Raw genomic sequence first — 144,179 nt, forward strand, 5'->3', positions numbered from 1 at the left:
TCCATGACCATCCTTGGACTGTGTAAAATGGTCCACATGATTCTATATCCTTGAAATTATGCTCCCAATGGGGCTTCACCTCTAACATACACCACTTTTTTTTAACTTTTGCTGGTATTTTTTGGTTAAAAAGGTAACAATTCTAGTGGAAGTCGTCAGTGGTTGTTACCTGACCCATCGGAGTAGGAGGAGTGGTTACAGACCCACTCAGAAGTTGTGCCCACTGAGCTGAAACCCTTAGCTACGTCGCTGATAAAAGTAGGTTCACATGACCATTTCAGAGTGCAGCCACATTCTCTTGGTTATATTGAATAGTTGTAAAAGCTTGTACCTGTTCACACTTGTTTTATTTTTTTTTGTTTGGAGGAGTTACTCACTTTTTTTATAGCATGCGGATGAAACTTCGCCCATCGCTATGTCCAATTGGTACATGATAGTTTTTCACAATTGTGCAGCCATTGGTCGGCAGCGATTTGGCAGTGCTTTGTCCAGTCTGGCACTGACTAAATACAGCCAGCACCCACCATGTATGATGCAGGCTCAGCTATTAAGGTGTAATACGAAGCAGACAGAAGACCAACAACAAGACACTGGACTCCCAATGCCCCTTAGAAGTATTTAAGCACAACATTGCATGTAAAGTTTGTTTGTTTTTTTCTTTTATGAGTCTCAAAATCATACATACATTAGCATATAAAAAAAAATTAGGACTGGTCGATTTTACGTTTCTTCTTCTTCTTGCGATTTTTCTTTGTGCAGCTCGCTGAATCCTGACTGATGCATTCAGATTTCCTTTTGGACTGGACCAACTCATTATTCTCATGCTCTCCATCGGAGGCATTTACCCGTACACCCGCTGGCTTCAGCTCTTTAGAGGTGCAGGAAATTCTGCATATATAAAAAAGATACTAAAAGGGTTATTCCTACAATTGCATTGCTTTCACAAAGTGCAATAAAATGAATACTTATTGTTCATATACACGCCAACAGAAAAACAAATAATCTTAACTACCAGCCCATCTGTGCATCCAACTTCACATAGCCGAAGGAGCATTTCTCTTCTTACACTAATAAAACTACATTTCCCAGCAGCATTTGCTTTTCCTCAGTGCTACAGGGTCCATCCTCCCTCTCCTATGTGCTATGAGAAGTTGGCTGACTGTGTACCACAGCCCTGCGCGCGGCCCCACTCCACAGCCCCGCGCGCGGCCCCACTCCACAGCCCCGCGCGCGCCCCCACTCCACAGCCCTGCTGCGACATCATGACACTAATCTGTTTAGAATACACTGAAGGTTACTATGCAATCACTTTGTAGCACCACAACGCTTGCACTGATCCACGGCTACAAATAGAATATCACTATTAAAAGAGATAAACAGTTATAGAAAATGGCACAACACATTATTTTCTTCTACCTTTTTTCTTCAGGGCTCCTGCGCTGAAATAGCGCCACAAAAAAGCCATTTGTCAGTGTATCTGACAAAGAGGCGCGCAGACAGCACTCTGATCCTGGGAATGTATTCAGTCCACGCATTGGCCATGAGGGGAGAACATTAACCAACCTGTAAGAGACAAGGATGTGATACTGTAAGATTCCAGCAGATTGGGAATATCAGCAGTGGAGCCCATACACACACACAAGGTACCTGAAGTCAGGGTGCTGCTCTAGAACATCCTTTACCACATCCTCGTTTTCCTGCTGGTGCACGGAGCAGGTAGAGTAGACGACGTGCTGCGCAGATGGGAACTGCAGAGCATGGGACAGCGCTCGTCTCTGGAAGGCGGACAGGGCCTGCAGCCTCGCTTCCTTTTCAGACCCTGCCTCATCTGTGAGGACTCTCATCTGATCTGGTATGCCTGAGAAATGTAAAATTGCCTGTTAAGATAAGCACACAGTATTTCTTGGGAGTTTTTGAAGCAGAAACTCGCAAAATCCTCCTCCAAATCTCTAAATTCCCAAAAACTGAGTTTTCATTCAGTTTCAGCTCTGAAAATTCAGCAAACACACCAAGCGTCCGATTCAGTAAAGCTATTAAATCAGCATAAAAACCTTTGAAAAGTCACAGAATTTTGGTGTAACTTGAGGCAGTGCTAAAAATGTTACGACTTCTAGTGTTCTCATGCCATTTTCACCCAGTTCTGTCAAATTGGGCAGAGACGGGATGGAAGCATGGCGATCGCGGCTTGTCAAATCCATGGCGACCTACAGTGTTGGCTACACTGCAATTCTTACTCCAGCAAGGACTGGATGAGGAATTGTGGTGCTGTGCACACAGAGGCGCGTGTCTCTCTTCAGACCAAGCTGGATTCTTTAAAAAGTGTGCAACTCTTAATGAATCAGGAGCGTCTGAGTCCAGAAAATCTTCCCATCTGGACGGGCGTGAACAATGCCCACCCTGATTGATTGGGCCCTCCGTGTGTACATAGCCTTAACAATGTTTCCCATGAAAAAAAAACTGTCCAAGAAAGAGACATGTAAGGCTGTGTGCACATGGAGTATTGTGGAGTGGATTCTTCCCAAAATCTTGTTCAAAAACCTTTGGAAAACTCTTTCACTTACCTATATATAAAAAAAAAATATGAGCAGCTTTTTATTTTTCTGAAGAGGTTTTGAAAAGCACCTGGTGGAAAAACAAGAGTGCATGTCTTTGATCCTGTTAAGAAACCTCTCCCATCTAGATTCGCATTGTCCAAGACTGCGAAAAACACTTCAGGAGATTTTTTTTTTCTTTCCAAAACCGCTTCAGAAAACTTTTCAGGAAAAGAAAAACTCCTAAATAAATAATAAAAAAAAAAGTTTCCTGAAGGGATTTTTTGCTTGAAAAAAAAAAAAAAATCTTAATTTTAAAAACTTCTACATCCTAATTAAAATGCAGCCATAAGTCTTCAAAGCAGGATTCATGTGATATTTAAAGGGATTATAAAGGACCATTTTATTTACTTACTATGGGCCTAACGGTATTTTCACACTGCGCTTTTCTGCACGTTCAGAAAACGGGGCATGTATCCGAAACCCCAACAAAATTGGATATGGATTTATGCGCCGACGGGGCCATAGACTATAATGTGAGCACAGAGGTTCTGCCGTCAGGCCTGCTTAAGGAGAACACTCAGACGTAGTACCAGACTGACCGCGGGAGGTCGGATGTCAATCAGAATGGAAAAGGAAGAGCTGCTCTGTTGACGTGAAGCAGTGGAAACGTCAGCAGGACAGGACAGTGACCGGTCTGAGCAAGCGCTGGGTAAAGCAGGCAGGGAGTTGCCTTTGTTAGCAACTACCTATCTTTTAGTTTTTAGGGTCACAGTAAAGAAAATAAAATAGTCCTGGACAATCCCTTTAAAAGAATGTTAATAATCAATTGGGAGAAGACTATATAGGACGGTATAATTGTTTTTGAGAAAAATATCGGCCACTTTAGGTCCTAAAATGAAAAAAAACATTTTCTGAGCATCTTAAAAAAATAAATAAAAATTAAAGAGGTTGTCTGACCTTGAAATACAATTTTTAAGCTGATCTGTGCTGTATTTTGATATATAACATCCCTATATATTTTTTTGTTTTGTTTCTGCCTTTCGCTCCTCTTGAATTTCACTTCATTCCCTGCACACACTTTGTTTTACATGCGACTCTACCAAACTCCTGTGCTGTATTATCTAACCTTACGGCTAGAGCTGGCACCGCCCAACCTGTGTCAAGCCCCGCCCTCTGCACACTCATTGGCTGTCAGTAATCTGCCAAGCGCCAACCTCAGTCATCACTCCAGTATTGGAAGCAGTGTCCTCATCTGTGGAAAGCAGCAGTCACTGCACTCCACATCCACAGTAATGACAGAGCGCGTCACATGTCCCCACATCACATCCACAGTGGTGATAGAGCGTCACATATCCCCACATCACATCCACAGTGGTGACAGACCTTCACATGTCCCCACATCACATCCACAGTGGTGACAGAGCTTCACATGTCTCCACATCACATCCACAGTGGTGATAGAGCGTCACATATCCCCACATCACATCCACAGTGGTGACAGACCTTCACATGTCTCCACATCACATCCACAGTGGTGACAGACCTTCACATGTCTCCACATCACATCCACAGTGGTGACAGAGCTTCACATGTCCCCACATCACCTCCACAGTGGTGACAGAGCTTCACATGTCCCCACATCACATCCACAGTGGTGACAGAGCTTCACGTGTCCCCACATCACATCCACAGTGGTGATAGAGCTTCACATGTCTCCACATCACATCCACAGTGGTGACAGAGCTTCACATGTCCCCACATCACATCCACAGTGGTGATAGAGCGTCACATATCCCCACATCACATCCACAGTGGTGACAGACCTTCACATGTCTCCACATCACATCCACAGTGGTGACAGACCTTCACATGTCTCCACATCACATCCACAGTGGTGATAGACCTTCACATGTCTCCACATCACATCCACAGTGGTGACAGACCTTCACATGTCTCCACATCACATCCACAGTGGTGACAGAGCTTCACATGTCTCCACATCACATCCACAGTGGTGATAGACCTTCACATGTCTCCACATCACATCCACAGTGGTGACAGAGCTTCACATGTCCCCACATCACATCCACAGTGGTGACAGACCTTCATATGTCCCCACATCACATCCACAGTGGTGATAGACCTTCACATGTCCCCACATCACATCCACAGTGGTGACAGAGCTTCACATGTCCCCACATCACATCCACAGTGGTGATAGAGCGTCACATGTCTCCACATCACATCCACAGTGGTGACAGAGCTTCACATGTCCCCACATCACATCCACAGTGGTGATAGAGCTTCACATGTCTCCACATCACATCCACAGTGGTGACAGAGCTTCACATGTCCCCACATCACATCCACAGTGGTGACAGACCTTCACATGTCCCCACATCACATCCACAGTGGTGACAGAGCTTCACATGTCTCCACATCACATCCACAGTGGTGACAGAGCGTCACATGTCTCCACATCACATCCACAGTGGTGATAGAGCTTCACATGTCCCATCATCACATCCACAGTGGTGATAGAGCTTCACATGTCTCCACATCCACAGTGATGATAGAGCTTCACATGTCCCCACATCACATCCACAGTGGTGATAGACCTTCACATGTCCCCACATCACATCCACAGTGATGATAGAGCTTCACATGTCCCCACATCACATCCACAGTGGTGATAGAGCTTCACATGTCTCCACATCACATCCACAGTGGTGATAGAGCTTCACATGTCTCCACATCACATCCACAGTGGTGATAGAGCGTCACATGTCCCCACATCACATCCACAGTGGTGACAGAGCTTCACATGTCCCCACATCACATCCACAGTGGTGACAGACCTTCACATGTCTCCACATCACATCCACAGTGGTGACAGACCTTCACATGTCTCCACATCGACAGTGGTGACAGACCTTCACATGTCCCCACATCACATCCACAGTGGTGACAGAGCTTCACGTGTCCCCACATCCACAGTGGTGACAGACCTTCACATGTCTCCACATCACATCCACAGTGGTGACAGAGCTTCACATGTCTCCACATCACATCCACAGTGATGATAGAGCTTCACATGTCCCCACATCACATCCACAATGGTGACAGAGCTTCACATGTCCCCACATCACATCCACAGTGGTGACAGACCTTCACATGTCTCCACATCACATCCACAGTGGTGACAGACCTTCACATGTCTCCACATCACATCCACAGTGGTGACAGAGCTTCACATGTCTCCACATCACATCCACAATGGTGGCAGACCTTCACATGTCTCCATATCGGGGTATCAGCGTACTCAGGAAAAATTGCACAACAAATTTTGTGGTCCATTTTCTCCTGATACCCGTGTGAAAATGTAAAAGTTTGGTTCCAAAGTAAAATTTTTTGTGAAAAAAGTAAAATGTTCATTTTTTCCTTCCACGTTGCTTTAGCTCTCGTGAAGCACCTGAAGGGTTAATAACCTTCTGGAATATGATTTTGTGTCATTTGGGGTATTTTCTGTTATATTGACCCCCAAACTCACTTCAAATGTGAGGTGGTCCCTAAAAAATAAATAAAGAAAAAAGAAAGAAAAAGGTTTTGTAAATTTCGTTGGAAAAATTAGAAATCGCTGGTCAACTATTAACCCTTATAACTTCCTAACAACAAAAAAAAAATATGTTTCCAAAATTGTGCTGATGTAAAGTTGACATGTGGGAAATGTTATTAATTTACTATTAACTATTTTGCACCAAAATTAAGTTTGAAAATTGCAAAATTTTTACCAAATTTCCATTTTTTTCATAAATAAACGCAAGTTATATCGAAGAAATGTTACCACTAATATGAAGTACAATATGTCACGAAAAAACAGTGTCAGAATCAGTGAGATCTGTTGAAGCGTTCCAGAGTTAGAACCTCAAAGTCACAGTGGTCAGAATTGTAAAAATTGGCCCGGTCATTAAGGTCAAAATTAGCTTTGTGACTAAGTGGTTAAATAATACTCATCATTACAAATGGACTCTGATGCCTCATATGTGTAGAAAAGTCACGAATTACCTGATCCGCTACACGATGGATCCACCAAGAGGTGACTGACTTTGTGATATTTTGGTTCGCTCGGATCGACTGTCAGGAAGTCCACATTGGCCAGTTCTTGACAGGTGACTCCAGCACGCAGCAGCAGCGTACTCATAGTTGCCAAACGCTTTGTGTCCAGGTCAAAGGCAAAAACTTTTCTGGAATAAATAAATGGTTTTAAAGCGCACCAATGGCAGCGAAACCATGCATTAGTCTACTCCCCAATGGTCTGCTGCACCAGACTGTAGGGGTCCATCCACACATCACTCACAGGATTCGCTTACCCCTTGTTCTGTACTATGGCCGCCAGCTGGCTAGTTTTATTCCCAGGGGCAGCACAAGCATCAATGACACAGGCCCCCACAGGAGGATCCAGAAGCAACGCTGGGAGACAACTGGCCTGGAGAAGCAGAGTTTTGTTAGTAACGTGCCTGGAGTGGACGACAAGTTCTCCTTATGGATGTAGCAGGGGTATGCTCACCTTATCCTGCAATATAAGATGGCCAGCTGTGTATAAGGAGTCCTTGTGAAAGTCTGTACTGGGTGGAAAAACTAGCAGGTTTGGGATGTGGAGATCCTGGAGGAACAACTTCCCAGATTTCTGTCCAAAATCTATCAGTTCCTGGATACTACAGAGGAAAATATCAATCTATAATCATATCCTCATAAAGGTCACTAGCTGTGGTCTAGCCGAGGACAGAATAGCTCCGTATCAGCGCAAGTGGTGGATGAAATGTTAGGGAGAAGCCCTGGCACAGACCCCAGAATGTACCACTGACGATTCACGGTTATTATTAATATACCATGTTGGCTGCTTACCTGCGAGCTTTGCCAAGGTAGGTATAACCTTGACGCTTGAAGTAAGTTATGACATCATCCATGGAGGTCTTCAGTGTGTTCACACGTACATATCGTGGCAAAACAGGACCTAAGAGAGAAACCATTAAATAGCACATCATAGACATTAAAGGGGTCGTCTGGCGTTTTGATAAAAGTCTTCAGTCACTTTACGCGACTGCAGACTTCTGAATCCTTATAGCGGACATCCCAGCTGTCCGGATCCTCCAGTGTTGCCATCAAGAACGGACGGGAACGTGACCGCAAGTATGTGATTTGCATTCCTGAAGTGAAGTGCCGAATAGACGTGCTCGGCCTCGCTCAATACGAGGGAACTGAACAAAGCCGTGCTCGGCCTCGCTCAATACGAGGGAACTGAACAAAGCCAAGCACGTCTAGTTGGAATGTGACTGGAAGAATGCAAATACTTGTAGTCACATGACCACCCGCTCTGACCTGGAGAATCCTGACCGCGTGCGTTTTGCAGTGTGTAAGGAATCACAAGCCGGCAGTCATTCCTTTATCAAAAGCCCAGACAACCTCTTTAATGGCTCCTGCAGGTGGAAGGTTTCTCTACGTACCGTCAGATGAGCCACCCATTGATGTCACCAAGTCCTGGTTGCTGCTGACCTTTTTCTTGACTTTTAGTTTTGCAAGCTCGGCATGTAGTCTTGCTCGTTGTGCTAGGATTGTTGATTTCCATCGGCCTCCGCACTGAAGTCCTTTCCCAAAAAGCAAATCATAAACCAGCACCTGAGATGGAAAGACAAAAGCCATTGACCACACATGATTCCATAGACATCAACTGTGACCCCCGGTCTTTGCTCTTCTAGCACATGTATTCATCACACAGCAGGGGCCCCCAACAGTCCTAGCAGACAGGGTGTATGAAGACCAGCTCCCACTACAGAACACTCAGCATGGTTCACGGTTGGCTTGGCTGGCCATTTATTTAAATGGCCGATAAATAAAATCCCATTTATGCTGCGGCTGCTTGGTGAAAACAGCAGTTAGTGGCTTCGGTGTACCGAGCCCATAGGAAATAGGGTTCAGGTGACACCATGCTGAAAGGCGAGAAGATACAAATTAGATATTTGAAAAAACTTTTTGACAGTGAGGATGATCAATGAGTGGAACAGGCTGCCACAAGAGGTGGCGAGTTCTCCTTCAATGGAAGCCTTCAAACAGAGGCTGGGCAGACATCTGTCTGAGATGGTTTAGTGAATTCTGCATTGAGCAGGGGATTGGGCACGATGACCTTGGAGGTCCCTTACAACTCTAACATTCTAGGATTCTAAGTTGTAGTTCAGCTTCCGTAGCCCAAGACTGAAGTTTTATTTACTTACTGTAGCCAAGTTCATCGGCAATTTCTTTGATCCACGAAGCAGCTCTGAACTTCTGATGATCTCTTCAATCACGGAGGTGTAGCGCAGCGTCTGACAGAGCAGGGCGTACAACTGCCGCACATTCTAGGGGGAATGAGGAAGCATTATTGCCGAGCAGACGAGAACACAAGATGACTGACGGTTGGACTGTACATACAGCTCTGGCAAAAATTAAGAGACCACCACATCAAAACCCTGTCATTGGCAGCCCAATCTCCAGACCTGAACCCCATTGAAAACCTCTGGAATGTAATCAAGAGGATGATGGATAGTCACAAGGCATCAAACAAAGAAGAACTGCTTACATTTTTGTGCCAGAAGCAGTGTGAAAGACTGGTGAAAGCATGCCAAGACGCATTAAAGCTGTGATTAAAAATCATGGTTATTCCACAAAATATTGATTTCTGAACTCTTCCTGAGTGAAAACATTAGTATTGTTGTTTCTAAATGATTATCAACTTGTTTTCTTTGCATTATTTGAGGTCTGAAAGCACTGTTGTTGTTTTTTTTTGCAATTTTGACCATTTCTCCTTTTCAGAAAAAAAAAATACAAAATTATTGCTTGGAAATTCGGAGACATGTCAGAAGTTTATAGAATAAAAGAACAATTTACATTTTACTTAAAAATATACGTATAAAGAGAAAAATCAGACAAACTGAACATTTTGCAGTGGTCTCTTAATTTTTGCAAGAGCTGTACTTCACATGGAGCAATAGATCACAGAATCACTTGAGTCTTTTGGAAGAATTAAAGAGTACCATTTATTTTTGCTAACCTTTTCATGACTGCCAAAACGCATTAAAATGGCGGTCGTTAAGGGGCCTTATTCCCTCATAAGTAAATAGCGCCCCCAGCAGGCAAAATTCCCTTGGGTGAGAGCTGTACATGACAGGTGACACCCTGCGACATTGACCCCGGACGGTTTTGGACCTTATTTGGGTTGATTGCCCCCTTAAATATCACTGTCAATAATGACAGCCATATCCAAGTGGTTAAAAGATCTCCTTTGACAGGATTGCCCACCTGCAATCGTAGGTGCCGATCGGTGCCATGGTCAAGGCCATTGGATGACCCCAGAATATGGTGGCCTCCTAGATCCTGCTATAAGCTGGGTCTAAGGGTATGTTCCTACGGTCAGGAACCGGCAACACTTTGGACTCAGCACATGTCCGCTCCGTCCAAAGCGTTGTTTATACCAAGGAAGGTGACGGGCACAAGGGGGCATTCTTTGCGTCTGGAGGAGAGAAGGTTTTTCCACCAACATAGAAGAGGATTCTTTACTGTTAGGGCAGTGAGAATCTGGAATTGCTTGCCTGAGGAGGTGGTGATGGCGAACTCAGTCGAGGGGTTCAAGAGAGGCCTGGATGTCTTCCTGGAGCAGAACAATATTGTATCATACAATTATTAGGTTCTGTAGAAGGACGTAGATCTGGGGATTTATTATGATGGAATATAGGCTGAACTGGATGGACAAATGTCTTTTTTCGGCCTTACTAACTATGTTACTATGTTACCGGCTTTTGAACGCAGGTGATTCCGCATGTGCTCATTGAACCGTGCGGAATCACTGCGTCCTATACATTGGACGGGAAATTTATCTTACGGAGACTGAGCGTCTCCGCAAGATAAATTGACATGCTGCGGTCTAGAAAGACACGCCGCATGTCCGTCTCCGCAGGGAAGCTGAAGGCATCGGTGCACGCATAATGGACATGATATTTCTTCAAATCCCATCCACTGTGCTGTGACATCTGGCCGCTGCGGGTTGGACGCTACAGATGTACGCAGCGTCCAATCCGCATCGTTTCTGTGGAAACATACCCTTACAGGCAGAGTCAGTGACTCACTGGCAGGTTTCAGGCACTGCGATGTATCAGTTCAGCAATCAAAGTAAAAATATTCATGTCCCACAGTGGGACTAATAACTAAAGCCTTAGCTTTAGCCTTAAGTGAAAAAGTAAACAGAAAAAAAAATAAATACATAAAATAAGTAAAAAAGTACGGTAAATAAATCATGAAAAGCAGATTTGCAACTAAAAACGCATCCTTTTGTGGTAAAACAAAGATAAACAAAAAAATACACATAACTGGTATAGTCGTATCCGCAACAACCCAAGCTATAAAAAGGTCATGCTATTTATACTGTATGGTCAAAACTGTAAAAAAAAAAAAAAAAACACATGCCAAAAATGTCACTTTTTCATTATACTGACAAAAAAAAATCATATGAATGCAATGGAATCAATGAAAATGCCAAACTGTCCTGCAAAAAACAAGTGCAAATATGGCTCTTCGACAAAAATTTTTTAAAAAGTTCCAGCTCTTAGAATATTGCGATGAAATAACAAATATTGTTTTTAGTCTGTAAAAGTAGCAAAGCATAAAAAAAAACTATATAAATCCGGAATTGCTGTAATTGTACTGACCCGGTCTTATCACTTTAACTGCATGGTGAACTGCGCAAAAGAAAATATAGAAAAACAATCAAAATTGCTGGTTTTTGTTCATTCTGTGTATGGAAAATCTGAATAAAAAGCGATAAAAAAAATGTTAAATAGATTTCCAGCTCGTTGCGCAAGAAAATAAGCCCTCATACAGCTCTGGCAAAAAATAAAAAAGTTGCAGCTCTCAGAATATCAGAAATGATCATTTTTCATAAAAAAAAAAAACAAAAAAAACATTTTTACGGTGTGATAGCAGCAAACCATTAAATAAATATAAATTTTGGTATTCCTGGAATCACATCGACCAGAAGAATAAAGTCATCATCACTTATACCGCACAGTGAACCGCGGAAAAATAAGAACTATTCTTGTACTGCTGTCTATCTGTGATGTCTCGGGGAATCGAGGAGTCCGGACGTTGACGTGATATCAGCGGACGTCACTGGCGGCTGCAGCCGGGGTCACATGATGCAGACCGAGCGAGCAGCGATAGCGCCACTCGCAAAAATACTTAAAAGGTGTCAATAGATGGCGCATAATACAGTGTAGTGGGCCCCCTCTGAGTATTTGAGGGGTGCAGTGGTTAAGGTTGTTTCACTTCCAATATATAGGCCTCTCAAAGGCCATTTAAATCTGAATAGGTCCCTAAAGAAACAGGTTTTGTAAAGGTCTTGAAAAGCTTGAAACCCTTCTAACATAATAAAATGATGCAGATGTGAAGAGGACATGCGGGAAATGTTGCTAGTTATTTTGTACAGCATGACTAACTGTTTAAGGATATCAAAATTGAAAGTTTGAAAATTGCTAATTTTTCACCAAAATAAACGCAAAACTTACGGACCTAAATGTATCACTAACAAAGTACAATGTGTCACAAAAAAAAAAAAATCTCAATCACTGGGATCCTTTGAAGTGTTCCAGAATTATTATTACCACGTGAAGCGAGACTGGTCAGGAAGGTAAAAATTTGGCCTGGTCAGGAAGGTGAAAACAGGCTTGGTCACTAAAGGGTTAAATAATAGATAGTACCAAATGTGTGGAAGGTGAGTGGGGGTCTAGGTCTCCACCCGAATGCTGAAAAGCTCCATCTACCCACAACAGGCCATAGCTGGACAATTGTGAAGCATCACTTTGCACCACAGCGGTCGGAGTTTCGGCCACATGTGGCCCCGTCCTAAAGAAACTAATAATAAGGATGAACACAACTAAATAACCATTGGGTGTTATACATGTACTGCATGCGGTAACACCGGCACAGAGCCAGGCAATACACATATGGACTGTGTCTACACCAAGTGAGAAAGCATCAAAGTAACACAAAAAACAAACAAAACCAGCAACAAAATTACCCGACCAGTCCCATACAGTGTGAACAGGACACAAACCCTAAACATGGGGACCCTGTAATATATTCCAGGAACCACAGCCATAATGAAATGTACCCAAGAGGAAAATAGAAAAGGGTTAAATTAGAGAAGGAGCAACATACAGTACAAGCTACTGACGGGATAAGAGCAATAGTGGTGCAGTAACAAAGGGCAAGACAAATACTGAGTCTTGCAATGGAAAGGAGTCAGACATGGAGGTAACCCGCATGTGCCGCAGATATCCAGGTCACCTTACTTATGTGGGACCCGGTTGGGGAATTTCTTGTTGGTTTTAAAGGGGTTGTCCGACCTTAGGCTACAAGTCTGCAGTCACTTTATGTGACTGCAGACTTGTGAATCCTCACATCTCGGGCTCTGCATGCTGTGAGGATTCCCTGGTGCAGGCGGTTATGATTGGCCACATACAGACTTGACGTGTCCGGCCTCGCACAGTGCACTTACATTGATCGAGTGCGATGTGAGGATTCACAAGTCTGCAGTCACACAGTGTGACTGCAGACTTGTACCATATGGCTGGACAACTTCTTTAATAGTTTTTAAATGTATGTAGCAAGGATGGCCATATTACTGGTGCATTCTGGAAGTCACACAGGGGCCCGAGAGGGACACTTCTACCTCCAAAGAAGGTGGGATTGTGCATTATGAGCTATTGGGTCTCAAGGGCCCATGTACTGTGCTTGCACGGGGGCCCACTCTTGACTGTGTCCAGCAGTGACATATGGTGTATTTTGGAGGGCACACAAGAGTTGCTTTTCTTTGTTTAGCTAGATGGGGTCATAAAAATAAAGATTATTATTCGCGAACAGGTGGGCACAATGAGCCGGACCCTATATGTGAAGGATGAGAGCCACTTGCACTTTATGAATGGACCGAAGGCTGGGTTCACATTGCATTGGTGCAGTCCGTTCAACGCATGCACTAAACGGACTGCACCAACGCTACTGCCTTTTAAAGATCGCGTAATGCGATCGTGCAGATGCTCCACCTATGCTATCGGTGACGGACCCCTAAACGCTGCAGACCGTGTCCGAGGGTCCATCACAGAATGACGGCACATCATTCCGATTATGACATGCGTTAGCGATGCGCTACATAATGGCAGTCAATGGGTGCGCTAACGCATCTGTTACATAGCGTTAGTGACACTGTGTCGGATCCCGTCAGTGCATTGCCATTGATGCAATGTGAACCCTGCTTTACTGAGCACAGCCTGGATGGCTTCCTATGTGGTGCCAGCAGTGCACTCTGAAGTGAGGGTCCGTTTAGGATCTAGAGGAGCGGACCTGCCCATCACTAGCTTGTGTCTCGCTGGCCTTGGCAGTCATGTGCTGCACATTCCTACGGAGGCCAAGGATTGGCTGCAGCGGTCACATGGTACACCATCACTTCCTGGAGCAGCGGTGACCACCACAGTGATGGTGCAGTCAGCGGTATTTCTCCATCTTCTGATACCCCAGGGCCAATTTTGTATGATCCTGGAAAACCCCTTTAAGAAGTTAAAGCTCGTCCAGCACTGCATTATTACCAACCAGGGTGGCCCTTTGTGAAAACCGTATCACCGCCCTCTCCATGCCCCCTATGTACCTCCCCCATTAGAAGAGCCCATGGGGGTCTCAGACCCCCATGATCATGCGGTTATTACCTATACCTTGTTATAAATGGAATACCCCTTTAAGCACACGGGCCTGCTGATGTCCCCCCACTGGCAGCAGTCGTACCACCACGTGTAGACCCCCCAATACATGGCCACATATCACACTCCCGCCTGTACCTTGTAGCCACTGTCATACACGAGGGTCTTCACAGCGCCCTCCTTCCGCTGCAGCTTCTCCAGGATCCCGGCCGCAGTTTGGTACAGAGCCATGACTGCTCCGGTCACCGCCGGCACAACACACACGTGTCTCCTCTTCCTGCTGCCGTACAGTGTGCACGCTTTACGACTCCAGCAGACTCGCCCTCGCTTTACGGCTCCAGCTGTGCAGAGAACTGCTAGTGTCACGTCCATGGACACAGTATCTGAGCAGTAGATAATGTGACGTACTGCAGTGCCCACCACAACTCACACATATGCCCCCAATGTGCCAGTCTGTGCCCATAGGTGTCTGCTAATAAGTGGTCTCCACAATGCCCTTCACACCCCAGTGCAGGCCAGTTACACTGGGAAGGTTGCCATAGCAGTATTAGCTTTGGTTCTGTGACTGGATGTGCACAAAACTCTACATAACAGTTCAGTGCAGGTTTCAGAGCTGCAGAGAGGGAAACTGAGAGACCAGGGCCTGTTATTAGCTCCAGGGAGACCTATGGGGGTCCTTGTCTCCAGGCTACATGGTGGGGTTTAGTGTTAGGTGTAATGATCGCCATATAGTAAGGGGATGAGATGGCGCTGTGCAGTGTTGGGTGCATGGGGGTCTAGCTGGGTGGGCACGTAGCCTTTTGTCCACCTGCCTCATGTATAAAAGGGGAGGACTGGTGGAAAAACAAGGTTCAGATTTGGAGCAGTGGTAGGTGCTTATAGGTGGGGTTCACACAGCACTCGCCATCCCAGAAGGCAAGGACCCACCCAAGCCTGTTACTTGTGAGACCGGATTGGGACATTGCAGTCCTGGTAAGGGCGGTTTTCAATGGTGGATCATGGTGAGACCCCCACAGCTTATGGCAGGGATGGACTAGCACCTGGAGGGATGGGAGCTTATGGTAGTCAAGAAGGTCGGATGAAGATTCAGCGGCCAAATGTGGGGCATGGAAGGCAGCATGGCTGGCCTAGGACAATTCGGGGGAGCAGGCGAGCCCTCAAGGTCGTGTCACGTCATGGTTGGGTCATGCTACCCTCTTTGCTATAGCGATAATACTGGTGTTTAATGGGGGCATAAACTTTATTCCTTTGCCATAAATACATGTTGGTTTAATTGTTCAGAGAGCGGTTTGAGGAAACAGTGACGGGGGTTATAGCACGTGAACGCCTTATAAGTGGCCTGTGAGATATATGGGTTGGTAACACTGAAGACCTCCATGCAAAGACATTGGATCTTCATCTGATGTGTGAACATGCCCTTCTAGCATTAGTATCCCCTTAATGGTGCACACATCTTTTAGGTTTTTCCAGGGAATACAAATAAATATATGTTGTAAAGGGCTGTGTCAAGACAACTCTACAAAGTAGACAGCCACCCGTGACCAGTAAGCGTTGGAAAGGGAAGGTTTTGAAATGTTAAGGTTGAAAGAACACAAGTCTATCGAGTTCAACCTATCACTCCTCAACACTGAAATTGTTACACCAAAGTGGTGAAATTCTGGAAATGTTAATATTACCCAAATGTGAGTAAAATGAAACAATTTCAAAACATCTCAGTTTATTGAGTATCAAAAATGAACGCCACATGCAGAAATCTCAACAGTAAATGCACTCACCGACTGCAATTCAAGGTGTTTATTCAGACATAAAGCAAGGCATCTTCACGGCACAGGGGAGAGGGAAGTAGCCAGGGAGAGTGCGGCAGACGAGACGACGGCCGTTTCGCGCTACACAAGAGCGCTTCTACGGGTCCAACACCGTTCAAACGCTCGTAGAAACGCTCTTGTGTAGCGCGAAACGGCCGTCGTCTCGTCTGCCGCACTCTCCCTGGCTACTTCCCTCTCCCCTGTGCCGTGAAGATGCCTTGCTTTGTGTCTGAATAAACACCTTGAACTGCAGTCGGTGAGTGCATTTGCAATTCTTTCTTGTTACGCTGGATTTACATAGACTTTTTTCATGCAAATAGCACCTCCCTCTCCTTCTCGGACTGCTATATTGGAACAAATGTGCTAATTGGGACTTTCTCTGTGTGTGGGGGGTTGTGCTGCTCCTTTTCCTCTTTTGTTTTTAGAAATCTCAACAGTACTCGCCTTGGCAGCTATCGATGAGGTTTTTTAATGGCATGAATGTTGTACCTTGCTGAATACAATTTTGTACACAAATCATCAAGATCCGCTGCTGGCAGCTCCTTTTGCTATGGCCGACCAATTAATTTTCAGATGTGTTTGTTGGGAGACAATGTTGGAGACGCAGCAGTAAGCACGTTAGACCACTGAGACTGGTCGCAGTAGAACGAGCAACTTGCGGCCTGGGGTTGAAATGTTGAAAAATGTCTCCTCGGACACTTTGGATGATACATGCTCTGCAATCTCTGATTGTCGTTAGCAACTATAATTTAGTGAGTAAACCAGCGCCGGCTTTATTAATGAATATACGGTAGTTAATTTCAAATATGGGTTGAATGTATCATGACATGATCAGAAAATTATAATACATTGTTTTTTTTTCTTGCTCTCTCTCTGTGCTGTAGCTTTAATACTGTAGAATAAGAAAATCATCAGATATTTCATTATCTAACGATACATATTCACTTCCCTTTTTATGAGGGTAATGCAGTAGTAGTAATTGCTTTCACATTAGTGTCTCTTGAGTCTTCTCATATGTTTGCACTTTGCAGATATATATTATTTGTCGGAGATATTGTTCTGGCCTATCAGTTACAGCAGTGCCCGGTTATTAAAGGAAATGTCCATCTGGAAAAATACTGTGTTAGTTAATAATTGTAAAAACCTGAAGTTATTGATTGCTAATAGACTGATGGTCGGCCCTCTTCACCACATCAGCAACACTGCTTGTGCCTGATGAAACGCAATCTGAGCAGATTTAATCAATAACATTAATTGGTACGTTTTATTTTTTAACAATAAATATTAAACATTGTTATGGATGCTGGGCAAACTTTTTAAAAGCATTGATCGCATATATTGAAGCACATTTACGTTCTTGATCACATGACTTTTGATATCCATAGGACATCAGTTTTTATACATCAATAATTAAAAAAATGATACAAGGCCAAATACAGTTTCCTATGTTAATAATTTCAATGGATCTGTCAAAAACGTATGCCATACGGATGGTGTCGGTGTGACATCTGTGGGGTTATTTTTTTGCCTTTGTTTGATCCAAGTAGTACAGGATACAATTTTATTTTTATTTTTTTACACATGGACTATTGGTCCTGCCATAAAAATATCCAGCAGGACTACCACATTCACTTGCATTGGTCCGTGTGCTGCCACACACAGATAACATATGGACCAGAAATACACTCTTCTATGTGAACTTAACCACTAACTTGTACCTAAATTGTCCACAACTGTTACCTTCACACATAACGATATCGTTGCTTTTTGTGAAGTAGCAACGATATCGTTAAGGAAATCGTTATGTGTGACAGCGACCAACGATCAGGCCCCTGCTGGGAGATCGTTGGTCGCTGAACAAAGTCCAGCACTTTATTTCGTCGCTGGATCTCCCGTGGACATCGCTGGATCGGCGTGTGTGACACCGATCCAGCGATGTCTTCACTGGTAACCAGGGTAAACATCGGGTAACTAAGCGCAGGGCCGCGCTTAGTATCCCGATGTTTACCCTGGTTACCAGCGTAAAAGTAAAAAAAAAAAACACTACATACTTACCTACCGCTGTCTGTCCCCGGCGCTGTGCTTCTCTGCACTCCTCCTGTACTTTTAGGCAGCGCACATCATCAGACACGTGATACCCTACTTCTTTCATTCTCTTCGCTTCTAATGCAAAGTGCTGAACCTCTGTATTCCTTGTCTCGATTTAGTCTTTGAACCAAGATCTTGGGGACCACACTATATAAATGTGTGTTATTAATAACATAAAAGTACTCCTAATGCCCACCTACATATGTTTGATTGTAAACCCCTTCGACAAGATCCAGTTCCGCACAGGTATTGATGATTTTATATTACCAAAGAGTAGGCCTAGACCTAGCTGTGATACCCCTAAGACAACAGCTCTTCTGGTATTCTAGTGATCTATTAAACCTATTTAGACACATTTGCGTAAAGCAAGTTCACACAAGTCTCCTATATTACCATATCGGAGTCTGGGTATGATGGTGGGAGACATGCTGAGCTCTGGAATATGTTGTTATCTATGGAGTTGGGTCAACATTCGCTCCCACCTGCCCACGTTTTTGTGATTGACAGCTCTCAATTAGCTTAGGGAACTAATCGAGCGTCTTTGGGTGCTCGAAAAATATGTTCAAGTTCCCGTGCCAGCATGTCTCACGGCTCTTCGGCAACCGCAACACATGCAGGGATTGCCTAACAAACTGGTAATCCCTCCCTGTGTTGCGGCTGTCAAACAGAAATGAGACATGCAGCCGGGGGGACTCGAACATATTTTTCGGGCACGGTGACGACCCTCAGTTAGCACCTGAGCATACTTGGATAAAACATTATCCCAGCACTTTCCATCACTACTCTCAATGTCTGTGTGGTCGGGGAGAACCTGGACTCACGGCCTTTTTCCTTCGAGTCCTCGCAGCATTTAAACAGCTTTTTTGACATTAAAATACTGACTCTCTATACCCAAGTTCAGGGTCTCTGCTCTATCCTATGCACTTATGGATCCATTTGAACTATTCAATTTATGTTGTCAAAAGTATTAAATCAAGTCCCACAATGATTTTTCAAAGCTTCCCTCAAGCTGCATCACACAATGTGCTTATCTATATAGTGGAAGTTTTCATCTGACCTTATAAGCTCTAATATTACTTAAAGTGATTTCTGATCTGAAAATTAGTGCAATTTAGAAGGTGATTTTTTTTTTTAAAGCTTTTTTTTCTTTTAAACAATCACGGATCTTTGATGGCCACTGACGTTGGCAGTATGAGAGGTTGGGGGTTGGTTCCCCGCTCTTGCCAGCACACATCCAGAACTGGGTAGAGCTTTCCTTGGAACTCTGCATGAAATGTATAGAGAGGTATCAGTTCGTCAGGGTTGTCGGCGTTATAAAACATAAGCTCCCCTTTCTCATAATTTAGGAAGACCCCAATGCGCTGTGGGCGGGTTTGGATGGGCAGACAGACGCTGGGAGATGTGAAGGCTTCATAGTAGCGTCCTTCTTTAAGGCCTATGAGCCATGCTCCTGCCTCTGGTGTACGAATCATCTTGCCTTTTCGGCTCACTGTGCCCTTCACCACGCCGATTCTCCACTTCTGTTTGGTACCAACGATAACTTCCCAGTAATGTTTTCCGGTAGAGAAGCCCCGTGTTGCCAGCACGCAGCTGCTGTTTTCAAAACCTTCGGGGTTGCTGCCACGACGGCCGGCTGGTGACTTGCACTGTACAACGGTATCTCCCCTGGACAACTGTAAAAGCGGATGGGCCGTGAGAGGGTCCAGTTTCAGAACCTCAGGAGCTAAAGAAATTACAGAAGATGACATTGTAAAATAGAGGGCACAATAATGAAATAACAACATTTTCCCAAATCTAAAATCTATCTAATCTTTAGAGCACATACACTGGAGATTTCCGATCTGGACTTTGCAGGCGGATAATATGCAGCGTGTTACAGTAGCAGCATTCTCAGTTTCTGCTTTAGGATTTTCACTGTGGTTTTACTCCTTAGCAATGCATAGGTTGAAATCTGCTGCAAATCTGCATATAAACAGGCCCAGTTCTCCCAGTTGTCAATTTATTCATGAATATTCAAGACCAATAACTGAAGAACTGGCACGGTAATAAGAAAAAATGCCCCAGAATTATTTACCAGGTTTGACAATAAAAAGCACCCCAGGATTAGACAAGAGAAAGTTGTAAAACATATGCCCCACTAATTAATACTTTCCCTAATGTAAGAAAGTGGGAACGATTTTTGTGCTCGCTGTCTACATAGTTAAAGGGAATTTCCCCCTATTATGTAAAAGGACCACTTTATCAGAATACTAACCACACGTTCAATCATGTCTCTTTGTCACGTGTTACTGCAGTGTGTGTAAGAACAATGTGTATTATTGGCACTTGTGTACCCGGACTAGTCCCGTAGTGGCATGATTGACAAAAGGCATGAGCAGAGAGGAGAAGAGGGACGTCTCCTCCTCCTTGCTTTCCCTGCACACGCTGGTTTGTTAATGACAAGTGATGAGCAAGCGTGTTTGGATAACATGTTATCTGAGTATTTTGGGTGTGCTCAAATAATATGTTCGAGTCCATGTGGCTGCATGCCGGGATTGTCTGTTTGTTAGGTAATCCCCACGTGTTGCGATTACGTGTTGCGGCTGTCGAACAACCAAAACATGCAGCCATCGGGACTCGAATATATTATCCGAGCATGCCCCAAAATACTTAGATAACAGCCAAGCGCCATGCAGCTGCAGGGACTGGAACATATTATCCGAGCATGCCCCAAAATACTCAGATAACAGTGGAGCACCATGCAGCTGCAGGGACCGAACATATTATCCGAACATGCCCCAAAATACTCAGATAACAGCGGAGCACCATGCAGCTGCAGGGACCGAACATATTATCCGAGCATGCCCCAAAATACTCAGATAACAGCGGAGCACCATGCAGCTGCAGGGACCGAACATATTATCCGAACATGCCCCAAAATACTCAGATAACAGCGGAGCACCATGCAGCTGCAGGGACCGAACATATTATCCGAACATGCCCCAAAATACTCAGATAACAGCGGAGCACCATGCAGCTGCAGGGACCGAACATATTATCCGAACATGCCCCAAAATACTCAGATAACAGCGGAGCACCATGCAGCTGCAGGGACCGAACATATTATCCGAACATGCCCCAAAATACTCAGATAACGGCGGAGCACCATGCAGCTGCGGGGACTGGAACATATCATCCGAGCATGCCCCAAAATACTCAGATAACACCCGAGCACCATGCAGCTGCAGGGACCGAACATATTATCCGAACATGCCCCAAAATACTCAGATAACGGCGGAGCACCATGCAGCTGCGGGGACTGGAACATATCATCCGAGCATGCCCCAAAATACTCAGATAACACCCGAGCACCATGCAGCTGCAGGGACCGAACATATTATCCGAACATGCCCCAAAATACTCAGATAACGGCGGAGCACCATGCAGCTGCGGGGACTGGAACATATCATCCGAGCATGCCCCAAAATACTCAGATAACACCCGAGCACCATGCAGCTGCAGGGACCGAACATATTATCCGAACATGCCCCAAAATACTCAGATAACAGCGGAGCACCATGCAGCTGCAGGGACCGAACATATTATCCGAACATGCCCCAAAATACTCAGATAACGGCGGAGCACCATGCAGCTGCGGGGACTGGAACATATTATCCGAGCATGCCCCAAAATACTCAGATAACAGCGGAGCACCATGCAGCTGCGGGGACTGGAACATATTATCCGAGCATGCCCCAAAATACTCAGATAACAGCGGAGCACCATGCAGCTGCAGGGACCGAACATATTATCCGAACATGCCCCAAAATACTCAGATAACGGCGGAGCACCATGCAGCTGCGGGGACTGGAACATATTATCCGAACATGCCCCAAAATACTCAGATAACAGCCGAGCACCATGCAGCTGCGGGGACCTGAACATATCATCCGAGCATGCCCCAAAATACTCAGATAACAGCGGAGCACCATGCAGCTGCAGGGACTCGAACAAAACCCAAGCAACGAGTACACTCACTCATCACTATTCAGTGGGGGAGAGACCAGGGATGGGTGACGACGATCCTGGACTAGTTCAGATACACAAGTGGGGGATTAGACACTGTTTTCTTACACACTGCACTAACATGTAGGTGAAATAAAGGCATGATTGCAAATGTTATTAGGAGCCTGATAAAGTGCTCCTACGACATTATAAGGGTAAATCCCCCTGATAGGTTCCCTTTAAAGGGGTTGTCCACTACTTTTATATTATACTATCCTTAGGATAGGTCCTCTATATCAGAACGGTGGGAGTGCAATATTTGGCACCCGCACTGATTAGCTATTTCTGTTGCAGGTGGCAGCCAGACATGATCAGTTGCCGAGGAACAGCACAGCATTGCCAGCTGTATCATGGCCGTGGGTCAGTACTGTACTGACTCCTCTACTTGAATGAATAGGGGTGGATCTGCAGTGCCCCCCTGTGGCCACTAAGCAGATGACAGAGCTGTGCAGTCTGGTGATTGATCACGTCCTGCTGCAACTTGCACCAGGAACAGCTGATCGGCGGATGTCGCAGCCTCATTAGTCTGATATTGAAGATCTATTCTAAGGATAGACCATCAATATATAAGTACTAGACAACCGCTTTAATAGTTAATAGTCAGCTTCTCTTAGAGTTGCTCTGCAGCATGTACATTCATATACACAACTAAAATAAAAAGGAAGCTTTGGAAATATTACTCAATAAAATATTCTAGGATTCTGTGCACACAGCCCCTATGATGACCATAGTTGTGGACTATTATTTATGATATACGGTATATTATTTAAGTTGCTGCAAAATTTCTGATACCCTTAAAGTCGTTTTCCCATAAAAGACTTACAAAATACAACCATTGATTCTAATGCAATGTGGCGACACATGCGCCAAGAACGATCTACATATCCACTCCTGACATAAGCGTGGTCAGATCCCCAGCGATCTGGTGCGGTTTTTATAGTAATACAATAAGTGATCTAGCATTCATTTCTTGTATATTATTGAATGCACTTGAAGATCCTCACAGGGCAGAACTCGGCGGTGCAGACGCTTCCAGACGGTTAGTTTTATGTCATCTTGTCGAAATCCAGGCTTAAAGAAGATAGCGCTGTAAGAGGAGTCGCCACAGCGAGGGAGCGGAGGCTGACAGCTGCGAGGAAGAAATGGAACTTTACTTGAAATATTAACCTGGATCATGTGATAATGATAGAAATGTGCATATCGCTCACCTGGAGCTCACGGCAGCATAGTTCTGTCAACAGGAACAAAACGGAAAAATGGTTAGGGGCGGCTTAACACAGCGGTCTTCTGGCATTAATTAATGCTTTTTTTTTGGGGGGGGGGGGGGAGGGAGGATGTTCTGCAACCAGGTCGCGAATTAATAAGAGGATATTAAAATCATTACAACCAGTGCAAATATGGCGACTTTTCTCAGAATTATGACTGTAAACAAGATAAAGATCAGAGGTTGGTCTCGCTATGGTCTCTTCCATATGATAGTAGCGGCACGCTTTGTTTTTGTTTTTTAAGATAAAGCTGTAGTTTTGGTCACAAAATGTGTAATATGTCTAGTAATACATTTATAGTAGAGTATTAAGCATCTATTTTATTTATAAAATCAACATCATCAATAGGCAAAGTTTTGAGGCATTTCTCCAGATGGTATTATTATAAGTGGCCACTAGGCGGTAGTGGAGAGCAGTGTGAATGCTGGTGAATGATATTACTGCACATTAAAGCACAGTACAGCCATGATTATACTCACATGCAACAAAAGGAAGCCTGAAAACTCTGGCAAAGATGCAATGCTAGTACATTTGGTGATGCTGTGAGTGCAGTGGTAATTTTTGCTAAAGCGGATCTGTCATATTGACAATTCAGCCTAATCTGCAAGCATCAGGTTATAGAGCCATAGGAGCAGTGCAGACTTATATATACAGTATCAGCGACTGAGTTATCCTTACGCAGTGTTAGACTGACACCAGAGGATCCTCCGGTAGGCCCAGGCGCCAGCAGGCACAACAATACTGCTATATCTCCCAAATTGACTTTCCGGCCTCGCTAAATACACTTGCATTGAGGCTGGGCCTATCTAGCCACAATGTGGTCGGGAGTATGAATATCACATACTTGCGGTCACGCACCCGCTCACGGCACTGTAGAATCCTCACAGCCTGCAGAGCGCGAGATGTGAGGATTCACAAGTCTGCAGCCACATAGAGTCATGAAGTGATTGCGGACTTGTAGCTGAAGGGTATGTGCCCACGCTGCGGATTTTTCCGCAGCGAATTTGGAAAATCCGCAGTGCAAAACCACTGCGGTTTTCACTGCGGATTTTATTGCGGTTTCTACTGCGGATTTTCAACTGCAGTTTCCTATTGGTGCAGTTGTAAAACCGCTGCGGAATCCCCACAAAGAATGGACATGCTGCGGAAAATAACCCGCAGCGTTTTCCGTGCGGATTTTTCCGCAGCATGTGCACAGCGTTTTTTTTTCCCCATAGGTTTACATGGTACTGTAAACTTAGGGAAAACTGCTGCAGATCCACAGCGTCAAATCCGCTGCGGATCCGCAGCAAAATCCGCAGCGTGTGCACAAGCCCTAAGACCGGACAACCCATTTAAACATTTGCTTCCAGGACTGCTTCTATAGGAAACCTGGCGATGCCCCATCTTTCTGTCTTGTATGATTACACCCTTATATTGAACATGGACATGAAGAGAAATGTCTCACCTGGATAAAGTGCAGGTGGCTGTCGTTTCCCAGGTTCTCCAGTTGCCGCTCTTTGTCTCGCACAATGCGCAGAATCTCATTTCTCTGCTGTAACTGAGTCTCGATGGAGTTGATGCGTTCTGTAGCTTTTGTGGCTACCAGCTTCAGGAAATGAGACTCTTCTTCGGCAATGTATCGCTGGAGATCACGGAATTCCTTGCAGATTAAACGCTGAAACACATCGGATTCATTCTGGAAAGCAAGACAGAGAGCTCATTACTATGGAGGTTCTTGTCTAGGAGCTATCGCCACATATGCTATATCCCGCCTAAGAGGCCCAGAGCTTCTATCTGTAGAATGGGAAGGAGATTTTGGAAAATCTCATTGAGAACGCTGGCACTGTAACCTGGATGTTTTGCCTTTTAATTAAGATAGCAATGCATGACATCCATCCATTAAAAGGGATGTCAAGGATATAAAAAACTATCCTTATAGTAGACAATGTATTAAAGTAAAAAAAAAAAAAAACACATTCAGACATCTGTTTTGCAGGCGAACAAACTGCCTTATGTTAGAACCAAACATTTCATATTCTGACTCCTATGTCCACAGCACCTGTTGCCATTTTCTACACCACAGTTTCTATGTTTTTGTGCACAATTCAGGCACTTGGCCTAGTTTCCATATGGAAGGTATTGTAGCATTTCACCCACTACGTGTCTTGGGGGACACTCGCTTGGCACAGCATTATCGCACTCAGGCACGGATTTCTTATAAAACACAGTCTCTTAGGTTTATTTCACACGACATGAAGCACATCATCAGGAACTTGGCAACAGCTTGAACATCATCTGGACATATTCAACTTCACCACAGTTCGTCTCTGACCCCGGTCAGCATAAGACACGGACCTCGTCCGTTACCTGATGGCAAACTTCACAGGTCCCTGGACACCTCTTGGTCTCAGAGGTGCCCCATACACAATGTCTCTCTCTTCTAACCCCGGTTAGCATAACACGGATCCCTTTCCGTTACCTGTTGGTGCTGCACAGGTTTCTCAGATACCTCTCCTCCACAGAGGTATCCTTCAGACGTTTCTCACTCTGACCCCGGTCGGTACAACACGGATCTCCATCCGTTCCACACACTGGCATGTGCTAGGTCCAGAGCCCTGCCATGTGCTCTTCAGGAATCCTATTCTCCAGGACTTCCAACACAGGCTTCCAGGACCTTCCGGCATAGACCATTCGGGTCCACACTCCAAGACCATGTGACCAGACCTCAGTCACATTATATAGTACTAACCACTCCCACAGGTGGGAGTGTGGATGTAGTAAGTCTCCCTTACAACTACACCATACATATACACACTCTTGAGGGACTACAGGTCCCAGAACAACAATATTGCATCAGACTTACCACGCAGACTCCCTCTGTGACACATATTGGCCATTCACAACACTGCCGGACTTTGTCTCATCAGAATTATGCCTCCAAGTGCATCTTGCAGCGCACACACAGCACCCCCTGGCTGTACCATTGGATTTTGGCCAAAGTTCATCCATTAAGTCCACTTCTAGCCAGACTTCTTCATATAGCTGTGTTTCTCTGCTTGCTGCCAGTTTTGAGCTGATGGCACTGCTGGACATCTTCCAACTTCTAAGGGTATATGCTCACGATAAGGAGTTGCTGCAGGTTTGACACTGTATATTTATACAGCATCAAGCCCGTAGTGGCCAGCAGTGACAGCATAGTGGATGGGAGTTCTAGAAATCCCATGTCCACTATGCGTGTATGTACACCTGTGGATCACCTGCGGAGATGGACACGCGTCGCGTCTTTCCAGACCGCAGCATGTCCATTTCACCCATAGAATGTATTGAACGCGGTGAATCCGCGCGGTTCAGTGAAGACATGCGGATTTACCTGCGTTCAATAGACGGCAGCACTTTGCACGCAGCGTATATGCACTGCATCCAAAGTGCTGCTAGTTCTGGATCATGGGCACCCAGCCTAACAGAAGTAAGCATGATGTATCCTTTATCTGCTGCACCAAGTTTCCTTGGCCAACCACTGCGTCTATGGTTCGAAATGTTGCAGATTTCTATGTGTCCTCAATGCTTTACCATCAGGGATGCATCTGAATGACTCCAACTTTATTCTGCAGCAGGACAATGACCCCAAACACACAGCTAGTGTCATTAAGAGCTATGTCCAGTGTAAAGACGAACAAGGAGTCCTGGAAGTGATGCTATTGCCCCCAAAGATCCCTGATCTCATTATCATTGAGTCTGTCTGGTATAATAAAGAGACTGAAGGATTTGAGCAAGTCTACATCCACAGATTTGTGGTTGGTTCACCAAGATGTTTGGGAAAACCTCCCTGCCAAGTTACTTACTTACTGCTGTGTGAAAGTATCTAGAATTGATGCTGTTTGGAAGGCAAAGGGCAGTCACACCAAATATTGATTTGATTTAAATTTGTCTTACGTTAATTCATTTTGCATTTTAATAATTGATAGGAATAAACTAATACTTGTATTTTTTTAAAGCAATCCTATTTTACAACATTTTTTCCACACCTGCCTAAAACTTTTGCGCAGTACTTTATGTGCATATGAGGCTGTCAATTTCCAATCAGTGGCTTGTCTGTGCATTGCGTTGTATACTCAGACCGCGATACAAGGAAGTCGACCATTTTTGCCTACATTTCTTGTGCTGCTGTTTCGGTAGTTCCTTCCTTGTCTCCGATTACTTCTCTGCACTGACGACATGCCGTACAGTCACATGGGGCATGCACATTTATAATAATACATTAATATACAGGTGCACAAATATGCTGTGGTCAGTATACAAACATATACGTACATTGTGCCTCAGCACAATGGGATTAATCAGTACATGAATTCCACTATTGCTTTACACGTAAAAACGTGGGCTACTTAAATAACGTTTTTTAATCAAAGGAACAGGGGGAGCAGTGCCAGATCCCTTCAAAATGACCACCAGAGGCCACTAACATCCATGTGTCTACTCAAACTGTCAGAAACAGACTCCATGAGCGGGGTATGAGAGCCCGATGTCCACCAGTGGCTGTTGTGCTTACAGCCCAACATCATGCAGGGCGACTGGCATTTGCCAGAGATTGCCAAGATTGGCAGATTTGATATTGGCGTCCTGCGATCTTCATGGATGAGAGCACATGTTAACACATGTGACAGAGTCTGGAGACACCATGGAGAACGTTCTGCTGCCTGCAACATCCTCCAGCATGACCAGTTTGGCAGTGGGTCAATAATGGTGTGGGAAGTCATTTGTTTGGACTACCATTAGGTACCGGGATGTGATCCTCAGACCCATTGTGAGACCATATGCTGGTGCGGTTGGCCCTGGGTTCCTTCTGATGCATGACAATGCCAGACCTCATGTGGCTGAAGTGTGCCAGCAGTTCCTGCATGATGAAGGCACTGATGCTATGGACTGGCCCGCCTGTTCCTGAGACCTGAATCCAATCCAGCACATCTGGGACATCATGTCTCATTCCATCCTCCAACGTCACGTTACACCACAGACTGTCCAGGAGTTGACTGATGCTTTAATTCAGGTCTGGGAGGAGATCCCACAGGAGACCACTCGCCAACTCATCTGGAGTATGTCGTGGTATTGTAAGGAGATCTTGCAGGCATGTGGAGGTCACATACATTACTGAGAATAATTTCCTTCTCTTGAGGCATTTACACTGAAGTTGGATCAGCCTGTAATTTGATTGTTCTCGATGCATTCCACTATGTAAAGAATAAAGATTTGCAACTGGAATATTTCATTCAGTGATATCTAGAATGTGGTATTTTAGTGTCATCTTTATTTTTGAGCAGTGTATATAAAGAAAACAATAAGCATTGAATTTACATTTTAGGAGCCTATTTGCACAGATTGTATGTCACCAAGTAGATGTCTAGTTTTAGGTTACTAAAGCTTAGTTGTTTTATAAATGAAGCTATCCAATAATTTTGTGATATACTTTGCATATTTCATATTTTTATTGCAGTCAGTGAATAAGAACACCTAGAGATCAAAACTTAATCCTGCTTTCAGCTGAGAAGCACCATTGTATTTAGTATAGGCAATTAATTCTCTCTGCAAAAAACTGATAATTTGCTGCACTACCAATGTTATGCAAGGTGTTTCTTAAAAATGATTAACGTTATCATCTAACTGTGGGATAGGGGATAGCTTGCTGATAGCTGGAGACCAGTCATGAATGGATTGGAGGTGCGCATACTTGGTTTTTAGAATCATAGAATGTTAGAGTTGGAACGAACCTCCAGGGTCATTGTGTTCATCCCCCTGCTGAATGCAGGATTCAGTAAACCATCTCAGACAGATGTCTTTCCAGCATCTGTTTGAAGACTTCCATTGAAGTGGAACTCACCAACTCTCGTGGCAGCTTGTTCCACTCATTGATCATCCTGTCAATTTTTTTCCAATATCTAATCTGAACCCTCTACCTTTGTTTCGTTCCATTGCTTCTCGTGCTTCGATGTACAAATGAGAATAAGGATGATCCCTCTACACTGTGACATCCCTTCAATATTCATAGACAGCTATTAAGTCTCCTCTTACACTTTTATTTTTTGCAAGCTAAACATTCCCAGATCCTTCAACGTTCCATGTAGGACTTAGTTTGCATTCCGCTCACCATCCTGGTCACTCTTCTCTGAACTTGCTCCAATTATTTGATCTCTTTTTTTAAAATGTGTTGCCCAGAACTGGACACAGTATTCCAGATGAAGTCTGACTAACGAGGAGTAAAGGGGGATAATGAGTTCACATGATCTAGACTCTATGCTTCTCTTAATACATCATAGAACTGTTTGACTTTTTTGCTGCTGCATCACACTGTTGACTCATGTGCAGTCTGTGATCTATTAGTAAACTCAATTCTTTTTCACATGTGATGTTGCTTAGTTTTATTCCACCCATTCTATAGATGTAATTTTCATTTTTATTGGTCAGATGTAGAATCTTGCATTTCTCCCTGTTACATACCATTTTATTAGTCGCTGCCCATTGTTCAAGCTTATCTAGATCATTCTGAATCCTTTCTCTGTCTTCTCTAGTGTTAGCTATCCCTCCTAGTTTTGAATCATCTGCAAATTTGATTAGTTTACCTTCAGTTCCCTTATCTAGATCGTTTATAAAATGTTATTTATTAGTCTAAATTAGATTAGTTTTTCATGACTTGTTTCCTACAAACCCATGCTGGCTCTGGTAAATTACTGTATTCTTATCCAAGTACTTATCATACATATGTCCCTTTTAATAATATGTTAAAAGACCTGTCCTGGTATAGAAGTAAGGCTCACTGGCCTGTAATTTCCTGGCTCCATCTTCTTTCCTGTTTGAAGATAGGGACAATATTTGCCCTTCTCCAATTTTCTGGAACTTTTGCTTTCATTCATAGTCATTGGGACTGTCAGAAATAGCCAAGCGCTGTATTCGGCTTTCTCTGGCAGTCCCATAGACAATGAATGGAGCTGAGCATGCACACCTCCATTCCGTTAAAGACAGAGATTTGCAGAGTCTCAGTGTGGGGATCGTTGGGGATACCTAGAGGTTGGATACTAGCAATGAAGGTCCACCTTTAAGAGAGCAGAAGTGTGCATGCTCGATCTCAGCTCCATTCATTGTCTATGAGACTGTTGGAAGAAACAGAGTACATAGCTCAGCTATTTCTGTCAGTCCCATAGACATTGAGTGGAGCAGAGGTTCGGCTTCCACACCTCTACTTCATTCAAGATGGGGCTCTATAGAGTCTCATTCTTGGGACTGTTAGGGGTTCCAGTGGTTGAACTCAAGAGCAACAATCGAGTTATCCCCTAGCCTTTGGAGTTTTGTCAAATCTCTTTCAATAGCATTACAGGCTGTGAAGGACTCCTCCATAAATGTAACTGCACAAGAGTTTGCCTTTATGGGGTAGTTCGGTCTTCTGACTAAAGTCTGTTGTCACTCTATGTAACTGTAAACTTCTGAATTCACTGGTACTGCCATTATGCCATTTGCATACTTCTGGCCACAAACCAACTATACGTGCTCGGCCTAGCTCACTTCACCCATACTGACAGAAGCCAGACACGTCTAGTCATAAAGTGGCTGATAGTATGCAAATCGCATGCTTGCAATCATGTGGCTAGACGCTCTCAACGGCAAATACTGGTGAATCCTGACAGCGTGTGCCCTGCATGCTGTCAGTATTCAGAGGTCTGAATTCACATAGTGACTGCAGACTTGTACAGAAGACTAGACAACCCTTTTAATGACTGATTAGCCTTTACTAATATAATGTTGCATTACATGTCAGCCAGATGATGTTACTATGTCATATTTTATAGACATTTTACGTTACAGATGTGTATAATACAATCACAGGCCATTATATTAATTATAGAAGTGGTGTTAAACTTGAAAATACATAGATCTTTCCTATATATTAATATACAGGATGAGAGAGTGTGTCAGAACTATTTAGTTCATAACACGGAAAGCAATTTCATGAAAAATAAGTCGTTGCAACCTTGAAATGTCAATGGAAATTAAGGAGAGTTGCCAGCCGTGTAAAATGTGAAAGTCATCTGGCCTAGATTATTCTAAGTGAGTTATTATTACAAATAAGTTTCTATGTAAATAATCAGCGTAATTTGCAGGTGCGTTACCTCACCCCTAGAATTTTACCAATGTCCTATCTCTGGCTGGAGACTTATGGTACTTTTTCTTGTTAGCTAGGAAAGGAAACTGTGGGGGAAAGGATGAATGCAGCTCTTGTCACACAGCCTCGGCCAACATTGTGGGAGAATGACAAAGGTATTTGTTTGGGATTTCAAAAAAAATCATCAATAATTCCAGTGCTCAGAATAAATGAGTTCCCCCCCCCTTTTGAACAGTAGGATTTTAAATCACTCACTGAACATAAGAATAATTTCCAAAAGTTTGACAAGACTAAGTGTCACGATTCACACCGTGACCGTCACCCCTACGTCACGGATCGGGGTGACTTTAGGCCAACAGACAGCGATCACATGTGCAGGGGGGCTTAAAAGTGTGCTACTAAACGCCGTCAGTTGCAAGGTCCACCTGACCACCGATGCGTGGACCAGTAACCATGGACAGGGACGATACCTTTCTCTCACTGCCCATTGGGTAAATGTTGAGATCTTGAGAGTGGCGCTGTACGTGTTCTGCCAACTCCAGGAATTGCAGGAATCCAGTCTATACACATTGACTCCTCCTCATACTCCAGTTCCTCTGAATCAGCTCTGCAGCAGCCGTCACAGTCCACCTCCACATGGACTCATGAATGCTTACCTGTTACGACCGATTTGAGCACAGCCGTGGCCAAACGTCAACAGGCCGTATTGAAATTAATTTCTTTGGGGAATCGAAGCCACACAGCGCAGGAGCTCTGGAATGCCATCAAGCAGGAGAGGACGTGTGGTTTGTGCCAGCGAATCTCCAGCCAGGCATGGTAGTGTGTGACAATGGCCGAAATCTGGTGGCAGCTCTGGGCCTAGGCAACCTCACTCACATCCCATGTCTGGCACATGTGCTCAACTTGGTCGTGCAGAGTTATTTGAGGGACTATCCGGATTTTGATGCACTGCTGCACAAGATTCGCCTAGAGTGCGCTCACTTGCGGCGTTCCAGCATGGCAAGATCGCGCATTGCAGCTCTGCAGCGCCGATTCCGCCTTCCGGAACATTGCATCATATGTGACCTACCCACCAGGGGGAATTTAACGTTACATATGTTGGAGCGGTTGTGTGAGCAGCAGGCAGCAGTAATAGAGTACCAGCTGCATTAGGCGCAAACAAGTCGCACTGCACGCCGTTCACACTTCACCACTACTGAGTGGGCCTCTATGAAGCATATCTGCCACGTTTTGCGTTCCTTCGGTGATTCCACGCGGATGGCGAGTGCAGATGATGCACTAGATGATGCTTGACTGTCCCCCTTATCTGCCTGCTTGAAAAAAACACTGCAAGCACTAAGGGAGGAGGTTGTGGAAGAGGTGGAGGATGAGGAGTCACAAATGCCATCTGCTTCTGGACAGTCTACGCAACGTGGTTCCTCACAAAGACCTAGGCAGGGGACACTTTGTGAGGAGAAGTCAATGGAGGAGGAAGACATCTGTCCAGAGGAGGGAGTTACACAATGCTCTAGTAGTCAGTATGTAGAGCGAGGGTGGGCTGATGCAGAGCAGGCAGAGATGACGCCTCAAGCAGGGGACAGTGTTTCTTGGCCAGTTGGCAGTCTGCAGCACATGGTTGATTTCATGCTGCAGTGCCTGAGAAACAACCGCCGCATCGCCCACATTCTCAACACGGCTGATTACTGGGTGTACACCCTCCTAGATCCTCTCTACTGGGACAACTTACAAAGCCTCATAACATCGTTGAACCGGGAGCGTAAAATGAGGGAGTACCAAGACACACTGGTGCATTCCATCATGTTCTCCATTCCAACCGAGAGCAGTGCTGCTAGTGCTTTACAAAGCAGCTCAGTGCGTCGAGGCAGTGGAGGAAGCTCTGCACAAAGAGGAAGCAGAAGCAGCGCCTCAGCACAAGGCAAGACCAGTATGGCCCAAATGTGGCAAAGTTTTGTGTCCCCGCCACAAATGTCTACACCATCACAGACGGCTCCAGTCAGCAGGAAGCAACGTTTCCGTCAGATGATGACAGACTACATGTCTTGCCCTCTCAGTTTTCTCCCACACGGCTCTTCCCCCTTCAAGTTTTGGGTCTCTAAGCTGGATACATGGCCAGAGCATAGCCAGTATGCATTGGAGGTGCTGGCTTGCCCTGCTGCTAGTGTATTATCGGAATGCATCTTTAGTGCCGCAGGTGGTGTGCTAACAGACCGTCGCATGCGACTATCCTCCGATAATGTTGACCGGCCTACTTTTCTGAAAATGAACAAGGCCTGGATCTCGCGGGAATTTGGCACTCCTCTTCCAGATTAAATAATTGGTTGGCAACAGTATCCAGGTCTCCTGTTGTGTTCATGTTTCTACCACCTGAACTGTAATCCCTGGGCTCCAACACTGCCAGTTGCTGCTCAGAAGTGCCGTCTGCACAGTCAACACTTGCTGCCGTGCTATTGGGGTTCAGTAACGTCAGCTGATCCCCTGCTGTGTATCCAGGAATTTCTCCTGCTCCGTCCACACTCACACTACAACATATATTAAACTTGCTCCAATTAGGCCTCTGGCTACACTCTGTTTCTAGCATTGACCCTGGGCTCCAACACTGTCAGTTGCTGCTCAGAAGTGCCATCTGCACAGTCAACACTTGCTGTCGTGTTATTGGGGTTCAGTAACGTCTGCTGATCCCCTGCTGTGTGGGAGTCAATTTCACCTGCTCCCTCCACATTCACACTACTACAGATATTAAACTGGCTCCAATTAGGCCTCAGCCTACACTCTGTTTCTCCTGTAATCCCTGGGCTCCAGCACCGCCAGTTGCTGCTCAGAAGTGCCGTCTGCACAGTCAACACATGCTCCAGTGTTATTGGGGTTCAGTAACGTCAGCTGATCCCCTGCTGTGTGTGCATCAATTTCTTCTGCTCCCTCCACATTCACACTACAGATATTAAACTGGCTCCAATTAGGCCTCAGCCTATAATCTGTTTCTCCTGAAATCCCTGGGCTCCAACACCACCAGTTGTTGCTCAGAAGTGTCTTTGGCACGGGTACTCCCTCCTTCCCAGCCTGGTTCCAGCACGCCAGCTGTTTCCGGGTAGTGTCAAGGTCACTTTGCCTCCAATACGTTGTCCTGTCGGGTTGCGGTCGGGATAGCCGACTCTATGGTGCCTGCAGTTTAGGTGCTTCCTATGTGGGCTGCGGGATCTGGCAATGAAGGCTGGTTCCGTACTGCCAATAGGACAAGCTCCCCTGTAGGACTGTGGGTTTTCGGTAACTCTGGCCGGCTCGCGGCCTTGCAATTTCTTTTTCATGTGGACCTTCTGCTGCCTATCTGAGTTCCAGCACCATTAGCTGGTTCTTTGGAAGTCAATCTTGAATAGGTCCCCCTAGGTTCCAGTACTGTCAGCTGGTTCCAGGCAGAGCCTTTGGCTTAGGTGCCTCCTTCTTGGTATCCGAGTTCCACCAATGTCTGGTGGTCCTTGGTAGTGCTTTCTGGCATGGGTACCTCCTGCTTAGTAACTGGGTCCAGTACCGTCAGCTGGTCCTCAGTAGTTCCATTGGCTCTTGTACCTTCTGCTACCCATCAGAGTTCCAGTACCGTCAGCTGGTTCTCAGCAGTGTTTTTGGCACGGGTACTCCCTCCTGCTCAGCCTGGTTCCAGCACGCCAGCTGTTTCCGGGTAGTGTCAAGGCCACTTTGCCTCCAATACGTTGTCCTGTCGGGTTGCGGTCGGGTTAGCCGACTCTATGGTGCCTGCAGTTTAGGTGCTTCCTATGTGGGCTGCGGGAACTGGCAATCAAGGCTGGTTCCGTAGTGCCAATAGGACAAGCTCCCCCTGTAAGACTGTGGGTTTTCAGTAACTCCGGCCGGCTCGCGGCCTTGCAATTTTTTTTTTCATGTGGACCTTCTGCTGCCTATCTGAGTTCCAGCACCATTAGCTGGTTCTTTGGAAGTCAATCTTGAATAGGTCCCCCTGGGTTCCAGTACCGTCAGCTGCTTCCAGGCAGAGCCTTTGGTTTAGATGCCTCCTTCTCGGTATGCGAGTTTAACCAACGTCTGGTGGTCCTTGGTAGTGCTTTCTGGCACGGGTACCTCCTGCTTAGTAGCCGGGGTCCAGTACCGTCAGCTGGTCCTCGGTAGTTCCATTGGCTCTTGTACCTTCTGCTACCCATCCGGGTTCCAGTACTGTCTGCTGGTTCTTGGCAGTGTCTTTGGCTCTTGTACCTTTTGCTCCCCATCCTCGTTCCAGTACCGTCAGCTGGTTCCAGGCAGAGCCTTTGGTTTAGGTGCCTCCTTCTCGGTATCCGATTTCCCCAACGTCTGGTGGTCCTTGGTAGTGCTTTCTGGCACGAGTACCTCCTGCTTAGTAACCGGGTTCCAGTACCATCAGCTGGTCCTCGGTAGTTCCATTGGCTCTTGTACCTTCTGCTACCCATCCGGGTTCCAGTGCCGTCAGCTGGTTCTTGGCAGTGTCTTTGGCACGAGTACTCCCTCCTGCCCAGCCTGGTTCCAGCACGCCAGCTGTTTCCGGGTAATGATTTTCTCTGGTGGGCCCAAGGTGCTCCAGTCCGACGCTGTATTGAAATGATAGCTGAGCGGTAGCCGTGGGTGAGTGTCATGTGTTCGACACCTCAGTATGTTCTAACAGAAAAGATGAGAGTACTGTGTGTGTGTGTGTGTGTGTGTGTGTGTATGCTGGCAGTATTGCTATTAGTTATCATACTGGGAACAGGGAAAGGGATTAGTGGTGCCTCACCAGAATCCAGATGAACACAGGTGCCAGGAACAAGTGGCTGGATACCACTCATTAGCAATAGCAAAAACAGGAGAAAAAAGTTCCAGCACCAGGCGTCTCTTCATAAAAATCTTCAATACTTTATTTTCATGTTAAAAAGGCCTGAAATGAGTTTAGGGGCTGCGTCACCGCATGATGTTTTTTTTTCTTGACAAGAAAATAAAATATTGAAGATTTTTATGAAGACACGCCTGGTGCTGGAACTTTTTTCTCCTCATTTTGGTATTGCTATTGGTGCCTTCACCTTCAGGCCAGTCCCATTCTACTCCTCACCAGGTCTATTAGACTTCAAGACAAAGCGACCAGGCATGTTCTTAAAAAAAGGCACGCTTTACTTGGCAACAAGCTCACAGGGCAAAAGGCAGTACACTTTACAACTTCCCCTGTCTCACACAGAGGTATGTTCTTATCGGTTTCAGGTAACGGAACTTTACATGTGGATGATAATCAAGCAGCGCAAATGAGGTAAAACTCCATATTCTCAGTGCAGGGTCACATGGGTCAAGATGTTATGTTGTGAACCCTGCACCCAAACAACAGTCTGTGATCCCTTACTTACAAGCGCTGCTCCTAGAGCCGCTTCCCGCTTCTGTGTCCTCAGTTGGGCAGCACCGTTCCTTCACAAAGCCCCCCACTTCTGGCCAACACTGGACTCATTTCTTCCTTTATTTTACTCCCACTAATGGGTTTCACCCACTTGCCTGCTGCACTGGATCTCCGTTGTCTCTAAAGTTCCTTCACGATTCCTGCTGTCTTGAGCCTCTCCTCTCCACACTAGTTCTGCTCTTCTCCATAACTCTGCACGCTCACTGGTCTTATCCACTTAGGCTATGTGCCCACCATACAGAATGAGAAGCGTATTTTCGCAGTGTTCTATTGAAAGCAGCTAAATCTACATGTGTTCACTTAACCATGCGGATTTACTGCGTTCAATACATTTTATTGATGTAATTTCTTTTGCGGAGACTAGCTGTCCTCCAAGAAGAGCTGCATGGCAGTTTCCACGGGTGATCCGCAGGTGCACAGTTGCATATTGAACATGTGATTTCTAGAAATCCCATCCACTATGCTGCCACAGCTGGCAGCTGCAGTTTTTGATGCTGCATAAATACGCAGCGTCAAAACTGCAGCAATTCCTGAACGTAGGAATGTACCCTGGACTTCCGCTTCCTGTCACTAACCCACAGTCCCCGGTATCGGCTGGCTTTAAAGTTAACCCTGACATAACTGTCTCTGTTTCACTGTTGCTGGACCTATCACTTCCACACATATTAAGGTATATTACAGTAAGGAGACTGTAGATATAAATAAATGTGAAATTACCTTTGGAAGAATTACTAGAATTAATTGAATTATTAAATAAGAGAATTGCAGCTTATGGGAGCTGCCATCTTGGATTGGCAGCTCAGCGTGCTGTGTACTGAGACATGTCCCCAGAGGCTGTTTGCTAGGCAGTGCCTCTGGTCAGCAGCAGTGTAGTAACCCTAAGAGCTCATTTATGAAAGGTACTGTTATAGAAAGACGAAGTGTATAGTGAGAAGCATGGTAGGGGAAACAGAATACTTTGGGGGTATGTTTCTGGAAATGGGACATGATGACTGCACCGTATTGAAGGGAGGATGGATGGGGTCATGTATCGCAAGATTTTCGCCAACAACTTCCTTCCTTCTGTAAGAGCATTGAAGATGGGTCGTGGATGGGTCTTCCACCATGACAATGACCAGAAAAACACAGCCAAGGCAACTAATGAGTGGCTCTGTAAGAAGCATTTCAAGGTCCTGGAGATGCCTAGTCAACCTCCAGACCTGAACCCAACAGAAAATCTTTCGAGGGAGCTGAGCTGAAACTCAATGTTGCCCAGCGACAGTCCCAAAACCTAAATGGAAGAGTGGGCCAAAATCCCTGCGCAGTGTGTACAAACTTGGTCAAGAACTACAAGAAACGTCTGACCTCTGTAATTGCAAACAAAGGTTTCTGTCTCAAATATTATGCCTGTTTTTCTATGGTATCAAAAACTTATTTTATGCAATAAAATGCAAATTAATTATGTCAAAATCATACAATGTGATTTTCTGGATTTTTTTTAAAGATTCTTTTGCTTACAGTTGAAGTGTACCTACGATAAAAATTACAGATCTCTCCATTCATTATAGGTTGGAAAACTTGCAAAATCGGCAGTGTGTCAATACTTATTTTCCTCAGTGTGTGTGGTAGTGGCTGAGGGGACATACTTGGGGCTTTCTGTGGGGACATACTTGGGGTTGGCTGTGGGAATGTATGAGGGGTTGGCTGTGGGAATGTAACGAGGGGTTGAGGGTGACATATTATATAGAATACTGTGGGGAACATTATACTGAGAGATGTAGGGGACATCATACTATATATGTGGGGGCATCATAATGTACAGGGGATTGTGGGGGACTTTATACTGGAGTCTGTGGAGACATACTGTAAAGGGGGCTATGGTGAACATCATACTGTATAGAGGGACTGTGGTGTCCATATTGTATAGGTGGGCTGTAGTGGACATCATACTTTATATTGGGGGCTGTAGTGGACATTAAACTGTATGGTGGGTTGTGATGTACATCATAGTGTATAATGGGGGCTGTTGTATATATCATTGGGCTGCTGTGGTGACTATCGGCTCATCGTGTAAGGGCGCAGTGTAAGGAGGACGTAGTTTGGGGAGGACAACGTGGTGGGCAGTATGAGAACATGGCGTGAAGAGGGGTTACAGAATGATATGGAAAAGGGGCAGCATGAAATGGAGACACAGTGTGAAGAGAGGTTAGCCTGGTGGGAAACAGTGCGGGAGATCTTAAGAGTTTAAAGGGAACCTGTCAGAAGGATTGAGCACAGTAAAATACAGTGTCAGTTCGGCGCCGTCATACTGATTAAAATGGTACCTTGGTTGATGAAATCTGTCTTGAGATTGTTTTTTATCTTTACTTTTGAGTTTTTAGTTAATGATATGCCCGTGCTGTGGGGCGGCCTGTGTGGTGGGGGTCTGCATGTGCTGCCCTGATTAGATATTCATAATGCAGCCTGCTGACAGGTCACTGATCCCTCAGCGACCTGCCCCCTAGTTTGCATAATGAATACCTGTACATACTGAAGAAAAAAAAAATGTTCCACAGGCAGGTGCCAAGAGCTGCTACTGCACAGGCATGGGTGGCTCCATCTTGGAGGAGGACATTTTTTTCTTCTCAACCAAGATGGCGCCGCCAGCGTCTGCACAATAGCAGCTATCGGATCACAGCTATGTACACAGATAGCTGCTACTGAGCAGACATTTTAAAATAGTTTTTAATTTCTTTATACACCTCAGGAAAAGCTCAACCACATGTAGTATCTACACATTAAAGGGAACCTGTCACCCCAAAAATCGATGAGCTGCGGCCACCGGCATCAGGGGCTTATCTACAGCATTCTGTAATTATGTAGATAAGCCCCCGATGTATCCTGAAAGATGAGAAAAGGAGGTAATATTATATTCACCCAGGGGCGGTCCCGCTGCGGTCCGGGTCCGATGGACGTCGCGGTCCGGGGCCTCCCATCTTCTTACGATGACGTCATCTTCTTGTCTTCACGCCGCAGCTCCGGCCCAGGCGTACTTTGTCTGCCCTGCATTACAGAATGCTGTAGATAAGCCCCTGATGCCGGTGGCCGCAGCTCATCTTCAATTTTTGGGGTGACAGGTTCCCTTTAAACATGAGATTATGCTGCAGCGCAGGACTGGCACCTGCCTGCAGAAGTTTTTTTTTTTTTTTCTTTCTTCAGTATGTACAGGTATTCATTGTGCAAACTAGGGGGCAGGTCGCTGAGGGATCAGTAACCTATCAGCAGTCTGCATTATGAATATCTAAGCAGAACACCACATAAAAAACTCCCCTCCAGGCTACCCCGGAGCACGAGCATATCATTAACTAAAAACAGAAAAAGATTAAAAAAAACAACCAAAAGACGGATTTCATCAATCAAGGTATAATTTTAATCAGTATAATGGCGCCGGCCTGACAGTGCCTGTAGGTTACTGTGCACAATCCTGCTGACAGGTTCCCTTTAAGGGAAAAGGGTGGATAGGGGTCGGCCATGGTATTGACTATGGTTCATAAGGGAGGACAGTGTGGCGGTTATATCTAATTATGGTAGAGATCGGGGTGGTCATAGCTGATAATGGCAGACTGTGGTGGTTATTGATTATTAATCGTGTACACTGTGGAAGCCATATATCTTAGGAGGTTTATTTAGGGCATAGCATGTACAGAATTTTTTTAAGCAGAGGGCATTATAGTGACATTCTTATTTTTAAGAGCACTATGTCAGGAAGTGCTGAAGAAGACTGGGAAGAGGGAATCTGGAGAGAAGAGCTGTGGATGTGAAAAGTCATCATGGCGTCAGGACAAGATGGAGACGACATGAAATAAATGACTCAATCCGAGAAGATGTCACCTATAAAGTACCTGGATGTAAATGGTAACTTTTTGATACGGACTACGTTTCTTCAGTGCTGTAGTTCCTATATGGTCCATAGTATGATAACAACAACTCCCATCATCTCCTTACCATTGTTAAGGACATATTAGGAGTTGTAGGTTCTTCAGCTTCAAATGTATATGGGCTTGACTTCATATTACAATTGATTGTACTAAGCTTGGTTATGTATTCATGTAGTGATGGTGGTTCTGGTGATGTATACATGTACTGATGACGGTACTGGTGTTGTATTTGTTTACCGACGGTGTTTCTTGTTATGTATCCATGAACTGATTGAGGTTTTGGTAACTCACTTATGTACTGATGGTGGTTCTGGTGATGCTTTCATATACTGATGGTGGTTCTACTGACCTATTTATTTACTTTTTATAGTTCTTGTGCTGTATTTATGTACTAGTGATGGCTCTGGTATTCTATTTATGTACTGATCATGATTTCCGCTTCATATTCATGTACTTATGATTGTTCTAGTGATGAATACAGCACCAGAACCATCACCACTAAATGAAAACATCACCAGAACAACCATCAGAACAGGAGTAAAAAGAATCACCTTCAGTACATGAACATGGCCCCAAAAACCTCCATCAGCACAGGAATAGGGCACCAGAACCACCATCAGCTTTGTCGAGTCCTGTATTTGTCGTATCTGTCATATAAAATATAGGATGAAAATCACTATTTGTCCCTGGTATTGAGTAAATGATTCCCAAACATTGACTGATTATATATATATAACTTTGAAAAACACATTCCCTGTTGAGCCTCACCCCTAAAGTAAATCACATTTTTTTTTTACTTTTGATTATATAAATCTGGTGAAAGACGTAACAATTCTAGTGGAAGAGTTCGTTACCTGACACATCGGAGGGGGAGGGGTGTGTGTTAGGGCTCCTTTTTACTTTAGTCTCTGACCCACTCTTTTACTTGGGTGTTGAGGGTTCATCGGGGAAGGGGTGGAGGCGCCATCGGATTCATCTTCCTAAGGCTAGGTTCCCATTGCGTTAATGAGACCGCGCTAACAGACAGCGTTGCACGGCGAAATTAACGCCGTGCAACGCGTCCGTTAGCGCGCCCATTAACAGCAATGGGGACGCGCATCACTAGAACGTGCCATTTTCGGCACGCGCTAGCGATGTGCCGGTGTTTTGAGGCGCGCCCGCGGTCCGTTCCCCGCTCTCGCAGATCAGAGATCTGCGAGAGCGGGGACGTTTAACGCGACCCCTTTAAAACACATTGCGTTAGCGCAATCCGCTAGCGCTAGGCGCTAAACGGATTGCACTAACACAATCTGAACCTAGCCTGAGGCACTATAATTATCTTGTCCTGGCCTTGGTGTGCATACACATGTAATAGCTCTTAGCACTGACCTCTGTTTTGTTTTTACCACTCACTATTAACATGCAGGCTCAGCTGAGCCTGCATGTTTATCTCGTTATCGAGTATGGAGTAGGCCATTACGAACACATCTATGAAAACAAAAAAATTATGTTAACTACATCCACAAATATAATAATTAAATCAGCTCAGGTTGTGGAGGGCATAAGGGATGGATTTGCTGGTTACCCTATAGTCTTGGACCTACAAAGGGGAGGGTCACTCTTGGGTAGGACCACTGCCAATGTATCACTGGCAGACATGGATAAAAGAGGGTCCCTTAAGAACAACATATGGGCCATTTGCAGTTCAATAGTTGATCATAAGGAACAATTCCACCTGCTTTGCAAGTAAAAATGGTCTCCATTGCGTCTAGGGCCCCTTTGTGGATGCCCAGGTTGCATCAATGGTATGTCCGTCTCTGTAACGTACCAAAACAGTCTTATCTAAAAAAACTATGAAGGACAAGCCACAAGGGCACGAATCACAGTGACTGAAACCTAATCACCATGTGGGAGTGTGATTATGTACATTTTATAAAGCACACAATGAGCTCATGTTGTACTAGTACAAACATCAAATTGTGGTAAACAAAAAGAAATTGGGAAATGGAAAATTTCAATATCAATAAAAAAAAATCTATAAACTTATCAGTCATTCAGGTGTCATGTCTTATGAGGACAAAGTATTAACAGTATATGCAGTACAATACAATAATTCACATCATGCAAAGCCAAAGAAAGGTGCCATGTAGGTGTCAATCGCTTGTAGCATCTTTTAAGGTGCCCATACACATTAAATAAATGTCTGCCTGACGAATCTGACAACTCTGACCCGGCTCTACCCCAATGCTAGGTGTTGGGAATAAACATTCAGGGAAGTTGGATTTCAACAGCAGCAACTTTCACCATTTTCCCCCTTTGGGAAATCATGAAAAGTGTTAACAGGTTTAAGGGGTTGGAAGGAATAGCTCTTTGTCTAGTTAGTATTCAGCCGCATGCAGTGTAGGGTATATAGCCACACACAGGTTATTCTTATCTCAATAATGGTACACAGCTAAGATTTGCATTCACTTACCGTATTTTTTCGGTTTATAAAATGCACTTTTTTGCTAAAAGTTTTTTGGGGAAAACAGTTGGGGAAATTTGGGGTGAAAACAGTCTTATAGTCGGAATATACTTACAGTTAGCGTGGTGGCAGCAGGAGTCGGACAATTCTTCTGGTGGTCCGACGCTGCAAGGCGATGATCTTGCCCCCATCCCAGCCTGGTGCGGCAGGTTTGGTGGTGCGGGGGTGCCCTGGCGACATTTTATGAAAGCCTGGAGCCCCCGCACTTCTATTGCCTCAATGCTGTGGCCTCCGGGAAAATGGTCGCCGGAGGCGACGCATGGGCAGACTGAGATCTCAGCTCCGAGATCTTGTCTCCCAAGATCTCGGGACGAGATCTCGCTGCCGAGATCTCAATCTGCACCTAGGGAATCAATCTGGCCTCCGGTCAAATGGCCGCCAGAGGCGGCACATGCGCAGACTGAGATCTCAATCTGTGCATGCGCCGCCTCCGGTGGCCATTTTCCCAGAGGCCACAGCATTGAGGCAACAGAAGTGCGGGGCCTCCGGTCTTTCGCAAAATGTCGCCATAGCCCTGCACCACCATGCACCGCCGAACCTGCAGCACCAGACTGGGATCCAGGTAGCACCACCACTGAGCACCGAGAACCTGAGCACCAGTCTGGGTCATATCATCGCCGGACCACCAAACACCCCCTGTGACTCCGCTCCACCAGCACTGCCGATCTCCCCCCCCCCCCCGGGTAAGCTGAATTCAGGACTGTAAGACGGACCCCCATTTGATGCATTCATTTTTTTTCTCCATTTTCCAACTGAAAATTTGGGGTGCGTCTTATGGCCCGGTGCATCTTATAGTCTGAAAAATACGGTAATATTCCTTGTGGGTCTGCCTCCTGCATCCCCTTCACTGAGGTGTACCGGCCACCCAGCTGTGCTGGGAACTGCAGCTGGTCCCATTCACCTGAACAGATCTGCACTGGTTGTAGTAAGTACTAAGTCCTGTGTACATAAAAAACTGAGAAGGATGGGATGCTAAGCAGCCCAGCAGCTCATTCATTCTCAGTACCAGCAAGGGTCCCAGAGGTCAGATGACAAGCAATCGTTTACTTGTTTCAGTTGGGTTTTTTGTTCATGTTCCTCATTTCTGCCACAGTGGAGAGCAGTGACCAAGAGTGTGTTTTGTTCTAAAGGACCTGTCTTGTACTACATGGACAGCCAATGGACTTATGGTAAATGTGTAATACCTAACTACTCTTTGGTGATACTGCAGAGAAATGGAACACTTACACTTTCCCAAACTGGCGTCCACTTTGTGTTCTGCACATAGTCAGCAGACTATTTGAACAAGAGGGGGCTGTCCAAACCAGACAATTCACTCTTTTATTAGGATGACTTAACTTCTACTAGGTCAAACCAAGTCATCGCACTCACTAAAATTCGGGTCTTGTTGTTGGTAAGTTTGCTTATATGTTCCTCCAGACCTTGTCTCTCTTTCTGTAGTTCAGTCATCAGTGCAGACACTTCTTCCTGTAAAGTATCACAACAGAATAATGTATAATGTATAGTAATAAATGTAATGGAACTGGAAAAAAATAAAATACCGTCATAGCAATGTGAGGAGAGAGTGATTTTCTGGGCAGATGTCATGATGTCCAAAGTAACAAATGCTAATGAACTGTTGTGGTATCCAAAAAGGTCAGTGATTTAAATGTTTAACCCCTTTACCCCCAAGGGTGGTTTGCACGTTATGGACCGGGCCAATTTTTACAATTCTGACCACTGTCCCTTTATGAGGTTATAACTCTGGAACGCTTCAACGGATCCCAGTGATTCTGACAATGTTTTCTTGTGACATACTGTACTTCATGATTGTGGTAAAAATTCTTTGATAGTACCTGCGTTTATTTGTGAAAAAAACAGAAATTTGGCGAAAATTATGAAAATTTCGCAATTTTCCAACTTTGAATTTTTATGCAATTAAATCACAGAGATATGTCACACAAAATACTTAATAAGTAACATTTCCCACATGTCTACTTTACATCAGCACAATTTTGGAAAAATTTTTTTTTGTTAGGGAGTTATAAGGGTTAAAAGTTGACCAGCAATTTCTCGTTTTTACAACACCATTTTTTTTTTTAGGGACCACATCTCATTTGAAGTCATTTTGAGGGGTCTATATGTTAGAAAATACCCAAGTGTGACACCATTCTAAAAACTGCACCCCTCAAGGTGCTCAAAACCATATTCAAGAAGTTTATTAACCCTTCTGGTGCTTCACAGGAATTTTTGGAATGTTTAAATAAAAATGAACATTTAACTTTTTTTCACAAAAAAATTACTTCAGCTCCAATTTGTTTTATTTTAACAAGGGTAAAAGGAGAAAATGGACCCGTCAAGTTGTTGTACAATTTGTCCTGAGTACACCGATACCCCATATGTGGGGGTAAACCACTGTTTGGGCACATGACAGAGCTCGGAAGCGAAGGAGCGGTATTTGACTTTTCAATGCAAAATTGACTGGAATCGAGATGGGACACCATGTTCCGTTTGGAGAGACCCTGTTGTGCCTAAACATTGAAACCCCCCACAAATGACACCATTTTGGAAAGTAGACCCCCTAAGAAACTTATCTAGAGGTGTGGTGAGCACTTTGACCCACCAAGTGCTTCACAGAAGTTTATAATGCAGAACCGTAAAAATAAAAAATCATATTTTTTCACAAAAATTATCTTTTCGCCCCCAATTTTTTATTTTCTCAAGGGTAAGAGAAGAAATTGGACCCCAAAAGTTGTTGTACAATTTGTCCTGAGTACGCTGATACCCCATATGTGGGGGTAAACCACTGTTTGGGCGCATGGGAGAGCTCGGAAGGGAAGGAGCGCCGTTTGACTTTTCAATGCAAAATTGACAGGAATTGAGATGGGACGCCATGTTGCGTTTGGAGAGCCCCTGATGTGCCTAAACATTGAAACCCCCCACAAGTGACACCATTTTGGAAAGTAGACCCCCTAAGGAACTTATCTAGATGTGTTTTGAGCGATTTGACCCACCAAGGGCTTCACAGAAGTTTATAATGCAGAGCCGTAAAAATAAAACAAAAATTTTTTCCCACAAAAATTATTTTTTAGCCCCCAGTTTTGTATTTTCCCGAGGGTAACAGGAGAAATTGGACCCCAAAATTTGTTGTTCAATTTGTCCTGAGTGCGCTGATGTGGGGGGGGGGACCACCGTTTGGGCACACGGGAGGGCTCGGAAGGGAAGGAGCTCCATTTGGAATGCAGACTTAGGGTACCGTCACACTATACGATTTACCAACGATCACGACCAGCGATACGACCTGGCCGTGATCGTTGGTAAGTCGTAGTGTGGCCGCTGGAGAGCTGTCACACAGACAGCTCTCCAGCGACCAACGATGCCGAGGTCCCCGGGTAACCAGGGTAAACATCGGGTTACTAAGCGCAGGACCGCGCTTAGTAACCCGATGTTTACCCTGGTTACCAGCGTAAAAAAAAACAAACACTACATACTTACATTCCGGTGTCTGTCCCTTGCCGTCTGCTTCCCGCACTCACTGACTGCCGGCCGTAAAGTGAAAGCACAGCACAGCAGTGACGTCACCGCTGTGCTGTGCTTTCACTTTACGGCCGGCAGTCAGTGAGTGCGGGAAGCAGACGGCAAGGGACCTGACGGACACCGGAATGTAAGTATGTACTGTTTGTTTTTTTTTACATTTACGCTGGTAACCAGGGTAAACATCGGGTTACTAAGCGCGGTCCTGCGCTTAGTAACCCGATGTTTACCCTGGTTACAAGCGAACGCATCGCTAGATCAGTGTCACACACACCGATCTAGCGATGACAGCGGGAGATCCAGCGACGAAAGAATGTTCCAAACGATCTGCTACGACGTACGATTCTCAGCAGGATCCCTGATCGCTGCTGCGTGTCAGACACAGCGATATCGTAATGATATCGCTGGAACGTCACGAATCGTACCGTCGTAGCGATCAAAATGGCACTGTGTGACGGTACCCTTAGATGGAATGGTCTGCAGGTGTCACATTGCGTTTGCAGAGCCCCTAATGTACCTAAACAGTAGAAACCCCCCACAAGTGACACCATTTTGGAAAGTAGACCCCCTAAGGAACTTATCTAGATGTGTGGTGGGCCCACCAAGGGCTTCACAGAAGTTTATAATGCAGAGCCGTAAAAATAAAACAAAAATTTTTTCCCACAAAAATTATTTTTTAGCCCCCAGTTTTCTATTTTCCCGAGGGTAACAGGAGAAATTGGACCCCAAAATTTGTTGTCCAATTTGTCCTGAGTGCGCTGATACCCCATATGTGGGGGGGAACCACCGTTTGGGCGCACGGGAGGGCTCAGAAGGGAAGGAGCTCCATTTGGAATGCAGACTTAGATGGAATGGTCTGCAGGTGTCACATTGCGTTTGCAGAGCCCCTAATGTACCTAAACAGTAGAAACCCCCACAAGTGACACCATTTTGGAAACTAGACCCCCTAAGGAACTTATCTAGATGTGTTATGAGAACTTTGAACCCTCAAGTGTTTCACTACAGTTTGTAACGCAGAGCCGTGGAAAAAAAAAAAAAAAACTTTCCCCCCAAAATTATTTTTTAGCCCCCAGTTTTGTATTTTCCCGGGGGTAAGAGGAGAAATTCGACCCCAAAAGTTCTTGTCCTATTTGTCCTGAGTACGCTGATACTGCATATGTTTGGGCGCACGGGAGAGCTCGGAAGGGAAGAAGCACTGTTTTACTTTGTCAACGCAGAATTGGCTGGAATTGAGATCGGACGCCATGTCGCATTTGGAGAGCCCCTGATGTGTCTAAACAGTGGAAACCCCCCAATTATAACTGAAACCCTAATCCAAACACACCCCTAACCCTAATCCCAACAGTAACCCTAACCACACCCCTAACCTTAATTCCAACCCTATTCCCAACTGTAAATGTAATCTAAACCCTAACCGTAACTTTAGCCCCAACCCTAACCCTAACTTTAGCTCCAACCCTAAATGTAGCCCTAACCCTAGCCCTAACCCTAGCCCTAACCCTAACCCTAGTCCTAACCCTAGCCCTAACCCTAGCCCTAACGGGAGAATGGAAATAAATACATTTTTTAAATTTTTTTATTTTTCCCTAACTAAGGGGGTGATGAAGGGGGGTTTGATTTACTTTTATAGTGGGTTTTTTAGCGGAATTTTATGATTGGCAGCCATCACACACTGAAAGACGCGTTTTATTGCAAAAAATATTTTTTGCGCTACCAGATTTTGAGAGCTATAATTTTTCCACATTTTGGTCCACAGAGTCATGTGAGGTCTTGTTTTTTGCGGGACGAGTTGATGTTTTTATTGGTAACATTTTTGGGCACGTGACATTTTTTGATCGTTTTTTATTCCGATTTTTGTGAGGCAGAATGACCAAAAACCAGCTATTCATGAATTTCTTTTGGGGGAGGCGTTTATACCGTTCCGCGTTTGGTAAAATTGATAAAGCATTTTTATTCTTCAGCGATACCTCATTTATATCATTTTTTTTATGTTTTGGCGCTTTTATACGATAAAAACTATTTTATAGAAAAAATAATTATTTTTGCATCGCTTTATTCTCCGGACTATAACTTTTTATTTTTTTGCTGATGATGTTGTATGGCGGCTCGTTTTTTGCGGGACAAGATGGCGTTTTCAGCGGTACCATGGTTATTTATATCTGTCTTTTTGATCGCGTGTTATTCCACTTTTTGTTCGGCGGTATGATAATAAAGCATTTTTTGCCTCATTTTTTTTTTCCTTTTTCTTACGGTGTTTACTGAAGGGGTTAACTAGTGGGCCAGTTTTATAGGTCGGGTCGTTACGGATGCAGCGATACTAAATATGTTTACTTTTATTGTTTTGTTTTTATTTAGATAAAGAAATGGGAATAATATATTTTTTTTTTTCATTATTTAGGATTTTTTTTTTTTTTTTTTTTTACACATTTGGAAAAAATTTTTTTTTACTTTTTTACTTTGTCCCAGGTGGAGACATCACAGATCGGTGATCTGACAGTTTGCACAGCACTCTGTCAGATCACCGATCTGACTTACAGCACTGCAGGCTTCACAGTGCCTGCTCTGAGCAGGCTCTGTGAAGCCACCTCCCTCCCTGCAGGACCCGGATGCCGCGGCCATCTTGGATCCGGGCCTGGAGCAGGGAGGGAGGTACGGAGACCCTCGCAGCAACGCGATCACATCGCGTTGCTGCGGGGGCCTCAGGGAAGCCCGCAGGGAGCCCCCTCCCTGCGCGATGCTTCCCTGTACCGCCGGCACACCGCGATCATGTTTGATCGCGGTGTGCCGGGGGTTAATGTGCCGGGAGCGGTCCGTGACCGCTCCTGGCACATAGTGCCGGATGTCAGCTGCGATAGGCAGCTGACACCCGGCCGCGCTCACGGGGGGATCGCGTATGACGTACTATCCCGTCGGTGGTCATAGGGGCCCACCCCACCTCGACGGGATAGTACGTCTGATGTCAGAAAGGGGTTAAAATATAGATTCCTGCTTATTAATCAACTCATATAGCTATTAATGGCAGCAACACCATCTCAATAAAGTAGGGACAGGGCCATTTCTACCATTGTGAAAAAATGGAGCATGTATACGCCAATGACGTGAAAAAAATGGCAATGAAACCTAAATCATAAAATATTTGTATTTTATAAGAATTATTAAAAATTAGGCAGAGGTCTTAAGCTAGGTTCCCATTGCGTTAATGGGAACCCGCTAACGGACAGCGTTGCATGGCGAAATTAACGCCGTGCAACTCGTCCGTTAGCGCGCCCATTCACGGCAATGGGAACGCGCAGCACTAGCGCGTGTCATGTTCGGCACGCGCTAGCGACGCGCCGGTGTTTTGTGGCGCGCCGCGGACGCTGCTTGAGCGGGGACGTTACCGCGACCCCGGAACGCGGCCCCGGTAAAAACATTGCGTTAGCGCAATCTGCTAGCGCTAAACGGATTGCACTAACGCAATGTGACCCTAGCCTAAGGGGTAAGGTTTTTCCTTGTGGAGAGTAACATACCAGCTCTGACTTGTCAAGATAAGGAGGCTTATTCGCTGTGCAATGCTCCTCTGGGAAATTTTATATCCAAATTGCCTCTTCAGAGAGAAAGAGGACTTGAACTCTATAGCGCCACCTGTTGGTAGTAGCACTACTACCATCAGGTTGCGCTATAGAGTTCAAGTCCCCTTTCTCTCTGAAGAGGCAATTTGCATATAAAAATTTAGGTTTAAATTGTACACAAATTGTAATATTATTAGGCAGACAGACAGGTGAAGACACATTGATTGAGACAATCCCTTGAACGCACATTCCCACATAATGAAAATTCAGTAGATTTACTTCGGCATATTGACTTGCAGAATATCTCCTGCATTTTACAGTGCCAGCCATTGGGCATAAGATATGAAGAAATTTCAAGCACATGCAGAATAAAAAAAATTCTGTAGCATAAATTGACAATAGTGGAAAGTTTTAGATCTGCAGCATGTCAATATTTAGGTGGGATGTCAGTGCGAATTTTAAAATATGGTGTTTCACTGTACCTTCCTCACAATGATATCAATAATGATATCACTGCAGGACTGTCTCTGTGAGATCTGCAGCAAGTATGCTCTGTGCGTACGCATCCCTAAAAGATACATTTCAAACATTCCAGACTTAGGCTTCTTTCACACTTCCGTCGGTACGGGGCCGTCACAAAGCATCGGCGCGACGTACCAACGGACGTTGTGAAAATTCGGCACAACGTGGGCAGCGGATGCAGTTTTTCAACGCATCCGCTACCCATTCTAAAGTCCCGGGGGGGGGAGGGGGCGGAGTTCCGGCCGCGCATGCGCATTAGGAATTGCAGGACCCGACGTACGAAAAAACGTTTCCTTGAATGTTTTTTTTCGCTACGACGGTCCACCAAATACCGACGCATCCAGTGCACTCATCCAACAAAAAAACAGCACTGTTGGCCATGCACATTGGATGACTGAAAAACCATCTAATATACAGTAGATGTGGGTGTCCGATTCTCCTGAAACAAAAGAATGATCAGGTATGCTGGACTTCATTGTTGCTCTGAGTAGTCAGCCGTTAGCTATCTTTGGGGTGCATTTACACTGCACGATTTTCGGGAGCATGCATTTCCCCAAAACTGTTGTTTATCAGGTGAAGTGATCTTTTAGATTGTGTAAACAGGATATGTGCTACTGAGAACAATGACAGTCTATGTGCACAGAACAATCTATTACCAATCACTCTGTGCATGATGGAAGCACAGGCGGTCTGTTTAGACAGGCTACTAAATAATTGCCGATAGGCAAACATGTAGCCAATCGGTGGTTGCTGTCGTTAGCTCATCATGTAATGTAAATCTAGCTTGAGGGTATGACCAGAAAATGACAGGGCCTTCAGAGAGAAGAGAAATAATAATGGATCACCTTCATTCATCCTTATTCCTATTTTACCACAGGAGGCTGGAGATTCCTTCCACCTCTTTTCTTCTATTGAAGTGTAGATTGATGTGATCTTTTTGCTGGTTCTTGCATGTATATGTCACAAGTTATGACAGGCCAACCCCTTTAAATAGATATTACTACATGTAAGAAGTCATAAAATGTCACATTTACCTTCATTCTGCTATACACACTGGTAAGTGGTTTGATTGGGTGTTGACGGTGGTCTCCAATAGTTCCACAAAGGCCACAGATGACTTCTTGGTCTTGTTCACAGTATAAGCACAGAGGGTTATTATGATGGGGACATGTCTCTGTTACTGCTTGGTCTTCACTCAGTATTTTCAAGGTCTCAATAAGATGCTTCAGTGTAACATTAGGGGGAGAGGAGCTGTAATCCACTTCTTGCCGACACACAGGACACAAGAGTTGGGTGTGCGGGTCCTTCATCAGTCCCCATAGGCAGTCTTTGCAGTAGGAGTGACCACACTGCAACATGACAGGATCCTTAAATATCTCCAGGCAGATTGGACATGTCAACTGATTTTCCAGTACCGGGAGCCTTATATTACAAGCCATTCTTCTTACTAAAGACCTGTTGGAGATCATCACAATCACAATTTTACTTTCCAAAAGTAATTATGAAATGGTACAATTAAAAATGTAGAGCTAGGTGCAAAATCCCTTGACTAATTCTCGGTTTATATCAGCCTTGAAGGCTCAGTTTGGGGCCACCATGCAAAATTCCATCAGATTCGATGCTAGTCACCAACCTGCGCATCCAGGCGGATGTCTTCAGGAAGGCGACTTCTGTAAACTCTTTATTGCATGCCTCATCAGCCCACGATCCGTCCACCATTAGGGCTGTTCCGGTCGGACAGTTCCTCAGGATGAGACTAATCTGTTCCTCCGATACAAAATTTGAATTACAAGCCTCGGATTTGAAAAAACGCTTCCTGGCTCGGTGTTACAGTCAGAGGTCTTTCAAGTTTGGGTACGATCAAGCTAGAAAGACCCCACGTGACAGCCTCCTACACCCTTCCAGGGGATGGAAAAATGCAGGTGGCGACAGACCCATTCGGTTAATTTCCACCTACAATCACGAGTGGGATAACATGCGCTTCATCTTAAGAAAACATTGGTCCTTTCTTGGTGCGGATCCCTCCCTGACGGCCACTCTGGGCCCCTTTCCACAAATGACCTCTAGATGTAAAACCTCAACGATTTATTGGTTCGGAGCCATTACATCCCAACTCCTGAGTTATCCATTTGGTACTAATGGCCCCCATTCGTGCTCGGCTTGACGCTTGTGTCCGCAGCTAGGACCTGGCGGCTGCAATGCTCACGCACCGAAAGCGCCGCCGTGATTAGCTACAAGTTACCATATGATCGGGGTCATTGGGCTATTTGAAGGTCCTATTTGGCACCAAATGTTATCCCCTTGAGAAAGCCGCACGGTGCTGCCGCGAAATGCGCTTCGGGGTCTATTCTCTGGCTGTCCCCCCACCTTGTTCCTCCTTTTACTTGTTATAGGATTGAGTAATAGTCAAGATACATTTTCGGGATGATGGTGGTCATGACTATATCTTGTGCAGCTGGCTTACTATTTGTTATTTGTCACTAATTTATATTATTAAATTATGGGGTGTTTCTTCTTTTGGGGCGTTGTGGGTGGCTTTCAGCATTGGACTGGCATCATCTTGTGAGTGAGTTACTCTGATACAAACAAATTTAAGTTAAGTGCACTTTTTTCATTGCGTTTTTATTGTGTTTTTCATGCTGTGTTTTTTGTCCCATTTTAGTATGTCATGTTTTTCATAAAGCTGCTTTATTTTTTATATTTCCTGCTATGTGGCTTTGACAAACCTTTATTGATACAGTCATATGTCGTTTATATGCGTTTTTACTTTGCATCTAATTAAATTCTAAGGGAAAAATTTGCACATACATATCCGCAAGAGAAATTGACGTGTTGCAAACTTCAGACAAGCACCGCAGGTGGGCATGAGATCTCTATAAATCCCATCCACTTTGTTGATACTGTAACATACAGCAATTTTTGGCTCTACAAAAACATGCAGTGTCAAAACTCATTGTGGGAATGCAATCTTAATCTGCGATTAATTAGCAATGAATCCTGTTATTTAAAGGGAACCTGTCAACAGGATTGTGCACAGTAACCTACACACAGTTTCAGGTTGGCGCTGTTATACTGAGTACAATGATACCTTGGTTGATGAAATCCGTCTTGTGGTTGTTGTTTAAAGGGACTCTGTCATGGTGCAGCGCAGGCACCTGCTGCAGAAGGGGATTTTTTTTCTAAATATTCAAGAGCTTCTCACTAAATTAGAATATCAAAAAGTTAATTTATTTCAGATCTTCAATATAAAAAGTGAAACTCATATATTATATAGTCATTACAAACAGAGTGATTTATTTCAAGTGTTGTCTTTCTGTTAATGTTGATGATTATGGCTTACAGCCAATGAATACCCAAACGTCATTATCTCAGTAAATTAGAATAATTAATAAAGAACACCTGCGAAGGCTTCCTATGTGTTTAAAAAGGTCCATTACTGTTTCAGTAGGCTCCACAATTATGGGAAAGACTGCTGACCTGACAGATGTCCAGAAGGCAGTCATTGACACACTCCACAAGGAGGGTAAGCCACAAACGGTCATTGCTAAAGAAGCTGGCTGTTCAGAGTGCTGTATCTAGGCATATTAATGGAAAGCTGAGTGGAAGGAAAAAGTGTGGCAGAAAAAGGAGAACAAGCAACCGGGATAACCACAGCCTTGAAAAGATTGTTAAGAAAAGGCCATTCAAAAATTAATGGGAGATTCAGGGTATGTGCACACGTAGATTGAACCTCTGCGGATTTTTCCGCACCAGTTTTGATAAATCCGCAGGTAAAAAGCACTGTGTTTTACCTGCGGATTTACCGCGGATTATATGCGGTTTTTGTGCGGATTCCACCTGCGGTTTTACACCTGTAGATTCCTATAATGGAGCAGGTGTAAACCGCTGCGGAATCCGCACAAAGAATTGACATGCTGTGGAATAAACAACGCTACGTTTCCGCGCGTTTTTTTTTACGCAGCATGTGCACTGCGGATTTTGTTTTCCATAGGTTTGCATGGTACTGTAAACTCATGGAAAACTGCTGCAAATCCGCAGCGTCAAAACCGCTACGGATCCACAGCAAAATCAGCAATGTGTGCACATAGCCTCACAAGGAGTGGACTGCTGCTGGGGTCATTGCTTCAAGAGCCATCACACACAGACGTATCCAGGACATGGGCTACAAGTGTTGCATTCCTTGTGTCAAGCCACTCATGACCAATAGACAATGCCAGAAGCGTCTTACCTGGGCCAAGGAGAAAAAGAACTGGACTGTTGCTTAGTGGTCCAAGGTGTTGTTTTCAGGGGAAAGTAAATTTTGCATTGTATTTGGAAATCAAGGTCCCAGATCCTGGAGGAAGAGTGGAGAGGCCACAATCCAAGCTGCTTGAGGTCTATTGTGAAGTTTCCACAGTCAGTGATGGTTTTGGGGAGCCATGTCATCTTGTGGTGTAGGTCCACTGTGTTTTATCAAGGCCAAAGTCAGCACAGCTGGCTACCAGGAAATTTTAGAGCACTTCATGCTTCCCTCTGCCGACAAGCTTTTTGGAGATGGAAATTTAATTCTCCAGCAGGACTTGGCACCTATCCACACTGACAAAAGTACCAATACCTGGTTTCAAAACAACAGTATCACTGTGCTTGATTGACAGCAAACTCATCTGACCTTAACCCCATAGACAATACAGTCATGGCCAAAAGTATTGACACCCCTGCAATTCTGTCAGATAATTGTTCTAAAGCCAAATTGCATATAATCCCACACCAAACATAAAAAGGGGGTGGACAAAAGTATTGGCACTGTTCGAAAAATCATGTGATGCTTCTCTAATTTGTGTAATTAACAGCACCTGTAACTTACCTGTGGCACCTAACAGGTGTTGGCAATAACTAAATCACACTTGCAGCCAGTTGACATGGATTAAAGCTGACTCAACCGCTGTCCTGTGTCCTTGTGTGTACCCCATTGAGCATGGAGAAAAGAAAGAAGACCAAAGAACTGTCTGAGCAATCTCAAGGCTACAAGTCCATCTCCAAAGACCTGAATGTTCCTGTGTCTACCGTGCGCAGTGCCATCAAGAAGTTTAAAGCCCATGGCACTGTGGCTAACCTCCCTAGATGTGGACGGAAAAGAAAAATTGACAAGAGATTTCAACGCAAGATTGTGCGGATGTTGGATAAAGAACCTCGACTAACATCCAAACAAGTTCAAGCTGCCCTGCAGTCCGAGGGTACAACAGTGTCAACCCGTACTATCTGAATGAAAAGGGACTGTATGGTAGGAGACCCAGGAAGACCCCACTTCTTACCCCGAGACATAAAAAAGCCAGGATGGAGTTTGCCAAAACTTACCTGAAAAAGCCTAAAACATTTTGGAAGAATGTCCTCTGGTCAGATGAGACAAAAGTAGAGCTTTTTGGGCAAAGGCATCAACATAGAGTTTACAGGAGAAAAAAAAGGCATTCAAAGAAAAGAACACGGTCCCTACAGTCAAACATGGCGGAGGTTCCCTGATGTTTTGGGGTTGCTTTGCTGCCTCTGGCATTGGACTGCTTGGCCGTGTGCATGGCTTTATGAAGTCTGAAGACTACCAACAAATTTTGCAGCATAATGTAGGGCCCAGTGTGAGAAAGCTGGGTCTCCCTCAGAGGTCATGAGTCTTCCAGCAGGACAATGACCCAAAACACACTTCAAAAAGCACTAGAAAATGGTTTGAGAGAAAGCACTGGAGACTTCTAAGGTGGCCAGCAATGAGTCCAGACCTGAATCCCATAGATCACCTGTGGAGACATCTAAAACTGGCAGTTTGGAGAAGGCACACTTCAAATATCAGGGACCTGGAGCAGTTTGCCAAAGAAGAATGGTCTAAAATTCCAGCAGAGCATTGTAAGAAACTCATTGATGGTTTCCGGAAGCGGTTGGTCGCAATTATTTTGGCTAAAGGTTGTGCAACCAAGTATTAGGCTGAGGGTGCCAATACTTTTGTCTGGCCCATTTTTGGAGTTTTGTGTGAAATGATCAATGTTTTGCTTTTTACTTCATTCTCTTTTGTGTTTTTTTCATTTAAGACAAATTAAATGAAGATAATAATACCAAATAATTTGTGTTTGCAATCATTTTCAGGAAGAAAATGAGTATTATCTGACAGAATTGCAGGGGTGTCAATACTTTTGGCCATGACTGTATGTAGGGTATTGTCAAGAGGAAGATGAGAGACACCAGACCCAACAATGCAGACAAGCTGAAGGCTGCTATTAAAGAAACCTGGGCTTCCATAACACCTCAGCAGTGCCACAGGCTGATTGCCTCCATGCCAAGCCGCATTGATGCAAAAGGAGCCCCAACCAAGTATTGAGTGCATTTACTGAAAATGCATGTTAGGTGTCGAGTTCCCGCCTCTGCACAGGGGGAATCTCGAACCATCTCTGCTACGGTCTCCCATTCTTCTCCAGCCGCAGTGGAGTCTGCTCAGCGGAGACGTTGGGCCCAGCGTCTTGCTCAGTCTCACTCTGTGCATAGGGTTACTGCTGCTTTTCCTGCTTCTGCCATTGAAGCCAGTGCTGGGCAGCAGCGAGCAGACGCTTTTGGGACTAAGTCCTGCTTTTCCCCTTCTGAGCATGCCCAGGGTGAGATCTCCCGTTGGAGATCGAGGGTCACATGCTCAGATGCTGCAGCGGTTCCCATCAGTCCTCCAGGAAGGTCCTGAAGGTGCTAAACTTCTGTGGCAGCTTCCTATTGGTCCTTTATTGGAAGGTTCTATACATGCTGCAGTTATATAAGCTTCGCATGACCGCACGGCCATGCGCTAGTGTACAATTGTAATCGTGTGTGTGTTGATGAGTGCAAGTCGTTCCTTAAAAAAACCATCCCTTGTGTATGACTGTTCGCGTAAGGTGTATGGCTGCAATCTAGTGCCCGGCTGAACTCACAGTGTTAACACACGAAACAGTGCCTACTGCTGTGACCGCCAGTACGGTGCCACGCACCATTAGAGCGCTTCTTTAACCCAAGTCAGGGTGGTTAGTGGCGTCCGCCAGTATGGCACAGTTCGCACTCTTGTGCTATTTTTTAGTTTTGTTACGTGCGGTACTGCGGCACTGTGACGCAACAGGGTTCGCTTCCTTCACACTGGGTGAAGTTAACCAGTGTGTGTATTCACATTGTACCGCCATATAGTCCGTCATTACTTGGCAGCAGGTTCTATCTCTGCACAGTGGACCCCGGGCTGCAAACGCACCTTATTCCATCTTATTATTTCGTACGTTCCGCTAGCCCTAACAATACATTTCAGTAGGCCAACATTTCGGATTTTAAAATAATTTTTCAAGCTGGTGTTATAAAGTATTCTAATTTACTGAGATAATGACTTTTGGGTTTTCATTGGCTGTAAGCCATAATCATCAACATTAACAGAAATAAATACTTGAAATAGATCACTCTGTTTGTAATAACCCTATATAATATAGGAGTTTCACTTTTTGTATTGAAGAACTGAAATAAATTAACTTTTTGATGATATTCTAGTTTAGTGAGAAGCACTTGTATATAATTTTCATTATGTTAACTAGGGGGCAGGTCATTGATCCCTCAGTGACCTGCCCCCTACTTAACATAATGAATATTATGTGACCTGTCAGAAGCCATACATATGAATATGTAAGCAGAGCACCACATGAAGACCCCCCCCCCACAGACCGCCCCGCGGCACGGGAATCTCATGAACTCAAAATTGAAAATAGAGTAAACAACAACCACAAGATGGATTTCATCAACCAAGGTATCATTTTAATCAGTACAACGGTGTCGGCCTGACACTGTCTATAGGTTACTCAGCATAATCCTGTTGACAGCTACCTTTCATAGGAAACTAGTCACGTTAAAAAATGCTACAGATATGGTGTTGATCTGCAGGTTAATAGGTTGACCAGCACCCGCACTTAGAGCCTTGTTGCCAGGAGGAAATGTACTTTATTCCTCCTGGCAGGACATAGGGGTGGCGCCAGCGCAGGTTTCCTCACCTCTCTGCATATAGAGAACCGCACCTGTAACCATACAAATTGAGTTTTTTGGCACTAAAAGTCGCTCAAATTGCGCCAATAGTTTGGTGCACTTAAAAATATACCGGGGAGGACTGGAGTGACGTTGTGACAGATTTTGCAACTTTTTAAAAAGTCACAATTGATGACTCAGGTGACAACATCTGGAATAGCTAAACTACCAGAAAGCAGAGAAAAAAAACAAAAAACAGGCGAACACATTTAAAATAGATTTCTAAAAGGTGCAAATAGAATAATGAATTGGAGTAAAACAAAAAACAAAAAAAGGTGCAAAATATACAAAACTAGACAAAAAACATGTGCAAAAACAATGATGAATTCAGGCCATAGGCTTTATCTAATGGACTGAAACACGTTATCTTACTTTCAAAAAATGTTTGAATGTTCCTAAAAAGGAACCTGTCACGTTGAAAATGCAATCTTATCTGCAGGTAGCATGTTACAGAGCAGGGGGAGCTGATTGTCATATAATTTGATGAGAAAAAAGTTCCGTAAACCATGAGTTTTAATCAATAAAACCCTTGCTTGTTCTGGGATTTTTTTGTCCTATCGGCGACTAACAGTTTTATTTGTATACATGTGCATACAGATAAAGCGGTCAGTCACAGACAGGACCATCCACTGGACCAAAAACTCCAGAACCAGAGTTTAAATGATAAAAACACGAGATACAGTTATATGAAAAAGTTTGGGCACCCCTATTAATCTTAATGTTTTATAAAAATTGTTTTTTTGCAACAGCTATTTCAGTTTCATATATCTAATAACTGTTGGACACAGTAATGCTTCTGCCTTGAAATGAGGTTTATTGTACTAACAGAAAATGTGCAATCTGCATTCAAACAAAATTTGACAGGTGCATAAGTATGGGCACCCCACCAGAAAAGTGACATTAATATTTAGTAGATCCTCCTTTTGCAAAAATAACAGCCTCTAGTCGTTTCCTGTAGCTTTTAATGAGTTCCTGGATCCTGGATGAAGGTATTTTTGACCATTCTTCTTTACAAGACAATTCCAGTTCAGTTAAGTTTGATGGTCGCCGAGCATGGACAGCCCTCTTTAAATGATCCCACAGATGTTCAATAATATTCAGGTCTGGGGACTGGGATGGCCATTCCAGAATAGTGTAATTGTTCCTCTGCATGAATGCCTGAGTAGATTTGGAGCGGTGTTTTGGATCATTGTCTTGCTGAAAGATCCATCCCCTGCGTAACTTCAACTTTGTCACGGATTCATGAACATTATTGTCAAGAATCTGCTGATACTGAGAGGAATCCATGCGTCCCTCAACTTTAAAGGGAACCTGTCACCCCGTTTTTTCAGTACGAGATAAAAATACTGTTAAATAGGGCCTGAGCTGTGCGTTACTATAGTGTATTTTGAGTACCCTGATTCCCCACCTATACTGCCGAAATACCTTACCAAAGTCGCCGTTTTCGCCTGTCAATCAGGCTGGTCAGGTCATATGGGCGTGGCGACATCGCTGTTTCTTCCCCCAGATCTTGCATATATTTCCGTTGGTGGCGTAGTGGTTTGCGCATGCCCATCTTCTGAATCCACTGGGCAGGAGAAGAAAAAACGCGCGATCGGCGCTATTTCCCTGGTGATCTGTGGGGGCGGCCATCTTCCTGAGGCCGCGCGTGCACATATGGAGTCCTCTGCTGCCCGGGGCTTCAGGAAAATGGCCGCGGGATGCCGCACGTGCGCAGATGGAGATCGCGGCGGCCATTTTCCTGAAGCCGAGATGCGATGTCGCCACGTCCCCAGACCTGAATATTATTGAACATCTGTGGGATCATTTGAAGAGGGCTGTCCATGCTCGGCGACCATCAAACTTAACTGAACTGGAATTGTCTTGTAAAGAAGAATGGTCAAAAATACCTTCATCCAGGATCCAGGAACTCATTAAAAGCTACAGGAAACGACTAGAGGCTGTTATTTTTGCAAAAGGAGGATCTACTAAATATTAATGTCACTTTTCTGGTGGGGTGCCCATACTTATGCACCTGTCAAATTTTGTTTGAATGCAGATTGCACATTTTCTGTTAGTACAATAAACCTCATTTCAAGGCAGAAGCATTACTGTGTCCAACAGTTATTAGATATATGAAACTGAAATAGCTGTTGCAAAAAAACAATTTTTATAAAACATTGAGATTAATAGGGGTGCTCAAACTTTTTCATATAACTGTATACTGAATCTTTTCTCACCAAACTATATAGCAATCAGCTCAGCCCCCCCTGCTCTATGACATGGTGCCTACAGATTGGACAGCTCACCGTGACAGGTTCACTTTACAGGGGTTGTCCACTTCTAGGACAAACCCTTCTTGATCTGTTTGGCCCTGATAAAATAAAAATCTTATACTCACCTCCCGTGGAGGCGCTGTTTCAGTGGTGTCAGCACCCGTGGTCCTGGGGCTCTTGTGCGGTTGTTGTGACATGTGACCCTGGCGGCCAACCACCACTGGCGTCACTGTCCCCATCTTTTGTCGAATTTCACATGAAGAGGAAGTCCGGGCTACAGCTGATCTCACTTCCTCTTCATGGTCAATTCGACAGGAGGCGGAGACAGTGACTTTTGAGCTGATTGGGCGCTAGGCTCATGTGACACAAGAACCGCACTAGTCGCGGAGAGAGTGCTGACAAGAGGTGAGTATAAGCTTTTTTTTATCGGAGCCAAGCGTGGAGTACGAGAAGGGGTTGTCCAAGTAGTGGACAACTTGTTTAATGCACCAGCAAACTGGAAGGCACTAGTGATAGACTGAACTGAGACTAACGCACAAGATATCCCCATTGAGTTTTTGATTATACCCAGTGTATGCTATATAAGACGAGTAGATCAACTCTTTAGGAAAAACTGGTCACATTTATGATAAATACAAGAAATGTATATGAAGTACCTCCAGATTTATCCAAAATCAGAAAAACATACCTGCTCTAGGGTCAGCGAGCAGCCAGCGTGGTCCTTGGGAATGTATGTACCTGTGTGTAACGGCTCCACTGCCTCCTTATCTAGCAGTCATGTGAGGTGCTGCAGTTTCATAAGCTAATAATGGAGGGGTGATACTGCTTGGAGCGAAAAGATTAATCCTGCCGACATTAACCCTATCACAGGGGACAAGTGAAAAGAAACAAACTGTTTTTTGGAAGAAAGAAGTTACGCTTTTCTTATCCTGTGAAACCCAATTAATTGGAAACGTTCTTGAAAATTGGGTTTACCATCTTAATTACTTGGATTTCCTACTAAACAATTATTGAATTTACTCATAACACTGGAAAGAAGTTATAGTAGTTGTAGAAGTTGGATGTACTTTTTCCGAATTATAAAAATATCAAAGATTAATGCATAGATCTTGCTTGGGATCTATTTATAACCAGCGCTGTACCTATAAGTGTATGTGCACACAGAGTGTTTTGTTTTGAGACAAAGACAAGTTCTTGAGGCATTTGTTTGTCCTGAAATGTTTTTTTCATCAGTGTTTTGTTAACGTTTCCTGTTAGGCTTCTTTCACACTTCCGTCAGTCGGGGTGCGTCATGATGCAGTGAAGCGACGGATGAGAGAGAGAGATTTTTTCTCTGACTAGAAAATCCTTCTGGGCATGCTCAGAACACAAAAACGTGATACGTCGCTGGATTCTTGTTTTTCACAGTTTTTGCAACCTTTCAATTGACTTCTATTGTAATGAATGAAGCCGTTTCATTGCAGAAAACTCGAAGAATCTTAAGGTCACTTCTTTAACCCCTTAGCGACCGCCGATACGCCTTTTAACGGCGGCCGCTAAGGGTACTTAAAGCACAGCGCCGTTAATTAATTAATTAACGGCGCTGTGGAAAAAGTAAATAGCGCCCCCCAGAGTCGGATTTTCTCCGGGGTCTCGGCTGCCGGGGGGTAGCCGAGACCCCAGAGAACATGATTTGGTTTTTTTTTTACCGACCCCGCATTTGCGATCGCCGGTAATTAACCGTTTACTGGCGATCGCAAAAAAAAAAAAAACGCAATCTTTTTTTAATTTCTATGTCCTCCGATGTGATCGCACATCGGAGGACAGAGAAAAGGGGTCCCAGGTAGCCCCCCAATACTTACCTATCTCCCCCGATGCTCCTCGTGGCTCCCGGTGGGCGCCGCCATCTTGAAAATGGCGGGCGCATGCGCAGTGCGCCCGCCGGCCGGCCCCGCGAGAATCTTTGGGGTCTCGGCTGCCGGGGGTAGCTGAGACCCCAAAGAGCATGATCGGGGTCGGTTTTACCGACCCCTGTTTTGCGATCGCCAGTAATTAACTGTTTACCGGCGATCGCAAAAAAAAAAAAAGTAAAGTGTAATTCTCTGTCCTCTGATGTGATCGCACATCAGAGGACAGAGAAATAGGGGGATTCGGGGACCCTATCATACTCACCTGTGTCCCTGGATCCTCCTGCTGCTCCTCCTGGCTGCCGGCAAAAGAAAATGGCGGGCGCATGCGCAGCTCGCCCGCCATCTGTCTCCATCTGCTGGCCGGCAGGAGAACAGCAGTTGGGGCTAAAATTAGGGTTAGGGCTAGGGTTAGGGCTAGGGTTAGGGCTAGGGTTAGGGTTGGGGCTAAATTTAAGGTTAGGGTTGGGGCTAAATTTAGGGTTAGGCTTCTTTCACACTTATGTCGGTACGGGGCCGTCGCAATGCGTTGGCCCGACATACCGACGCACGTTGTGAAAATTGTGCACAATGTGGGCAGCGGCTGTAGTTTTTCAACGCATCCACTGCCCAATCTATGTCCTGGGCAGGAGGGGGCGGAGTTACGGCCACGCATGCGCGGTCAGAAATGGCGGATGCGACGTACAAAAAACGTTTCATTGAACGGTTTTTTGTGCCGACGGTCCGCCAAAACACAACTAATCCAGTGCACGACAGACGCGACGTGTGGCCATCCGTCACGATCCGTCGGCAATACAAGTCTATGGGCAAAAAACGCATCCTGCGAGCACATTTGCAGGATCTGTTTCTTGTCCAAAACGACGGATTGCGACGGATGCCAAACGATGCAAGTGTGAAAGTAGCCTTAGGGCTAGGGTTAGGGTTGGGGCTAAAGTCAGGGCTAGGGTTGGGGCTAAAGTTAAGGTTAGAGTTGGGATTAGGGTTAGGGTTTGGATTAGGGTTGGTATTAGGGTTAGGGTTGGCATTAGGGTTACGCTTGGGATTAGGGTTAGGTTTGGGATTAGGGTTAAGGTTAGGGTTGTGATTAGGGGTGTATTGGGATTAGGGTTAGGTTTGAGGTTAGGGTTGAGATTAGGATTAGGGGTGTGTTGGATTTAGGGTTTTGATTAGGGTTATGGTTAGGGTTGACATTAGGGTTGTGATTATGGTTAGGGTTAGTGATTAGGATTATGGATCAGGTTGGGATTAGGGTTAGGGGTGTGTTGGGGTTAGGGTTGGAGCTAGAATTGGGGGGTTTCCACTGTTTAGGTACATCAGGGGGTCTCCAAACACGACAGCCAATTTTGCGCTCAAAAAGTCAAATGGTGCTCCCTCCCTTCTGAGCTCTGCCGTGCGCCCAAACAGTGGGTTACCCCCACATATGGGGCATCAGCGTACTCGGCATAAATTGGACAACAACTTCTGGGGTCCAATTTCTCTTGTTACCCTTGTGAAAATAAAAACTTGGGGGCTACAAAATCTTTTTTGTGGAAAAAAATATATATATTTTTTTTTATGACTCTGCATTATAAACTTCTGTGAAGCACTTGGGCATTCAAAGTTCTCACCACACATCTATATAAGTTCCTTGGGGGGTCTAGTTTCCAAAACGGGGTCACTTGTGGGGGGTTACTACTGTTTATGTACATCAGGGGCTCTGCAAACGCAACATAATGCCCACAGACCATTCTATCTAAGTCTGAATTCCAAAACGGCGCTCCTTCCCTTCCGAGCTCTGCTGTGCGCCCAAACAGTGGTTTACCCCCACATATGGGGCATCAGCATACTCAGGATAAATTGGACAACAACTTTAGTGGTCCAATTTCTCCTGTTACCCTTGTGAAAATAAAAACTTGGGGGCTACAATATCTTTTTTGTGGAAAAAAAAATATTTTTTATTTTCACGACACTGCATTATAAACTTCTGTGAAGCAATTGGGCATTCAAAGTTCTCACCACACATCTAGATAAGTTCCATGGGGGGTCTAGTTTCCAAAATGGGGTCACTTGTGGGGGATTTCTACTGTTTAGGCACATCAGGCGCTCTCCAAACGCGTCATGGCGTCCGATCTCAATTCCAGCCAATTCTACATTGAAAAAGTAAAACGGCACTCTTTCTCTTCCAAGCTCTGCGGTGCGCCCAAACAGTGGTTTACCCCCACATATTGGATATCGACGTACTCAGGAGAAATTGCACAACAATTTTAGTGGTCTAATTTCTCCTGTTACCCTTGTGAAAATAAAAATTTGTGGGCAAAAAATAATTTTTGTAGAAAAAATGCGATTTTTTTTTTCACGGCTCTACGTTATAAACTTCTGTGAAGCACATGGGGGTTCAAAGTGCTCACCACACATCTAGATAAGTTCCTTAAGGGGTCTAGTTTCCAAAATGGTGTCACTTGTGGGGGTTTCCACTGTTTAGGCACATCAGGGGCTCTCCAAACGCGACATGGCGTCCAATCTCAATTCCAGCCAATTCTACATTGAAAAAGTAAAACGGCACTCCTTCTCTTCCAAGCTCTGCGGTGCGCCCTAACAGTGGTTTACCCCCACATATTGGGTATCAGCGTACTCAGGAGAAATTGCACAACAACTTTTGTGGTTTAATTTCTCCTGTTACCCTTGTGAAAATAAGAATTTGTGGGCGAAAAGATCATTTTTGTGTAAACAAAAGCGATTTTTTATTTTCACGGCTCTACGTTATAAACTTCTGTGAAGCACTTGGGGGTTCAAAGTGCTCACCACACATCTAGATAAGTTCCTTAAGGGGTCTAGTTTCCAAAATGGTGTCACTTGTGGGGAGTTTCCACTGTTTAGGCACATCAGGGGCTCTCTAAACGTGACATGGCGTCCGATCTCAATTCCAGCCAATTCTGCATTGAAAAAGTCAAACGGCGCTCCTTCACTTCTAAGTTCTGCGGTGCGCCCAAAAAGTGGTTTACCCCCACATATGGGGTATTGGCGTATTCAGGAGAAATTGCATAACAAAATTTATGGTTACATTTCTGTTTTTACACTTGTGAAAATAAAAAAAATGGTTCTGAATTAAGATGTTTGCAAAAAAAAGTTAAATGTTCATTTTTTCCTTCCACATTGTTTCAGTTCCTGTGAAGCACGTAAAGGGTTAATAAACTTCTTGAATGTGGTTTTGAGAACCTTGAGGGGTGTAGTTTTTAGAATGGTGTCACATTTCATTATGTTCTATCATATAGACCCCTCAAAATGACTTCAAATGAGATGTGGTCCCTAAAAAAAATGGTGTTGTAAAAATGAGAAATTGCTGGTCAACTTTTAACCCTTATAACTCCCTAACAAAAAAAAATGTTGTTTCCAAAATTGTGCTGATGTAAAGTAGACATGTGGGAAATGTTATTTCTTAACTATTTTTCGTGACTTATCTCTCTGATTTAAGGGCATAAAAATACAAACTTTGAAAATTGCAAAATTTTAAAAATTTTCGCCATATTTCCGTTTTTTTCATAAATAATCGCAAGTAATATCGAAGAAATGTTACCACTAACATGAAGTACAATATGTCACGAAAAAACAATCTCAGAATCAGCGGGATCCGTTGAAGCGTTCCAGAGTTATAACCTTATAAAATGACAGTGGTCAGAATTGCAAAAATTGGCTTGGTCATTAAGTACCAAATTGGCTCTGTCACAAAGGGGTTAACACTTAAAGCATTTGAAACCTGGAACTACGGTAATTAAAAACTATCAAAAGACTCAATACATAAGGCTATGTGCACACGTTGCGGATTTTGTTGTGGATCCACAGTGGTTTTTTTCTGCGCAGAATTGCCCCAAATCTGCAAAGGAGTGCTCAAGCAATGTTAATAAATGGGAATCCAGAATTGCTGTGCAAATGCTGCGGAAAATTCTGTCCTGATTTACATTTGATTTTCCGCAGCAAGTCAATTCTTTTTGCGTATCTGCAGCGCTTCTGCACCCATTGACTTACCGTATATACTCGAGTATAAGCCAACCCCCCTAATTTTGCAAAACAAAAAACTGGGAAAATTAATTAACTCAAGTATAAGCCTAGGGTGGAAAATGCAGCAGCTACGGGTAAATGTTAAAGATAAAAATAGATACCAATAAAAAGTAAAATTAATTGAGACATCAGTAGGTTAAGTGTTTTTGAATATCCATATTGAATCAAGAGCCCCATATAATGCTCCATACTGTTCATTATGGCCCCATAAGATGATCCTTATACAAATATGCCCCATATAATGCTCCATGCAGTTCTTTAGGGCCCCATATGCTACATTCAGTTCTTTATGGCCCCATAGATGCCCCATATAATGCCCCATGCAGTTCTTTATGGGCCCCATAGATGCCCCATATAATGCTCCATGCAGTTATGGCCCCATAGATGCCCCATATAATGCTCCATGCAGTTATTGCCCCATATAATGCTCCATGCAGTTATGGCCCCATAGATGCCCCATATAATGCTCCATGCAGTTATGGCCCCATAGATGCCCTATATAATGCTCCATGCAGTTATGGCCCCATAGATGCCCCATATAATGCTCCATGCAGTTATGGCCCCATAGAAGCCCCATATAATGCTCCATGCAGTTATGGCCCCATAGATGCCCCATATAATGCTCCATGCAGTTATGGCCCCATAGATGCTCCATGCAGTTCTTGCCATGCATTGTGCCACATGTAATGCTGCTGCTGCTGCACTAAAAAAAAAAAAGACATACTCACCTCTCGTTGCTGCTCCTCAGCGTCCCGTCTCTCCGCACTGACTGTTCAGGCAGAGGGCGGCGCGCACACTAATACGTCATCGCGCCCTCTGACCTGAACAGTCACAGCAAGAGGATGGGAGGACGGGAAGACGGAGCGGCGCCCGGCGGGTGTAACGCGGACAGGTGAATATGACATACTAACCTGCTCCCGGCGCTCCTGACGTGGTCCCTGCATGTCCCACATCTCCGGGATCGGCAGCTTCTTCCTGTAGTGAGCGGTCACATGGTACCGCTCATTACAGTAATAAATATGCGGCTCCACCCCTATGGGAGTGGAGTCCATATTCATAACTTTAATGAGCGGTACCAGTGACCGCTGAACAGGGGAAGAAGCTGCAGGTGCCCGAAGACCGTGGGACATGCAGGGACCACGTCAGGAGCACCGGGAGCAGGTGAGTATTTGACAGGCGTCGCTCCCCCTCACCCGCCGACCCCCAGCCGACCATGACTCGAGTATAAGCCGAGAGGGGCACTTTCAGCCCATTTTTGGGGGCTGAAAATCTCGGCTTATACTCGAGTATAAAGTGTAAGAAGGTCTTGCATGCCAAAAACACTGCAGAAAGGAAATTACGTCAGGAGAGTGTGTGGGTGGAGAATATGTGTGTGTCTGTCTGCGGGTGTGTGTCTGTGTGTGTGTCTGTCTGCAGGTGTCTGTGTACCCAGGTGTCGTCTGATGGGACTACTACTCCCATCTGGATATGTCTGCTGTCACATATAACAGTGACAGCATGACCTGATGACTGGAGAGTAGTCCCATCAGCCGGCACCTGTGTTCAATTGTAAAAAAAAAAAAAAACAATTACATACAATATACATACTCACCAAACACCTAATCCTCGACACCCGCGTCTCCTGCAAGCAATCAAAAATAATAAACCAACATATACTTACCTTTCTGCCGTAGTCCATGTAATAACGAGTGTCCCATCACAATCTCATGTGTAGAACAGTCACTTCTGGAAATGTGACCGCTCTACCTGGCAATACACTGACATGAGATAATCGCTCCTGCAATGTATCACTGAGTCGCTGCGAGAGTTCACCGGAGTTCATCAGCTGATCAGCTCCGATGCTGTCACTTGCGGCACCGCTGCGTGAGAAAATTCTCATGCAGCGATGCCGTGACTGCACCTGAGCTGATGAACTCCGGTGAACTCTCAGTGATACACTGACAGGAGGTAATCGCTCCCACAGTGTATCACTGGAGGCCAGGTAGAGTGGTCACATCTCCTGGTGTGGCTGTTCTACACGCAAGATTGCCGTGGGACACTCGGTAAATGGACTACGTCGGACAGGGAGTATTATATGTTGGTATATTATTTTATTTTTGTTGCATGAGACGAGGGCGTCGGGGATTAGGCGTTCAGTAAGTATGGTAAATTAAAATTCAATAAAGGAGTCTGTGATTATTTCAAATAAAGGACATTATTCTGGCTGTGTCTTTATATACCATGTAACTATGGGGTTAGTAATGGATAGGTGTCTTATAGACGCCTCTCCATTACTAACCTGTGGGCTTGATGTCACCTGACATTAACCCCACAAATATGAACCCCACTTGCCACCGCTAAAGGGCAAGTGGAAAGAGCGATGCTAAGTGCCAGAATTGGTGCATCTAAAATGCGCCATTTCTGGAGCGGCTGAGAGCTGATGTTTTTAGCCTGGGGGCAGGGCCGTATTTGCCACTAGGCACTCGAGGGCACGTGCCTAGGGCGGGGATGATGCGGGGGGCGGCACCTGAGCAAGGTTTTTTTTTTCACCTCCCTGCTCCAGCGATGCCTGGTCTCAGCGTCTGTAGCGCGTCCTGAGTGAGCGGTCACGTGGTGCCACTCATTAAGGTCATGAATATGCGCATATTCATTACCTTAATGAGCGGCACCACATGACCACTCACTCAGGAAGAAGGTGCTGCGCGGGACAGAGCCAGAGGGATGTCGGCGCGGCTGCGCGGTGTGGCCGTGGGACAGATGACACGTGAGTATGAGGGACAGGGGGGGATGAAGGAGGACGGTAAGCCGCCCGCGCCATGCAAGATGGGAGGAGGGGGGGTGGAGAGATGAGCCATGCATGCAGGGTAATATGAGCCATGCATACAGGAGGTGGGGGGATATGAGCCATGCATACAGTGGGGGGGGGGGGAATTATGAGCCATGCATACAGGAGGGGGAATTATGAGCCATGCATACAGGAAGGGGGGGGGGGGGGTGTTATGAACTGGTGATTTAGAACCACAATGGACCTGGTGATTAAGAGCCCTGAAAATGACCTGATAGTTACTAATAACATAGGACGAGCTCTGAGACGTGGGAACTCTGCTGACCGCAATCCCTAATCCTATCACACCACACTAGAGGTAGCCGTGGAGCGCTCCTGACCAGACCTAGGCGCCTCGAGCACAGCCTGAGAAACTAGCTAGCCCTGAAGATAGAAAAATAAGCCTACCTTGCCTCAGAGAACTTCCCCAAAGGAAAAGGCAGCCCCCCACATATAATGACTGCATACCTCCCAACCGTCCCTCATTGTGCGGGACTGCCCCGGATTTGATGCTTGCCCCGTCTGTCCTGCCCGGGACGCAGAGCTTCCCGCAGACAGAACAGTTGAAGCTGCTGTCACACGCCCCCTTTTGTTAGGCCACGCCCCTTCCCCGTCGGTGTGTTCCTGAGTCTTCCAGTGTGCCTCACAGTTCAGAGAGAGGGGACACCTGAGGTGACATAACACAGCCGAACACAGCCTGGGTGCCGGCGGCTATGTAAGCAGCAGACCATGAGTGGACTGGAGGCTGCTAATGGGACAGATGCAGATCAGTGAGTAGTGGATGTCACAGAGATGACTCCTCCGTCCAGTGCATTGTGGAGGAGGAGCAGCTCCCAGGGAGAGACTGACAACACATCAATGTGGCTGCTTTTTTTCCCCAGGCATAAAAGTGCTAATCCCCTATGACAGTCAGTCACTGTATCATCATGTGCTAATTACAAGCTGCAGCTCCGCTCGGTGCACACACGCGGCTGAGGCTCCGCTCGGTACACTTCGTACACAGACACACACGCGGCTCCGCTCGGTGCACCTCGTGTACACACACACACACACGCGGCTCCGCTCGGTGCACCTCGTACACACACGCGGCTCCGCTCGGTGCACCTCGTACACACACGCGGCTCCGCTCGGTGCACCTCGTACTGTGAAAGGTGTACGGAGCCATATGTATGAGGTGTACGGAGCACAGCCGCGTGTGTACGAGGTATGCGGAGCAGCATGTGAAAGGTGTACGGAGCGGAGTCGTGTGTAAGAGGTATACGGAGCCATGGGTACGAGGTGTACAGAGCACAGCCACGTGTGTACGAGGTGTATGGAGCACAGCCGTGTGTGTACGGAGCGGAGCAGCATGTGAAAGGTGTACAGAGCGGAATCGTGTGTAAGAGGTGTACGGAGCCGTGTGTACGAGGTGTACGGAGCACAGCCGCGTGTGTACGAGGTGTATGGAGCTGAGCCGGGTGTGTACGAGATGTACGGAGCGGAGCAGCATGTGAAAGGTGTACGGAGCGGAGTCGTGTGTGTAAGAGGTGTGCGGATCAGAGCAGAGTGTGAAAGGTGTATGGAGCGGAGCCACGTGTGTACGAGGTGTACAGTGCTGAGCCACGTGTGTATGAGGTGTACAGAGCAGAGCCATGCGTACTCAAAGTATACGGAGCGTGTGCAATGTGTATAGAGCGGAGCCGTGTGTGTACGAGGTGTATGGAGCGGAGCCGTGTGTGTAGGAGTAGCTATGTGTGGCCATTATACGGTACAAAGTATCATGTGCGGCCAATATACAGTATGGATCATCATGTGCGGTCATTATACAGTATGGAGCATCATGTGCGGCCAATATACAGTATGGAGCATCATGTGCGGCCAATATACAGTATGGAGCATCATGTGCGGCCAATATACAGTATGGAGCATCATGTGCGGCCAATATACAGTATGGAGCATCATGTGCGGCCAATATACAGTATGGAGCATCATGTGCGGCCAATATACAGTATGGAGCATCATGTGCGGTCATTATACAGTATGGAGCATCATGTGCGGCCAATATACAGTATGGAGCATCATGTGCGGCCAATATACAGTATGGAGCACCATGTGCGGCCAATATACAGTATGGAGCATCGTGTGCGGCTATTATACAGTATGGAGCATCATGTGCGGTCTTTATAGAGTATGGAGCATCATGTGCGGCCAATATACAGTATGGAGCATCATGTGCGGCCAATATACAGTATGGAGCATCGTGTGCGGCCATTATACAGTATGGAGCATCATGTGCGGTCATTATACAGTATGGAGCATCATGTGCGGTCATTATACAGTATGGAGCATCATGTGCGGCCATTATACAGTATTGAGCATCATGTGCGGCCATTATACAGTATGGAGCATCATGTGCGGTCATTATACAGTATGGAGCATCATGTGTGGCCATTATACAGTATGGAGCATCATGTGCGGTCATTGTACAGTATGGAGCATCATGTGCAGCCAATATACAGTATGGAGCATCATGTGCGGTCATTATACAGTATGGAGCATCATGTGCGGTCATTATACAGTATGGAGCATCATGTGTGGCCATTATACAGTATGGAGCATCATGTGCGGTCATTGTACAGTATGGAGCATCATGTGTGGCCATTATACAGTATGGAGCATCGTGTGCGGCTATTATACAGTATGGAGCATCATGTGCGGTCATTATACAGTATGGAGCATCAGGTGCAGCCGATATACAGTATGGAGCATCATGTGTGGTCATTATACAGTATGGAGCATCATGTGCGGTCATTATACAGTATGGAGCATCATGTGCGGTCATTATACAGTATGGAGCATCATGTGTGGCCATTATACAGTATGGAGCATCATGTGCGGTCATTGTACAGTATGGAGCATCATGTGTGGCCATTATACAGTATGGAGCATCGTGTGCGGCTATTATACAGTATGGAGCATCATGTGCGGTCATTATACAGTATGGAGCATCATGTGCAGCCGATATACAGTATGGAGCATCATGTGTTGTCATTATACAGTATGGAGCATCATGTGCGGTCATTATACAGTATGGAGCATCATGTGCGGCCATTATACAGTATGAAGCATCATGTGCGGTCATTATACAGTATGGAGCATCATGTGTGGTCATTATACAGTATGGAGCATCATGTGCAGCCGATATACAGTATGGAGCATCATGTGCGGTCATTATACAGTATGGAGCATCATGTGCGGTCATTATACAGTATGGAGCATCATGTGCGGCAATTATAGAGTATGGAGCATCATGTGCGGTCATTATACAGTATGGAGCATCATGTGCGGTCATTATACAGTATGGAGCATCATGTGCGGTCATTATACAGTATGGAGCATCATGTGCGGTCATTATACAGTATGGAGCATCATGTGCAGCCGATATACAGTATGGAGCATCATGTGCGGTCATTATACAGTATGGAGCATCATGTGTGGTCATTATACAGTATGGAGCATCATGTGCGGTCATTATACAGTATGGAGCATCATGTGCGGTCATTATACAGTATGGAGCATTATGTGCGGCAATTATAGAGTATGGAGCATCATGTGCGGTCATTATACAGTATGGAGCATCATGTGCGGTCATTATACAGTATGGAGCATCATATGCGGTCATTATACAGTATGGAGCATTGTGTGCGGCAATTATACAGTATGGAGCAGTGTGGCCATATTTTTTTGTTTATAATTATTCTTTATGAACAGTTTGATCAGCAGTGCTAAATGGGTGTGGTTGAGACGTGGATATGGGTGTGACTAGTGAATGGGTGTGGTCAGAGGCGTGGCCTAAAATGTGCCGCGGCGCGCAACGCAAACTTTGTCCCTCTTTTCCATCTTCAAAAGTTGGGAGGTATGTGACTGTGAGTAAAGATGAAAATACAAACACAGAGATGAAATAGATTTTAGCAAAGTGAGGCCCGACTTACTGAATAGACCGAGGATAGGAAAAATAGCTTTGCGGTCAGCACAAAAACCTACAAACAACCACGCAGAGGGCGCAAAAAGACCCTCCGCACCGACTAACGGTACGGAGGTGCTCCCTCTGCGTCCCAGAGCTTTTAGCAAGCAAGAAAAACCAATATAGCAAGCTGGACAGAAAAAATAGCAAACAAAAGTAACACAAGCAGAACTTAGCTTATGCAAGGCAGACAGGCCACAAGAACGATCCAGGAGAGAGCAAGACCAACACTGGAACATTGACTGGAGGCCAGGAACAAAGAACTAGGTGGAGTTAAATAGAGCAGCACCTAACGACTTAACCTCGTCACCTGAGGAAGGAAACTCAGAAGCCGCAGACCCACTCACATCCACCAAAGGAAGCTCATGGACAGAACCAGCCGAAGTACCACTCATGACCACAGGAGGGAGCCTGACCACAGAATTCACAACAGTACCCCCCCTTGAGGAGGGGTCACCGAACCCTCACCAGCGCCCCCAGGCCGACCAGGATGAGCCAAATGAAAGGCACGAACCAGATCGGCAGCATGAACATCAGAGGCAAAGACCCAGGAATTATCTTCCTGACCACAACCCTTCCACTTAACCAGGTACTGGAGTTTCCGTCTCGAAATACGAGAATCCAAAATCTTCTCCACTATATACTCCAACTCCCCCTCAACCAAAACCGGGGCAGGAGGATCAACGGATGGAACCACAGGTGCCACGTATCTCCGCAACAATGACCTATGGAATACATTATGGATGGAAAAAGAAGCTGGGAGGGTCAAACGAAAAGACACAGGATTAAGAACCTCAGAAATCCTATACGGACCAATGAAACGAGGCTTAAACTTAGGAGAGGAAACTTTCATAGGAATATAACGAGACGACAACCAAACCAAATCCCCAACACGAAGTCGGGGACCCACACAGCGTCTGCGGTTAGCGAAACGTTGAGCCTTCTCCTGGGACAATGTCAAATTGTCCACCACATGAGTCCAAATCTGCTGCAACCTATCCACCACAGTATCCACACCAGGACAGTCCGAAGACTCAACCTGCCCTGAAGAGAAACGAGGATGGAAACCAGAATTGCAGAAAAACGGCGAAACCAAAGTAGCCGAGCTGGCCCGATTATTAAGGGCGAACTCAGCCAAAGGCAAAAAGGACACCCAATCATCCTGATCAGCAGAAACAAAACATCTCAGATATGTTTCCAAGGTCTGATTGGTTCGTTCAGTTTGGCCATTTGTCTGAGGATGGAAAGCCGAGGAAAAAGACAAATCAATGCCCATCCTAGCACAAAAGGCCCGCCAAAACCTCGAAACAAACTGGGAACCTCTGTCAGAAACGATGTTCTCCGGAATGCCATGTAAACGAACCACATGCTGGAAAAACAATGGCACCAAATCAGAGGAGGAAGGCAATTTAGACAAGGGTACCAAATGGACCATCTTAGAGAAGCGATCACAAACCACCCAGATGACCGACATCTTTTGAGAGACGGGGAGATCCGAAATAAAATCCATAGAGATATGTGTCCAGGGCCTCTTCGGGACCGGCAAGGGCAAAAAAAAACCCACTGGCACGAGAACAGCAGGGCTTAGCCCGAGCACAAATCCCACAGGACTGCACAAACGAACGCACATCCCGCGACAGAGACGGCCACCAAAAGGATCTAGCCACTAACTCTCTGGTACCAAAGATTCCAGGATGACCAGCCAACACCGAACAATGAACCTCAGAGATAACTCTACTCGTCCATTTATCAGGGACAAACAGTTTCTCCTCTGGGCAACGATCAGGTCTATCAGCCTGAAATTTTTGCAGCACCCGCCGCAAATCAGGGGAGATGGCAGACAAAATTACCCCCTTTTTGAGAATACCCGCCGGCTCAGGCAAACCCGGAGAGTCGGGCACAAAACTCCTAGACAGGGCATCCGCCTTCACATTCTTAGAGCCCGGAAGGTACGAAACCACAAAGTCAAAACGGGAGAAAAACAGCGACCAACGAGCCTGTCTAGGATTCAACCGTTTGGCAGACTCGAGATAAGTCAAGTTCTTGTGATCAGTCAAGACCACCACGCGATGCTTAGCTCCTTCAAGCCAATGACGCCACTCCTCGAATGCCCACTTCATGGCCAGCAACTCTCGATTGCCAACATCATAATTACGCTCAGCAGGCGAAAACTTCCTGGAAAAGAAGGCACATGGTTTCATCACCGAGCCATCAGAACTTCTCTGTGACAAAACAGCCCCTGCTCCAATCTCAGAAGCATCAACCTCGACCTGGAATGGGAGCGAAACATCTGGCTGGCACAACACAGGGGCAGAAGAAAAACGACGCTTCAACTCCTGAAAAGCTTCCACAGCAGCAGAAGACCAATTGACCACATCAGCACCCTTCTTGGTTAAATCAGTCAACGGTTTAGCAATACTAGAAAAATTATTGATGAAGCGACGATTAAAATTAGCAAAGCCCAGGAACTTTTGCAGACTCTTCAGAGATGTCGGCTGAGTCCAATCATAAATGGCCTGAACTTTAACAGGGTCCATCTCGATAGTAGAAGGGGAAAAAATGAAACCCAAAAATGAAACCTTCTGAACACCAAAGAGACACTTTGACCCCTTCACAAACAAAGAATTCGCACGCAGGACCTGGAACACCATTCTAACCTGCTTCACGTGAGATTCCCAATCATCCGAGAAGACCAAAATATCATCCAAGTATACAATCAGGAATTTATCCAGGTACTCTTGGAAGATGTCATGCATAAAGGACTGAAATACTGATGGAGCATTGGAAAGCCCGAATGGCATAACCAGGTACTCAAAATGGCCCTCGGGCGTATTAAATGCTGTTTTCCATTCATCGCCCCGTTTAATACGCACAAGATTATACGCACCACGAAGATCTATCTTGGTGAACCAACTAGCCCCCTTAATCCGAGCAAACAAATCAGACAGCAGCGGCAAGGGGTACTGAAATTTGTCTGTGATTTTATTTAGAAGGCGGTAATCAATACAAGGTCTCAACGAACCATCCTTCTTGGCCACAAAAAAGAACCCTGCTCCCAATGGCGACGACGTCGGGCGAATATGACCCTTCTCCAAGGATTCCTTTACGTAACTCCGCATAGCGGCGTGCTCAGGCACAGACAAATTAAACAGTCGACCTTTAGGAAGTTTACTACCAGGAATCAAATTAATAGCACAATCGCAATCCCTATGCGGAGGTAGGGCACTGGACTTGGGCTCATCAAATACATCCCGGTAATCTGACAAGAACGCTCGGACCTCATAAGGGGTGGATGATGAAATAGACAGAAATGGAACATCACCATGTACCCCCTGACAACCCCAGCTGGACACAGACATAGATTTCCAATCCAATACTGGGTTATGGACTTGTAGCCATGGCAACCCCAACACGACCACATCATGCAGATTATGCAACACCAAAAAGCGAATATCCTCCTGATGCGCAGGAGCCATGCACATGGTCAGTTGGGTCCAGTACTGAGGCTTATTCTTGGCCAAAGGCGTAGCATCAATTCCTCTCAATGGAATAGGATACTGCAAAGGCTCCAAGAACTAGCATACTCCAAGTCCATCAAATTCAGGGCAGCGCCTGAATCCACAAATGCCATGACAGAATAGGATGACAAAGAGCAGATCAAAGTAACGGACAAAAGAAATTTCGACTGTACCGTACCAATGGTGGCAGACCTAGCGAACCGCTTAGTGCGCTTAGGACAATCGGAGATAGCATGAGTGGAATCACCACAGTAAAAACACAGCCCATTCCGACGTCTGTGTTCTTGCCGTTCAGCTCTGGTCAAAGTCCTATCACATTGCATAGGCTCAGGTTTATGCTCAGATAATACCGCCAAATGGTGCACAGTTTTACGCTCACGTAAGCGTCGATCGATCTGAATGGCCAAAGACATAGACTCATTCAGACCAGCAGGCATAGGAAATCCCACCATGACATCCTTAAGGGCTTCAGAGAGACCCTTTCTGAAAATTGCTGCCAGCGCACATTCATTCCATTGAGTGAGCACAGACCACTTCCTAAACTTCTGACAATATATCTCTACCTCATCCTGACCCTGACACAGAGCCAGCAAATATTTCTCTGCCTGATCCACTGAATTAGGTTCATCATACAGCAATCCGAGCGCCAGAAAAAACACATCAATATCACATAATGCAGGATCTCCTGGCGCAAGGGAAAATGCCCAGTCTTGAGGGTCGCCACGTAATAAAGAAATAATGATCTTAACTTGTTGAACTGGGTCACCAGAGGAGCGGGGTTTCAAAGCCAGAAACAGTTTACAATTATTTTTAAAACTCAGAAACTTAGCTCTATCTCCAGAAAACAAATCAGGAATAGGAATTCTAGGTTCTAACATAGAATTCTGAACCACAAGGTCTTGAATATTTTGTACTCTTGCAGTGAGATGATCCACACAAGAAGACAGGCCTTTAATGTCCATCACTACACCTGTGTCCTGAACCACCCAAATGTCTAGGGGAAAAGAAAGACAAAACACAGTGCAGAGAAAAAAAAATGGTCTCAGAACTTCTCTTTTCCCTCTATTGAGAAGCATTAGTACTTTGAGCCTCCAGTACTGTTATGAACTGGTGATTTAGAACCACAATGGACCTGGTGATTAAGAGCACTGAAAATGACCTGATAGTTACTAATAACATAGGACGAGCTCTGAGACGTGGGAACTCTGCTGACCGCAATCCCTAATCCTATCACACCACACTAGAGGTAGCCGTGGAGCGCTCCTGACCAGACCTAGGCGCCTCGGGCACAGCCTGAGAAACTAGCTAGCCCTGAAGATAGAAAAATAAGCCTACCTTGCCTCAGAGAACTTCCCCAAAGGAAAAGGCAGCCCCCCACATATAATGACTGTGAGTAAAGATGAAAATACAAACACAGAGATGAAATAGATTTTAGCAAAGTGAGGCCCGACTTACTGAATAGACCGAGGATAGGAAAGATAGCTTTGCGGTCAGCACAAAAACCTACAAACCACGCAGAGGGCGCAAAAAGACCCTCCGCACCAACTAACGGTACGGAGGTGCTCCCTCTGCGTCCCAGAGCTTCCAGCAAGCAAGAAAAACCAATATAGCAAGCTGGACAGAAAAAATAGCAAACAAAAGTAACACAAGCAGAACTTAGCTTATGCAAGGCAGACAGGCCACAAGAACGATCCAGGAGAGAGCAAGACCAACACTGGAACATTGACTGGAGGCCAGGAACAAAGAACTAGGTGGAGTTAAATAGAGCAGCACCTAACGACTTAACCTCGTCACCTGAGGAAGGAAACTCAGAAGCCGCAGCCCCACTCACATCCACCAAAGGAAGCTCATGGACAGAACCAGCCGAAGTACCACTCATGACCACAGGAGGGAGCCTGACCACAGAATTCACAACAGGGGGGGATATGAGCCATGCATACAGTCAGGGGGGAATTATAAGCCATGCATACAGGAGGGGGTGGTGGTGGAATATGAGCCATGCATACAGGAGGGGGGGGGGGAATTATGAGCCATGCATACAGGGGGGGAATTATGAGCCATGCATGGGGGGGATATGAGCCATGCATACAGGGAGGGAATTATGAGCCATGCATACAGGAGGGGGGGGGGAATATGAGCCATGCAAACAGGAGGGGGGGGGAATGAGCCATGCATACAGGAGGGGGGATATGAGCCATGCATACAGGAGGAGGGGGGGAATATGAGCCATGCAAACAGGAGGGGGGGGGAATGAGCCATGCATACAGGAGGGGGGATATGAGCCATGCATACAGGAGGAGGGGGCAATATGAGCCATGCATATGGGATGGGGATGAGCCATGCATACAAGATGGGAGGGGGGCATTATACACTATTGAGCATCATGTGGGGTCATTATACAGTATGGAGCATCATGTGTGGCCATTATACAGTATGGAGCATCATGTGTGGCCATTATAAAGTATGGAGCATCATGTGTGGCCATTATACAGTATTGAGCATCATGTGTGGCCATTATACAGTATGGAGCATCATGTGGGGTCATTATACCGTATGGAGCATCATGTGTGGCCATTATACAGTATGGAGCATCATGTGTGGCCATTATACAGTATTGAGCATCATGTGGGGCCATTATACAGTATTGAACATCATGTGGGGTCATTATACAATACTGAGCATCATGTGTGGCCAATGGCCATTATACAGTATTGAGCATCATGTGTGGCCATTATACAGTATTGAGCATCATGTGTGGCCATTATACAGTATGGAGCATCATGTAGGGCCATTATACAATATTGAGCATCATGTGTGGCCATTATACAGTATGGAGCACTGTGTGGCCATATTTTTTTTGGGTTATAATTATTGTATATGAAAGTGTGATCAGCAGTGCTAAATGGGTGTGGTTGGGACTTGGATATGGGTGTGACTAGTTGTGAAATGGGTGTGGTCAGAGGCGTGGCCTAAAATTTGCCGCAGCGCACGTAGTGCGCCGCAACCTTTAGACCTCTTTCCCTTCTTCAAAAGTTGGGAGGTATGGTACCGCATTTGCCAGATCACAGCAAGTGCCGCAAATCCCATAGGGAATGAATGAAGCCAATCGCAAGTGTTGCCGTAAGTGATCCGTTACGCGGCAGATGCGGAAAAACTGCCCGATCTGCTGCAAAAGGCTACTTTCACAGCAGCGATTCTTGCCAAAGTCACTGCCGATAGTGTCATACTCGCCAAAGGGGAGGCAGCAATAAAAGTGCCTAGGGCAGCAGAAACTCTAAATACGGCCCTGCCTGGGGGGGTGCTAATATCCATGGCCCTTTTTCAGGCTATTAATATCAGCCCAAAGCTGTCTTCCCAGCCTTTGCTGGTTCGATTTTATAGGGGGACCCCATGTCAATTTTTTTATGGGGTTCCCCTGTAAACTAGCCAGTGAAGGCTAAGCAAGCAGCTGTGAGCTGATATTAATAGCCTGGGAACATTTATGGTTATTGGTTCCTTCCCAGAATATTAACATCTGCCCTCAGCCGTCGGCTTTCCCGCTTCTGGTTATTAAAATTATGCGGGAGCTCACGCAATTTAAAAAAAACAAACGGATATTGCACGCAGATTTCTGACAGTTGCTTTTTTGTTACAGCATATGTAGGTTAATTATGTTAATGCCTCTACATAGGCTGGTGTGTGTGTGTGTGTGTGTGTGTGTGTGTGTGTGTGTGTGTGTGTGTGTGTGTGTGTGTGTGTGTGTGTGTGTGTGTGTGTGTGTGTGTGTCTTTATGTAATATTAATGAAGGTACTGTATCTGGCTGAAGAGGTTGAACAATGAAATGACATCACAATTTTTTTTTAATAATACATCTTTATTTAGCTCTATGGATTTAGAAAACACATGAAAATCCACATGAAAACTGCGTGGATTTTCAACTGCGTTTTCTGCCAAGAGAGGAAGAAACTGCGCAGAATTTTACACAAGCAAATCCGCAACGTGCGCACATGGCCTAAGTGAGGCGAGAATTGAATAGGAAGAGTCTTCAAGAATTCTTTTGAGGCGTTTCCTGGAGATGACCTGCTCCAGAGCTCTCAGTAAACTCAGTGCGATCATACCCTTAGGTCAGGACAACACTAGCGTTTTTAAAATCGGTTCGATTTTGTTCATGAAGAGTCAGATGAGTGTCATGCAAATGTCGTGCACTTTTCATGCTCGTACAATTCCATTTTTAACTACTAGCAGCCAATTTGCATGCAAATGCAGTGCAATTTTTATCCGACTGCAAGGCAATTTTAGCATGAGCTTTTACATAGAGCATAACATACATATAGAAATATATATTACACCCTTTACACAGGTTTGATATATTGTGTAATATATCTATGTATAGGGTGTAATCTATACATATATAATCTAAGGGGTACTTCCGTTGTCTGTAACAGAAATCCCGGGTCGCTGATTGGTCGCGGCTGGCTGGCCAAGACCAATCAGCGACAGGCACAGTCCGGCCGCGAATTGGCCCTTCCCTACTTCCGTCCAGTCAGTGACCCCTCCATACTCCCGTCCAGTCAGCGCCCACATAACGTTTTAGGACTGCGCAACACAATGGCATAACGCGGTGTAATGCAGTCCGTTAAAGCTGCCATTAACCGTGTAAGTGTGCCCAACTTTTTACTATTGATGCTGCATCAATAGTAAAAACATATAATGTTAAAAATAATAATAGAAAAAAACAAACATTATATTCTCACCTTCCGCGGCCTTTCCCGCGCCTCGCGACGCTCCGGTCCCAAGAATGCATTGCGGCAATGACCGGACATGATGTAGCGGTCTCGCTAAGGTTTGGGCTGGATCCGGGGGCCGCCGGAAGGTGAGTATATAACTATTTTTTATTTTAATTGTATTTTTAACAGGGATATGGTGCCCACATTGCTATATACTACGTGGGCTATGTTATATACTACGTTGCTGTGCTATATACTACGTGGGCTGTGCTATATACTGTGGGCTGTTATATACTGCGTGGGCTGTGTTATATACTGCGTGGGCTGTGTTATATACTACGTGGGTTGTGTGATATACTGCGTGGGCTGTGTTATATACTGCGTGGGCTGTGTTATATACTGCGTGGGCTGTGCTATATACTGCATGGGCTGTGTTGTATATTGCGTGGGCTGTTAGGCTACGTTCACATTAGCGTTGCGCCGCCCTGCGTCGGCGACGCAACGCGCGACGCATGTTAAAACGCGCGCAAACGCGCGCAAAAACGCGCGCGTTTTGCGACGCGTGCGTCGTTTTTTACAAAAATCGGACGCACAGAAAATGCAACTTGTTGCATTTTCTTGCGTCCGACGCTAGCGTCGGAAACGACGCACGTGGCGAAAAACGCCACCCAAAAAACGCACGCGTCCCCTATGTTAAACATAGGGGCGCGTCGCCGCTGCGTCGCCGCTGCGTCGCCGACGCAACAGCGGCGCAACGCTAATGTGAACGTAGCCTTACATAGTACGTCGCTGTGCTATATACTACGGGGGCTGTGCTATATACTACGTGACTGTGCAATATACTATGTGGCTGTGCTATATACTATGTGGCTGTGCTAATCCTGAAGATAGAAAAATAAGCCTACCTTGCCTCAGAGAAATTCCCCAAAGGAAAAGGCAGCCCCCCACATATAATGACTGTGAGTAAGATGAAAACACAAACATAGAGATGAAACAGATTTAGCAAAGTGAGGCCCGACTAGCTGAACAGAACGAGGATAGGGAAGATAACTTTGCGGTCAGCACAAAAACCTATAAAAAACCACGCAGAGGGGACAAAAAGACGCTCCGCACCGACTAACGGTACGGAGGTGGTCCCTCTGCGTCTCAGAGCTTCCAGCAGGCGAGAAAAGCCAATAAAGCAAGCTGGACAGAAAAACAGCAACAAAATAACATAAGCAAAACTTAGCTTTGCAGAGCAGCAGGCCACAGGAATGATCCAGGGAAAAAACAAGTCCCACACTGAAACATTGACAGGAAGCATAGATCAAAGCATCAGGTGGGCTGTGTTATATACTGTGTGGGCTGTGCTATTTACTACATGGCTGTGCAATATAGTACGTGGGCTGTGCTATATACTGCGCGGGCTGTGCTATATACTACATACATATTCTGGAATACCTGATGCGTTAGAATCGGGCCACCATCTAGTATATTATATTTATGTATGTTATGTACAGTGTGATATTATGTATATGACAACCCATGCGTTACTAACACCTCTGTCTATACAATGTATTACACTCTATACATGACACACACACAGATTACACCCAGCAGATTACTCTCTCGCCTATATGGACCTTTTCTTCCAGGAGAGCAGCAGTTCTGTGGCCACAGGTTCTATGGCCGGAGCAGTGCGCCCCTCCCCCACTCTCTGGTGCCGGCTGAGACGGCGCCCCCTGCAGTCTGCACAATAATGGACGCCGGCTCTGGGGATTGGCGAAGTCACGTGGTGGCGGGAAGAGCAGTAATGGAGGTCGGAGGCAGTGACCGCGAGGAATCCCGGAGTAACCCTGGCGACCCGCGGGGCAGAGGCGGGCCTGGATTGGTGAGAGCAGAGCGCAGGGGCGGCGGGGCATCTGCTGGGGCATCTGCTGGGGCTTCTGGTGTCCCACAGGAGGCGCTGCGGATCTTGAATCATGTAGTGAGTTGCTCACAACAACTGGTTTTGGTTCCTGTAATGTGGTTGCTATGGGAAAGGTCACTTGTACATATACATGGAGTGCAGCGTGGCAGGCCTGGTGGTAATGGCCTGTGACCCCCAAACCCAGTAATCATGCCCCCTTTGGAAAGTCTCCTTAGTTCCCTATTAATAAGTAACCTGTGACCCCTAGTAATGACGCCATCTTTGTACTTTTCCCCACAAATCCGGTAGATTGAATCGTAATGTGAGCAGCCGAGTCCTGACCTCTGCACACAGAGGCCGCTGTGCCCCCTGTATCGAGACCCTGACACTATAGACCTACAGCAGGCGAGCGCTGCCGCGGCATCTATACACGTTATAGAGGCCCTCACCTGAGAACAGATACAAATACAGGGAAAAATAGAAAGAAATACAATAATACCCATTTACTATTTCTGTGTCTGTAAAGGTCCACTCCATGAGAATATACCTTTAATTAAAGGGGTTGTCCACTACTCTGACAGCCCTTTCTGAATCCTTACATTTTCCCCAGTAAAATAGTAAGGCCGGGGTCACACTGGCGTATTGCATCCGATGCGAGATCATCGATGCGATATGCTAATGACCCTCGGCTCCTGCTCGCAGCAGAGCAGGAGCCGAGTGTCATCCGTCTGTGCTCCGATTCTCTCGCACAGGGAGGAGGCGGAGAAATGAATTTCTCCATCTCCTCCATTGCTGGGGTCCGCTTATAGCGCACATCACTCGGATGATATCTGAGTGATGTGCGCTGTCTCACTCGCACCCATAGGCTTATATGGGTGCGAGTGAGCCAAGAGTTTTCCTCGGTCCGAGACAATCGCAGCATGCTGCGATTGTCTCGGACCGAGGAAAACGGCCGACAAAAAGTCGGCTGGTGGGAGCTGCCCCATAGCTTAACATTGGTCCGAGTGCAATGCGATTTTTTTATTGCATTGCACTCAGCCATTTAAAATGCCAGTATGATGCCGGCCTTATGCCTACACTCGGTGCCGGCACAGTTCCAGCGGTTTTGGCGTTGGCACTCTCGATTTTCATGTTATGTCACATGATCCAACCAGCGGTGGCGCCACTTTCCGCTCCTACAGACATACCTGACATCTGCAGGAAGTGAGCGCTGCAGCGGCTCTATCACTTACATTATTATTATTATTTATTTATATAGCACCATTAATTCCATGGTGCTGTACATGAGAAAGGGGTTACGTAAAGAGTTATAGATATCGTTTACAGTAAACAAATTTACAGTGACAGACTGGTATAGAGGGGAGAGGACTCTGTGCTTGCAGACTTACATTGTATGGGATAGTGGGGAAGAGACAGAAGGTAGGGGCGAGGCGATGGCGAAGCGGCGGCTCTGGCGATGGCTAGGCGGCAGAATGGTTATTGCAGGCTGTAGGCTTTCCTGAAGAGATGGGTTTTCAGGTTCCGTCTGAAGGAGCCGAGGGTGGTGGATAGTCGGACGTGTTGAGGCATGGAATTCCAGAGGATGGGGGATATTCGGGAGAAATCTTGGAGGCGGTTGTGTGAGGAACGAATAAGTGTGGAGGAGAGTAGGAGGTCTTGGGAGGATCGGAGGTCACGTGAGGGAAGATATTGTGAGATTAGTTCAGAGATATAGGGAGGGGACAGATTGTGGATGGCTGTGTAGGTCAGTGTTAGTAGTTTGAACTGGATTCGTTGGGGAATTGGGAGCCAGTGGAGGGATTTGCAGAGGGGAGAAACAGGGGAGTAGCGAGGAGAGAGATTAATTAGTTGAGCAGCAGAGTTGAGGACAGACTGGAGTGGTGCAAGAGAGTTAGCGGGGAGGCCACAGAGGAGGGAGTTGCAGTAGTCGAGGCGGGAGATGATGAGGGCATGCACAAGAGTTTTGGTAGATTGTGGGCTGAGAAAGGAACGGATTCTAGCAATATTTTTGAGTTGGAGGCGACAAGAGGTGGCAAGAGTTTGGACGTGCGGTTTGAAGGACAGGGCAGAGTCGATAGTTACCCCGAGGCAGCGGATTTCAGGTTCTGGAGAGAGCGTGATGTTGTTTACCATAATAGATAGGTCAGGTAGGGGGGGATACGTGAGATGGGGGAAAGATGATGAGTTCGGTTTTGTCTACACTGAGTTTTAGGAAGCGAGAGGTGAAGAAGGAGGATATGTCTGACAGACACATCGGGATTCTGGACAGCAGAGAGGTGACATCTGGGCCAGAGAGGTAGATCTGAGTGTCATCCGCATACAGGTGGTACTGGAAGCCATGGGACTTTATGAGTTGTCCTAGGCCAGTATAGATGGAAAAAAGTAGGGGCCCTAGGACAGAGCGTTGAGGGACTCGAACAGAGAGAGGGCGTGATGAGGAGGTGGTGTGGGAGTGGGAAACGCTAAATGTACGGTCGGAAAGGTATGGGGCAATCCAGGACAGGGCAAGGTCTTTGATGCCAAGGGAAGAAATGTCTTGATTTGCGTGAAGTCAACGCTGATTGGACGCTTGGATCATGTGATATAACTGTCACCTGAAATCCGGGAGAGCCAGTGCCAGAACTGCTGGAACCAGAGGTGGGTAGTTCACACGTTGTTTTTTTGCTGCTTTTTTTTAATGCTAATTTTCAGCTGCGTTTTTACAGTACCAGCAAAAGCTGTGAGATTTCAGAAATCTCATGTACACACATTGGTTTTTTTTCTCCTGACTGAGTTGGAAAACTGCTGCATTTTCACTTTTTTCAGTGTATTTGCAGCATTTTTTCATCCATAGAAAGTATAGAGTAAGTGGAAAGACGCAGCAAAAAACGCAGGTATCCGGTTTTGCTGCAAAAACCTAAGGAAGTTGCATCATGTTTTAGGGGCACTAAACTTTATCACTGTGCTCAAGAGACAATAAAAACTTTTTGTAATCAGCTTCGTTACTGCCAAGAGAGCAGGTTTTTCCTGCACGCAACGTGTGAACATAGCCTTAAGGTACCTTCACATTAAGCGAGCACAGCGGCCGGAAAGCAGAGCGGTGACGTCACCGCTCTGCTTTCCGGCTGACCGACACTCACAGCCAGTACAGGAGGAGTGCAGAGCACAGCGCTGGAGGACAGACGGCTGTAGGTAAGTATGTACTGTTTGTTTTTTTTTTTTTTACTTTTAGGATGGTAACCAGGGTAAACATCGGGTTACTAAGCGCGGCCCTGCGCTTAGTTACCCGATGTTTACCCTGGTTACCAGTGAAGACATCGCTGGATCAGTGTCACACACGCCGATCCAGCGATGTCAGCAGGAGTCCAGCGACTAAATAAAGTTCTGGACTTTATTCAGCGACCAACGATCTCCCAGCAGGGGCCTGATCGTTGGTCGCTGTCACACATAACGATTTCATTAACGATATCGTTGCTACGTCACAAAAAGCAACAATATCGTTATGTGTGAAGGTACCTTTAGTGTAATAAAGTGGGGGAAACATGGAGATTCAGACGAGCTTGTCCACACAGAGTGACTGCAGACTTTTCGTTTTAGACAGGACAACCCCTTTAATTAAAATGTCGGGTCATCGGGCAAAAAAAACAAGCCATCATACATCTACATGGATGGAAAAAAAAAACATTTCTGCAGCACTAAAAAATTTATTTAAAAATGTTATTCGCACTCGAATTTGAGTAGGAAAATGACGCATCAAACCTTTGTTAGTAAGAAAGAGGTTTCTGGCAATTTTACTACCATAGTTCTGGAAGGGACATTAGGAGGACACTGAGTGGTCTACGGAGACCAACTTGGGACATATTTGTTCATCAAATTATTTCTGATAGTGGCCGATGGTTCAAAAACATGACTATCAATAAAAGTAATTTGATGAAAACCCTCTTCACTCTGTGATCTGTATGTTCATTAATCCACTGTGAATGAGCCCTATGGGGGCGCCCTGAGGCCTGGAGCCGCTTGTCTCTCCTGACACGTCCGCTGTAGTAAATGCTTGTAATTCTGAATTGCCTTTTCTTATAACTGTAGTGTCCCTTTATTTTATTCTCCTTATAAATGTATTAAAAAAAATTGCCATTTAGCTTGTCCACGTATAAGGGACAGTAATAGAGTGTCTTGCAACACTTCATTGCGGAATGGAAATACCTTGTTATTTATTCATACATTTCCAGGAGGAAAATCAGGGGAACTGCACAATTCCAGAACTGACATTTTATGGGAAATACTGTACACATTTTTACTCTGCACTATGTCTGGGCAGCTGAGTCGGTCTATTTAAGAAAACTTAGAAAACTCTGCTTTTACTTTGACTTGGTGTGAACGTAGCCTATCAGTATTTGGTCAGTATTTTACCTCAGTAATGGAAGGCAAATCCAGGAGTGGGTTAATCAGAAAAAAAGTATAAATAGAAACACGTCACCACATCTGTATTTATCACCCACTCCTGCTTTTGGCTTACAAATACTGAGGTAAAATACTGATCATATACTGAACGTGGCCTAAGGCTATGTGCACACGTTGTGGATTCTCTGTGGATCCGCAGCGTTTTTTGAGGTGCAGAAACGCTGCAGATCCGCAATTGATTTACAGTACAATGTAGATCAATGTGAAAAAAAAAAATGCTGTGCACACTTTGCGGAAAATCCGCTGCGGAAACGCAGCGGTTTAAAAGAAGTAGCATTTCACTTCTTTTTTGCGAATCTGCAGCGTTCCATTATAGAAAAACGCAGGGGTAAAAAACGCAGCAAATCCGCAAAAAAAATGCAGCAAAAACGCTGCGGATCTGCACAAAAAAACACGACAAATCCGCAGGTGCTTTTCTGTCAGGAGAGGCAGAATCCGCACCAGAAATTCCTAAGGCTAATCCGCAACGTGTGCACATAGCCTTATAAAGTAATCTCCCCCCATATTCACCTACTTTGTCCTATATCTTCTCCCTAGTCTGTATTTGAGAAGCTGGCACAGAACATGCAGGACATATCGGGAGACAGAGGAGTTTTAAAAGAGTTGATCCGAGCCGGAAGTGGAGAGAAGGTCCCTCCTGATGCTACAGTCATTAGTAAGTGAGGCAGCATCTACTGACGACAGTCTCAGGCCGGGGTCACATCACGGATTAGCCGCACACCAGAGGCTTCGTTGGGGTTTCTGTCAGAAACATTGAAAAACAGGAGTCAGGAGGACACTTCGGCAGGGCTTTTAACCTTACTGAATCAGACTGGTCCTTCTCCATTTTCAGAAGTGTCCGCATGCAGTCAGCTATGTTATTGTGCCCACCTGAAAAAGATGGACAGTGCCGAAAGTGAGGTCAGACAGAGCACAAAGTGACTCCGTCTCCTCTTATTAAAGTCACTAGTTACCAAGGAAATTGTTTTTTCAGGGCTTCAAATAGAAGTCTGGGCGGAACTACTGACTTCTGGCGAAAATGTGATGTAAACCCAGCCTAAGGGTGGTTTCACATTTGCGTTTTTTTTTTTTGCGGTAAAAAACGCAAAAAAACGCATGCGTTTTTTTCCCTATATTTAACATTAACCCCTTTCTGCCATTAGACGTACTATTGCGTCCATGTGGGGTGGGCTTTTCTTCCCAAGGACGCAATAGTACGTCATATGCGATCGGCAGCGCTCACGGGGGGAGCGCCGCCGATCGCGGCCGGGTGTCAGCTGTTTATCGCAGCTGACATCCGGCACTATGTGCCAGGAGCGGTCACGGACCGCCCCCGGCACATTAACCCCCGGCACACCGCGATCAAAGATGATCGCGATGTGCCGGCGGTACAGGGAAGCACCGCGCAGGGAGGGGGCTCCCTGCGGGCTTCCCTGAGCCCCCCGCAGCAACGCGATGTGATCGCGTTGCTGCGAGGGTCTCACCTCCCTCCCTGCTCCCTCCAGCCCCGGATCCAAGATGGCCGCGGATCCGGGTCCTGCAGGGAGGGAGGTGGCTTCACAGAGCCTGCTCAGAGCAGGCACTGTGAAGGCTGCAGCGCTGCTATCAGATCAGTGATCTGACAGAGTGCTGTGCAAACTGTCAGATCACTGATCTGTATTTTCCCCCCCTGGGACAAAGTAAAAAAGTAAAAAAAAAAAATTTCAAATGTGTAAAAAAAAATTAAAAAAAATATTCCAAAATAATGAAAAAAAAATAAAAATATTATTCCCATAAATACATTTCTTTATCTAAATAAAAAAAAAAAAACAATAAAAGTACACATATTTAGTATCGCCGCGTCCGTAACGGCCCGACCTATAAAACTGGCCCACTAGTTAACCCCTTCAGTAAACACCGTAAGAAAAAAAAAAAAAAAACGAGGCAAAAAACAACGCTTTATTATCATACCGCCGAACAAAAAGTGGAATAACACGCGATCAAAAAGACAGATATAACTAACCATGGTACCGCTGAAAACGTCATCTTGTCCCGCAAAAAACGAGCCGCCATACAGCATCATCAGCAAAAAAATAAAAAAGTTATAGCCCTGAGAATAAAGCGATGCAAAAATAATTATTTTTTCTATAAAATAGTTTTTATCGTATAAAAGCGCCAAAACATAAAAAAATGATATAAATGAGGTGTCGCTGTAATCGTACTGACCCGAAGAATAAAACTGCTTCATCAATTTTACCAAACGCGGAACGGTATAAACGCCTCCCCCAAAAGAAATTCATGAATAGCTGGTTTTTGGTCATTCTTCCTCACAAAAATCGGAATAAAAAGCGATCAAAAAATGTCACGTGCCCGAAAATGTTACCAATAAAAACATCAACTCGTCCCGCAAAAACCAAGACCTCACATGACTCTGTGGACCAGAATATAGAAAAATTATAGCTCTCAAAATGTGGTAACGCAAAAAATATTTTTTGCAATAAAAAGCGTCTTTCAGTGTGTGACGGCTGCCAATCATAAAAATCCGCTAAAAAACCCGCTATAAAAGTAAATCAAACCCCCCTTCATCACCCCCTTAGTTAGGGAAAAATTAAAAAAATGTATTTATTTCCATTTTCCCATTAGGGCTAGGGTTAGAGTTAGGGCTAGGGTTAGGGCTAGGGCTAGGGTTAGGGCTAGGGTTAGGGCTAGGGTTAGGGTTAGGGCTAGGGCTAGGGTTAGGGTTAGGGCTAGGGTTAGGGCTAGGGTTAGGGCTAGGGTTAGGGCTAGGGTTAGGGCTAGGGTTAGGGCTAGGGTTAGGATTAGGGTTAGGGCTAGGGTTAGGGCTAGGGCTACAGTTTGGGTTGGGGCTAAAGTTACAGTTAGGGTTTAGATTACATTTACGGTTGGGAATAGGGTTGGGATTAGGGTTAGGGGTGTGTCAGGGTTAGAGGTGTTGTTAGGGTTACTGTTGGGATTAGGGTTAGGGATGTGTTTGGATTAGGGTTTCAGTTATAATTGGGGGGTTTCCACTGTTTAGGCACATCAGGGGCTCTCCAAACGCGACATGGCGTCCGATCTCAATTCCAGCCAATTCTGCGTTGAAAAAGTAAAACAGTGCTTCTTCCCTTCCGAGCTCTCCCGTGTGCCCAAACAGGGGTTTACCCCAACATATGGGGTATCAGCGTACTCAGGACAAATAGGACAACAACTTTTGGGGTCCAATTTCTCCTGCTACCCTTGGGAAAATACAAAACTCGGGGCTAAAACATATTTTTTGTGGGGAAAAAAAAGATTTTTTATTTTCACGGCTCTGCGTTATAAACTGTAGTGAAACACTTGGGGGTTCAAAGTTCTCACAACACATCTAGATTAGTTCCCTGGGGGGTCTAGTTTCCAATATGGGGTCACTTGTGGGGGGTTTCTACTGTTTAGGTACATTAGGGGTTCTGCAAACGCAATGTGACGTCTGCAGACCATTCCATCTAAGTCTGCATTCCAAATGGCGCTCCTTCCCTTCCGAGCTCTGCCATGCGCTCAAACGTTGGTTTCCCCCAACATACGGGGTATCAGCGTACTCAGGACAAATTGGACAACAACTTTTGGGGTCGAATTTCTCCTCTTACCCTCGGGAAAATACAAAACTGGGGGCTAAAAAATAATTTTGGGGGGAAAGATTTTTTTTTTTAATTTTCACGGCTCTGCGTTACAAACTGTAGTGAAACACTTGGGGGTTCAAAGATATCACAACACATCTAGATGAGTTCCTTAGGGGGTCTAGTTTCCAAAATGGTGTCACTTGTGGGAGGTTTCTACTGTTTAGGTACATTAGGGGCTCTGCAAATGCAATGTGACACCTGCAGACCATTCCATCTAAGTCCTCATTCCAAATGGAGCTCCTTCCCTTCCGAGCCCTCCCATGCGCCCAAACAGTGGTTCCCCCCCACATATGGGGTATCAGCGCACTCAGGACAAATTGGACAACAAATTGTGGGGTCGAATTTCTCCTTTTACCCTCGGGAAAATACAAAACTGGGGGCTAAAAAATAATTTTTGTGGGAAAAAATTTTTTTTTTATTTTTACGGCTCTCCATTATAAACTTCTGTGAAGCCCTTGGTGGGTCAAAGCGCTCAGCACACATCTAGATAAGTTCCTAAGGGGGTCTACTTTCCAAAATGGTGTCACTTGTGGGGGGTTTCTACTGTTTAGGTACATTAGGGGCTCTGCAAACGCAATGTGACACCTGCAGACCATTCCATCTAAGTCTGCATTCAAATGGCACTCCTTCCCTTCTGAGCCCTCCCATGTGCCCAAACAGTGGTTCCCCCCACATATGGTGTATCATCGCACTCAGGACAAATTGGGCAACAAATTTTGGGGTCCAATTTCTCCTGTTACCCTCAGGAAAATACAAAACTGGGGGCTAAAAAAATAATTTTTGTGGGAAAAAAATTTTGTTTTATTTTTACGGCTCTGCATTATAAACTTCTGTGAAGCACTTGGTGGGTCAAAGTGCTCACCACACCTCTAGATAAGTTCCTTAGGGGGTCTACTTTCCAAAATGGTGTCATTTGTGGGGGGTTTCAATGTTTAGGCACATCAGTGGCTCTTCAAACGCAACATGGCGTCCCATCTCAATTCCTGTCAATTTAGCTTTGAAAAGTCAAACGGCGCTCCTTCCCTTCCGAGCTCTCCCATCCACCCAAACAGTGGTTTACCCCCACATATGGGGTATCCGCGTACTCAGGACAAATTGTACAACAACTTTTGGGGTCCAATTTCTTCTCTTACCCTTGGGAAAATAAAAAATTGGGGGCAAAAAGATAATTTTTGTGAAAAAATATGATTTTTTATTTTTACGGTTCTACATTATAAACTTCTGTGAAGCACTTGGTGGGTCAAAGTGCTCACCACACCTCTAGATAAGTTCCTTAGGGGGTCTACTTTCCAAAATGGTGTCACTTGTGGGGGGTTTCAATGTTTAGGCACATCAGTGGCTCTTCAAACGCAACATGACGTCCCATCTCAATTCCTGTCAATTTTGCATTGAAAAGTCAAACGGCGCTCCTTCCCTTCCGAGCTCTCCCATCCGCCCAAACAGTGGTTTACCCCCACATATGGGCTATCAGCGTACTCAGGACAAATTGTACAACAACTTTTGGGGTCCAATTTCTTCTCTTACCCTTGGGAAAATAAAAAATTGGGGGCGAAAAGATAATTTTTGTGAAAAAATATGATTTTTTATTTTTACGGTTCTACATTATAAACTTCTGTGAAGCACTTGTTGGGTCAAAGTGCTCACCACACCTCTAGATAAGTTCCTTAGGGGGTCTACTTTCCAAAATGGTGTCACTTGTGGGGGGTTTCAATGTTTAGCCACATCAGGGGCTCTCCAAACGAAACATGGCGTCCCATCTCAATTCCAGTCAATTTTGCATTGAAAAGTCAAATGGCGCTCCTTCGCTTCCGAGCTCTGCCATGCGCCCAAACAGTGGTTTACCCCCACATGTGGGGTATTGGCATACTCAGGACAAATTGTACAACAATGTTTGGGGTCCATTTTCTCCTGTTACCCTTGGTAAAATAAAACAAATTGGAGCTGAATTACATTTTTTGTGAAAAAAAGTTAAATGTTCATTTTTATTTAAACATTCAAAAAATTCCTGTGAAGCACCAGAAGGGTTAATAAACTTCTTGAATATGGTTTTGAGCACCTTGAGGGGTGTAGTTTTTAGAATGGTGTCACACTTGGGTATTTTCTATCATATAGACCCCTCAAAATGACTTCAAATGAGATGTGGTCCCTAAAATAAAATGGTGTTGTAGAAATGAGAAATTGCTGGTCAACTTTTAACCCTTATAACTCCCTAACAAAAAAAAATTTTGGTTCCAAAATTGTGCTGATGTAAAGTAGACATGTGGGAAATGTTACTTATTAAGTACGGTATTTTGTGTGACATATCTCTGTGATTTAATTGCATAAAAATTCAAAGTTGGAAAATTGCGAAATTTTCATAATTTTCGCCAAATTTCCGTTTTTTTCACAAATAAACGCAGGTACTATCAAATAATTTTTACCATTGTCATGAAGTACAATATGTCACGAGAAAACAATGTCAGAATCACCAGGATCCATTGAAGCGTTCCAGAGTTATAACCTCATAAAGGGACAGTGGTCAGAATTGTAAAAATTGGCCCGGTCATTAACGTGCAAACCACCCTTGGGGGTAAAGGGGTTAAAAACGCATGCATTTTTTTTTTGCGTTTTGACGCGTTTTTGCAACGCATGCGTTTTTTTTCTGCATGCGTTGTTGCAGAAATGCAACATGTAGTATTTTTAGCGGCGTTTTTTTTTTTTTTGCCGCAAAAAAAATGCATTGCTGTCTATGTAAACGTATGCGTTTTTAACCACATGCGTTTGCATGCGTTAAAAACGTATGCGTTAAAAAAAAAAAAAAAAGAGCACACTGATAAACCACCCCACACCATAAAATTGATAAAGGGATCCTACCCCTAGCCCTAAACCTACCCCTAACCCTACCCCTTACCCTAATCCCTTTAAGGTTAGGGTTAGGATCCCTTTAGGGTTAGGGTTAGGATCCCTACCCCTAACCCTAGCTCTTTCTGTTTATAGTGGGTTTTTTACTTTATTTTGATGATTGGCAACTGTCACACATTTATCTGCATGCGTTTAAAAAACGCATGAAAAAACGCATGTAAACGCTTCAAAACCCCAGCGTTTTTTTCACCACATGCAAAAACGCATGCGTCAAAAAAACGCAGCGTTTGCACGCGTTTACATGCGTTTTTTCACCATGCGTTTTTTAAAAAAATGCATACGTTTTGAAATGCAAGTGTGAAACCAGCCTAAGGGAAGAGAGAATCTGTCCAATTAAGTTAATAACACTCTGATCCAACTCTGTCAGAGTTTGAGCCGAGCGTCATCTGACTGTGATCTGATTCTCTCACATGAAAGAATCGCACAGGTGCGGAGAAGACAGAGAACTTTAATTTCTTTATTGACTCTGTGCAAGTACATCAGACTGCACTTGGATGACATCCGAGTGCAGTCCAATGTTACACTCACACCCATAGATTTGAGTGGGTGAGTGCGATCCGATCATGAAATTCACTCGCAGCAGGCTGTGATTATTTTCTGATGCCGAATCAGTATCAGAAAAAAATCACAGATCTGCCCTGCCCCATAGTATAACATTGATCCGAGTGCTATCCGATAAAACATTAGAGAGCACTCTTCCGTGTTATACGGCAGTGTGAACGAAGCCTAAGGGTATGTGCACACGTTGTGGATTTTACTGCGGATCCGCAGCGTTTCTGCAGCTGCGGATCCGCAGCAGTTTCCCATGAGTTTACAGTACAATGTAAACCTATGGGAAAGCAAAAACGCTGTGCCTACGCTGCGGAAAAAAACTACATTTTGGATACAGAACTACTAGAAAGGAAGAAATGAGGAGAATTCGTACATGTATAGGGCATGGATTTCACCAGATTAAAGAGGTTTTATTCTAAATAGTGAGTGGGGGTATACGGAGGGGGTTATTGTGACGCAGCAGACTTGTTACATGTGCGGCTTCCAGAAAGGCAGAGGAGGTCAATGCCGTGCAGAGAGTCGCTGAGAAAATTAGGTGCTGCCCTACCCAGTTTTCAAATGGGGGAAAAGTGATTTATAAATGATTTGCCCAATCATTAAGCAGTGGGGCGGAGGTCCTAACTCTGCTGGACCACTGCACCCTTCTTTTCAGGCTGAACTATATAGTCCATCCATTTTTTGGCAAATTACCGGTGTTATTTTTTGGCGTAATTTTCACTTTGGTGACACTGTAGGAAAATTTGAACAGTCACTACAGATTTCCCACAGATAACACTTGATTACTTGGGATTCTACTAAAGAGACCCTTAGTAGTCAGCTTATCGTCAAGGAACCCTCCTAACAAGTACAGTGCTCAGCATAAATAAGTACATCCCCTTTGAAAAATAAGATTTTATTCAATACCTCTTGGAACACATGAACAATTTCAAAAATTTTGACAAAACTGGGTTTCATCGTGCATTTGTTTAATTCCTAGCATGGAAGTAAGGATAACAATATAATCTATAATAATATAACTTTCATAGTGATGCTCAACTTGTCTCTTCAGAATTTCCCATAGGAGTTTGATTGGGTTCAGATCAGGAGATATACCCGTGAATTCACAGATGTAGGCCACGGTCACACTTGTGAGTGCAATGCGATAAACTCACACCTCCAATACTCGGCACTGCCGCCGGCACTCGGGACCGGAGTGTTCAGCTGCATAGAAATTCATTTAGGCATTTTTTTAGCACGCAAGTGTGATTAACCACAGTTCTGTGCACGTCTAAAAAGATTCCACCAAACAAACTCCAAAATGTTTCCATCTGCCTCATTATGGTGAGTGGTTCAGTTGGGGGTTTTGTCTGAATCGTATTTTTGTGAGAGCTACATGGAAACCCCTAAGTGCTCAGACTAGAACACAGGTATGTGATCCCAGCCTTATTTTGGAATTAATTAAAAAATGTTATGAACCCTAAAATGTTACCAACTAAAACCCTAATTTATCCCGCACAAAACAGCCCCCACTCAGGTCCGTCATCTGTCACTGGAAATACAGGGGGTTCCCTCGTCTTGTAGAGCAAAGACTATGAAAAAACAATTCCGCTAAAAACCCTTAAATAAAATCCAGTGAAATCTGCTCTCCCAAATCCAAATGCCCCTCCTGTGCCTAAACCCTAGTATGTGTCCACATGATTGGCATTATAGCGGGAGAGTGCACTTAATTTACGGGGTTCGTGTCTCCAGAAGTACAAACTGGGCACAATGTATTGGAGCGTTACAATATATAGGCTCTCTACACTTTATGGAGGCACAATGTATGGGCACAAAACTGGCATATTTACAATTCTCCAGGAAAAAGCACGATGTAGATATTACGAAATAGTCCCGTAGATTACGGTAATTCCTTGAAAGAAGCAATGTCTACAATGAGGTCACTTTTGGGGGTTTTCTGCTGTTCTGGCACCTTGGAGGTTCTGCATACGTCACCTGCAAACTATTCTAGGGCTCCAAAAGCCAAATAGCGCGCCTTCCTTATCAACCCTGTTGTGTGTCCAAACAGTCGTTTATGATGACATGTAGGGCATTGTCACATTCAAGAGAAATAGCACAAAAAATTGGGGGTTCTGTTTCACCTATTAAAGGGAACCTGTCAGCAGGATTGTGCTGAGTAACCTACACACAGTATCAGGTCGGCGCCGTTATACTGATTATAGTGATACCTGGGGTGATTAAATCCGTCTTGTGGTTGTTGTGTAATCTTTATTTTCAGTTAATGATATGCTCATACCTCGGTGGTGCTCTGCTTAGGTATTCATAGTGAAGACTGCTGACTGGTCTCTGATCCTTCAGTGACCTGCCCCCTAGTTTACACAACGAATATTATGATCACCAAAACTGACACCTTTTTAAACTTGGTTAAAAAATGTAAATTTTATTTTTACCACAATAAAAAAACATTAAAACACATGAAGTATTATAAATGGAGAAAACAAATACAAGAAAGGAAAGGCAGCTATGGCTTCAAAGTGGCATAATATGGATCAGGTGCATAGAGGGCTAGAATAATAGGTGTCCAAAAGAAATTATAATAAATACATATATAATCAGTCTAAATAAATATAGGAACACGTATTATATAAATACAATCCGTCAGCTCAAAACTGCAGGCAATAGGGACCAAGCACCACATAAATATAAAGTGCATAATCTTAGTGATATAAATATATATTGAGCATATAAAAGTAATGATTGCAGAATAAATAAATAATAATAAAGGTTCCAGAGCACTACCGCGAGCAGGGCTGACATGTACAGTAACGATAAAACCCTAAATGCAAACCAAGAAATAGTTACCTTATATAAGCCAACAGCCAGGGACCCACCACACCCGACGTGCGTTTCACTATGGAAAACCCCTGGACGAAGTTTTCTATAGTGAAACGCGCGTCGGGTGTGGTGGATCCCTGGCTGTTGGCTTATATAAGGTAACTATTTCTTGGTTTGCATTTAGGGTTTTATCGTTACTGTATATGTCAGCCCTGCTCGCGGTAGTGCTCTGGAACCTTTATTATTTATTCTGCAATCATTACTTTTATATGCTCAATATATATTTATATCACTAAGATTATGCACTTTATATTTGTGGCGCTTGGTCCCTATTGCCTGCTGTTTTGAGCTAACGGTTTGTATTTATATAATACCTGTTCCTATATTTATTTAGGCTGATTATATATGTATTTATTATAATTTCTTTTGGACACCTATTATTATAGCTCTCTATGCACCTGATCTATATTATGCCTCTTTGTATTCATACCTGCCTTTCCTTTCTTGTATTTGTTTTTCTTTTCCCCATTTATAATACTTCATGCGTTTTAATGTTTTTTATTGTGGTCAAAATAAAATTTACATTTTTTAACCAATTTTAAAAGTGTCAGTTTTGGTGATAGTTGTAGATATTGCTTTTTGTTGGTATCTATTATTGAGTTCACTTATTGGTGTTGATAACGAATATTATATATATATTGGAAAAAACAATCACCTGCAGCAAGCAGGCGCCGACGGCTGTGCCTGCGCTGCCAAATGATCGCACGTGTAATATGCATTTCATTCTTTTATTTGATGCTATAAATAAATTCATTAAAAAAAATGTGTCTCAAAATGGCCCCATCCGCACCTGCGCAGTAGCAGATACTTGTGATCCGAAAGCTGCTACTGTGCAGGTGCCAGCGGTGCCATCTTGCTAGAGTAAAAAAGATTGCCTCCTCCAAGATGGTGCCGCCTGCGCTGCAGCATCTCTCGGATCACTGATAAATGCTACTGCACAGGTGCGGCCGGTGCCAATTTAGTGGAGACATTTTTTTTTTTCTCTAACAAGATGGCACCGCCTGAAAATTAGCAACTATTAATAAAATAATTAAATGCACATTACACATGCGAGTGTGCTGCATTTCAGGCGCCGCCGCCCACCTGCCTGCTGCATGTGATTTTTGTTTTTCATTTTTTTATCAATATATATACTATTTATTATGTAAACTAGGGGGCAGGTCAGTGAGTGATCAGTGACCTATCAGAAGCCATACACATGAATACTTAATCAGAGCACCACATGAAGACCCCTCACGGGCCGCCCCAGAGTATGAGCAGATCATTAACTCAAAGCTGAAGATAAAGATTAAACAACAACCACAAGACGGATTTCATCACCCAGGTATCATTTTAATCAGTATAACGGCGCCATCCTGACACTCTGCAGGTTACTCAGCACAATCCTGCTGACAGGTTCCCGTTAAACCTTGAGTAACTGACAAATTTGCGGCAAATAACATGTTAATTTTTACAACTAAAGTGTCATATTTCCACGTCCCAATGATATAAAATTCTGTGAGGCTCCTGTGGGTTCAAAATACTCACTATACCCCTAGATGAATTCCTTAAGCAGTGAAGTTTCCAATATGGGGTCCCTCACCTGGGGGGTTTCTGCTGATCTGGCGCCTCAGGGGCTCGGCTAATGGCGCCTACAATCTATTCAAACTGAATCTGAGTTCTTAAAGCCAAGTAGCGCTCCTTCCCATCTGATCCCGGCCGTATGCTCTGTAGTGTACAACCACATATGGCGTATTGCCACTTCTGGTAAAAATTGAATAACAAACTATGGGGTCCATTTTCTCCTTTTCCCCTTCGTGTAAGTTATAAATTTGGCGCTAAAATAGTATTTTAGTGGAAAAAATGTAATTTTTTTTGTTCTCACATCTAAAAGTTATAAAGTTTTTGCGAATCACCTGTAAATTAAAAATGTTCCGTACACCACTATCTGAATTCCTTGAGGGGTCTAGTTTCTAAAATGTTGGCAGTTGTGGGGGTTTCTGCTGTTTTTGGTACCTCAGGGGGCTCTGCAAATGAGACACGCTGTCTGCAAATATTGCTTCTTCCCTTCTGAGCCCCGCCGTATGTCCAAACAGCACTTTTTGACTGCGTGTCTGATATCACTGCGCTCAGAAGAACGTGGCTAACAAATTGTAGGGTCCAGTTTTTTCATGTCACCCTTTGCAAAAGTGAAAAATTTGTTGCAAAAGCAACATTTTCCTGAAAAAAAATGAACATTTTCACTATGACGACCTAATGTTATCAAATTCTGTGTAGCACCTGTCAGACGTTTCCGCTCAACTTTTAACCTTTTTAACAAAATAAAAAGATGTCTGAAGAATGATGCAGATGTGAAGTAGACATGCGGGAAATGTTATTTGTTAACTATTTAGTACAGCATGACTAACTGGTTTACGGATATAAAGAAAGACATTTTGAAAATTGGGAATTTAAAAAAATGTCATTAAAATTATGATCTCTTCACAAATAAACACAAGACATATTGACCGTAATTTGTGTACTCATTTATGCTGAGCACTGCTGGTAATGTCCATAGCCAAGCCTCCCCCCTAAGTACAGTGTTCTCCAATAACCACATGCACACGTCTTTGGTGCTATTTCTGTGTTATATAACATGTTCTAAAGCAAAGCCATTTTCACCATTCGGCCCTCTTATCTCTGCAGTGAAATTTTCTGGATATTTGGAACATTTGGACAGACCCTTTGAGACCAATTGTTTTCGACGTAACCCTCGGCTGATGAAGCTTGGTGAAGGTGAGACCAGAACGGCATGTAGTCACAAGTATCTGTAGAACATCCTGCTATGTAGTGACACCTGATGTCGCCTGTATTACGGGACTTGGGCCTCTATCATTCGGCTGAATTTTCGGGTCAACAGCGCACTGACCAACTATCAGCAGGTTTCTGCTATTTAATCTGAGAGGTAAGAACAGAGATTCTCCTTCCGGGGATGTGTCACATGCTCAGCAGCTTGCTGTGGATGCAGTGCAGGAGAGTATCAGTCCCTGACTAGCTGTCAGGTGCAGGTGAGTCAGGCTAATCTGTGTAGCCACGCCCCCGCTATTGATTGGCTGCTGACAGTGCAGAATGTACACAGAATCTGCCAATCAGGGATATGGACGGGGCTATACACAACTCTGCATTCTGAGCACTGCAGAGAAAACACCAAGCAGCCCAGTAAGTGACACATCACTGGAATCGGGCTCTCTGCCCCTATATTATGCTGCTTTCATGTTACATAACAAAACCTGCTGTCAGATTCTTTTTAATGTATTTGCAGGTTTGCATGAGAGATTCAGCTCTTGTGGAAAAAAATTCAGCATGCAGTACATAGCGCATGAAATAGCAGGCAGGTCCTGCACCCGTCTATGAGCTGCACACAGAGCAAATAGTGTCTGCAGCTTCTGGATGTGACTGGTCTGATAGTTACAATGGCTATATGAAGCCAGTACATAAGAAATGAGTGAATTGTATTATTTGATTGTATTCCAAAGACTTTCCAATATAAGATTCCACTCGTCTTTTATCCCACTAAACAATATTTTTTCCAATGCAACCAATGTGTTTTTTTAATTGACCCAATGTATCTATTATAAACTGTCAAATTTCTTTTTGATATATTGCAGATCGGCTCACTAGGCTGCACACGGAGGTAGTCAGTGGAACACTGCGCCTTTAACCCCTTCAAGTCGCGGCCCTTTTTCGTTTTTGCGTTTTCATTTTTCACTTCCCTCCTTCCCAGAGCCATAACTTTTTTATTTTTTCCGTCAATATGGTCATGTGAGGGCTTATTTTTTGCGGGACGAGTTGTACTTTTGAACGACACCATTGGTTTTACCATGTCTTGTACTAGAAAACGGGAAAAAAATTCCAAGTGCGGTGAAATTGCAAAAAAAGTGCAATCACACACTTATTTTTTGTTTGGCTTTTTTGCTAGGTTCATTAAATGGTAAATCTAACCTGCCATTGTGATTCTCTAGGTCATTACGAGTTCATAGACATCTAACATGTCTAGGTTATTTTTTATCCAAGTGGTGAAAAAAAATTCAAAACTTTGCTTAAAAAAAGTGCCATTTTCCGATACCCGAAGCGTCTCCATTTTTCGTGATCTGGGGTCAGGTGAGGGCTTATTTTTTGCGTGCCGAGCTGACGTTTTTAATGATACCATTATACCATTTCGGTGCAGATACATTCTTTTGATCGCCCGTTATTGCATTTTAATATCACGGTGACCCAAAAAACGTAATTCTGGCGTTTCGGATTTTTTTCTCGCTACGCTGTTTAGCGATCAGGTTTTTAATTGATAGATACCAAATACGTGTAGGTTTTTTTTTTTTATTTTATTTAGGATTGTAGCTGAAATGCAGGTGTGCTGTGAGCGCCGACCACAGGGGGGCGCTCACAGCAGGCCGGCATCAGTAACCATAGAGGTCTCAAGGACCTTTATGGTTACCTTCCTGATGCATCGCCGACCCCCGGTCATGTGACGGGGGTCGGCGATGACATCATTTCCGGCTGCCCTCAACAGCCCAGACTAACCCTGGAGTTCAGCTATTTAAAGCCAGACCATGTGACTCTCCGTCATGTGACTAATCACATGATCCTGACATCACACAGATCCTGTAAGGTCCACTAAAACGAGCCCATAATATAACTTTCAATAAACCGATCCAACACATAGTGTGCTGGAGGAAATGATTCTGGTTTTAAATCACTGACGCTATCATTCGCACTGACATGTATCTCCCCTCCATCACTTCACCAATGACTCTGTCACAGTGAATACAGCTACTCTGCAGACCCATGCATCTCCATAGCAACAGGCTGCAAGCAGCACTGTGCAGCCTGGTTCTGCAGTTGTATATTAGGCTACGTTCACATTAGCGTTGCGCGCCGCTGCGTCGGCGACGCAACGCACGACGCACAAAAAAAACGCGCGTAAACGCACGCAAAAACGCTGCGTTTTGCGACGCGTGCGTCGTTTTTTGACGAAAATCGGACGCACGAAAAATGCAACTTGCTGCATTTTCTTGTGTCGGAAAACGCAACAAAAAAAAACGCACGCGTCCCCCATGTTAAACATAGGGGCGCGTCGCCGCTGTGTCGCCGACGCAACAGCGACGCACATTAGCGGAACGCTAATGTGAACGTAGCCTTAGGACATTTTGTTTTTCACTGCTTGTTGTATTGGCCCACAAATAAATGTTATTTTACTTTTGTTAAATCACATAAACAATCCATAATTATTCTATAAATCATTGGCGATGGCCGCCGTACATTACTATGTGGAGACAGCTCAGGGGCTGTATTACACAGGCCCCTCCTGCAGAGTAACTGATGCGATCGGAGGTAACAGTAGAACACCTTACATGATGCTGATGGCCATCACCGCCCCCACGACGCCTGCCAGTTGATTGCCATGGTAACCGGGAACTACAGAAGGCCCCTGTCATTTTCACAATACACTGCAATACTATAGTGTTGCAGTGTATTGAATAGGTCATCAAGTGATTGCAAGCTCACATTCTCGAATTAAAATGTAAAAATCGCCACTGTATGTTGCTGCACGTTGCAGAAGAACTAAAATAAAAAGCAATCAAAATTGTATAAATAAAAACTGCAGCTTTTCACAAAATTTTCACTGAATATTTTTTCAACCAATAAAGAATAAAATTAAATTAAACGAGTTTTGGTACGGCTTTCTGCACAATGAATTACATAAAAGCAAAACCCCTGAAAAACAATGATTCAGTTAATTCTTTTTTTTCACCACATTTTCTTGTATCAGCAATATCGACATTCCATATATAGCGCCGTCATATTTCACAGCGCTCTACATACATTCACATCACTGTCCCTATTGGGGCTCACAAATCTGCATTCCTTATCAGTATGTCTTTGGAGTGTGGGAGGAATCCGGAGGAATCTCATGCAAACGCGGGGAGAACATACAAACTCCTTGTAGATGTTGTCCTTGGTGGGATTTGAACTCTGGACCGCCAGGGTGCAGTGCTAACCACTGAGCCACTGTACAGCCCCCTAAATATTTAGCTAAGGGAGCAATGTATTGTTAAGTGATCCTGATAGAAATCTCAGTTCTGCATAGTAAATTAATATTTCATTGTGGACCAAGCGAGGAGTGAAAGAAAGTAGGATTGCAGGATCATAGATCAGTTTTGCTGTTCTGTCGCAGCATGAGAATAGCATAAGTGATGTACATTCTGTTCTTCATAGATCACAGTGCATTAAGGGAACTAAACTGTCCCCCGTGTGCCGTTAGCCATGCATGGTGCATCATCAACTTGTTGTCATCCTCTCCAAGAATCACTTTGTTACACAGTACCTTCTCTTTCAGTCATAGTGGTAGCACTTCATTTTCTATCAGTCACGGGATCGTCATGTTCTCGATGTCCTCGCACTCTTATTGATGTTCCGGGGTGTGCCGACGTCACGGGAATCTGCTCTAAAATCCCGCGCATGCGCAGTGACACGCGGATCCCCACTGGACAGTGTTATGCATGTCAGATGGCACACATTTCTGTGCTGTAAGTTATAATTGACGTCTAATATTGCTCATTATTATTATTTTTTTTCTTGCAGATGTCACCCTAATAGGTATGGAGGTCAGTGTGCTGACCATGCAGCGTGGAGAACTGTCTCGCTTCCTTTATTCCCCTGACTATGCATATGGGACATTGGGATTTCCTCCCCTCATACCTCCCGCTGCTACTGTCCTCTTTGAGATTGAGATGCTGGACTTTATGGAGACAGCAGAATCTGATGCATTTTGTGGCTTACCATTGGTTAGCGTTATAAGAAATCACAACATTCTATTTATTTTCATTAATGGTTGTGTAAGAGGGGAAGAGTCTCATCTTCTTCTTTTTTTTTTCAGCACCAACAGTTGACTTTTCCCCTTGAAAAGGTCCTTAAAATTGCTACTACCGAAAGGCAGTTTGGAAACTACCTCTTCAAACGGAACAGGTTTTATGATGCCAAAGATCGGTATAAGCGGGTAAGCCGAACTATACTTTCAGTAGGATGCATGGTCTTCTGTGCACCAAGACAGGCGTTTTGTACACCAGTGTCCGTGAACAGAGTCCTGAAGTAAGATGTTACAAATTCATTAAGGGTTGTGTGCTGACTTCAGTGAGATGCACACGTTTCAGCTGCCATGCGGCACCGCAGGAGATGTTCACTGTTCTGTTATTAAAGGGGTTGTCCACTACTCGGACATTCCTGCAGCCAATTAGTGCTTCCTTCAGACAAAACTGATCTATGGAGGATGTCGGAGAGTAGCCGCAGCTCTCGCTTCTTTTCTCCGTTTCGTCTCAAGGAAGTGAGTGAAGCGCCTGCTGATTGGCAGCAGGGTTCGCAGTGACATACCATTCAGCAGCCGCTTAACTCATTTCCTTGGGACAAAACGAAGAAAAGAACTGAGAGCTTCGGCTGCTCTCTAACTTCCTTTCGATTCCAGTTTTGCCTGAAAAAGGTGAGAGTGAAGTCGCCACTGATTGGCTGCAGGGCTGTCGTGACATAATAACGTCACGTGAGCCCCGGGAGGCCGAGCACATGTCACTGAAATGGAATCAGAGGTGAGAATAGCTGTTGATATTTTATATGGGGGGAATATAGTGATTGAGAAGGGGCTGGATAGTGGACAGCCCCGTTTAATTATTGTAAATTCGTTGTCCGCGCCCCCTCCTAGTAAAATTCTGTCCACTTTTCAATAATTTGGCAGGACTGGCATAAACATGCTAAAAGTCACAACATTTAAAATGGTTTAACTCCAGGATTCTGGTGAATTGCCGTTTACTATTTAGCATCCTACATGTCGCTATAATTTTTGTCTGAATCACAACAAAGGGGAGGAAAGTGGAGTGGATTTGCGTTTGGCTGTCTTAGTATGAGCAGAGCAGTGTGGAAAGTTCTGCAGCCGGCTGACTTTTTGGCGAGATGTAAGTGTGTGAGATGAAGAGCACAACAGGCAAATTCATTTTCTTCACCAAACATGTAGATGACTCTGGTCACCTTTATTGATATCTATGTTTGGGCCATGTGCCCATGCAGCTGATTAACAGCGTATTAATTGCTAATTTCCTGCGCTGAGAAGCTGCCATGAATGCACAGTATAATGCATATGAATAGGGATTAACAAAACTCAATGTACATGCAGTATAAAAAATGCTGTCGATTTTCAGGTCTGTTAGTGTGCCCTATCTGTTGTAGGATTTTTCTCAGATTTGCCACATATATCATTCATTGCTGTCACCAGTATACCAGCTGTGAGTGGTTGGTCACATGACGTCGTGTATGCTTTGCTGTCACATGACGACTAGTCTTATCTGGCTCCTCCCAATTCATTTCTATTGAGAATCAGAATAAGTCTAGTCTGCATGTGACCATTGAATAGCAGGAAATATCCGAGAATCGTGACAGCGTGCACTCCATTTGCTGTCAAGATTCATCATAGAGTGGCTGCAGCCTTTTTTTTCCCCAAGCCTGGAAAACTTTTAATTATCTATTTTTTAATGTACTCTGTTAAAGACCATTTGCATACAATATAAGAAACAAGGGTGTAGTCAGCTCACCACTGCGTAGATTGCTTGCTGCCAGCTGATATCCAATTGAGCAAACATACGATGAAGCAGGAGAGAAGAATCCAGCGATATCCGTAGCAGCTAAAAATGAACTTTTCATCCATTTTAAATAAAACATGGAATAGGCACATATTGTCAGGTATGAAACGCATAGTAGGACTGATCAACGCGTTTCGACTGAAAAGTCTTTGTCAAGATTTTTGCATACAATACATGGATTATAGTTTATTTTCTTTGAGTGAAATAATGCAATTAAAGCGCATGGTCAAGAAACTTATTTTTGTTCCTTGGATGACTTTTCCTCACAAAACTCAAGTCCGTGTGAGAAAAAAAAAATCACGACGTGCACTAGTGTGGACTGATTTACACAAACGCATCTTCACGCTTCTCAGTTGAGCAGTCTCACTTTCAGTTCGAGCCTCTCCTTATCGACCTGGCCACGGATTCCAAGATTTTCTTAAAGATCATGGCTGCAGTAATGGCCATCCTGCGTGCCAGGGGGATTATAGTCGTCCCCTACCTAGATAACATCCTTACCAAGGCCCCATCCTACTCAGCAAGCCTAAAGAGTCTGCAGTTCAGCCAGGATACACCCAGGATTGTCAATGACTCAAAGTATTCTTGATCCCTGTTCAATGTCTAGTCTTCCTAGCAGGGCTGTGAAGTCGGTAAGCCACAGTTGCGACTCCGACTCCTGGATTTTATAATTTTCCGGCTCCGACTCCTTCATAAATGGCCAATTCGTAACAATAAATTTACTGTTGTCAAATATTAACATTGTGCTTATTCAGTTTCTCACCATCATATAAGTAATCAGACCACTTAGAGCAAAAACTATATTTATTAGAATACAATAAGAATATAGCAAATAACTTTTATAAACTTTTCTAAAATCTTGTAAGTACCGTAAATATGCAATAAACACTGTTATGCTGTTACTAAGAAGAAATCTATAAATTTGTCCTCAGAAAAAGTATTGCCTCTGTCAGATCCTCCTTCATGGATGCCCTCAAATGTGATCTAATTATTTGAGAGCAGAGAACAACCTCTCTACACTAACTTGGGTTGGTGGCAAAGCAGTAACCACTCGGGCAACATCTCTGACAATGTCAGGATACAGAGCAATCGCTTGTTGCACTGTTATTTTTGATGAACTGTCAAATTTCTCAATTTCTTTTAGTGCACATGAAAAATTCTGCTGAATGTACTGGCTGTGTTCTTTGATGGGGATGACTCTTCTATGCGGGAACGCTTTGAACGGTCCTTGTGATCCAAATATTTTTCGAAATTAAATTCTGTTATTCCTCATGTACTCACAGTTAACTGATGCAAAGTTTGTTGAAAGGATAATACTTCTTACAGTCTTCCTCTTCTGAGTAGCAGCTGTGAGATGCTTGGAAGAAGCACACCAAACATGTAGTCTAGAGGAGGAGCTTTACTACTAAGAATTTGCAACACATTTTCACTTTCATACATTGTAAGTAGGGGGGTTGGGGCAGCATGAGGTTAACCAAGAGTTAAAAGATCATTTTTTGGTTCTATGAGGTTAACCAAGTATAAGATTAGATAAGGGCAGTGGAGAACAGTGACACACAAGAAGTAAAGGTACCGTCACACTCAGCAACTTTGCAAAGAGAACGACAACAATCCGTGACGTTGCAGCGTCCTGGATAGCGATCTCGTGTTTGACACGCAGCAGCGATCTGGATCCCGCTGTGCTATCGCTGGTCGGAGCTAGAAGTCCAGAACTTTATTTCGTCGCCAGGTCGGCGTGTATCGTCATGTTTGACATCAAAAGCAACGACGCCAGCAACGATCATAGGGCCCCTAGATGTGTGTCTGATTGGTACACACCGGCTGTTTGACATGGAGCTAACAATCAGCGAGAACGAGAAGTGAGTCGCCGTTTCGTCACTGGATCGCTCCTGCATCGTTCTGGAGTTGCTGTGTTTGACGTCTCTACAGCGACCTAAACAGCGACGCTCCACCGATCTAGTTTAGGTCAGCTCGTTGTCTATATCGCTGCAGCGTCGCTGAGTGTGACGGTACCTTAAGAAATGTCTCTATCTCCAGCAGAACTTCTTATCACTGTTGTTCATAGTTTGATAGAACATAAATATTTGAGTAACATTTATAAAATTCATATGAAAGTTCAACTATGAAATATTAATACATTTTTTTTAAAGCTGGAATCGGAGTCTGTACATTTCTTCCGACTCCAACCAAAACTACCTCCGACTCCACGACTCCGACTCCACAGCCCTGCTTCCTAGGAATGCTGTTTGACACTGTCCGAGCAAGAGTCTTCTTCCCTAAAGACATGATGTCTGCCCTCCACCATAACATATGCTCCCTGACTCCAGGTCAACATTTAGGCTATGTGCACACGATGCGGATTTTCTGCGGATCCGCAGCGGATTTTTCCGCGCAGAAACGCTGCAGATCCGCACTGTGAGGTACAGTATAATGTTATTCTATGGGGAAAAAAAAGCTGTGCAGACGGTGCAAAAAAATCAGTGTGGAATTGCTGCGGATTTCAAAGAAGTGCATGTCACTTATTTTGTGCGGATCTGCAGCGTTTCTGCACCCCTCCATGTTAAAAATCCGCAGTGGCAAAAACCGCACAAAATCCGCAGCAATTCCACATAAAAAACACAAAATCCGCATAAAAACCGCGGCAAAGCCACGGCTGCGAATTCTGCCAGGAGATGTGGATTTTGTGCAGAAAATTCTGCACCTCTTTTCTTACGTGTGCACATAGCCATAGGGTTGCTGGAAGAATTTGGAGACCTCACTTCCCATCAACATTCTAGAGCTCCGAGCCATTTGTCTGTCCCTCCTTCTTTGACGGGACCACCTGTCAGGCCTTCCTGTTCCGATCCAGCCCGACAATGCCACTTCTGTGGCATGCATCAGAGCAGAACTGAGCCATGATGAAGGTCTTTCGGATCCTTGCATGGGCGGAGCGAAAGGTGCCAGCCATATTGACAGTACCCATACCCAGAGAGGACATTCAGGCCACTGATTTCCTAAGCCGTGAAGGTCTAACTGTGGGAAAGTGGTGTCTGCACGAAGCTGTCTATGACCAGATCTGTCTACGGTGGGGCAGTTCAGACATGGATCTGACGGCTTCCAGACAGACTATTCGTATCCAAGTCTCGCGATCCACTGGCAATATACTGGAACCAATTTGTTTTCCCTTATCTGTCCCCCACCCCTTTGCCTCTGTTACCAAGGTTGATCAAGAAGATCAAAGCGTAAAGCATCCCCTTCATTTTCATAGCTCTGGACTTCCCCAGAAGATACCCCTTTGTAACTCCCAGATCATCTAGACCTGCAATCCCAGGGTCCCCCCTTCCACCAGCATTCACGGTCTCTCAATTTAATTCCGTGGTTATTGAGGCTGCAGTGTTAAAAGCTTCAGGTTTTTCGAATCACGTCATCCACACTATGATTAAGGTACGAAAGCCATCATCTAATTGTATCTACCATCGTACCAAGAAGGCTTTTTTCCATTGTTGAGTCCAATAATACCGCTACCATGTCCTTTTCTCTTACATCCCTACTAGCATTTTTAGAGTCGGACCTCGAATCCCTTTAGGCTCTTGGTTATCTCAAAGTATACGTGGTGTGCTCCATTCGGTTCCTCCCTGTCGCCCCCCTCCCATGGATCCGTAGGTTCTCAGTCCGGTGTTGGACGCCTTCCAAGGCTCTCTGTTTGAACTTATTTCAAATATTTCTCTGCTTCTCTCCTGGAAGGTTGCTTTTGTGGTGGCAATCACGTTCATTAGTGGCTGATTGGTGGCAATCAGTTTCAGAACTGGCAGCTCTCTCCTGTTGTTGTCCATTTCTCATCCTCCACCAGCACAAGGTGCTTCTTTCAGACATTCGAATTTCTTATTTGTAATCAGTGAAGGTCATCGTGCCTCTAAGGCTATTATTGCTCACTAAATCCACTCTGCCATTCTAGTAGCATATCTGACAAAGAACAGAACGTCCCCACCCAGAGTTACAGCTTACTCCATACAAGCAGTTGGGGGCTTTCAGGGCCATTCGTCATCAGGCCTCTGTGTTGCAGTTCTTCAAAGCTGTTACCTGGTCTTCTGTACATGCTTTGTCCAAGCTTTAAAGAGATCATGCGAGCCTGAGTAGGAAGGTACTGCAAGCGGAAGTTGATCAGATTTCGACCTGAGGAAATTGCTTCTGTTTTCCTGCATTTACTGGTTCAGTCTGTTCTACCACCTTTGGGCTGTTTTTGTACATTTCATGGTCTCCTGTGTACCCCAATGAAACAATAGAGAAAAGAACATTTTGGATACTTGCGGTAAAATCTTTTATAGCCTTCACTGGGGGAACCGCACTCTTCCCATCTTGTGCCTCTGTTGGGCCACTGTTGTGATTCCTTATCTATGTTACTTCTAAGGGTATGTACACACGATAAGTAAATGCTGCGGGTTGGACGTTGCATACTTGTGCAGCGTGCAACCCGCAGCGGCCAGATGTTGCATCATAGTGGATGGGATTTCAAGAAATCCCATGCTCACCCGCGAAGACAGACATGGTCAGTGGTCACAATTGTAAAAATTGGCCTGGTCATTAATGTGCAAACCACCCTCGGGGGTAAAGGGTTTAGTGTTGACCTCAAAATGGCAGCAGCATACACCCATGGTTTCCTGTGTCCTCCAATGAAGACTTTGAGGAAGAGATTTTACAATGAGTACCCAAAATCGTCTTTTTGTTGACGATTTTTCTGTAGATCACTGATGAGTTGCATTTGCTGGACATCACCTTTATTATCTGCTGTTTTGTAAAATTATTGAATTTTCCCACACAACAGGCTTCCTCATGTCTTTCTTGTGAAGCTACTTCAGAGGACCAGATTCCACAGCTTAATGCCGCTCGTCTGCTTGTGTACTTAAATCTGGCACTTGCATATCTGAAGCTGGAACGTCCCACTAAGACTCTGAAATGGGGAGAGAAGGCTTTGGCAATAGACAATAAAAATGTAAAAGCTCTGTTTCGCTGTGGACAGGTATGTATTTGTGGAGAAAACATTGGTGATTGTGTGATTGGTAATTTAAAGATTCTACAAATTGATCATAAATAATTCTCATTAATCTCTGCTGTACAAATTGCTGAATTTGCTCTCCCTAAGGCCTTATTCAGACGTCCTTTTTTGGCCTGCAGTGTTCTATCCATGTTTTCAAACGGGTGGGGAACCTCAGGGCCATTTACAGCCCTTGATGACCTTTTATCAGGCCCCCGGGCAGATTCTCGGGGTCCACATTCTTGGGTAGGGAGGTGTATTTTGATTACAACCAGCTCATTAATTTCTTCTTGCTCTGTTAGCACACACACAGTGTTCACTACGGACCACTGAAGGGCATGCAATGAAAGATTACGTCCTGACACCAGTGCCAGAGTCAGGATGTACTTTGTGGGCGGAGTTTGTACGGCCCCTGAAGGATGGTATAAATATCCAAATGGCCCTTGGTAGAAAAAAGACTCCCCACCCCTGTTTTAAAAGATAGAACACGTCCTTCTGTCTGGGCATGTCATCATGTTTGTCTCCTTGGGAGACTCTCCTATTTGCAGGTCAAAATCTTCGATTCAAGTCGATGGGTTCATTAAGAAAAAAAAAAAAAAAAAAACATGCACTCAGATGCCATCAAAGGGTATGTGCCCACCACGCAAACCTGTCAAATTTCTGAAGCAGAAGATTATTTTAAAAATGTTGGCGTGCTTTCCTGAAGCATCTTTTCTGCTCTTGCTGCATTTTTATGTTTTTTAACTTGCATGTATAAAATAAAATAGGAGTGACCACCAAGCAGAAGCCCTCAGAACAATGGTCAAATCTCTGCTTTTATCCACTTTGTGTCTTTACAAATGTGAAGTAGTTAACCCCTTCATAACCCAGCCTATTTTGACCTTAATCACCTGGCCATTTTTTGAAATTCTGACCAGTGTCCCTTTATGAGGTGATAACTCAAGAATGCTTCAAAGGATCCTAGCGATTTTGGAATTCTTTTTTCGTGACATATTGAGCTTCATGTTAGTGGTAAATTTAGGTCGATAATTTTTGCATTTATTTGTGAAAAAAAACGGACATTTTGTGAAAATTTTGCAATTTTCAAATTTTTAACTTTTATTCTGTTTAAACCAGAGAGTTATGTGACACACAATATTTAATAAATAACATTTCCCACATGTCTACTTTACATCAGCATAATTTTGGAAACAAAATTAATTTTTTTGGTAGGAAGTTATGAGTTAAAATTTGACCAGCGATTTCTCATTTTTACAACAAAATTTACAAAACCATTTTTTTTGGGGACCACCTCACATTTGAAGTCAGTTTGAGGGGTCTATATGGCTGAAAATACCCAAAAGTGACACAGTTTTAAAAATGGCACCCCTCAAGGTACTCAAAACCACATTCACGAAGTTTATTAACCCTTCAGGTGTTTCACAGCAGCAGAAGCAACATGGAAGGAAAAAATGAACATTTAACTTTTTAGTCACAAAAATGAACTTTTAGCAACAATTTTTTTATTTTTCCAAGGGTAAAAGGAGAAACTGGACCCCGAAAGTTGTTGTACAATTTGTCCTGAGTACGCCGATACCCCATATGTGGGGGGGAATCACTGTTTGGGTGCACAACAGGGCTCGGAAGGGAAGGAGCGCCATTTGACTTTTTGAATGAAAAATTGGCTCCAATCTTTAGCGGACACGATGTCGCGTTTGGAGAGCCCCTGTGTGCCTAAAGATTGGAGCTCCCCCACAAGTGACCCCATTTTGGAAACTAGACCCCCCCCCAAGGAACTTATCTTGATGCATAGTGAGCACTTTCAACCCCCAGATGCTTCACAAATTGATCCGTAAAAATGAAAAAGTACTTTTTTTTTTCACAAAAAAATAATTTTAGCCTAAATTTTTTTCGTTTTCACTTGGGTAACAGGATAAAATAGATCCTAAAATTTGTTGGGCAATTTCTCCTGAGTACACCGATACCTCATATGTGGGGGGTAAACCACTGTTTGGGCACACGGCAAGGCTCGGAAGGGAAGGAGCCCCATTTGACTTTTTGAATGAAAAATTAGCTCCAATCGTTAGCGGTCACCATGTCGCGTTTGGAGAGCCCCTGTGTGTCTAAACATTTGAACTCCCCGACAAGTGACACCATTTTGGAAACTAGACCCTCCAAGGAATTTATTTAGATGTGTGATGAGCACTTTGAACCAAGTGCTTCACAGAAGTTTATAACGCAGAGCCATGAAAATAAAAAATCATTTTTCTTTCCTCAAAAGTTATTTTTTAGCCCGCAATTTTTTTATTTTCACAAGGGTAACAGGAGAAAATGGACCCCAAAAGTTGTTGTCCAGTTTGTCCTGAGTACGCTTATTCCCCATATGTGGGGGTAAAGCACTATTTGGGTACATGGCAGAGCTCGGAAGGGAAGTAGTGATGTTTTGGAATGCAGACTTTGATGGAATGGTCTGCGGGCGTCATGTTATGTTTGAAGAGCCCCTGATGTGCCTAAACAGTAGAAACCCACCATAAGTGACCCCATTTTGGAAACTAGACCCCCCCAAGGAACTTATCTAGATGTGTGGTGAGCACTTTGAACCCCCCCAAGTGCTTCACAGAATTTTATAACGCAGAGCCGTGAAAATAAAAAAAAAATTTTTTCCCCACAAAAATAATTTTTTAGCCCCCAAGTTTTTATTTTTCCAAGGGTAACAGGAGAAATTAAACCCCCAAAATTGTTGTACAATTTTTCCTGAGTATGCCGATACCCCATATGTTTGGGTAAACCACTGTTTGGATTCATGTCGGGGCTCGGAACTTTTTGAATGCAAGATTGGCTGGAATCAATGGTGGCGCCATGTCGTGATTGGAGACCCTCTGATGTGCCTAAACAGAGGAAACCCCTCAATTCTAACTCCAACACTAACCCCAACACACCCCTAACCCTAATCCCAACTCTGACCATAACCGTATTCACAACCCTAACCCCAACACACCCCTAATCCCAACCCTAACCCCAACACACAACCAACCCTAATCCTAACCATAACCCTAACCACAAGCCTAACCCTAATCTTCACTCTAGTTCCAGCCCTAACCCTAAGGCTATGTGGATTAGTTTGTGGATTTTTCTGCACCGTTTTTGAAAAATCCGCAGGTAAAACGCACTGCGTTTTACTTGCAGATGTACCGCGGATTTCCAGTGTTTTTTGTGAGGATTACTATTGAGGAACAGGTGTAAAACGCTACGGTTTCCACACAAAGAATTGACATGCTGCGGAAAATACAACGCAGCGTTTCCGCACGGTATTTTCCGCACCATGGGCACAGTGGATTTGGTTTTCCATAGGTTTACATGGTACTGTAAACGTGATGGAAAACTGCCACGAATTCGCAGCGGCCAATCCGCTGCAGATCTGCAGCCAAATCCGCACCGTGTGCACATAGCCTAATTCTAACCCTAATTGCAACCCTATCCCAATTCTAACCCTAGTTTATTTATTTTATTTATTTCATTATTTTCCCTACCTATGGGGGTGATAAGGGGGGCTTTATTTACTATTTTTTTTATTTTGATCACTGTGATACATTATATCACAGTGATCAAAATGTAATTGGAACGAATCTGCCGACGGGCGCACTGCGCATGCGCCCGCCATTTTGGATGATGGCGGCACCCATCGCTGAAGACGGACGGATGCGGGAGGGACACTGGGACTTGATAAGGGGGTGGGGAAGTGGGATCGGACAGCGGGGGGGCGGAGGGGAGGCAGGGGGAGAGGAGGGCAGCGGAGCACAGAACGGAGGGGACGAAAGGCTGTCAGTGGAGAGGTCAGATCGCGGTTTCCAGCCATGGCCGATGATATTGCAGCATCGGCCATGGCTGGATTGTAATATTTCACCAAGTTTCATAGGTGAAATATTACTAAATGCTCTGATTGGCTGTTTCACTTTCAACAGCCAATCGGAGCGATCGCAGCCATGTGGGGGCAAAGCCACCCCCCTGGGCTGAAGTACCACTCCCCCTGTCCCTGCAGATCGGGTGAAATTGGAGTTAACCCTTTCACAGGTCGGATTGGCACCGACTTTCATGACTCTTATGTGGCGTCACAGGTCAGGAAGGGGTTAAACGAAGCTCAAAAGATTGAACAGATGCACAGCAAGTAGTTTTTACATTGGAGTGCTTATGTTCATTCTTTTCCACATTTGTATAGCATTATTTTAAGAAGGTTTACAGAGGGTACAAGCATGAAGAGACATTATACCCTCAGCGTCTTCCAGTGCTGTTTTTTTGTTGTTTTGTTGTTTTTTTTAACTATTTTATTGGGTAGAAGAAGCTTAGAAATATTTTTTGCGTACTGGAAAAACGAATGCCATACTAATGTGTAAAAATGGACACACAAACCAAAAATGGATGAAAATGTGGGCATGCTAACTGTAAAATATGTCCCTATAGCCAGAGAAAAAGCTAGTAGCCACATCTAATGTATACATCAAATAGATGACGAACTGCAATTCCACATGTGTAATGTACGTTCTCAAGTGCGGGAGGTGCAGCCTGCAATACATGTTCTTCAAAACCCGCAAACTATGAAAGACTGTAAAAAAAACAAACAAACAAAAAAACATCATCATCAGGGGTTGCAAATCCTGCTGGCAGGAATCTATCAGGTTTTCCCAGCTTTTTTTTTTCCATAATATGGAGATCTGCTGGGACTAAAATCAGTTGCTTTGAAAGTGTAAAAAAAAAAAAAAAAGTGCCTAATAGATGGTGATAGGAGAAAGTTGCACAGGCAGGTGTTCTGGACATTAACCCTTGATGTGCAACACCCAAAGGGGCTCAATTTAAAAATTTAAGATTTGGCGTATTCATACTAATCTATGCTCTTTTATACCCCTCAGCAGCAATTCGGTTTCAGTCACGGGGGTGGCACTGGCATGGGTTCAGTCACCGCTATGTGCCTAGAGAGCGATGGCTGTAACCGCACCCCGACACTGACTGACATCAGCTCATTAGGGCCGGATGTCAGTCAGTGCAGGGGATGCGGCTACAGCAGCCACTCTCTATACACAGAGTGGTGACTGAACCGGCGCCGCTCTGTGACTGAAACTGGAAGGCTACTTGGAGGAATAAAGTTAATTTGCTCCTTGCAGCTGAGGACCAAGTGCGGGCGCCAGGCAGAATCTGCAGATTACCCCAATATCTGCAGCATAATAGGGTTTTTTCATATGATAAGTGGTCTCAGGCAGTGAATGGCAGTCCACCCTGTATGAATGTCTATATCGTGATGGCTCTGAATCCTCACGGAGGAGCAACCACAGTAATCCAGAGTACAGCGAGAGCCGGGATGTAAGTGGATAAAGTACAAGATAAAACTGTAAAGCAATCTGCTTAAAGAGGACCTGTTACAATGGTCAAAAGTGTCCAATGTTTACTTTTTCTGCTGCTGTGTTTTTAGTTTTTTTGTTTCACATCTCTGTTTTCAGAGATATACGCCTTTTTACTTAGTGCTAATTTTTGTGGTCTTTACATGTGGCTCACAGGGTAATAATGCAGAGCAGCCTAAATACAGGCTCCAAAGGCTCCTGTGAGCTCCGACTCCTTGTGAAGACCATAAAAATGAGCACTTATTATAAAAACTCATATCTCTGGAACTGCATGGTGGATTTTAAAAACAACAATACACAACGAATACGCAGGAGCACTGGGAATCTAAAAAGAGCAAAAACTGTTGACCTGGTAACAGGTAATCTTTAACAGCTTCAGGACATTAGACATATCTATTAGTGATGAGCGAGTATACTCGTTGCTCAGGTTTTCCACAGCACCAAAATCCCACAATGTCTGTCTGCTATTTCAGCCTTCTTTTCTGCTCGCTTTCTAAAACTGAACATGGACAAAACAGAATTCAACCTCTTTCCCCCATCTCACTCTACCCCTCCACCAGACCTATCCATCAATGGCTGCTCACTTTCCCTAGTCCTGCATGCTCGGTGCCTCGGGGTGATCCTCAACTCTGCCCTCTCTTTCAAGCCACATATCCAAGCCCTTGCCTCATCCTGCCGACTCAAACTCAAAAATATTTCCCAGATCCGCGCATTCCTAGACCATGAAACCACAAAAACACTAGTGCATGCCCTTATCTCCTGCCACGACTGTTGCAACCTCCTACTCTCTGGCCTCCCCTCTGTCTCCCCGCTATTCCCCAGCCTCTCCCCTCTGCCAAGCCCTTCACTGGCTTCCTATTGTCCAGAGGCTCCAGTTCAAAACCCTAACTATGACATACAAAGCCATTCACAACCTGTCTCCTCCATACATCTGCGACATGGTCTTCTTGTACTTGCCTACACGCAACCTTCGATCCTCTCAAGAACTCCTCCTCTACTCCCCTCTCATCTCTTCGTCCCACAACCGCATACAAGACTGCTTCCCCTATACTCTGGAACTCTCTACCCCCACACATCAGACTCACGCCTACCATGGAAACCATCAAAAAGAACGTGAAGACCCATCTCTTCTCTTACGACAAGCCTGCAGTGATCCTCAGTCTACTGAACCGCCGCACAACCAGCTCTTTTCTCTCCTAGTGTATCCTCACCCATCCCCTGTAGACTGTGAGCCCTATATTTGCTTTTTTTGACATGTAAAGCGCAAAGGAATAAATGGTGCTATAAAAATGTCTAATAATAATAATAATATATACGGGTACAAACACTAGGACCCACATCGATCTCATCAAAAATGAAGACGTAGAGAGCAAACGAAAGTCGTGCACGGGCACCTCTCTGTTCCTAATAACATGCATAATAGTGAAACCCACATATATCAGATGCTTATGACATAACATGTCAGGCCCTCCTCCTCCTCAGAGTGCTCTTCTTATCAGAACAACTTCCTGCAGCAACTTATCCCCAGAGTTAGTGATACAAGGGTGCTGAGCCTTTCACTGCAATCATCTGTACTCCAAATGAGTATACTCTGATATCAATGCAGCTCATGGCATGCAAATAGACTGGGAAAAAAGCAGGGTGCAGAAGGCATTTAGCATGCAAAAAATTTTTTTTACAGGAATGAAAGCAAATCGTCTAACGTGATTCGGAAAATGTCATAACTTTCTATGCTGAACATTTTATTAGTGATGAGTGAGTATACTCGTTACTCAAGATTTCTCGTGCGCGCTCAGGTGTTCTCTGAGCATATCAGCGTGCTCGGAGATTTAAAAATGAAGTTAGATTATACTAACGCGGGCGGTCCGATCCGGTGGGCATCGCGGTCTGGTCCGGCGCCTCCTATCTTCATCAGATGACGTCCTCTTCTGGTCTTCACGCTCCGGCGCAGGCGTACTTTGTCTGCCCTGTTGAGGGCAGCGCAAAGTACTGCAGTGCGCAGGCGCTGGGAAAGGTCAGAGAGGCCCGGTGCCTGCGCACTGCAGTACTTTGTTCTGTCCTCAACAGGGCAGACAAAGTACGCCTGCGCCGGAGCGTGAAGACCAGAAAAGGACGTCATCTGATGAAGATAGGAGGCGCCGCACCGGACCGCGACACCCATCGAACCAGACCTGCAGCGGGACCGCCCCTGGGTGAGTATAATCTAACCTTTTTTTCTCATCTTTTAGGATACATCGGGGGCTTATCTACAGCATTCCAGAATGCTGTAGCTAAGCCCCTGATGCCGGAGGGGTTACCTCACCCTCGATTTTGTGGGTGACAGGTTCCCTTTAAAATGGGAAGTTCCAACAACAGAAGTGATTTTTCTTGCTGCAGTTACACGACTCTGCTCTGTATGTTTTGATGACCTGAGGATTAATGTTTAGTTTTCCTCCTCTCTTAGGCTTGTCTTGAGTTGAGAGAGTATGAGAAGTCACGGACCTTCCTTCTGAAAGCTCAAAAGTTGGAACCGTTTAATCTGGAAATCAACAGTGAGCTGAAGAGGTTGTCAAGGTATTAATTATTTTAGAATATAAGGAATTTATATGCCGAGATTGAATTTTATCAAGGCTTCTCATGGCTTTGAAGTGCAAATAGAGCAAGATTTGAGCTTGATTTTGAATAGCAGCCGATAAGATCCAATATGAGACCAGGAAACTTCAAGGAAGAATATTATATACTGTAGGATCTGCAGACAAAGACCCTAAGTGGCGGAGTTACCAAATGTGTACTGGGCCTCCATGGCCCATCACCACCTATGTACATAACAATATTCTGATATTCTGGGGGAGGGGTACAGACAGCAAGCCTGATGGGTAATATTTATCTTCTGTTTTACAGTTATTACAAGGAGTACATGGATCAGCAGAGGCAGATGTGTGTCCGTATGTTTGTTCCTCAGTCCTCCACAACCATTAATGGAGAGAGCCATTGATTTTTCTGCTCCTCTTTTCCCGCTGGTCTGAATGACAAGGTGTTTAGTGAATCTTTATTCGTTCTGTATAACACAGTATTACTGATTGTTTGTCTTGTTTATGTATGCAATATAGTTCTATGCTTTATGAGAATAATAAAGCTTGCTGTTCTTGTTGAACAGTGTTTCGTTTCTTGTATTGAAGTTCTTGTTTTTTTTTTTTTCTTATTTTTTGAAGAACTAACTAAAATTCGGAGGTTGAGGACTTATTGAAAATCTTGTTTTTTGTTTTTTTTTTGTGGTAGTAGACTGTGCTATTGTGTCCGACTAAAATATGCCAAAGTTGCATGTTGTAGACTTCCAGAAGTGAGACTTAGCAGGGACCCAGACTTACAAATGCATTTACTCATGGGAAAATTCTACAACACTCTACAGCTGAACGTGGGGGAACTAAAATAATACAAATAGACGTGCATCTCCTGGTGCCCAGATGGCTTCTCTGGTCACCTTCAGATCTCTGAACACATGTCACATCTACAGTCTGTGATGTCAATGTGCAGAGGACCAGAAGAGCATTTCCATGACGGTACCTGGACAGGAGTCTAGTGTTTGACAATAAAAATAAGAAAATCCAACACAAATCTGGAATTAACATGCTGTGGATTAAAAAACAAACCAACAACGCTGCTGGGTAATTTCTGCCTGGAATGTTTTCACATCTTGTTCATGACATTTGCTCGGATCTCATCCACAGTGCTGCTACAGTATTCCAATGGGTCACTAAGTTATCCAGGGATCTGATTACACAAGGCATCATTATCGTGGCCTGCTGTACAATCTGCATTGGTCATTTTGTGGCCATCTTGCTTCTTTGGGTGACTAGTCATTGCAGTCTGGTACCTCTATATTCCCTGAGCGATCCTGTCAATCATTCCTTCTATGTGACTAATTTCTCCATTATAGATCCCATACTGCAGAGATAGTTACATATAAGTAGCAAGCTGAAACATAAGGGAGATAAATGTATTAATGGGAATCAGCAGGTTTTGCTATGCAATCTGAGAGCAGCATGATGTAGGGGCAGAGACGCTGTTTCCAGTGATGTGTCTATTACTAGGCTGTGTTGTCTTAGTCTCAACAAAACACTAATTTTACTACAATCACCGCAGGACTAGGTGTCTCATACCACATAGTCTACGTTTCTGTATAATTCCGCCCCTAAAATCGGCAGCTTTCTGTCAATGTACAGTGTACACAGGAAGCTGTCAATCAATGGTGTGGGCGGGGTGATACAGAGCTCAGCATACTGAAATAAAATAGTGACTCATTGCTGGAATCAAGGTCTTTGCCCCCACACCATTCTGCTTTGAGATGAGGTAGCAAAAAGCCTGGTTACAGATTGTCACAGAAGTGACTGGCATATTTCACATTACTAAGTTGTACCACCCAGCTGAGAATATGGCTTTGTTCTGTGCTTATGACAAGTCGCATCTTTGGCGCTGTGGGCAGTGGAATAAGGGGCACGGTGGGACCAACACTAATTACGTAACTTGACCCATTCAAAGCCTTTGATGTACCCATATGTCATGGTCGGATAGGGGTTCCCAAACTTTGGCATATGGGCACATCATGCGCAGCACAGGAACCGTGCCCGCTCGATTGCCATCAGTAGAGTTTGCCTTACGTGATAGCTGAGCCCTGGCCGGAACTGTCAGGAGCGGTGTCCGCGCTGCCTGCTGTGTGACCCCCAAAATATCGGTCACAGAATTTGGGGGGCTAGAAGAGTGAGGGAACTCCCTCTCCCTTCCGATCAGTGCCCCTGCAACGTCATTGCAAGTGCTCGATCGTTGTCATGGCAATCCAAAGTCGTCACGATGACCTCCAAGTCAGCCAGCTACGGCAAGCCTGTTAGACCATGCCAGGGGCATGCCCCAAGAGGCTTCTGTCAGCGTAATGTTGGTGCATTATATCAACGATCAGCCTAATAAAAGTTAAAGTCCATTAGCGGGACGAAGTAAAATTATTTTTAAAATATCACAAAATAAATAAAAATGCAAATAATAATATACCAATATTATTTATACCAATGTATATTTATGTAAAAACAAAAATAAACAAAAAAGTACCCACATTTGGTATTGCCACCTATGGAACGGCCCGTCCTATAAAACTGTCACACTAGTTAAGCCCTTCAGTGAACATCGTAACAAAAAATTAATAAATGTGGGAAACAAACATGGTTTTTCACCACACTGCCGGACATAAAGTGGAATAAAATGCGATAAAAGAACTGAATGGAAATAAAAATGGTATAGCTGAAAATCATCTTGTCCCACAAAAAATAAGCCGCCATATGGAGAAATAAAGAAGCTATAACTCTTAGAATAAAGCAATGCAAAAATAATTATTTTTTCTATAAAATAGTTTTTATTGTGTATAAACTACAAAACATAAAAAAAATATTAATGTGGTATCACTATAATCGTTCTGACCCAAAGAATAAAGCTTCTCATTATACCATACAGTGAACAGCATAAAAAAACAACTCCTGCATTGCTAGTTTTTGTTCATTCTATCTCCCAAAAATTAGAATAGAAAGCAATAAAAAAAGTTACGTGCCGAAAGTGGAACCAATAAAAACATCAACTCTTCCCTCAAAAAACAAGCAATAACATGACTTTGTTGGCAGAAATACAGGAACACAATAGCTCTCAAAATAAGTCCATGCGCAATAAAAAGCGTTTTCTAGTGTGTGATAGTAGCCAAACATGAAAAAAATAAAAATCTGCTATCACTGTAATCGCAATGACCCAAAGAATTAAGTCGTCAAATCACTTATGCTGCACCAGAAACGGCATAAAAAATAAGTAAAAACAATTCTTGATATGCTGTTGATTTGTTTATTCTGCCTTCCAAAGATCGCAGGAAGGATCAGCTCACATTCATCCTGCGCTGTATGCTGAGCACTTACAGAGAGAGAGATTCCCCTGACTAAAAAAATCCTTCCAGGCATGCTCAGAATACAAAAACGGGATACGTCACTGGATTCCTGTTTTTGAAGGTCAGCGACGGATCCTGCGTCCATAGGCTTCCATTATAGCCGCCGACGGGCAGCGCAGGATGCGTCGCTGAGCGATTTTCCGACGTGCAAAAAAAACGTTCCTCTGAATGTTTTCTCTGCCCGACGGACAGCAATTTTCCTACAAATCCAGTGTATGACGGATGAAACGGATGGCCATCCATCGCTAATAAAAAATAGAAAAATTTGCAGGATCCTGTTTTTTCAAAAATCGACGGATTTCTATGGTAGCTAAAATACGGAAGTGTGAAAGAGGCCTAAGTGCTCATTGTAGAACACGATAAATATTATCTAATATGTTATGTAAACTGACTCAATCCACAAACAAAGCCCCTAACTCAGGTCCGTGATCTGTTAACGGAATTATCCCTATATTACTGGTAGCACATAGGGTCTGGGAAAAACGCAATGGCTCCACGCCCCTTAAAAGAAAATTCCGCAAATTTCGCGCTCCCAAGTCCAAGTACACAAGCTGAGCACAATGTAAGGGCACTACAACTGCAGATTTGCAATTTTCACTAAGCAACATCCAATGCTGCTTGTTTCTGGAAAACACCCATGGAGTCAAAATCGTCACTACACCTGAAGATACATTCCCAGAGAGGTGTAATTTCCAAAATGGGGTCACCTGAGGGGGGGATTCTGCTCTCCTGGCACTTGGGGCTCTGTATATGGAGTCTGCAAACTATTCTACGATATTTGTTCTAAGAGTCAAATAACGCTCCGTCCATCCCGAGTCTCTCCGTATGGCTAAGTAGTACTATACAGCCACATATGAGGTGTTTCTACATTTAGCAGAAATTGTGTGACACATTTTGGTGCCATTTTCCCCCATTTCCCCATGTGAAAATGTAAAATCTGAGATTAAACCTAAATATTTGTGGTAAAAATGTCATTATTTTTTTTTCACTGCCCAATGGTATAAAAGTCTGTGACCCATATGATCACTGCACCCTTAGATTAATTCATTCAGAGATCTACTTTGTAAAATGGGGTCATTTTTATGGAGGGATTCTGCCATGAAGGTTCTGGGGAGAATGGTAGCAACATTAGAAGCGATTCCCTTCGCCCAATTTCTTTCGCGACCCCTTCAGCAAGCCATTCTGTCCCAGTGGGACAGGTCTGTCTTCTCCCTGGATCATCCGATCCGAGTCTCTTCTCGGGTCAAACTGTCTCTCAACTGGTGGCTGACATCACCTCTCATCTCCCAGGGTAGGTCCTTCCTTCCAGTTCACTGGCAGGTGGTTATGATGGACGCCAGCCTGCTCGGCTGGGGTGCGGTTTTTCGCCACTTGACGGTTCAGGGTCCTGGCCGAGGTATCCAACATCCTCCTCTGGGCAGAGGCAACGATCCCGGTGATATCCGCTGTGCATATCCCCGGCGTGGACAATTGGGCCCGCCGACTTCCTCAGCTGCGAGGGCTCGCGGCAAGGGAATGGTCCTTGCATCCGGAGGTCTTCCATCAGATTTGTCTTCGATGGGGGACTCCGGACGTGGACCTCACGGTGTCTCAAATGAACAGAAAGGTTCCGCAGTTCGTCTCCAGGTCTTGCGATCCTCTTGCAGTGGGTGTCGACTGTTGTGAATTCTGCTTTTGGGCTCCCTCCGGTGGTTGTAGGTGGTAATGCAGTTGTCTCAGGGCTGCAGTCATGGTCAGGTGTTTCTGCTGATTGCAATTCTGAGTGGGATATTTAGGTTTGCAGGATTCATTAGTCCTTACCAGTTGTCAATGTGTCTTGGGAAGTGTTGGATCTTTCTCTGGCTTCTCTGTTATGACCTGGTGGTTAAGAGGCCACACTGATATGACCTGGTGGCTAAAACGCAACATGGAACAAGCTCTGAGAAGGTGGTATCTCTACTGACCGCAGTCCCTAATCCTAACAACACAACTAGAAATAGCCGTGGGATGTTCCTGACACTCCCTAGACACCTCGTCACAGCCTCAGATATAACTACCCCTAAAGAAGGAAACAGAAAGCTATCTTGCCTCAGAGAAACCCCCAAAAGGAAAGACAGCCCCCCCCACAAATATTGACTGTGAAAGGAGAGGGAAATGACGTACATAGAAATGAAATCAGAATTCAGCAAAGGGAGGCCAATACTAAACTAGATAGACAGAAAGCAAAGGAAACTGTGCGGTCAGTATTAAAAACTACTAAATCCACGCAGAGTTTACAAAAATGAACTCCACACCGACTCACGGTGTGGAGGGGCAAATCTGCTTTCCCAGAGCTTCCAGCTAGCCTGAATAAAACATAGTGACAAGTGTTATGAACTGGTGATTCAGAAACACAATGGACCAGGTGGTTAAGAGCACACAAAGTGACCTGATAGTTACTAATAACATAGGACGAGCTCTGAGACGTGGGAACTCTGCTGACCGCAATCCCTAATCCTATCACACCACACTAGAGGTAGCCGTGGAGCACTCCTGACCAGACCTAGGCGCCTCGGGCACAGCCTGAGAAACTAGCTAGCCCTGAAGACAGAAAAATAAGCCTACCTTGCCTCAGAGAAATTCCCCAAAGGAAAAGGCAGCCCCCCATATAATGACTGTGAGTAAAGATGAAAATACAAACACAGAGATGAAATAAGTTTTAGCAAAGTGAGGCCCGACTTACTGAATAGACCGAGGATAGGAAAGATAGCTTTGCGGTCAGCACAAAAACCTACAAACAACCACGCAGAGGGCGCAAAAAGACCCTCCGTACCGACTAACGGCACGGAGGTGCTCCCTCTGCGTCCCAGAGCTTCCAGCAAGCAAGAAAAACCAATATAGCAAGCTGGACAGAAAAAATAGCAAACAAAAGTAACACAAGCAGAACTTAGCTTATGCAGGGCAGACAGGCCACAAGAACGATCCAGGAGAGAGCAAGACCAATACTGGAACATTGACTGGAGGCCAGGAACAAAGAACTAGGTGGAGTTAAATAGAGCAGCACCTAACGACTTAACCTCGTCACCTGAGGAAGGAAACTCAGAAGCCGCAGCCCCACTCACATCCACCAGAGGAAGCTCATAGACAGAACCAGACGAAGTACCACTCATGACCACAGGAGGGAGCTTGACCACAGAATTCACAACAGTACCCCCCCCCCCTTGAGGAGGGGTCACCAAACCCTCACCAGAGCCCCCAGGCCGACCAGGATGAGCCAAATGAAAGGCACGAACCAGATCGGCAGCATGAACATCAGAGGCAAAGACCCAGGAATTATCTTCCTGACCATAACCCTTCCACTTAACCAGGTACTGGAGTTTCCGTCTCGAAATACGAGAATCCAAAATCTTCTCCACTATATAATCCAACTCCCCCTCGACCAAAACCGGGGCAGGAGGATCAACGGATGGAACCACAGGTGCCACGTATCTCCGCAACAATGACCTATGGAATACATTATGGATGGAAAAAGAAGCTGGAAGGGTCAAACGAAAAGACACAGGATTAAGAACCTCAGAAATCCTATACGGACCAATGAAACGAGGCTTAAACTTAGGAGAGGAAACTTTCATAGGAATATAACGAGACGACAACCAAACCAAATCCCCAACACGAAGTCGGGGACCCACACAGCACCTGCGGTTAGCGAAACGTTGAGCCTTCTCCTGGGACAATGTCAAATTGTCCACTACATGAGTCCAAATCTGCTGCAACCTATCCACCACAGTATCCACACAAGGACAGTCTGAAGACTCAACCTGCCCTGAAGAGAAACGAGGATGGAAACCAGAATTGCAGAAAAACGGCGAAACCAAAGTAGCCGAGCTGGCCCGATTATTAAGGGCGAACTCAGCCAAAGGCAAAAAGGACACCCAATCATCCTGATCAGCAGAAACAAAAACATCTCAGATATGTTTCCAAGGTCTGATTGGTTCGTTCAGTTTGGCCATTTGTCTGAGGATGGAAAGCCGAGGAAAAAGACAAATCAATGCCCATCCTAGCACAAAAGGCTCGCCAAAACCTCGAAACAAACTAGGAACCTCTGTCAGAAACGATGTTCTCCGGAATGCCATGTAAGCGAACCACATGCTGGAAAAACAATGGCACCAAATCAGAGGAGGTAGGCAATTTAGACAAGGGTACCAAATGGACCATCTTAGAGAAGCAATCACAAACCACCCAAATGACCGACATCTTTTGAGAGACGGGGAGATCCGAAATAAAATCCATAGAGATATGTGTCCAGGGCCTCTTCGGGAACGGCAAGGGCAAAAGCAACCCACTGGCACGAGAACAGCAGGGCTTAGCCCGAGCACAAATCCCACAGGACTGCACAAACGAACGCACATCCCGCGACAGAGACGGCCACCAAAAGGATCTAGCCACCAAATCTCTGGTACCAAAGATTCCAGGATGACCAGCGAACACCGAACAATGAACCTCAGAGATAACTCTACTCGTCCATTTATCAGGGACAAACAGTTTCTCTGCTGGGCAACGGTCAGGTCTATTAGCCTGAAACTTTTGCAGCACCCGCCGCAAATCATGGGAGATGGCAGACAAAATTACCCCCTCTTTGAGAATACCCGCCGGCTCAGGCAAACCCGGAGAGTCGGGCACAAAACTCCTAGACAGGGCATCCGCCTTCACATTTTTAGAGCCCGGAAGGTACGAAACCACAAAGTCAAAACGGGAGAAAAACAGCGACCAACGAGCCTGTCTAGGATTCAACCGTTTGGCAGACTCGAGATAAGTCAAGTTCTTGTGATCAGTCAAGACCACCACGCAATGCTTAGCTCCTTCAAGCCAATGACGCCACTCCTCGAATGCCCACTTCATAGCCAGCAACTCTCGATTGCCAACATCATAATTACACTCAGCAGGCGAAAACTTCCTGGAAAAGAAGGTAAATGGTTTCATCACCGAGCCATCAGAACTTCTTTGCGACAAAACAGCCCCTGCTCCAATCTCAGAAGCATCAACCTCGACCTGGAACGGGAGCGAAACATCTGGTTGGCACAACACAGGGGCAGAAGAAAAACGACGCTTTAACTCCTGAAAAGCTTCCACAGCAGCAGAAGACCAATTGACCACATCAGCACCCTTCTTGGTTAAATCAGTCAACGGTTTGGCAATACTAGAAAAATTATTGATGAAGCGACGATAAAAATTAGCAAAGCCCAGGAACTTTTGCAGACTCTTCAGAGATGTCGGCTGAGTCCAATCATAAATGGCCTGAACTTTAACAGGGTCCATCTCGATAGTAGAAGGGGAAAAAATGAAACCCAAAAATGAAACCTTCTGAACACCAAAGAGACACTTTGACCCCTTCACAAACAAAGAATTCGCACGCAGGACCTGGAACACCATTCTAACCTGCTTCACGTGAGACTCCCAATCATCCGAAAAGACCAAAATATCATCCAAGTATACAATCAGGAATTTATCCAGGTACTCTCGGAAGATGTCATGCATAAAGGACTGAAATACTGATGGAGCATTGGAAAGCCCGAATGGCATAACCAGGTACTCAAAATGGCCCTCGGGCGTATTAAATGCTGTTTTCCATTCATCGCCATGTTTAATACGCACAAGATTATACGCACCACGAAGATCTATCTTGGTGAACCAAATAGCCCCCTTAATCCGAGCAAACAAATCAGACAGCAGCGGCAAGGGGTACTGAAATTTGACTGTGATTTTATTTAGAAGGCGGTAATCAATACAAGGTCTCAACGAACCATCCTTCTTGGCCACAAAAAAGAACCCTGCTCCCAATGACGACGACGGGCGAATATGACCCTTCTCCAAGGATTCCTTTACGTAACTCCAAATAGCGGCGTGCTCAGGCACAGACAAATTAAACAGTCGACCTTTAGGAAACTTACTTCCAGGAATCAAATTAATTGCACAATCGCAATCCCTATGAGGAGGTAGGGCACTGGCTTTGGGCTCATCAAATACATCCCGATAATCCGACAAAAACTCTGGAACTTCAGAAGGAGTGGAAGACGAAATAGACAAAAATGGAACATCACCATGTACCCCCTTGCAACCCCAGCTGGACACAGACATAGATTTCCAGTCCAATACTGGATTATGAACCTGTAGCCATGGCAACCCAAAACGACCACATCATGCAGATTATGCAACACCAGAAAGCGGATATCCTCCTGATGTGCAGGAGCCATGCACATGGTCAATTGGGTCCAGTACTGAGGCTTATTCTTGGCCAAAGGCGTAGCATCAATTCCTCTCAATGTAATAGGATACTGCAAAGGCTCCAAGAAAAACCCACAGCGCCTAGCAAAGTCCATCAAATTCAGGGCAGCGCCTGAATCCACAAATGCCATGACAGAATAGGATGACAAAGAGCAAATCAAAGTAACGGACAAAAGAAATTTCGACTGTACCGTACCAATGGTGGCAGACTAGCGAACCGCTTAGTACACTTAGGACAATCGGAAATAGCATGAGTGGAATCACCACAGTAAAAACACAGCCCATTCCGACATCTGTGTTCTTGCCGTTCAGCTCTGGTCAAAGTCCTATCACATTGCATAGGTTCAGGTTTATACTCAGATAATACCGCCAAATGGTGCACAGTTTTACTCTCACTTAAGCGTCGATCGATCTGAATGGCCAAAGACATAGACTCATTCAGACCAGCAGGCATAGGAAATCCCACCATGACATCCTTAAGGGCTTCAGAGAGACCCTTTCTGAAAATTGCTGCAAGCGCACATTCATTCCATTGAGTGAGCACAGACCACTTCCTAAACTTCTGACAATATATCTCTACCTCATCCTGACCCTGACACAGATCCAGCAAATTTTTCTCTGCCTGATCCACTGAATTAGGTTCATCATAAGGCAATCCGAGTGCCAGAAAAAACGCATCAATATTACATAATGCAGGATCTCCTGGCGCAAGGGACAATGCCCAGTCTTGAGGGTCGCCACGTAATAAAGAAATAATGATCTTAACTTGTTGAACTGGGTCACCAGAGGAGCAGGGTTTCAAAGCCAGAAACAGTTTGCAATTATTTTTGAAATTCAGAAACTTAGCTCTATCTCCAGAAAATAAATCAGGAATAGGAATTCTAGGTTCTAACATAGATTTCTGGACCATAATGTCTTGAATTTTTTGTACTCTTGCAGTGAGATTATCCACACAAGAAGACAGACCTTTAATGTCCATCACTACACCTGTGTCCTGAACCACCCAAATGTCTAGGGGAAAAGAAAGACCAAACACAGTGCAGAGAAAAAAAAATGGTCTCCGAACTTCTCTTTTCCCTCTATTGAGAAGCATTAGTACTTTGGGCCTCCAGTACTGTTATGAACTGGTGATTCAGAAACACAATGGACCTGGTGGTTAAGAGCACACAAAGTGACCTGATAGTTACTAATAACATAGGACGAGCTCTGAGACGTGGGAACTCTGCTGACCGCAATCCCTAATCCTATCACACCACACTAGAGGTAGCCGTGGAGCACTCCTGACCAGACCTAGGCGCCTCGGGCACAGCCTGAGAAACTAGCTAGCCCTGAAGACAGAAAAATAAGCCTACCTTGCCTCAGAGAAATTCCCCAAAGGAAAAGGCAGCCCCCCACATATAAGGACTGTGAGTAAAGATGAAAATACAAACACAGAGATGAAATAGGTTTTAGCAAAGTGAGGCCCGACTTACTGAATAGACCGAGGATAGGAAAGATAGCTTTGCGGTCAGCACAAAAACCTACAAACAACCACGCAGAGGGCGCAAAAAGACCCTCCGTACCGACTAACGGCAAGGAGGTGCTCCCTCTGCGTCCCAGAGCTTCCAGCAAGCAAGAAAAACCAATATAGCAAGCTGGACAGAAAAAATAGCAAACAAAAGTAACACAAGCAGAACTTAGCTTATGCAGGGCAGACAGGCCACAAGAACGATCCAGGAGAGAGCAAGACCAATACTGGAACATTGACTGGAGGCCAGGAACAAAGAACCAGGTGGAGTTAAATAGAGCAGCACCTAACGACTTAACCTCGTCACCTGAGGAAGGAAACTCAGAAGCCGCAGCCCCACTCACATCCACCAGAGGAAGCTCATAGACAGAACCAGCCGAAGTACCACTCATGACCACAGGAGGGAGCTTGACCACAGAATTCACAACAGACAAGCTGGACAAAAAAAGAGACAAATATGCAGAGCAATGGAGTCCAAACAAATGGACAAACAAATACTAGCAAAAACTTATCTTTTGCAGACAAGGACTGGCCATATGAGAAATCCAAGGAAAGAATCAAGTCCAACCAAGAACATTGACAGCAGGCAAGAACTAAAGCCGAGAGCAGGTTTAAATAGCAAACCCAGGCTAGGCGATTAGTGAAGGCAGCTGCTACAGCCACCTAACAGAGCAGCAGTTCCACTCGAAACCACCAGAGGGAGCCCAAGGGCAGAACCCACAAAAATACCATTAGCAACCACAGGAGGGAGCTCCAGAACGGAACTCGCAACACTTCTCCTGCTTAGCTGCCAATTCAGCAAAGATAAGTGTCTGTTTCTTTTTCTGTGGCACACAAGCTGTGTGTTTATATTCTGTGCTATTCATTTGTTTTCTCTTGTCCAGCTTAGATTGTGTCAGTGTTTTCTCAGTCTTGTTGGATTCTCTGGAGTTGCAGATATACGCTGCACATCTTTAGTTAGATGGTGGAGTTTTTGTATTTTCTGCTGTGGACATTTTTGGAAGGATTTTAATACTGACCGCTTAGTATCCTGTCCTATCCTTTCCTATTTTAGCTAGAGTGGCCTCTTTTGCTAAATCCTGTTTCCTGCCTGCGTGTGTCTTTTCCTCTACTACTCAGTCAATATTTGTGGGGGGCTGCCTATCCTTTGGGGTTCTGCTCTGAGGCAAGGTAGAATTCCTATTTCCATCTATAGGGGTATTTAGTCCTCCGGCTGTGTCGAGGTGTCTAGGATTTGTTAGGCACACCCCACGGCTACTTGTAGTTGCTGTGTTAAGATCAGGATTTGCGGTCAGTATAGTTACCACCTACTCCAGTGAAAGTTTTCATGCTGCTTCAAGGTCACCTTTCCTTGGTCACAGTTCGTGCTACCCTACCTGTTTCCACCCCTTCCATTACTTCCCAAACTGTTGAAAAAGATCAAAGCGGAAGGGGTGCCGGTCATTCTGATCGCCCCGGATTGGCCCAGGAGAGCTCGGTTCGCAGAGCTCGTCAACCTTCTCGCGGACGCTCCCTGGCGCCTTCCAGACAGGCCCGATCTGTTGTTTCAGGGTTCGATCTGCCGGTCACTCAGTTCAACGGCGTGGCTGTTGAGACCGCAGTTCTAAGAACGTCCGGCCTTTAGGACCGGGTGATTCACAACATGATTCAGGCTCGGAAGCCTTCGTCTTCCAGGATTTACCAGGTCTAGTATCGTACCTGGAAGGCTTACTTCCATTGGTGCGAGTCCAACCGCGTTTCATCTATGTCCTTTTCCCTGCCTTCCATTTTGGCCTTCCTTCAGGCAGGACTGGATTAGGGCCTGGCTCTTAGTTCCCTGAAGGGCCAGGTCTCTGCGCTTTCCATCCTTTTTCAGAAGACTTTAGCTTCTCGGCCACAGGTTAAGACCTTCCTTCAAGGAGTGGCCCATGCTGTCCCTCCGTACAGGGCCCCTGTGGATTCATGGGATTTAAACCTGGTACTGGATGTTCTGAGGGTTTCCCCCTTTGAGCCCCTCAGGGAGATTCCCCTGTCAGTTCTATCTTGGAAGGTGGCCTTTCTTGTGGCCATTACTTCTATCCGCCGCGTTTCCGATTTGGCTGCCCTGTCTTGCCGACCTCCGTTCTTGGTCATTCACCAGGACAAGGTGGTCCTCAGGCCTCCGCCTTCCTTCCTTCCTAAGGTGGTTTCCACCTTCCACCTCAACGAGGACATCGTTCTACCTTCCTTTTGTCCAGCTCCGACTCATCCTCTGGAGCGATCGTTGAACAAGCTGGACCTAGTCAGGGCAGTGAGGATCTGCCTGGCTTGAACGTCCACTTTCCGGAAGACGGATTCTCTTTTCGTCATTCCTGATGGCACGCGCAGAGGCCTACCGGCTTCTAAGGCGACTATAGATCTCTGGATTAGAACGGCAATTCTGGAGGCTTACCGGGTCAAGAACAGAGTGCCCCCTCCTGGGATAAAGGCTCACTCCACCCGGGCAGTCGGCGCCTCCTGGGCGGTGCACCACAGGGCTTCCGCCCTACAGCTGTGCAAAGCGGCAACTTGGTCTTCCATCCACACGTTCGCCATATTTTACAAGGTCCATACCTACGCTTCGGCGGACACCAGCCTAAGCAGAAGGATCTTGCAGGCAGCAGTGGTGAGTCCTCTGACCTGATGGAAGTCTGTTTTTCCCGCCCTAGGGACTGCTTTGGGACGTCCCATGGTTCCTGTGTCCCCCAATGAGAGGAGATAAAGAAAGCAGGATTTTTGGTTGCTTACCGTAAAATCTGTTTTTTGGAGCCTCCATTGGGGGACACCGCACCCTCCCAATGTTTCTCAGTTTCTGTTGTTTTATGTTCTATGACTGTTCTCACGTTTACAGTTCTCAAGTTTGTGGTTATGGTTTTCAACCTTGTTATTTATCTCCTACTGCTTTTTCACTAACTGAAGAGTATAATGCTAGTCGGTGGGGTGTACACTGCAGAGGAAGAGCTAACTTTTTTATTTGCATAGTGTCAGCCTCCTAGTGGCAGCAGCATACACCCATGGTTCCTGTGTCCCCCAATGGAGGCCTCAAGAAACAGATTTTACGGTAAGCAACCAAAAATCCTGTTTTTCTCCAATTATCGCTTCTGAAAATTGTAAATTTTAGGCCAGTAAGCTTAACCTCTACTGTGGGTAAAATCCTGGAGGGTATTCTAAGAGATGCTATACTGGAGTATCTGAAGAAGTATAAACTCATGTCATGACCGAATATCAGCATGGGTTTACTAAGGACCGTTCCTGTCAAACTAATCTGATAAGCTTCTATGAAGAGGTAAGTTCTGGACTGGACCAAGGAAATCTAGTGGACGTAGTGGGAGGGGCTGGTGAGGACCCAGCAGTCATGGTGCACATTGGCACAAATGACAAAGTTAGAGGTAGGTGGAAGGTCCTTAAAGATGATTTCAGGGAATTAGGCCGCAAGCTGAAAGCAAGGACCTCCAACGTGGTATTTTCCGAAATCCTGCCTGTACCACGTGCCACGCCGGAGAGGCAACAGGAGATTAGGGAGGTTAATAAGTGGCTCAAGAATTGGTGTAGGAAAGAGGGGTTTGGGTTCCTGCAGAACTGGGCCGACTTCTCAGTTGGCTACAGGCTCTACGCTAGGGACGGGCTGCACCTCAATGGGGAAGGTGCAGCTGTGTTGGGGAAGAAAATGGCTAGAAGGTTGGAGGAGTGTTTAAACTAGGAATTGGGGGGAGGGTATTCAATTTATAGGAAGGGAAGATAGTGCAGACAGAGACCTGGGCACAAATAAGGAAGATGGGGGTGGCGGTGGCATGGGGGGTGGGGTTAGAGCAGTTAATAATTTAAGAATGAATAGAGGTACAGAGAGGAACATCAAGTGCATGTATACTAATGCCAGAAGCCTCGCCAACAAAATGGACGAATTAGAACTAATGTTCTTGGAGCATAATTATGACATGGTGGGGATATCCGAAACGTGGCTGGATGAGAGCCATGACTGGGCTGTTAACTTGCAGGGCTATAGCCTGTTCAGAAATGACCGTACAAATAAGCGAGGGGGAGGGGTGTGTCTGTATGTAAAATCGTCCTTAAAACCCATCCTGCGTGATAATATAGGTGAATTTAATGAAAATGTAGAATCCCTGTGGGTGGAGATAAGGGGAGGGGGAAAAATAATAAATTACTGATAGGGGTTTGTTATAAATCTCCAATAATAATGGAAGCAATGGAGAATATCCTCGTAAAGCAAATAGATGAAGCTGCGACTCAAGGAGAAGTCATTATTATGGGGGACTTCAACTACCCTGAAATAGATTGGGGAACAGAAACCTGCAGTTCCAGCAAAGGTAATCGGTTTTTGACAACTATGAGAGACAATTACCTTTCACAACTGGTTCAGGACCCAACAAGAAGGGGGGCACTGCTAGACCTAATATTAACCAACAGGCCAGACCGCATATCAAATATAAGGGTTGGGGGTCACTTGGGAAATAGTGATCACAAAATAATAAGTTTTCATGTATCCTTTAATAAAATTTGTAGTAGAGGGCTTACAAGGACACTAAATTTCAGGAGGGCAAATTTCCAACGGATGAGAGATGATCTTGGTGCAATTAATTGGGACGATATCCTGAGACACAAAAATACACAAAGAAAATGGGAGACATTTATTAGCATCCTGGATAGGACCTGTGCACAGTATATACCGTATGGTAATAAACATACTAGAATTAGGAGGAAACCAATATGGCTAAATAGAGCTGTAAGGAGCGCAATAAGTGATAAAAAGAAAGCATTTAGAGCAGAGGTCCCCAACTCCAGTCCTCAAGGCCCACCAACAGGTCATGTTTTCAGGATTTCCTTAGTCTTGCCCAGGTAATAATTGCATCACCTGTGCAATGCAAAGGAAATCCTGAAAACATGACCTGTTGGTGGGCCTTGAGGACTGGAGTTGGGGACCTCTGATTTAGAGAATTAAAGGAAGTAGGTAGTGAGGAGGCATTAAATAAATACAAAAAATTAAATAAATTCTGTAAAAAGCAAATCAAGGCAGCAAAGATTGAGGCAGAGAGACTCATTGCCAGAGAGAGTAAAAATAATCCTAAAATATTCTTTAACTACATAAATAGTAAGAAACTAAAAAATGATAGTGTTGGCTCCCTTAAAAATAGTCTGGGTGAAATGGTGGATGAGGATGAGGAAAAAGCCAATATGCTAAATGACTTTTTTTCATCAGTATTTACACAAAATCCCATGGCAGACAAAATGACTAGTGATAAAAATTCCCAATAAAATGTCACCGGCTTAACCCAGCAGGAAGTGCGGCGGCGTCTAAAAATCACTAAAATTGACAAATCTCCGGGCCCGGATGGGATACACCCTCGAGTACTGCAGGAATTAAGTACAGTTATTGATAGACCATTATTTTTAATCTTTAGAGGCTCCATAATAACAGGGTCTGCACCACAGGACTGGCGTATAGCAAATGTGGTGCCAATATTCAAAAAGGGGACAAAAACTGAACTCGGAAATTATCGGCCAGTAAGCTTAACCTCTACTGTGGGTAATATCCTGGAGGGCATTCTAAGGGATGCTATACTGGAGTATCTGAAGAGGAATAACCTCATGACCCAGTATCAGCACGGGTTTACTAGGGACCGTTCATGTCAGACTAATTTGATCAGTTTCTATGAAGAGGTAAGTTTCGGATTGGACCAAGGGAACCCAGTGGATGTAGTGTATATGGACTTTTCAAAAGCTTTTGATACGATGCCACACAAAAGGTTGATACATAAAATGAGAATAATGGGGATAGGGGAAAATATGTGTAAGTGGGTTGAGAGCTGGCTCAGGGATAGGAAACAAAGGGTGGTTATTAATGGAGCACACTCAGACTGGGTCGCGGTTAGCAGTGGGGTACCACAGGGGTCAGTATTGGGCCCTCTTCTTTTTAACATATTTATTAATGACCTTGTAGGGGGCATTCAGAGTAGAATTTCAATATTTGCAGATGACACTAAACTCTGCAGGGTAATTAATACTGAGGAGGACAATTTTATATTACAGGATGATTTATGTAAACTAGAAGCTTGGGCTGATAAATGGCAAATGAGCTTTAATGGGGATAAATGTAAGGTCATGCACTTGGGTAGAAGTAATAAGATGTATAATTATGTGCTTAATTCTAAAACTCTGGGCAAAACCGTCAATGAAAAAGACCTGGGTGTATGGGTGGATGACAAACTCATATTCAGTGGCCAGTGTCAGGCAGCTGCTACAAAGGCAAACAAAATAATGGGATGCATTAAAAGAGGCATAGATGCTCATGAGGAGAACATAATTTTACCTCTATACAAGTCACTAGTTCGACCACACTTAGAATACTGTGCACAGTTCTAGTCTCCGGTGTATAAGAAAGACATAGCTGAACTAGAGTGGGTGCAGAGAAGAGCGACCAAGGTTATTAGAGGACTGGGGGGTCTGCAATACCAAGATAGGTTATTACACTTGGGGCTATTTAGTTTGGAAAAACGAAGACTGTATAAATATATGAGGGGACAGTACAAAGACCTTTCTGATGATCTTTTTAATCATAGACCTGAAACAGGGACAAGGGGGCATCCTCTGCGTTTGGAGGAAAAAAGGTTTAAGCATAATAACAGACGTGGATTCTTTACTGTAAGAGCCGTGAGACTATGGAACTCTCTGCCGTATGATGTTGTAATGAGTGATTCATTACTTAAATTTAAGAGGGGACTGGATACCTTTCTGGAAAAGTATAATGTTGCAGGGTATATACTAGATTCCTTGATAGGGCGTTGATCCAGGGAACTAGTCTGATTGCCGTATGTGGAGTCGGGAAGGAATTTTTTCCCCCAATGTGGAGCTTACTCTTTGCCACATGGGGTTTTTTTGCCTTCCTCTGGATCAACATGTTAGGGCATGTTAGGGTAGGCTATGGGTTGAACTAGATGGACTTATAGTCTTCCTTCGACCTTAATAACTATATAACTATGTATATGGACTTTTCAAAAGCTTTTGATACGGTGCCACACAAAAGGTTGATACATAAAATGAGAATAATGGGGATAGGGGAAAATATGTGTAAGTGGGTAAAACCTGGCTCAGGGATAGGTACCACAGGGGTCAGTATTAGGCCTGCTTCTTTTTAATATATTTATTAATGATCTTGTAGGGGGCATACAGAGTAGAATTTCAATATTTGCAGATGACACTAAACTCTGCAGCAAATAGATTAATGGCTGCGCTCAAAATTAATCTGTGCTAGAGCAAGGAAATGTGCGATACATGAAATGGGAATAGCATAATGGCTTGTGAAATATATGAAAAAACACATGAGATTCTTAGCACAAGGTTTGGCCAAAAGTTGTGAGCCCATCCACCAAACGTCAAGGTAATCTCAGAATGGATGGGTACCTGAGCTGACTGCCTAGTGTGAACACTTACCTATGGCCAATAACATGGTAAAGCCTGCTTTTATAGGAAGCTCAGAACCAACTGTGTTAGGATGTAATTAAAATCACAGCATGGTGAAGGGCGGGACGTTCAAGTCAGAAAAAATAGTACATAGTAAATATAGAAAAACTGACTGAACAGCAATCTAATCTGAACTGGTGCATAACCAAAAAAGTCATATAGCAAATAGATTAATGGCTGCACTCAAAATTAATCTGTGCTAGAGCAAGGAAATGTGCGATACATGAAATGGGAATAAGTGTTCACACTAGGCAGTCAGCTCAGGTACCCATCCGTTCTGAAATTACCTTGACGATTGGTGGATGGGCTCACAACTTTTGGCCAAATCTTGTGCTAAGAATCTCATGTGTTTTTTCATATATTTCACAAGCCATTATGCTATTCCCATTTCATGTATCGCACATTTCCTTGCTCTAGCCCAGATTAATTTTGAGTGCAGTCATTAATCTATTTGCTATATGACTTTTTTGGTTATGCACCAGTTCAGATTAGATTGCTGTTCAGTCAGTTTTTCTATATCTACTAAACTCTGCAGGGTAATCAATACAGAGGAGGACAATTTTATATTACAGGAGGATTTATGTAAACTCGAAGCTTTGGCTGATGAATGGCAAATGAGCTTTAATGGGGATAAATGTAAGGTCATGCACTTGGGCAGCAGAAATAAGATGTATAATTATGTGCTTAATTGTAAAACACTGGGCAAAACTGTCACTGAAAAAGACCTGGGTGTATGGGTGGATGACAAACTCACATTTAGTGGCCAGTGTCAGGCAGCTGCTACAAAGGCAAATAACATTATGGGATGCATTAAAAGAGGCATAGATGCTCATGAGGAGAACATAATTTTACCTCTATACAAGTTACTTGTGCGACCACTTAGAATACTGTGCACCGTTCTGGTCTCCGATGTATAAGAAAGACATAGCTGAACTAGAGCGAGTGCAGAGAAGAGCGACCAAGGTTATTAGAGGACTGGGGCGTCTGCAATACCAAGATAGGTTATTACACTTGGGGCTATTTAGTTTGGAAAAACGAAGGCTATGGGGTGATCTTATCACAATGTATAAATACATGAGGGGACAGTACAAAGACGTTTCTATTTTGATGTTTGATCTTTTTAGGCTGCCGACACACTAGCAGTATTTGGTTAGTATTTTACATCAGTATTTGTAAGCCAAAACCAGGAGTGGGTGATAAATCCAGAAGTTGTGCATATGTTTCTGTTATACTTTTCCTCTGATTGTTCCACTCCTGGTTTTGGCTTACAAATACTGATGTAAAATACTGACCAAATACTGCTAGTGTGACGGCAGCCTAACTTAAGACTTGAGACAGGGACAAGGGGGCATCCGCTACGACTGGAGGAAAGAAGGTTTAATCATAATAACAGCCGCGGATTCTTTACTGTAAGAGCAGTGAGACTATGGAACTCTCTGCCGTATGATGTTGTAATGAGTGACTCATTACCAAAATTTAAAAGGGGACTGGATGCCTTTTTTGAAAAGTATAATGTTACAGGTTATATACACTAGATTCCTTGATGGGGCGTTGATCCAGGGAACTAGTCTGATTGCCGTATGTGGAGTCGGGAAGGAATTTTTTTCCCCAATGTGGAGCTTAGTGTTTGCCGCATGGATTTTTTTTTGCCTTCCTCTGAATCAACATGTTAGGCTATGTGCACACGATGCGGATTTGCTGCGGAGCCACAGCGGATTTTTCCATGCAGAAACGCAATGTAAATCAATGGGTAAAAAAAAAAGTTATGCACATGGTGCGGAAGAATCAGTGCGGAATTGCTGCAGATTTAAAAGAAGTGCACGTCACTTATTTTGTGCGGATCTGCAGCGTTTCTGCACCCCTCCATGATAGAAATCCGCAGTGGCAATAACTGCATAAAATCTGCACAAAATCCACATCAATTCCGCGGCAAATCCGCATAAAAACCACAGCAAATCCGCCGCTGCGGATTCTGCCAGGAGATGCGGATTTTGTGCAGAAAATTCTGCACCACATTTCCTACGTGTGCACATAGCCTGAGGCTATGTGCACACGTTGCGGATTTTGCTGCGGATCCGCAGCGGTTTTGGCGCTGCGGATTCGCAGCTGTTTTCCATGAGTTTACAGTACCATGTAAACCTATGGAAAACAAAATGAGCAGTGCACATGCTGCGGAAAAAAACGCGCGTAAACGCTTACTTCACAGCAAAACCTTCCAAATGCAAGCACCACACCTCAAATCAACTCCAGGCCTTTTATCTGCTAAATTGAGAATGACATATAGAAGGGATTGCCCACACCTGTCCATGAAATAGCCTTGGAGTCAATTGTCCAATTATTTTTGGTCCCTTTAAAAGCAGGGTGGCACATGTTAAGGAGCTGAAACTCCTAAACCCTTCATCCAATTTTAATGTGGATACCCTCAAATGAAAGCGAAAAGTCTGAACTTCAGCAGCATCCGAATTGTTTTGTTTAAAATTCATTGTGGTAATGTCTATAACCAAAATTAGAAAAATGTTGTCTCTGTCCAAATATATATGGACCTAACTGTATGTTGAAGTATTTCAAAGTTATTACCACGTAAAGTGACACTGGTCAGAGTTGAGCTGGGGGGGATAAAGGGGTTAAAAGTCTGAGCAGCCTCTTCGAACAAGCAATCAAATTTTGTCTTTTTATTTTTCTAGTGCAAGTTTGGAAATAAGTCCACCCGAGTGGTTGAGACAAGTGATGAGCGAACGTGCTCGGATAAGGTGTTTCTGTGCTGGGTGCCTATGTTTGAGTCCCCGCAGCTGCATGTCTCGTGGCTGTTAGACAGACACAACACATGCATAGATTACCCAACAGCCACGAGATCTCTTTTTCGAACACGCCGAAGACACTCGGGTTAGCACCCAAGCATGCCCTGGTAACACCTTACCCAAGCACGTTTGCTCATCACTAGTTGAGACCAATAAATAATCCATTGTGCTTGTATCCCACTTGTCTCCCATGGAACAGGCCAGCAGGACACGCTTTATACGGTATATACATTGTACAAAGGCGTAACCAGCATCAGTCTCCTATGGAGACTGCAAAAAATGATGGCTTAATCTACCTACCCTGCCATAAAAACACAAGACAAGATCATGAGCAATGAAAAGTATCTTCCATTTGCTGTTCCTAATGAAAAAGTTTAACATCTTGCCGTAGGATTATGTCAGAATTACTTCATTTTGTGCATCTTCTCTATAAACTATATAAAAAGGGAAAGGAAATAATTTTTAAACTCAAAAACATATTAATAGTTCCAATTTATGGTAAAAAGAAAAAAACCTTTTACATTAGAACATCAGGCAGCGAACTTTAATTACGCCAATGTTTAACCGTTACCATAGCAGGTAATTGGGAACAGATCTTCAGCTATGCTGGATGTTGGCAGTTGTAGTTACACGCTAGGATTTTAAAGTCACCAGAAACGTGTGCCATCAATTACTGGCAACTATTATATGCATTTAATTAGTTAAAGCAGTAAGTGCCAGATGCCCCCAAATACATTGCCAGCTGGGGGCTGCAACCAACACATGCTGTTACACTTAGAAGGCCGCACAGCACAGGGATGTGAAGACGCAATGCTGCACAGTCGTTATGGCCGCACTGCATCCCACTTCATTACTTCGTTGAAGGTCACATGTATGCTTCGTACCCTCGAAAGTCCTGAAAATGGAGGAAATTACTCAGTGTGTTATGACTCACTGCAAAATGAATATTCTTTTAAACCTGGCAGTCCTCTGTAAGCTCATAACTTGATATCGGTGACACTCTTCACTGCATTTACTCATTACTTCTAGGTACACATTGACTTGTTCAAGCTTTAATAATAATAATAATAAGCTTTGGATAAAAGTCTGCAGTGCGCACACTGTCACGATTCCCCTGTATTCCTGATGTGAGCGGGCGGTCACGTGACCAAATGTATTCCATTTTGCAGCCATACAGAGTTGTCTTTCCTCCCAAGCCTGGACTGTCCCTTTTATCGATACAGTTTTTGACATGGATATATAGACTTTTTTGCAAACGTCAGAAAGTAATTCTTTACTTCTTCCACAAGAGAGCGACATCTGCTGCATGACTACAACAGAGGTTCTTGGGGAAAGGAACAGAATGAAGCCTCTATTCTAGGCAGCGACAATAACTACAGACAGAGAAGTAGAGACAATAGAAGATGAGTAAAAACAAATGCTTGGATATTATAGATTTGATATTCTTCTACTTACAGACATCGGATGGCAGAAGGCTGCTGCAGGGCAAAACTCCTTGATAATGACACCTTACACATTTCCTTGACATGTCATTAAGAAAGAACTGGGTGCAGGAAGAAGTGTGTTCCGAGTAGTTCTTCTACCATGACTAGAGATGAGCGGACCCGAACTGTCAAGGTCAGGGTTCACGCCGGACACCTAATGTCAGGTGCTGAACTCCTTACACGGACTTCTCCGGGAAATCTGTTTTAGTGTTCGGAAGGAGCGCGAGAGCCCCGTAGCCTTTACTACAAGTGTTTTACAGCATCAAAGTTTGGATCCCTATTGACTTCTATGGGGTTCTGGTACCCGAACCAATCACTGGACTACAGTCCGGTCGAACCCGAACATCCACAGGTCCCTAACCATGACCTCTCTTCTTTGTATGATTTAATTCTCGGGTCTCTCCTTATATGTGTGGTGAGACCTGTCAATTAAGTCTAGCCAAGCCGGAAAAGGCAGAGGGGACTTTTTTTTAAGATTTTATTAATATTCCAGGAAAATGGGGTGATTTTAAAAGTTTATATACTGGTATTTTACTTTTAGAATATTTCTGTTTTATTTTTATTTTTTTGTCCCCCTAAAGGGACTTCAACCTGTGATCAGTTATACAATATACCGTAATATTTTAATATGTCAAATAATTGTAGATTTACCGTTCCATAGGTGTACAAATATGGCAGCCACTCGGAGGCTTCAGTAGGCCTCTGTTTGCCATGACAACACCATCAACACCCCATTTCCATCCTCTTAAGTGCCTGTTCCATACATGCAGTACACAAAGGGCTAAGTGGGCCACCTGGAAGCAGTGAGCCCTGGCACTTTCCTGAGTTCACCAGGTGCTGGCGCCCCCTTGCCACCATAATAAGCCTGTGTGGATAAAGCCTCCTGTGCATGTAATAGCTATATACTAGCCCTCATTGTGTTGTAGAACTCAGAAAACCAAGGATGAGAGGACATCTTGCATCCATGCAGTTTGTGTCCTTATAGGATTCATACACCAGTGCTAATCAGTGAGTCATGTTCTAACTAAGGCCATGTTCACAAGTGGAGAAATGCTACGTTTTGTGGTGCGAGAGGTCATTTAACCAACAGCTATCTAATTTGTATGGGGTTCTTTATTAGAAAAGGTAGACCATCTGCTGATATTGGTAGGTTCGGAAGACTTTATTCTAATGTGCACCCCTTTAG

The 144,179-nt window shown here is 44.6% G+C and overlaps 3 protein-coding genes across 3 annotated transcripts; 1 reads left to right on the forward strand and 2 right to left on the reverse strand.

Annotated features, from left to right (window-relative positions):
* Positions 1 to 637: 637 nt before the first annotated feature.
* On the reverse strand, positions 638 to 14,642 carry NSUN5 (NOP2/Sun RNA methyltransferase 5). The gene is made up of 10 exons (XM_069761387.1): positions 14,447 to 14,642; positions 8,804 to 8,926; positions 8,039 to 8,210; positions 7,440 to 7,548; positions 7,102 to 7,249; positions 6,905 to 7,020; positions 6,600 to 6,778; positions 1,648 to 1,858; positions 1,417 to 1,563; positions 638 to 888 (listed from the first exon to the last, which is right to left on the reverse strand). The coding sequence occupies exons 1-10, from the start codon at positions 14,537 to 14,539 to the stop codon at positions 705 to 707; spliced, it is 1,482 nt and encodes a 493-aa protein (XP_069617488.1). The 5' UTR covers positions 14,540 to 14,642; the 3' UTR covers positions 638 to 704.
* Positions 14,643 to 17,352: 2,710 nt separating this feature from the next.
* Positions 17,353 to 62,053, reverse strand: TRIM50 (tripartite motif containing 50). The gene is made up of 8 exons (XM_069761389.1): positions 61,993 to 62,053; positions 52,053 to 52,473; positions 44,804 to 44,899; positions 24,958 to 25,188; positions 23,454 to 23,476; positions 23,250 to 23,374; positions 18,218 to 19,924; positions 17,353 to 17,853 (listed from the first exon to the last, which is right to left on the reverse strand). Exons 2-7 carry the CDS (start codon positions 52,455 to 52,457, stop codon positions 19,359 to 19,361), a joined length of 1,446 nt encoding a protein of 481 aa, XP_069617490.1. The 5' UTR covers positions 52,458 to 52,473; positions 61,993 to 62,053; the 3' UTR covers positions 17,353 to 17,853; positions 18,218 to 19,358.
* Positions 62,054 to 84,020: 21,967 nt separating this feature from the next.
* Positions 84,021 to 120,671, forward strand: FKBP6 (FKBP prolyl isomerase family member 6 (inactive)). The gene is made up of 8 exons (XM_069761390.1): positions 84,021 to 84,126; positions 89,122 to 89,239; positions 101,187 to 101,276; positions 105,123 to 105,325; positions 105,418 to 105,537; positions 111,960 to 112,154; positions 119,982 to 120,091; positions 120,419 to 120,671. Exons 1-8 carry the CDS (start codon positions 84,049 to 84,051, stop codon positions 120,510 to 120,512), a joined length of 1,008 nt encoding a protein of 335 aa, XP_069617491.1. The 5' UTR covers positions 84,021 to 84,048; the 3' UTR covers positions 120,513 to 120,671.
* The last annotated feature ends 23,508 nt before the right edge of the window (positions 120,672 to 144,179 follow it).

This window comes from Ranitomeya imitator, chromosome 3 (assembly GCF_032444005.1).
Source record: "Ranitomeya imitator isolate aRanImi1 chromosome 3, aRanImi1.pri, whole genome shotgun sequence".
In the NCBI taxonomy this organism is placed as follows: domain Eukaryota; kingdom Metazoa; phylum Chordata; class Amphibia; order Anura; family Dendrobatidae; genus Ranitomeya; species Ranitomeya imitator.

Coding starts and splice junctions, on each gene's coding strand:
- FKBP6 (XM_069761390.1), top strand. CDS start 84,049: ATGGAGGTCGGAGGCAGTGACCGCGAGGAATCCCGGAGTAACCCTGGC. Junction 105,326..105,417: donor CATTTTGTGGCTTACCATTG/GTTAGCGTTATA, acceptor TTTTTTTTTCAG/CACCAACAGTTGACTTTTCC. Junction 120,092..120,418: donor GAGCTGAAGAGGTTGTCAAG/GTATTAATTATT, acceptor TCTGTTTTACAG/TTATTACAAGGAGTACATGG.
- NSUN5 (XM_069761387.1), bottom strand. CDS start 14,539: ATGGCTCTGTACCAAACTGCGGCCGGGATCCTGGAGAAGCTGCAGCGG. Junction 7,250..7,439: donor TACCTTGGCAAAGCTCGCAG/GTAAGCAGCCAA, acceptor TTTCCTCTGTAG/TATCCAGGAACTGATAGATT. Junction 1,859..6,599: donor TCCATCGTGTAGCGGATCAG/GTAATTCGTGAC, acceptor TACATTTCTCAG/GCATACCAGATCAGATGAGA.
- TRIM50 (XM_069761389.1), bottom strand. CDS start 52,457: ATGGCTTGTAATATAAGGCTCCCGGTACTGGAAAATCAGTTGACATGT. Junction 25,189..44,803: donor ACAACAAGACCCGAATTTTA/GTGAGTGCGATG, acceptor CTTGCTTTCCAG/AATGAATCCGATGTGTTTCA. Junction 23,375..23,453: donor TATGCTGCCGTGAGCTCCAG/GTGAGCGATATG, acceptor TCTTCCTCGCAG/CTGTCAGCCTCCGCTCCCTC.